This window comes from Xenopus tropicalis, chromosome 4, assembly GCF_000004195.4.
Source record: "Xenopus tropicalis strain Nigerian chromosome 4, UCB_Xtro_10.0, whole genome shotgun sequence".
Classification (NCBI taxonomy): domain Eukaryota; kingdom Metazoa; phylum Chordata; class Amphibia; order Anura; family Pipidae; genus Xenopus; species Xenopus tropicalis.
Window position 1 is genome coordinate 18,552,005 of NC_030680.2, and position 129,982 is coordinate 18,681,986.

Genomic DNA, 129,982 nt, shown 5'->3' on the forward strand with positions numbered 1-129,982 from the left:
TATTTAGGGCTAGGCTATCCAAACGGAAACCTTTACAATAAGTAGATGAAAAATTGATGAGAGGGCTATTCTAAGCACTTTTGAAATGTGCATTCATTATTTATTTTTTTCAATCCAAGATATTAAGGCATGAAGTACAGTTAACAGGAATGCATTTTGTTACAACAGCTCCACCTGCTGGTCACTTTCCAAACATGAAGTAGTCAAGGAAGTTGCCAGGAGAAAGAAAGAGGGCTGATCTGATGTTCTTCTAGGGAAAACATGAGAAAAGTTGAGGTTCCTAATGATTTGACCAGAACATCATCAGATCAACCAGCAACAACAAAAAGCATTCATATTAACAGTATTTTTAACCCTTAATATTTTGGAATTAAAAAATAATGGATGTAAATTGCATGTGACCAATGGCACCCATGGGTGCCTGATGCAATGCCAGAGCTGGATGCCAGTGGAATTCTAATTACCATTATAAGCATACCCACAACATTCATGGGCATCCAGTAAGCAAAGGATAATGCCAGAATGAACCCAACAGGGGTCAAAATTCTCAACGTTCTGTTCAAAAAAAAAAAGCCACAGCGCCTTAATATGGCCTACACGGGCACCCATAGCAGGTTGGACGTTACAGACAAGTTTCAGGTCATGTACCTTGCAGGGCTACCCCCACCTCGCTCCTACACAAAGATGCTCAAAGTATAAAGATGCTGCCACGGGGAAGTTCATATTTCAAGCATTGTGTGTAAAGTCCATCCCATACCCGAACGTTCAAAAAGAATCCAGAACATTCCAAAGAGAGACGGCATGCATTCTACAGAAAGAACATAGGACAATTCTCTCCTGGCTGCCTGCTGTGATTAGGACTTTAATAAAAAGGTACAAAAGAAACACACACACACACAAAAACCAAAACAAAGGGCAGTTGGAGACAGATGGGTCGGGTACAATGGCTTCTTTCTGAACCTCCTCAAATAAAGGGGTAAATTAGGCCTCTCTGAATTTTACACTCTCTAGATCTTCTAGACATGACAACGGCAGATAAAGCGGACAGGGACTGTGGCATCACAAACACTCTGGTGCTAAGAAAATCAGGAAAGATTTAGGGCGGTACTCTGGATACTTTAAATGTTGGTGCCACAATACTCACAAAGTATCTCTGGAGCTCTGCAAGTCAAGAGACATTGTGGTGGAACAACCCACATCAAGAACCTCTGAAGTGAAGTGTCAGCAAGTGGGTTATACCTGCACAATTTCTATTAAGTATTTGTGTAACTAAGCAAATCCAGAGAGATTGTGGTGCCACAAACACTCAAAGAAGCAACAGAGATGAGCAAGTGAACACATTGCGTTGGTACAAAGCCAATATTCTATGGTGCTGAGCAAGTCAGCAAGTGTATTGTGTCTCAACAATCTGTTTGATTAGCAAATTAAGAGGTTTGTGGTGGCACGGGTCCAGGAACTTTGTAAAGATGCTGTGCCACCACATTCTCTGACTTTGTAAGCTGCATAGGTGGTGTGGCACCAACATCTTGCTCAACTTAGATACTTAGGCAGTGTGCTATGCCATCTTAATCTCTTAGGTAGCCCTGGAGCAAGCAATATCTGGCTAATTCAATCATTGGGCCCTAGGGTTTGAAGGCCTCAAATCGACAATGGCCCGTGTATGGCCACCTTAAGTATCACTGCAGCTTAGCAAGTCAGAGATGGTGATGCCACAACATAGCTCTGTATATACTTGGGATATAAGCAAGTGAACAGACGTTGGAGGCACAATACACCTGCCAAGTATCTCTAGAGCCAAGCCAAGCATCTAGAGACGCTTAGTAAGTGAGCACAAGGCAGTCACTAAAGGTGGCCATACACAGTAAGATCCGTTGCTTGGTGAGGTCACCAAGCGAGCAGATCTTCTCCAGATATCCCCACCTACGGGTGGGGGATATCGGGCTAATTTGAAATTAGAACAACGGGTGTAGGCGCCCATAGGTTCAGAGGCTGCAGAGCTAATGCAGTCCCGATCCAACAAAATGAAACCTGCCCGATTGAGATCTGGTCAATTTCAGCCCAGATGTCAGTCAAGCCTGTCATTAGTGCCAATACATGGGCCGATAAGCTGCTGAATAGGTCTTAAGGAACGATATCGGCAGCTAGAATAGTAACGTGTATGGCCTCCTTGAGCATCTCTAGAGATTGTGAAGGCACAACACACTAACCAAGTGTCTCCGGCACTGGGCAAATAGCGTTAGGACATACACTCTGTGCCGCTGAGGAGCTTTAGTGAGATCGGAGAGACTGTGGCCTGATATTTGGCTAAACAACACTTCACTGATCAAGTGCAACTTTAGTAAGGAATTTATTTTTAAGGATCAGAAAATGGTTGCAGTGTCTATGATCTACATGTAAAGTAACCCGCTATACAGGTGCTGCTTAACACTGTATCGGACATCTAGGGGTGGGGGGGAGGAGGAGCTGGAGATAATATTGCATACAATGCGAAATCAACATAGAAATGAATAGGGATTTTGCTGAAAACAATGGGAAGTGTATTACAAAGATCCATGAAACATAATTTTAACCACAATATTTTCTCTTGTGAAAAATACAACTATTAGTGAGATAAAATGTACAATTGATTTTTGTTTTGTTTTTTTTTTTAAAGAAAAGACACAGTATAAAGGAAAATAGTTTTCTTCAAAACAGGGAAAATAGTTAAAGGTAAATTTGTTTTTTTTTTCTGTTTTTGTTTTTTTTTATCCGTTATAATATAATTTGACACAAAAAAAAAAAAGCAGTCATAGAATTGCACCAACTCCACGTTCAGTCTCCTGAACAATAATCATTCGTAAAAGGAGTCCGTAAAGCGTAAATGATTTTTCTACGATTTTCTTTTTAATCATGGTGGTTATTTCTTTAGGGCGTCCCCCGCGGAACTCTCTTGTTTTACAAAATGTACAGTATACTAGTAGGCTAAATGCAGGGATGCGGAAATGATAAATGCAAGTATTGTTCTTGTACCTCAGCCTTAAAATCTTTCACGGGAATACAGAGGTTTGTTTTTTTTGTTTTTTTTTTTGTATTTTCTTTACAGAGGCAGGAGAGAAAAAAAAAAAAACCCCAAAATGTAGTAAAGCATTTAAGTGTTATCGCTATAGATAATAAAGAAAGTAACTCTATATTTAGTGCATGCTGTATCATTTTGCAGAAAAAAAATTCCTTTAAAATAAAAATAAAGCATTACCCAATAGTTTACAAAAGAGAAAAAAAAAGTCTTATTGGAGAAGAAAAAAAAAAAAAAAAAAAAAAAAAAAAAAAATGGCCATGATAAAACGTGCTGTTTGCTTCCCCAGTCATTCCCGGGGCCAGGCTCTCGCCAGAGCAGCTTCTTCAGTCTACTGCTAACAGTCTGCCTCTCGTTTGGAGTCTTTAGCTGTCTCTTCCAGTATGTTAGTGCTGATGGGGGGAGGGATATACTGTAAGAAGAGCGGAGGGGTGGGAAGGGGGGAAAAGAAAAAAAAAAAAAAAAAAAAGCTTGGGCCTAAGAACATGTCTGCTGCACACGACTCAAAAGTTCACCAAACTTCTCAAAGAGGTCCTCCACCCACTTCATATTTTTCAGACAGTGGTTGACCAGCTCCTCATGCTTCAGGTCTCTGTTGGCCTTCTGAACGGAGGAAACCTGTAAAACGATGCAAAAGGAGTGAGTCAAGAGCAACGGCAACTGGCTTCCCCCACCCCATGGAGTCCAAACACTGGCCTGGGTACTGCCAGCTATGCAACAGACAGAGGAAAGTAAAGGGATTTTTAACCAACACAGAATAAAATAGCAGAAACCCAGCAGATAAGTATAAGATATCAAGTAACAATGGTGTAATACTGCCACCTAGTGTCCTGTTACTAATTTATGAACATGGGTCTACTTAACAGAACTGAAAGATCTTAATATATTAATGGTGTCCTTACAAGGCCACAGCCTCGCTAAGCGAGTGGATTTGGGCCTGACTAGGCCACTCACATGCTGGGCCAAACTAGGCTGTTTTGAACACTGGCCCTAGAACCAGTGAACGGATCATTAGTGGAGTCTACTGAGATCTGTTGGATGAGGGCTGCATCAGTGTGCCAATGTGCTCCTTATCCAACAGGATTTTCAAATCTGCCCATATGATATCTGGTAAATGAAAAAAGCAGCCATGTTGCATTAGAGATAAGGATCAGTCTGTATATATTCTGGCATGTATCACCATGCTACATTCTTTATGCTTATGACGCTGCTGCCTGGAGAAACCTTTAGATGGCTTATTTATGAAGGTTGATAAGATAGGGTGACCAGATCACTTGAAAATTCAGGGACATATCTAATAATTACAAGTTGCAGGGCAGCACTGATTGCATTAAATAGAATATGCAATTGGTTCAGCCCTGCTAGCTGGATTTTGTTTTTTAGAGGTGTCCCCGAATTTTCAGGTGATCTCCTCACCCTAAGGTAAGACTATTTTGAGCAAGAACAACCAATCAAGAAACATATGAAATGTTAACCTCTAATATGACAAATGTGATTTAACTGATTCGGTGCCACAGCTCAACACTGATCTAAGAGGACCCCTGGCATTGTTGAAGAGAGAGTGCGAGTGAGAATCCAAGAACACATCCTTACCTCTTCTTTGCATATGAGATATATATGATACTTGTAATGGTGGAGTGCATGATACAGTGAGCACAGCTGGGATTTTTCAGGCTCTACAGGAAACTCCTATCATAAAAAGCATAAATAATTATTAGGGCACAGATATATAATCAGGTATGGCAAGGTATGCAATAAATTAAATGCTGTAAATATTTTAAAGGGATTGTTCACCTTTAAAATGACCTGTTATGACATATGAATGACATTGATATTCTGAGACAATTTGTAATTGGTTTTCAATTTTTATTTTTGCGGTGTTTGTTATTTAGCTTTTTGTTCGGCAGCTATCAAGTTTGAATTATTTACTTTAGAAACCAAAAAATGGTTTGTATGATAGACAGGAATCTGAATCGGAGAGGGACTGAATAGAAAAATAAGGGATAATAAAAAGTAACAATAACATTAAAACTGTAAGCCATGTGAGCAATAGTTTTTTTGGCAGCTGGGGTCAGTGACCCCCATTTAAAAGCTGGAGAGATGTAGAAGAGGAAGGCAAATATTTCAAAAGCTATAAAAAAAAATAAATAAAGACCAATTGCAAGATTGATAGGAATAGGACATTCTATAACATACTAAACGTTAACTTAAAGGTGAATCACCCGCTTTAAAAACATACAACAAGTATATCTTTGGGGATATATAGATATATATTGTCAGAACGTACCTGTGATTGCTTTGATGGGTTCTTGGCAGGCCGCAGAGTTTTCTTGTTATACCACTTGCCATTGACTTTTATTTTGCAAGCCGCAGCTCCTCCAGATTTGCCTTTTGTCTCTCGGGTAATGATTGCAAAATCTGGGTAATTTTCCAGAGCATTCTTGAAGTGGCGGGGGGGAGGGTAGTAATAAAAGCAAAAATGGCGTTAAACCACTACTACTAAATAAAAATATCACAGATAAAAGAGAAACGAGTATTCCATCAATACGTGCAATCTCAGCAATATCTGGACATTGATTTACTCTCTGTTGCCGAGTTTCGTATAAAAAAACCAAACATGTTTGCATCAGATTGCAACCAACGAGATGTTTGCTTTTTAGCAGGTGATCAATAACTACTATCTGCTGTTTTATTGCTGAGGGTTAATAGACATGGTAAAAATACCTATTACCCCAATAAACAGAGAGAAAAAAGCAGTAGTTACTACACAAACATTCCTCTTATATTAAAAAAAATGCCCATGTTTTGTCATGAATATAGACTTTTCTAAATATTTAATCCTTTCACTACCAATGATTTCCATAGAGTAAAAAAGAACCTGGAACTGACGTTGCTTGGTATTCTGGTAGTCAGAGGAAGAATGAAACCCATTTAGATAACTTGCAATACAACTAAAGAACTGCCAAAGAAGTGGATCTCTCTCAGACATGCCCACCCTAAGCGAATGCAGAACATTATTATAATAATGTCCCCCATTAAGGGCCACGTCAACATGCTATGCACTTATTGCCCCAAGAGGGAAAGTTAAACCTGTCTGACTTATCTGGCCAGATATCGGTCAGGCAATATAAACAGGCAATTAAGCTGCTGACTCAGTACAGAAGGACAGTTTTTATTGTCCTTGCAGAGGCCACCCCAGTAGGACACAAACCCCCCCAATACTGGCCTGTTTACCTGAAAACAACAAAACAGTAGTAAAGAGAGAATAGATAAAGCTCTAGCTTGCTCCATATACTTATCCAAGATTTCTGGTACTGACCTCAACCATGCCTGCCACTTACCTACAGCGCAGGGAAATGAACGTCAAATGGCCAGAGATGGTATCCACCAATATGCTGTTCATTTTATTAACAAATACAGATACACGGGGAAGTACTAGGGGGTTGTACCTGGCGCAAATAAGGATAGGGAAGGGAAGCCTCTGCAGGGGGGGTCTAAGTTATTGAAATAGATCTCCTTTAAATGAATACTGGTTCCTTTCCTGCTGTCATTCCTGATGTCCCAACTAAACATTTTTCATGGCTATATTTTAGTCAGCTATGGCAAAACCCTAATTGATGTGTACCTTTAGCGGCTGTTCTAGCTGTAATTTTGTAAGCAGCCTTCGCCTGTTCTCATTTAGCATGCCTTCGATTTTCCTCATGTGTGGCAGGAGAACATCATCTGGAAAGAAGAACACAGGATCCATATGGAGTTAAGAATTAATACCAAATGGGGTACAGAATAAGCCAGAGATATAATATATAACAATATGTGCCTTCGGAATACAGAGCGGCAAAGCATTTAAAGGACAAGTGAACCTTAAAAAATTATTGTAACGTTGCTCGGGGGGCTTTTGTAAGCACTTTTTTCAATTTAGATTTATCACTTTCAGAGCTATAAAAGGTTATTAACTTCCAATACAACGAATTTGTAACAGCACCACCTGCTGGTCAATTCATGTAATTGTACAACTGAAGACAGTGAAATATATACCTTCAGAAGAAAAAAATTAGAGATGCACCGAAATCCACTATTTTCGTACTTGGGCGAATCCTTTGTAAGAGATTCAGGCAAATACCAAACCAAATCTAAATTTGCACATGCTAACGAGGACACGAAAGGGCTAAAGAGAACCGCATGTGCAGCATGTGGTGATACATTTTTAACTTCTGTGTTTATGCGACTTCTGTGTTATGCTCTCTTCACCTCTTGTATCGGTTATTGATTGCTTTATATGTTACTCTGTATGTCCAATGTATGAAACCCATTTATTGTACAGCGCTGCAGAATATGTTGGCGCTTTATAAATAAATGTTAATAATAATAATAATAATAATGTGACAAAAGGTGATTTTAAGGATTCAGTTCAGCCAGGAGCGTGGATTTGGCTGAATACTGCTGGAAAAGGGCAAATCCTAAACTGAATCCTGGATTTGGTGCATCCCTAGAAAAAACAGAAGTGTTCTGATGCTGCTCTGCTCAAAAAGCAGATGGGAAAGGGCATCTGAGGCTTCTGATCTCTTTCCTGAGCAGAGTAACATCAGAACACTTCTCCATTTTCCTTGCATTTCATTGACTGTACAAGTTACAGGAACTGACCAAAAGGTGGGGCTGTTGCTACAAAACTTCTCTGAAACTCTCTAAAACTGTAAAAAATTAATGAATTCAAAAGTGCTTAGAACCCTTACTGATTTTACATTTTTTTTTTTAAGGTTTACTTATCCTTTAATAAAAAGAATTTTAACAGAATGGAATTTGACCAACCGCATTAAAGATGTGCCTGATAAGCACCCACTGCAGTAACAGGGAAATGATGATGCAGATGGGATAAATAGTCTGCAGCACTTCCCACAAATTCAGGCTTTTAAAATTGGTAACTGCTCAGAAAAATATTTAATGCTATGGTACATGTGGCATTTTGATTGCTGCTGTTCCTCATATCAGCCACTGAAACTGCTGAGCTGAGGACTGCGCAACGTGGCATCAGTGTATCACACGACCACTAATCGTAGGTCATGGCTGACCACAAGCACTTCCCTTTCAGTTACCCTCAGCTAGTATCAGCATTCTGAACCCAACACAAGAAGGAATAATCAATGTTTGGATGAGTACGCTTCTGATGACTGATAACATTGCGCTGGCACAGAGGCAATGTAGTTCTCAAGAACTATAATCTGTATACTATCCACCCACAGGTAGGAGATCATAGCCAAAAGAGCCACTTTGCCTACTATTAACCACAGACAGGCAACAGAGGAAAGACAGGGTTCAGGACAAAGCAGATCGTCTTAACATAAGCAGGTGAGGCAGATAAAAAAAAAGAAAATAAGAAAAAACTCACCATTTTCTTTTTCCAGGTTTTGCATCATATCCCCATCCAATGTGAGGCTGACAAGTAGCTCAATATATCCCTTAAAGGTCTCTTTCATCGCTCTTGTGTTCAAAAATCTTGTGACAATGGGGGGAGGCGGAGGCTCGAACTCTAAGAATAAAAATTAGCAAAAACATATTTGTACTTTTATAACCAAAATGCGGCACAGCAAACATCATATACAGCAATATACTTCAGCAACTCTCCAGTTTGGAACTTTAACAGCTAATTTACCCTAGCAACCAGGCAAGGGTCTAAATAGTATTTGCCAGGGTCAGTGACCAGAAGGAAATGTTCTGGGAGTAAATCAACTGCATATATAATAGTCACATTTGCCTTCATGGCAACAGCTTAGCTAAATAAAATAATACCCCCAGTCAGCCAGAAGGGGGAGTTCTGCTTCAATAGTTAATAACATGGAGTCATGAAGCTCACCTTCCTCATCACTTTGCATGTCTGGTGAGGAGTCAGACTGGGAAGACGAAAACTCTTCTTTCCATTGTTTCCTTTTCTTTGGTGGGGGCTCAGCCTTGGTCTTCTGCTGTTTGGCTTTGGGTTTCGCAGACACTACTTTTGGTGGTGCGCTCTTAGGGGGAGGAGTCTCAGACACTTTGCTGCCCCCACTCGCCTTTGTGTGAGTGGTTCTGTAGATGACAGAACATAACATTTGCTGCCTAAATTCTCAACAATACAAAGTACAAATTTACTTGATCCTACTGGTTCACCCTGAAAGTGGCTGCCATAGTGTGGAAAACAAGCAGATGTTCTACTTATTGGTTATTCTGACAAAGCGGGTCTTGGCAAAGTCCCCACTCTGGTACTGTAATAGTGGGACTGAACTGATGCCTTACCAAGTATGGTTGTAATGCTAGAAACTAGAGACCTAGAGCAGGTTGGGTAACAGTGGAATACCCACAAAGATGTTAGGCTTCAGGCAGAAGTTTACCAACTGTGTGGGTGATCTGCGGGTAACCTGCCTGGGTATCTGGGTAAAGTGCAGCTTTCAGCAGTCCCACCCACTGTGTGACATGAACCATGTAGTCAGGACTTACCAGGTACATTCACCACGATGGGGCTGATAAGCTTAAATACTCTATGGCCATATGGGAGGGGGGAGAGCTTAAGCGCATGGCAACTAATCTCCCCGTGTGTCACAGCCGTAAATTCAAAAAGACTTTTGCTTCTCATTACTGCTGAACTTCACCCCAGACTATAGCTATTTTCCTAAAATGTGTAAATGAGTAAATCACATCTCTGTGAAGTACCTTGCAGGTGGTAATATTTTGCTCTTGGGTTTCCGAGAGCAAACACGCACATATTCCTTCTTGTTTGCATTTTCAACAAACTTAACGTACACTCTCTTGTACTTTGTTTTTGCATCTCCAAAGTATCCCAGGTACTGCAAAATGTGAAAGAAATGAAAAAGTTACTTTCTCACCCCGTACAAGAACACTTACAACAATGAGAGAATGCCAGCTGCAATCTACTAAGACGGTCTGGAAACAAGGGAACAAGCTGAGAAATTCAAGACACAAATAAAATATTATTATAATGTTAATTGGTTAAGTTGGGTTGAAAGACCAAAGTCCATCAAGTTTAACCCTTCCAAGTAAACCCAGCACACACAAACCCATACTAACCTATCTATCCACTCCCATACAGACCCACACTGACCTATCTATCCACTCCCATACAGACCCACACTGACCTATCTATCCACTCACATACAGACCCATACTGACCTATCCTCTCACATACAGACCCATACTGACCTATCTATTCACTCACATACAGACCCATACTGACCTATCTATCCACTCACATACAGACCTATCTATCCACTCACATACAGACCCACACTGACCTATCTATCCACTCACATACAGACCTATCTATCCACTCACATACAGACCCACACTGACCTATCTATCCACTCACATACAGACCCACACTGACCTATCTATCCACTCCCATACAGACCCACACTGACCTATCTATCCACTCCCATACAGACCCACACTGACCTATCTATACACTCACATACAGACCCATACTGACCGATCAATACACTCACATACATAAACTATATATACCATCATCAGTACTAACTGTAGATTTTAGTATCACAATAGCCTTAGATACTATGCTTGTTCAAAAACTCATCCAGGCCCCTCTTATAGGCATTAACAGAATCTGCCATTACCCCATCACTAGGAAGGGCATTCCCCAACCTCACTGCCCTCACCGTGAAAAAACCCCTATGCCGCTTCAAATGGAAGCTCCGTTCCTCTAATCTAAAGGGGGGGCCTCTGGTGCGCGGATTGTTTTTATGGGAAAAAAGAACATCCCCTATCTGCCTGTAATCCCCTCTAATGTACTTGTACAGAGTAATCATGTCCCCTTGCAAGTGCCTCTTTTCCAGAGAAAACCTGACAGTCTAACGTCATAGTTTAAATCTTATATACCCTTTACCAGTTTAGTTGCAGTCTCTGCACTCTTTCCAGCTCATTAATATCCTTAAGGAGTGGAGCTGTCACATAACTGAAACAAGAGGCCTACGTAGTGACTTAATAGTGAGTCATTAAGACTTACTCATAATGAATAAATGAGGAATGACAGACAGATTGGTTCTAAGGAAGTCCAGCCAGTTGCAGAAATGTTATAACATGAAATCAAATGAAACACATACCGTAGGTGGCAGATGTTAAAACACAATTCTGTACTGCCCCACAAGCCTTACTGGGAAAAACTTACACTGTTTGTAGCAGCAAACGATCTTTGTCCATCTCTTATTTCAGGGATGAATTTCTGCAGCAAGGCCTTTTGGACTTTCCAAATAGCTGGAGGCTCCTTTCCGCTACGTAATGCTTCCTGCAATAAGCACAATTAGAGGCAGATGTGTTAGGTCATCACTCTTATAGTACAACCTGCATTTCTATGTTATAGCAAATGTTACACATGAGCTCGATAATGTTTGTTGCACAATGAAACGGTATGGCTTTTCTTAAAAAACAAAAACATATTTATCTTAAGGTAGCCATACACAGGCCAATAAAAGCTGCTGACGGGCCAAGTCAGCAGCTTACTGGCCCATGTACTGGGGGGCCTTGGACGTGCCTAGCAAACCATTATTTGGTTGAAAATTAGCCAGATGTTGATCAGGCAGATTTAAAAATCCCGTAGAGGCAAGGAATGCATAGGCTTGCTGATGCAGGCAGTCAATGTGATATGGGGAAAAGATCTGCTCGTTCAGTGATGTCACCAAACAAGTGGATCTTTCAGTGTATGGCCACCTTTAGTCCCTCCTGTGTAAAACCAAGTGCATTTAGTGAAATGTATCTACCAGTAGTAATTTAGAAATGCCATTGCCTCAGGCAGAACAGTCTTTCCATGAGTGACTCCTGCCATGCCTGGGGGGGGATGCAAGAGAGCTGAGGGGGTGCAGGCAAAGCTGGTCCAGGTTGCAGAATGCCTCAGATGGTCACTCGTCAAGACCAGTACATATAAAGCCGTGTTCATGGGCACAAATGGTACTTAGTAATCCATATGTAGTAGTGATGTGCTGGTCGACTCAGGAAGCCACTTCTATTTATAGACCCACCCCATCTCTGACATCATGAAGGGGGCAGGGCAGAGTAGGCAGGCACGTATACATAGAGGCGGAAGTAGGGCATCATAAGGTCACAAGTGGGGAGGGATATGAAAGAGCTCAGCCTCAACCAACCCACCACTCGCAAAATCACTAACCCACCCACAAACAAAGAATGTTAGTGATGTGCAGGTCGGCCTGAAACCCACAGGTCGGGCAGGTTTAGGCCGACCTGTACATCACTAACATTTTTTACTGCTTGCTTATTTTCTCCCAGTGACACATGGTGGCACACACTGAAAGTGTAAGCAGGCAACAGCTGCAGAGAAGAACAGAAAATGGTTTTGGACAAGCAACAGCTGTTTTTTGAAGGTTTTTTTTCTGGCATTTGCTTAGAAATAGCTGGGGAGCTAAAAAAGGTAAAAAAACAAAAACAAAACAAAAAAAAAAGGATAAGGGTAAAAGGCACTGGTTTTAAGTGGAGTATTTGGCCATTAAATGTCACTTTGGCAGTCAGAGTGCCACACCAGAATTCTAGTTTGCAGCAGAACTTTTATATTGTTTGTGTCCCTTGTAATTCTCAAGTCTGGTACAAAAGAGAATATCAGCCAATTTTTTTTAAATAATATATTACAAGATAAATATTAGTTCCTTCCATAAAACAGTATAGATGATTAGGTGTTCATGAATGAAACCATTACCTTCAGCATTTCTATGTCTTCTATCTTCACCACAAATTCGTCTCGCTCCCGGTAAATCCCCTCGCCTCCACTTTCTGCATTTTCCTCATCTGTGAAACCCTCAATTGCAATGGCCTCTTGTGACTTAGCGAGCTGCTCTGGCTGGGTAGGCTCAGGCTGGCTGGGTTTGAGCGATTCTTGAGCTTTAGTCTTGTCCTGGCCATTTCTTGGGGTGGAGGATGCAGACGGATCCTGTTTGGCGGAAACGACTGCCTTATCACCTTCTAGGAGAAAGAAAAAAAAAAAATCTGTTAACAGACATTTCAATTGTTACATTGCCAGGCTGCTTACGAATATTATACAAAGTATACAATAAAAGTAATTAGGCTGATGAAACACTGCAACACATGCCTCCTGTATGATATCATGGCACGTGCAAGATCTAGACTGTATTAGCCAGTAAGTAATTTCCTTTTGGTAAATTATCCCCAGAGGAGTCAGCAAAAAGCAAGATGCTGAAAGTTGCCTGCAGGAGGAAACTTTACAAGACTTCAGAATATCGAAGCTATGCAAAGGGCTTTCCCCCGGCAACTCCTATTATTCCCTGTATTCCTAGAAATAATTTTGTGACCCTAGTTTAATGATTATTACCTGTTGTAGGAGAGAAGTAATCCATATTCAGGGAGGTTATAAAGCAATTTGGAGACTCGTATAATTCTGGAACTATAGGTTAATAATACCTGCTTTATATGGCCATATATGGCCATGAAACTCTAATAGTGACTAATATCTTTATATTTTGGCCGATTTATTACAAGGGACTTTACAGAAAACCAGTCATTCATACCAGTTCTTAACCTGTGGAGCTTACAATCTAATCTCCCTAGCACAAGCCTTGACACATCAGTGCCAGAAAGCAGTTGGACTATGGCACACATAGCATTTTGAGCTCATTACTCATTGCAAAGATTAACAAAACCGGTAATGCCCAAAAATCTATAGTGACAACCTCTCCAAGTGTAAATAAGTAGGGGGGGATAGGTTCCTATTTGCCACTACACTAACTCCTAAGGTGGCCATACAGCATAAGTGACCTTGCCAAACAAGCACATCTTTCCACAGGTATGCCCACCTAGGCTGGCTGATATCTGAGTAGTTCTATTGTTTGCCCCTCAGGCCAAATGATCTATAAAATTATAACAACAGGAATAGGACCCGTTGGAGGGAGGATCACATCAATGAGCCAATGGGGGTCCTGATCCTAGGGGAAAATCAAACCTGCCCAATTTGACATCTGGGCAATTTTAAGCCAAATATCGGTCAGGTAGGCCAGTCAGGGGTCCCCATTTATGGGCAGATATGCTGCCAAACTGGTCTAAAGGACGCAACTCAGCAACTGAAATCTGCCCACCTTTAGCTTTATGAGTTTCTTATGTCAAGCATGTCACTAATTACTATTAAGGTCACTCCAGCCTGTAAAAAATGTTTCCTTTTTATAGAGGATCGGTCATTCTAAGAAAATGTGAGCAAATCCCCCAAAGCACTACTTCATTAAAAATTACACATTTCAAGTCCAAAGAGTTTGATATACAACGCCATCATTTAACACTCCCAGAAAGAAAATCCCCCGACTTCTGGTAAATGTCACACTAAAGGGATATTCTTCTGAGTCAGAGCTGTTTTCATAAATATACTGGATTACAAGAATCATTAGCTCATTAGATGAATAAGTATAAACTAAACTGGCTAAGGCAGCCATATGTGGGCATATTTATGCTGCCGATTCAGCAGCTTATCTGTCAGTGTATGAGGTCGTCGACGGGCCTACCCGACCAATATCTGGCCAAAAATTGGCTACATGTCGATAGGACAGGTATGATTTTCCCATCAGATCATTGCCTATATTGGCTCCTCAATAGCATGTATCTTTCTTATTGTTTGGCCCTCAGGTGATTCAGCAACAGCCCAACTGACTTCTGGACATGCAAGTGTATTATCTATGCATTAAAGGGGTTGTACACCTTTATGTTAACTTTTAGTATGATGTACAGAGTAATATTCTGAGAATTTGCAATTGGTCTTCATTGTTTTATTTTCAGTACAGGATCTCTCCCACTGAAGTTTCAGCAGCTATTTGGTTGCTAGAGTCCAAGTTACCTTAGCAACCAGGGAGTGGTCTAGATGAGAGACTGGTATATGATTAGGAAAGGGCCTGAACAGAAAAAAAGTTACAAAGAGTAACAACAACAATAAAACTTAAGCCTCACAAAGCATTAGTTTTTTGGCTGCTGGGATCACTGAAACATGAAGTTACATTCTATAACATTCTATAAAAGCTAACTTAAAGGTGAACCGGGGAGAAAGCCTATTGGAAAGTCAATTGCAACGAGATGAAAATCTATTTGTTGTCCTACATAATTTTGGAACTATTCCTTAATGGCTGCCATAGGCATAGGGCTGCCATCTGGCTAGTAGTTCATCGGCCTTGCCAATAAAATAGCAGCCAAGGTAGGGCCAATGTTACAAACGTAGTTGCTGGAAAATTTGTAATGATTAGTCCATAGAATTTATTGTCCATAGGCATTATTGATCTATAAGGTAGACAACATTAATAACCTTTCTGTGGCAATTAATACCGCAATGAAAGAAACCAGTATAGCATGAATCAAGATATTTCGAAGAAAGCATCCCTATTTGACACGAAGAAATGAATTTGATATCTAACTGACCCAAAGGTTGAACATCAGTCCAACAGCCTCATCCTACCAGCAGCCCCGTCAATCTCCCCACTACAAAATGTTTATCCAAATATTCCATTTTGAGCAATCCATTCTGGAGCAAATGCCTTCAAGTTTGGTAAGCTGAAACATACGTGCAGAGGGCCTAAAACTTGGCTAAAGATTTACCAGCTCAGATAGAAATCACCCAACTGGCCGGCAAAGTTAGTTTCTGTTTAATTTCCTGTTCTCAAATGAGATGTAAACAAATATAAAAGTTTGCAGCAAATGTAATTCCAAGCAACCTTCCAACATACATTAAAAAGTTGTGTTTATTTTAAAGTTATTTGTGTATGCAAGCACTATTGAAAGCAGTATTTTCTTTTTTTTTTTATATGCAGGCTGAAACACACAGCTCAGTGTGGCACTAGCCTAAAACTCTTTTTACAGGGCTGTTAATCACACAAAATGCATCGGACTTTTGCAAATGGAATCTTTCCTGAACGGTGCATAGTTAAAGGAAAACTATACCCCCATATAATGTAGGCCTCTATAAAATATATTACATAAACCAGCTCATAGGTAAACCCCTGCTTCATCTAAATAAACTATTTTCATAAAAATATACTTTTTTAGTGGTATGTGCTATTGGGTAATCCTAAATAGAAAGCTGCCATTTTAAGAATTAAGTGCTGCCTCCTGGGATCACAGGATTCACAGTGCACACAAACCAAGGGCACACATACATGCTAGGCCCCATCAGCCAATGAATAGGCAGTTCTGTCTTTTACTCCCACACTACTTCCTGTTACAGTTAGTTACAAATAGTGGATCAAGGAAAAGGATGTATAAAAGGGCAATATTTACCGATATATATATTGAAAGACACAGGAGGAAACAGATACTGCTTTCAACAGCAATACTTTGCGGATTCGAAAATTATATATATGTTATTTTTAAAGGGGGGTCACATCTTTAGTTTAGCACGAAAATGCTGTTTGCCCAAAATATAGAAACTTATTCAGCTTTTAATTAACCTTTAGTATGCTGTAGAGTGCTATTCTGAGACAATTTGCAATTGGTTTTTGAGCCGTTTAGCTTTTTGTTCTGCAGCGTCCAAACTACCCTAGCAACCAGGTAGTGGTTTGAATAAGAAGCTGGAATGTAAAAAGGAGAGGGCCTGAAGATAAATAATAAAAACTAACAATAACAATACAAATTGCAGCCTCACACAGCAATAATTTTTGACTGCTGGGATCAGTGAACCCATTTGAAAGCTGGAAAGAATCAGAAGAGGAAGGTAAATAACTATTAAAATGAAAACCAATTGAAAAGTTGCCAAGAATAGGTAATTCTATAACAGACTAAAAGTTATATTATAACCATCATTGATGTACTGCTGTTGCAATGTGCAAAACAACAGCCAGTGTAGATCCCTCTTGCACAACAAAAGACAGGATATAGCTTATGTGACTGTTGCGACAAAAGAATGTACTAATAGAGAAAAAAAGAATCTAATTTTACCACTTTTGATCTTTTTTTCTGAGTTATCATCCAAGGCAGAAAGTGCAGTGGATATGCTCTTCTGAAGGTCATTATTGCCCACAGTGGCATCATCTTCATCTGAAGAAAAGGAAGGTAGAGTCTCCAGGTTCTTCTTCAAATCTTCCTCCGCCTTTTTGGGAGGGCTTGTGCTGCCACTGTCCGACACAGGCGCTCCTGCTACAGACTGCTGGGAAACGGGCCCGGGGCATGGAGCCCTTATCACTGGGGTGCATGGCCTTCGGACCCGGTTGGGCACGCGGACTGCAGGAGCAGAAAACTGCTGTTTTGGTCCAGTTTTTAAGAAGTCTAAGAAAGACGCAATAAATCCAGTCTTTACTTCAGGCTGTTTCTCCTCGACTTCCTTGATTTTTTGCCTCATTCTTTCCTGGTGCTGGTACGAATCGTAATAACCCTCGGAAACATGTGAGGAATATTGCACGCCTGGCACGTCTGGACCCTTGCTGATGGGCCTCTTCAATGGCATGTTTCGCTTTATTTGCTTGAGATTTGCATTTTCATCTTCTGTGAATTGTTTTATTGGCATCTTGTCTTTTCCCTTTTGAAGGCCATCTTGGGAGAGATCTGGGCAGTCCTCTTCCATTTGGCTAGTGGAGCTGCCACCTGCCTGAGGATCTATTTTGGACAACTGCTGGCCCTGAACTTGACCAAGAGATGAGTTTTCATCACCGCCCATAATAAAATCCCCTTCAGATGTCGTATTTTCCTCACTGAGGGTTTTGTTATTGGAAAGAAACTCTGCATCCCTGACCTCCTCTGGAATATTCCCACTCTCCTTTGGTTCCTGATTAATGTTTGACTTCTTGATTTTCTCGGAATTCTTTTCATGATCCTCCTGGTTTGCCCCAAGTACTGGTGACCGCATTCCGCTCGGTAGGTCTTGCTCCATTGGCTGAATGTGTGTCTGATCAAGACTTACGTTTTTGGGCTGAGTTGTAGAAACTGTGGAAAGGTTTATTGCTGTTTGGCTACCATTTAAGGAAAGGCTATTCATGTTTTGCGGCTTTGGGGGTGTAAAGTTTGGGGACATGTGTCTAACATTTAGAGACTGAAATCGAGATTTAGCATCTTGGTTTTTGACAGACAGATTTTCTTCATTAGAAGACTTGGCAAATTCTTGAGCCGCTGTAGCTGCTAGTATGTCATCAACATGAGACAAAAAGTTCCTTTCATCACTCAGCAGCATGGACTCTGTGAAACACATTGGATTTAGAGAGTCAAATTGATTTTTGGAGTCAAGTCGACCTCTCTGACTGAAATGATCTTTTGTGTGCAAGTGTTGCTGCAAATGTTTGCCATCGGACGTGTCCATTTTTATGACTTCTGAACCCTGGGCATGAAGAGACTGCTGAGGCTGCGCTCCATTGCTCTGTATGATTTGCCCATCCATCTGAAGAAACTGATGCGCTACTTGGGGCGGGCTCTGGATTCGCTGCATTTGTGCAGGGGTCTTCGCTTGTCCCATGTTTGACTGCAAAATAGACTGCTGAAACATCTGCAAGTCGCATCCTGAATCCAGAAGCACTTGGGCCCCCGGAAGTTGAAGATGCTGAGAATGCCTCATGGCAGCTTGAATTTGTGGGGACGTGCTTGGCTGCTCCTGCATCTTTGTGTCAAGGACTTTGTGCAGCATAGTATGCTGACTTAGGTCTTTAGCACTTACTTGTGTGGATTGTATCAAGTCTGTATTCTTTTTCCCATCATGACTAGCAGAATTATTTAGATGGCTAACATGCTGGGACATATGGCCAACAGGACTTATCAAGCGTTCATCTTTTTTAGTTCCTTGAAGTCCTAGAACCTGGTCCTCCATCCGAGAATTACTTTTAATAACACTCTGAGAATATCTGTCATCAGCCTTTGAAACACTGTAGGCAGTTTCCTGGGTGCTGAGCTCACCTTCACTTAGACCAGGGGTTGCGGTTTCTAAAGTAGTCTGCTGTAATGCCTGCAAGTCCTGTATTTGAAATTTCTCTTCTTGTTTCGCAGAAGAGTATAGGTTGGTGTCAGATTTCCGCTTTACATAGGATTTGGAGTCGGCCGTAGTTCTACTGTTCTGCATTGATTGCGAGTGCGGGGGCGAAGCAAAGGACGAGGGCTGAACACTTGGCAAAAACTTTTGAGACTGCGGCGAGGTTGAGTCTTGCGTATTTGGCGTTGGATGCATAGAAATGAAATTTTGGGTTGGACTTGAAGCGGACAAATTCTGACCGCGTGAGGAAGCAGAAAATGGAAGGGAAGGTGATGCCAGTGTTAGGTTTTGTCCTGAAGTATAGCTGTCTGAGGGGCTTACTGGAGACATTACCTGTGACTGAGATGAATAGCTAACCTGCGATTGACTAACTGAAGTTAAACCCTGAGAGTTATTGGAAGAATAACTTTGTGACTGGTTAGCCGAAGACAGATCTCTCGTTTGATCAGAATACGTCTCACTTGACACTGAAGAAAGGGAAAGTGACTGATCGGATGAGTAACTTAGTGTCTGGCTGCCAGAGGTGATGGTTTGCGACTGGCTAGAAAATGCAGTCAGTGGTTTATACAATGGAGGCAGCTTTTCTGTTTTGATTGTAGAAAAGACTTGTGATTGACTGGCAGATGGCAAATTTGGTGACTGTGTTGAAACGTAAATAGGAGATTGGCTTACAGAAAGAAGACTAGGTAGCTGTGCTGTGGAGAAAGCTTGTGCTTGGCTTGAATTGACAGAACTCTGGTTCTGCGGAGACTTAGTGTAGCTTTGTGTCTGCTCAGGAGACACTACACTCTGAGATTTGGGGGTTTTTGAGGACCTTGGAGGTGCCTTTGTAGGGCAATTTTTTGATTTTGTTGAGGATGGAGGGTAGCCAGGAGATGGTATGACTGATGGATAAGACTGGGATAATTCCACTGAAACTTGAGAGGTCTTCTGCACCGGCCCACCATTGCTCACCTGAGTAAGAGCTCCTAGGGGAGCGCACAAAAGTGACTGTCTGGATGCGTCCTGCAATGACACTCCACTTACGCTCGTTAAATAGTTAGGTAAGGAATGCTGAGTACCAGATAGCTGTGCCTGAACTGACTGTGTACTGGAAGGCCTCTGATGGTGTTTAATAACACTACATTCCCGCTGAAGCGCTCTTTCAATGGAGGCGGTAGAACCTGTAAAGACTGACGTGCTGTATGGCTGTGCAGGCTGCTGAGTCCCTCCAAGAGCTGTAGGCAACAAGCTGAACTGAGGCTGCAAGAGATGGGGAGCAGACTCCTGGGCTGAGCGATATGTTGAAGATTGTGGTATGCTGGTACTTAAAACAGCACTACCAATGCGTTCAAAAGTCAAAGCAGTTGGGGTTTGTGATGTTTTAATCTGCAGCAGGGGATCATGGGGGGACAGCAGGCCGTTAGTGGTGGCGCTGAAAGTTCCATCTTGAAGGGCAAGGGATGGGGTTGTGGCAAAGTTTCTCGAGCTAAATGTATTCGGGTGCTGATACGCTGTAAGAGCGGATGTTGGAAATGTTCCAGAGGTTTGCAATGCTCCAGTGACAAACAGTTCGGTTGCTGCCGAGGAATGCATGCCTGAAAAGAGCAAATACACAGTCAGAATCTGTTCTTGGTCTAATAAGATGCAGAGTTTAAAAGAATATACATTTATGAATATAAAACAACACATACAATCCAATGAAATCCTTTCCATGTGTTCCAGTGCAAGACTAAGCATATGCAGGTTAAGTAAATTAAGGTAATGAATTGCTTTACTCACTTAACATTGTATACAGCAGGGAAAAATGAGAGGGTGTGAGTGGAAAATTGTAGAGAGGACACATTATAATGGGATATGACTTATCTAGAAGAATAATAATACACATAACTGGATTTTCTTATGAATAAATTGAATATGAATAAAGTGGCCCTCCCATGTATTCACAGACTGATTGGTAGTGATGAGCAAATTTCTGGGCAGGCATAGATTCGGAGCAAATTTTCACATTTTGCAGCCGAAAAATTAATTGCGCGTCAAAAACATGCGACAAACAATTTTCACTAATTTTTCGCCATCTTGCGAATTTTTAGGTGATTCGCTCATCACTACTGATTGGCCATTTCTTGACTGGTGTTTTAATACCAGGTGTAGAAATGCAGCGTGTGCTACTAACCTAATAAAATAAAAAGGTGGTAGCAAATAAGACAATTTCAGGCTAATTAAGTGTTCACAGCACCCTAAGCGCCCAAAAGCGCCTGAAATTGCCCCACTGGCTTCCATTTGTGTTGTCTGACAAGAGCTTAAATGAGTTCGTCACATAAAAAATGCAAAGTTTTTCTGCCTTTATGGGTCTTCATACTTAAAATGACTTTTATATTGTGTTTATTCAGCAGAATCAATTGCTCTGGCAAAGTTATTCATGTAAATGAGAACGGTCACCGTAGGCGTTCCGAAAGTTGCATACCAGTTTGCCAAGATGGAGCCCTAAACTGTGGCAGGAGGGTTGTCCCCGATGAAGCTGCCTGGGCTGTCCGGGACTCTATTGCCGAGAGGAAATTCATCACTGACGTTTCTGTAGTGTTGCTGCCAGCCACGTGGAGGCTTGTGTCAAAAATTCCAGACAGACCTAAAACCAAACAGCGACAAAAAAAAAATTATATTTATTTTTGCAACAGAAATGTTCGGAATGCGCACAGTACAACGCTGAAGCAACAAAAGCACAAAAGCCCACACCAATGACAGGCCAAATGTAAATCTTCAAAAGTTGCACAATATACCTGCTATTCTAATAGGAATATTTTGAATTTCTTACTAATTTTCATGAATAACAAACAAAATAAAACCCACGTGTAAGATCTTCTGATGTCAAATACAGTTAGGCAGAGAAGGAGTTAATAACAAAGTTATAGACATACAGTATCTGCATCGCATTTAACCATGACCTTTCAAAAGGATTAGTCTCAGATATCAGCTAGCCAGCGTATGTGTGAGTGACAGAACAGATGCATAGAAAAAGTGATCTTATAGTTTCGGTCCGTTTAAATGTAAACTATATGCATGCACCGAATAATACAAAATACCTCGTTTTGTTCTAAGATATTATGTTAAGCATGCTTGTGTGTTGTGAATTATATTTAATCATATTTAAGTTATATATTTAATATTCAGGAGTAGGAATTGTACGCTATTTTAAATATCATATGGAATATGTGTATATGTAACGCCTATGAGAAATCCATTTCACGGTCTTGGGCGACATCATGCGGATTTCTTACATTATGACAGAATGATGTAATGTAACGCTTTATAAGGGTAAAATAAGATGATTGGAGACACAGGGCGGAGAAATATACGTAATTGAGAGTAAATATAGTTCCTATATGTGGTAATGGATAGAAAAAGGTATATAAACCAGCTGTCCTAAGACAGGGCAGATCTCACGTGGATGAATTTCATGGAAGCCTGCTAACATCACTTTCCACGCTACGGAACATCAAAGATCTCCTGTGTCCAGAAACAACGTAAGAAAGACTTTGCAACCATTGAACTCTTGGGACTTTGAGCCAAACTTATATTCTCCGTATGTATTAGCTGTCCTATGGAATAAAGCCTTCCTTGCTCCTGATACTTTCTACTCTGTTTCACGTCGAACCGATAATAATCGACTGGGATTTAACACCACGCATTCCTTTAAAATGCCACTCACCTGCCCCACATGCAAGCAGATATTAATCACTTTAAAAGGGGTTTAAAACAAAAGCAAATAAAGTGGCACCGCTGAGATTCTCTTAGAGTTATAAGTATGTGCCTCATGTTTCTAGCTCCCACTGTGCAATTGTAGCAGATTATTTTGTATCTGAAAGGCTCTTATTTAAAAATATGCAAAAGCATATGCCTGTGAATTATAAGGGTGCCTGTTATACATCACTGAATCTGTTCTTTTAATGGAATAAAATACAGCTGCTTTACTTTTTTTAAATTATTTTTATAATACCAAAGGATTGCTGGGCTTTTATCCAAACTACCTTCCCCTCCAATCACCTGAAATCATGCATTTAAGGGATAATGAGCTCTGTATAAACAAGCCTCATCTTTCTGGAGTGGCTGTAGGTGTCTATCTTTTATAATAACTGAAAAGGGTAATTTGATTACATTTCTCTTTTTCCCACAACAAATTTACATAAAGTTGAACACAGCTGTATTTTGCAAGGTTAAAATTTAATGGGACCCATATAAATCCACTGCCAATTGGGTGATATTTTCCATACAGGCAACCTATGGCAGCAGATCCAGGAGGGGCCCTTGGAAATCCAAACGGGATCGACTGGTGGACTGCGATCGAAGTCTTGGCCACCCCTGCTCTACATAATACTAAAAGTTACCCTCCCTGTCTGCCCAATGACACTTGTTGCCAAAACCATCATTAAAGTGGTAGGGGTGCAACAATAGCAAATGTACCCCCTACATCCACCAGGAAAACTATACAAAAAGAAGAAACACTGAACAAAAGCTTCCAGCGTTTCTAGAACATATACCTTTAATATACTGCCTAGACGTACCTGTGGGGTGGTGTGCGGTTGCGTATCCAGGGAGCTGATGAGTGGCTGCATAGGTCTGTCTGTGCAAAAGTTCTGTTTCTGAATGGGTAGGATGTCCCGCTCCATAGCTCAAACTAAACAAACAAAAATAAGTAAATATTTGTTAAATACACTACTACCAAGAAGAAGAAACATTTCAACTTTCAGGACACTTCTGCAGACCAATATTTGATCAGGCTGCCGTAGAGGCTAATAAAAAAAAAAAAACAACGGTGTGACAGACAGTCTGCTATTACGTTTAAAATTATACATAAAATTATTCTGCAGGAAAACAGAAAAGACCATGTGCTCTTGCTCCCCACCAGCTATCTTTATATTAGAGCAAGAGCAGGTAAATAGATTGTGTTTATTAAATTTATATATATTTTCAAGGGATAGTACACTGTTGAAGCTCTAGGGCAGGGACTGATCTGAATGGCAACCAATCCTGCAGACTATGCTTGTGCTATAGAAATAAAGGATAAGAAAACAAACTTGCACGTTACAATACCGCCATGCCATAAGCTAGTATTACGAAAGAGAGGCAAGGAAAACAAGCAGGTAATTTAGCCCGCGGCTATAACTGTATAATCACATTCTGAGGGAAGCCCTGCATATGAAGTCAGGCGGCTCCCATTATCATTATGTGCCACCCCATAAATATCTGCTATGCATCCCGCTCCTCTGTCCGTATGGCGAGTGCCATTATAGACTTAATGCCGCTCTGCTGGGACGGTTTCCAGCTCTTGCTCAGTGCCTTACATATCTGAACAGGGAACAAACTAGCAAACAATACACCTGCCTATTTGCAAAGCCTCTCACAATAGACCTGTATTTTCCCCTTTTCTGAAGCTCAGCCAAAATCTGAAATACACAAAAGCTTCTTCTGTAGAATGGCAATTCAACAGCATAGGCTTCAGAAGGAAAAACAGTAACTAATAACATATGGGAGGAACCTGTGCTGTAGTATGAAAAGTAGTATGTGCTGTAGTATGAAAAGATGTCCCTTCCTTGGCTGTTATAGTTCTACTATGCGAAAACCAGTTGTCTGTAGTGCACTACTTAAACCAGGGGTGGCCAAAATGTCGATCGAGGTCCACCAGTCAATCCGCCATGGATTTCTGGTGGACAGTGTTGAACCCGGGAAATGTAGAAGAGCGGCGCATTTATTGGGTATGCATACATACTCTGCCTCGCATATGTACGAGGGGATGATCAAAAGTAGATCGCTGGGGCTCCCAAGGTACCCCCCCCGCTCCACACCCACTCAGGGCTCCCAAGGTACCCCCCCGCTCCACACCCACTCAGGGCTCCCAAGGTACCCCCCCGCTCCACACCCACTCAGGGCTCCCAAGGTACCCCCCCGCTCCACACCCACTCAGGGCTCCCAAGGTACCCCCCCGCTCCACACACACTCAGGGCTCCCAAGGTACCCCCCCCCCACAATGGCTAAAGAAGCGGCCCCTGGCTGCCAAATGCTGTGCTCCCTTAAAGGAACAGTAACACCAAAAAATGAAAGCTTTAAAGTAATAAAAATATAATGCACTGTTGCCCTGCACTGGTAAAACTGGTGTGTTTGCTACAGTAACACTACTATAATTTATATAATAAGCTGCTGTGTAGCCACGGGGGCAGCCATTCAAGCTGGAAAAAAGGAGAAAAGGCACAGGTTTGCTTAGCAGATAACAGACAAGTTCTGTAGAATACAATAGTGTTTTATCTGTTATCTGCTATGTGCCTGTGCCTTTTCCCCTTTGAATGGCTGCCCCCATGGCTATATAGCAGCTTATTTATATAAATTATAGTAGACTTTCTGAAGTAAACACACAACTTTTACCAGTGCAGGCAGCAGCACATTATATTTTAGTTACTTTTATACACTTTCATTCTTTGGTGTTACTGTTCCTTTAATAAAACGACGGCTTGTTATCACTACCAGTAATGAAGGAAATGAGGGGAAGGGAATTTGCAGGATTTGCAGTGGCATAATCCCTGGAACTAAAGAGAGCAGCATTAGAGCATACAGTATATTGCGTATTTGCATTGACATATGAGTGGGAGCTATCATATTGCTCTCCCCTATTGAGGCATGCCCTGCACAATGAGAGATTTATCTCCCACAAACAACACCCCCACCTGTCACTACAGAAAACAGAAGCACACAATCGGCAGCATATACATAGGAAAATGTGTCACCGTGATATATACATAGTCAAAACCTGTTAAACCAGAACGTTATCTGCTTCACAAGGTAAAGCTGTTTTCCATGGCTTTTAAGGCCCATGAAGCAATCACCATGAATAAGAGGAAAGGAACAGTCATTCAATAGAAACAATATTAGGCCAAGATGTCAGGCAATGTGGGTCCTATAATGCATAAGAAAATCAAGGGCACATTCAAACACATGTAACAAGGTAGCCTATTTTTTAGCCAATAGCGGCTTCAATAAACTAAAACTGAATTCTGGACATCTTTCCAGATGAAATTCTTACTAAACCACAAAATGATCGACTCTTTAGACCATTAGTAACCACAAATTCCATAAGCAGAAAAAGAAAAATTCTTTGACCCAAGCGAAACCCTTGGCTGTGGTTGGTATCTAGGTGCGTTTACTCTTATACAAGCCCCAAAAAGTCCTTGGGGAAGACCAGTCTTGGAAAAAATCTGACTGAGAAACGGAAATCCCAGATAAAGGAGAGGATCATCTGACCCAAGGGAGCTGCCTTCCAGTAATTTTTAGCATTACTAACATACTAACATAGCAGTAGCATTTTTACTATCTTACTGTTGAGGGGCTTTGGGACATTCTTAGGCGGTGTATATAATATACAAGGGAAATCCTGAGAAGGGTTTTACCAGTCTAAAAAAAGATTTATAAACCCAGTGCATTCACCCAGGGCCAGTTTCTCATCACTTTTGGGTTTATTATAGCTTTTTCCTCCAGGTAATGGGTGAGTTATGTTGACTATATAGTGCATAATGCCCCCACTGTTGTCAAATACAAGGATATTATGAGTCACTGAGGAGTTCCACAAACAAATAAAAGCACAAGGCTGAAGGCAAAATGCTTTTATACAGGTCATGGAATACCTTGTTGACTTATACCCCCTGTTGTAAAATTTAAGGATATTACATTATTATAATGCAATAAGTTTGTGAGTCATGTGACAAATGATATGGCTAATCACAGATTATAACTGATATTAATAAACACCGTTTAAGGATATAATTTACAGGCTATTCTAATTGCTCCAAATAAAATATTATGCCCCAGTGACATTTAACGCTGTTTAAAACTCTGATGTGAATCACCCCTATGACCTAAACCAGTCACACACAGGATCTGGATTTAACATAGACTTTAAAGGCTACATTGGTACACTGGTGGGTGCAAAATAAGCATAACACCATCCAATTACCCAATAAAGGGAGGCCGAGAACCAACTTAAACATTGTTGGAAAGTGCCTAAAGGTGGCCATACACGGGCAGACTTACGCTGCCAATTCAGATCCTTCAGAACGATTCAGCAGCTCTTTGCCTGTGTATGGGGCCCTTAAAATCACCTCCCTGACCAATATCTGGCCAAAAATTGGCCAGGTGTCCAACGGGCAGGTTTGATTTTCCTTTCAGATTAGGGACCACATCAGGTCATTGATGCAGTCTTGCTCCAACTTCGTATCCAGTCTATTGTAATGCGATCTAGGGCCAAACAATCAGATTAGCAAAATATCACACACCCAAGGTGGGCATATTGAGGAAAAAGTTCACTTGATTGGCTGCTGACCTTGCCAAACGATCGAATCTTATGTATGGCCACCTAAGCTTCCCAAATGGTGGGACTGGGCTCCGTGGTATCATTTAGGGTGAGATTGTGGCAGCATGACAATATGGTCTTCTGAACACACCCGAGTTGAAGCTTAAAGGTCTTCACAGCATAGATCAGGGATCCCCAAGCTTTTTTACCTGTGAGCCACATTAAAATGTAAAAAGACTTGGGGAGCAACACAAGCACCATAAAAGTTAATGGAGGTGCCAAATAAGGGCTAAGATTGCCTATTTGGAAGCCCCTGTATGGACTGGAAGCTTACAGGAGGGTCTGTTTGGCAGTACATCTGTTTTTTTGCAACCAAAACTTGCCCCCAAGCCAATAATTCAAAAATAAGCACCTGTTTGAAGGCCACTGGGAGCAACATCCAAGGGGATGGAGAGCAACATGTTGCTCACAAGCCACTGGTTGGGGATCACTGGCCTAGATAGTCCAGCAGAGATTCATGAACAAAGCAAACCACTTCCTTCCATGCCATCTCACAATAAGGAACTGCCATACATACATAGGCTGGAAGAACAGAATACTCAGTAATCTTATCTTCCAATATACATGAACCCTGTGACACCAAGTATCATCATGCTGGCTCTGACCCCGGGCAACATGCAAGGTGGGCCAGTGGGTGCCAAGTTCTGCCACTGCAGATACAACACTTTGGTGAACTGCACTTTACTAACATCACTAATAAACAAGAATAACCAAAGAGCCACACTGATCGGCAGGAAAAAAATTAAATAACCCCCTTCCTATTAAACTTATATTTCATGCACCGAAAGGAGTGCCACTATTTTGGGCCATAGTTCAGCCACAGGCATCTCCAAGCAGCAGTGAAGTCAATTTATACGTGGCTGATCATACTCTTGCGAGTCAAAGAAGAGTTGATCCAGAATCCTTGCTGCGAGTATGAGGAAATGGATTCCTCCATGCTGGTATAAGGAGTGACAATATATACAATAACACATCGCTTGCAGGTAAAAAAGGTAAACACTTCTTTATTTACTGAGCCATATCCCATTAAATGATAGTTTATTGGGACATCAGTTCTCCCAAATCCAGAACATCATAAGAATCCACTTCTTATACCCCAAGATGATGGCCGACAAGCAATGAAGCCCAAGATTTCCACTGGTAGTCAGCACAGCTAGCTTCTCGTTCTAATTATATTGCTATGCTCTGAGACGAGAATAGAATTAATGAGATGTTTCTGAAAATGCAAATGTATTGCAGTGGTGGCGAGACGGAGCTTCCGGTGCAGTCTGGTAGCACTCTCAATCTCAACTCTGAATCCATGCATGCACCTCCAACCTGCTGCATACCTGATCTTGCAGAACTACAAATCCCTGGGGCACTATACAAAAACACTTACTAAATTGGTGGTATATTCCCCTGTATAGGTCATAACAACATCTGTTTGCCCTGTAAATGGCAGAAGTGTGCCCTGTTATCTGCATATCAGTAGACACTACACCACTGACTGCCCTGTAAAATATACAACGTGAGCCCAATGAATATACCTGGATATACCTGAACATACGTTATGCCTGTTTTGATTAGGAAATATCTATGGTGATCGTTTGTGATTTCCGCCACTAAACTATCCCAAAAAACTTCAAAGGAGCTGATAAAAACAAAATTACCGGTCCACTGAGAAGCCCCTGATAATGAGCTGCTCAAAGGCTGCTGCTTAAGGTCCCCATACACTGGCAGATCCACTCACTTGGCGATGTCGCCAAGTGAGCAGATCTTCTCCCGATATCCCCCACCTACGGGTGGGCAATATCAGGAGAATCCAGGGTAATTCTGGCCCTGGGGCTAAACGATCGATCGAATTATAATGACGGGCATACCGGGGACCGCATCAATGAGCCGATGCGGTCCCCGATCGGACTAGATTTTCTAACCTGTCCGATCGAGATCTAGCCGATTTCAGGCCAGATAGGCCAGCAGGCCTGTCGGAAGTGCCCATACACGGGCCGTGTATGAGGGAGAGGGTAGGGCAAGGGCACACAGTGTCTTTTCTTACATTAAATAATAACAGACAAGGGGGGTTAGACTTTATACCGCTATTGTCTGGAACACATTAAAAGTAAAAAGTCAACCTTGAGTATAAAATGAAAATACAAATTTTTATCAATGCCAGTAAGTCTAAGGACCAAAGCAAAGAAAATGCACAATCCAAAAGCAAATGCACACACTGAGGTTGGGGAATGTAGGTTTGCTCCCTGGCCCTTCCCAAAGCTGAACCGTGGCTGGGGAACAAGATAAATAGCTTTTTAATTCTTTCTTATGTTGTAAATAAGCGATAGCACACACATTTGCTACACACACACACACACACACACACATCCCTACCACTATACATCTGAAATGCAGAATAGCTTGTCCTTTCGTTTGTTCTGCCTAAACATCTTCCTAATGCCTTCAGGCAATTTACTGTAATGCATCTGATTTGCTTCTGTTTTCCCACACTGGTACTTAAAGCTGAATACATTATTAAGCTCGGCATATATCTTGTAAAAAGGCATAATAATAAAATATAAATCTGTTGCAGAGAGAAAGACGATTAAAGAACCAAATGCATCTGTTTTGTGGATCAGTAAAGAGATGCACAGATACATAAACGTAACAGCCAAAACCCATTAAGGAGCCAGAGAAGTAATGGTAATAAATAGTCACTAAGGCATTTGAGCACCTCTATAATAAGGTGAAAACCAAAGGCTGCCTTATTACCCCCTACCCATCGGCTGTGGCTTATGCACCATGGGGGGGGCTCTACAGACAACTGAAGAGGTTGTTATGCAATAGTTTATATTATTGAAGGACCTACTCTATGTAACATTTCAGTTGGTTCTTTATTTTATCTCACCAGCCTGTGGCTCAAAATCCTGTCTGGTTGTTTGGGGGTCACTGACCCCAGCAACTTAATTAGAGAAAAAACTTAGAGATAGGCTGCAATTTTTATGTCTTTTTAAATAAGTGTATTTTTACCTTTTCAGACCCTCTACTATTGATCTTCTATTTGATTTCAAAACTGCTCCCTGGTTGCAACAATTATTAGGGATGTAACCAAACTCACTTTGTCGGGTTTGGCCAAATCTCAAACCAAATCCGAACACTAAGTTGCATACACAAATTAGGATAAGGCAGGGGAAAAAATGTTGTAATTTAAGGGTTCAGATTTGGTTCAGCCAGGCATTTTGATTAATCTGAATCCAAATGGATTACAAGGACATGTCAACCCCAAAAAATAATTTTTGCCTATTAAAAGAAAACATAATTCCAAGCAACTTTCCAATATGAATTGTTTAGAAAATCTTTAGCGCTTTATTTAAAACTGTAATTGCCATTGAAACCAATGTTGCAAAGGACAGTCTCCTCCAACAAGACAGGTCTGTCAGGCTGCTGCCTTGTGTTACATTGTTTCAAATGCCAGAGCCCCCAGGGCAGAGAAAAGAAAAGGACAGACACACACTACTTCCAATAACATTTATATAACAAATATACAAATAAGTAAAAAAAACATTGCAAATTTGTAATGAATGTATATTGCTTAGAATTAGGTTTTCATTTATTAGGCGAAAAAAAAAAATATATTTTGGGTTGACTTGTCCTTTAAGCGCTCCCCTAGAATATAACAACTAAATACCAGTATAATTGCTAGCTATAGAACAAAAATTCTGCTGTCCACACCATACTAAAAGTTACATTTAAAATTTTAACAGCCCATGTTAAAGAGGTTTTGATCAGATTTTGTGGGTCAGATTTTATCTGATCTTGTCATGCAAACAGCACAAGATTCTGTAGGATCCTATAAAATCTGATTTCCACATCTGACAATGTATTTCAACAACAGAAAAACCTCAGACCACATCAGACTTTTTCTCGCTGGATGAAGACGCAGCGTTCAGTCCTGAAGATGACTTGAGCCTAAGCCAAAATGTTGAATTAAACACCTTTTTTTTTTTTTTTTTTTGCTTCATACAAGTCCTGTGAGTGTGGTTTGTTTGTGCTTACTAAATATGTTGTTATGTTAACCATGCACCCAGGCAGTACCTGGAGTTCTCTGTGTGCACCATTCCTGGACCTTTAATATATATTATAATATAAATATTACATACATACATATATATCTATCTATCTATCTATCTATCCAAAAATGAAAGGTACCGCACTCACAGGACTTAAGAAAAACAAAATTTTATTTTACTTACAGAATTGTATCTACAATATATATATATCCTAAAAAGACCAGCAACACCGAGTTATGTTCCAAAAACAATCAATTGTGTATTAAAAACGCCTTGAGAAAGGTCCCGATGGGGACCGAAACGTAACGTTGGCTGTTCATGCGTTTTTAATACACAATTGATTGTTTTTGGAACATAACTCGGTGTTGCTGGTCTTTTTTGGATATTTAAATCATTTACCTTGCACCCGAGCTAAGAGCTGAAGCAAAGTGCCACCCTGGGTTCGCTATATTATATATACATTATATATATATATATATATACACACACACATATATAATATATGGGATCCCTTATCCGGAAACCCGTTATCCAGAAAGCTCCGAATTAAGGAAAGGCCATCTCCTATAGACTCCATTATAAGCAAATCATTCTAATTTTTACAAATGATTCCCTATTGCCCTATTGTTTTTATTAAATGGTTAAATGATTCCCTTTTCTCTGTAATAATAAAACAGTACCTGTACTTGATCCCAACTAAGATATAATTACCCCTTATTGGAGGCAGAACAGCCCTATTGGGTTTAATTCATGTTTAATTGATTTTTTAGTAGACTTAAGGTATGGATATCCAAATTACGGAAAGACCACTTATCCAGAATAGCCTTGGTCCCAAGCATTCTGGATAACGGGTCCAATACCTGTATATATATTTTTCTAGATCTATCTCTATCTATTTATCTCTCTATCTGGTAGAACAAGCTGGGTGTCAAGAATGCCTCTAAGCCATTAGCCTTTATGTACAGTGCCTGGTCCTTGAGTGGTGATGATCTCTTTGTGGCTATGAAGTCCCTAATAACAGCCCAGAGAAGAGTAAATAAAGAGTTTTTACAGAGACAGCAAGGAAGCATGGGGTGATTTTTACAATGTATGAAGTGAGCCTGCATGGAGAGACAGGCTTGTCGTTTGTACAATGTCATTAAGTGCATTACAGGGGAAGACTGCTTGTTTGTTTTCATTTACCGACTCCAGACAGTTGGTGCTAAAACTACTCATAAAAGCCTGTAAGTCCTGCGCTTGCTGCTTTTGGCATTCTGACAGCGGCAGACAAAGGCACACACACATACGTTACAATCACCTCATTCTGCTGACAGACATACAGCTCTTCACTTCCATCTCACAAATCTCTTTTCCATGCTCTTACCTCCTGTGCCAATCGCTGGTTCCACCCGCTCTGCCCATGACAACTTTTTTTGGATCCATATCAGCTATTCCGGCACATAGCCACAAGGTGAAGGGGTGCCAGCAGGGCACAGTAAAGCCATCCCATGCACAAAGGCACTAATAGCAGTGTGCTTATAATAAGCATTATACCCTCTACCAGTACTTTTGTTTCTCTCTCTGATCACCATTGTATTAAACCGAGTACTAAGACTTAAGCAGTGCCCAAAAGCACCAATGGGATTCAAGGGGGGAGGCACTGCATGATTTAGCCAGCAGACCCTATCTGTCAGAAGCAAGTGCCACCCAGAGACAGCACACTTGACAAAGTTTACCACCCGACCCCGCATAAAATACCAGCTGGGAGAGGGTGAAAAGCTCTATTCCAAGGCATTATGTGTTTTGAGTTAACAAGGAAGACAGGAGCACTTGCTGTCTGCGGCTCAGTTTGCAAGCAGGCAACCACAATGACATGTGTATTGCCTCCCTGGAGGGCTATTAACTGACATTCATGGAGATGAACTACTTGTACTTGCTGCTGCCATACTGGTATCCACTCCGACACTGCCTCTTCAGCTGGAGAAGGAAATACTAGATACAATCATCTGATACAGACAACCATTATCATCATTATATATTTATAAAGGACCAACATATTCAGCAGCACTGTACAATAAATGGATTTATACACGGAACATACAGAATCACATAGAAAGCATCAAATAATTGATACAAGAGGCAAGGAGGGCCCTGCCCAAAAGAGCTTACAATCTAAAAGTGCTACTATAAGCAGTTTTCATTTAACTAGTTTCTCTAAAATGTGTGCCCTATTAGATAAACACCTATCCAGGAATGGGACTTCTCATCTAGGATGCTTGGGACCTGGGGTTTTCTAAATAAGAAGTCCGTAATTTGGATACTCATAAATAAACCCAACAGGATTGTTTTGTCTCCGATAATGATTAATTATATTTTGGGATCAAGCACATGGTAGTTTATTACAAAAAGAAAATCCCTTTTGAAAGTGTGAATTATTTGATTAAAATAGAGTCTATGGGAGATGGCCTTACCACAATTCAGAGCTTTCTGGGTAATGAGTTTCCAGATAAAGGATCCTATACCTGTACTAGCATGGTTGTACCACACATTCTTGTTTTGTATGTAAATCTATTCATTATTTACACTACTTTTTTTAAAACTAGTAATTAGAATTTTTGTGAAGTTATGCATTAAACTCAACGTGAACTGAGGGGGCACTGGCACTGTTCAGCCAGATGAAATACAGCAGCTGAAAAAGAGCTGTTTGTCTTTGATTTTCATGTGTGCAGTTCCTTTCTTTTCATTAAAAAAATGACAATAATACTCAGCATAAAATCAGTGGAAGGGTAACAGAACAAGGCAGGCAGGCTATTAAGAGACGGACGATCTGGCCACAAAAAATGGCATACAGGTAAGCCTGGCCAACCTCAGTGTACTTTAGCATGCCTTTGTGCCCCCACTTCAACTACTTTTTGGGGAGATAACGTTGTCAAAATTTAAGCCCCCACCCCTCCCCTTTGGGCCAGCAATCCAACCCACACATCACTACACTAAATATATTTTGCTGAGCACCTACAAACTATTTTTGTGCAATAAACATCTTATTTACATGCTAGAGGTTTCATTCTATAGTTATGTAGAGAGCCCTGATTGAAATTTTATTCCTGTTTATCTTCAGAGGTTAATCTGTTAGCTATTCTGTAACCTATGCCTTTTTTGCCCTATTCATCTTAATTGGTTGCCCCGCATTGCTATGCAGAAGCCTATTTATACAAACTATAAAAGTGTTTCTGTAGAAAACTTTTTTTTACAATTGCAGGGTAACAAATCATGCATCCAAAGCCTTGAGTTTTTAGTGTTACTGTTCCTTTAAGGGGTTTATACTTAAGCAATATCAGCTACTGACTCTTTCTTTCTTTAGCTTCTCTTGACTAAGGGTGAAGACACACAGAGCTACTAGTAGCAGCTACTTGTTGTGGCTACTAAAATAAACAATGCGGATCTTTTAGGGCTCTGGCACACAGGGGAGATTAGTCGCCCGTGACAAAACTCCCTGTTCGTGGGCGACTAATCTCCCCGAGTTGCCATGACCCGCCATCGAACATGTAAGTCGCCGGCGGGATGGCACACGCGGCGGCGCGATTTCCCTTTTTCGCGCAAATCGCCGAAAAAGACTCGCGAGTCTTTTTCGGCGATTTCCGGAAATCGCCCCGCCGCGTGTGCCATCCCGCCGGCGACTTACATGTTCATGGCAGGGGTAGGCAACTCGGGGAGATTAGTCGCCCGCGAACAGGGAGTTTTATCGCGGGCGACTAATCTCCCCCGTGTGCCAGAGCCCTTACTGATAACTGTCTCTGTGTGTGTCATAGCAGAGGCAATGCTCAGTATTGTCTATGGCATTTAGTGGCCGTGAAAAAGAAGCTGCTACTAGTACCACAAGGTGGCCATATTGGGGAAAGATCCACATTCCATTGAGAAACACAAACACACAATCATAACTTACAACTGGGCTTTTTGGTTGTCTAACAAAAGTATAAAGAATAAACACAGATGCAGGGAAAACCTATGACAAAACTAAAGTATTCCGATGCATCCAAACAGGACCATGAAGCGAATGAAGGAGTTCATGTTTAGCCAAAGTTGTTATTAGCACTGCATCAGAAGCAAGAACGGATCTGTTTATTCATAAACTTCCAAATTAGGCTTTCAGGGTTCGAAATAGTAAAACATCAGTTGTATAAACTAGAAAAACAAAATGACTTTTGAATTAATACTTTGCTTTATAAATAAAGAACTTTTTACTGAACAAAAAAGGCCAATGAAATAAGTGACGCACCATGTTAAAACCATAAAAATATGAGCAAAACTTAAAACTGCATTATTTAAAGTTACTTGCTGTTGTAAATAATAAGGCCATGGATTGCATGGAATCCTCAATTCAGTGCACCCCTAAAAGCGATAACATGCCAATATTTATATAATATATTTAGGCTCAGTGCACACAATACAGCATCTCCCCAAGGCAAAACAATGAAAATGCTGCTCATCTTGGAAATGTCAAATGTGATAACAAAAGCCACAAATCAGAGTTGGGCCCGGGTCAGTTCTGGCAAAGGACCATCAATTCAGATTAGAGCTGAAGGTTTCCCTATAAGAGGATGAAATAGTCAAGTATATACATATATTATATATATAATAACAATATTCTGTATGAAAGCATTAATTGTGTACACTAAATAAGGCAGAAAATGTTGATGAACCGTCAATTTTCGTTCAAATGATGAATCTGAAATATGAAACAAGCAATGGGAGCCTGGAAACAGGCAGACTGATCAATAACAAAACAACTACATTCATTTTGCTGGTCTAAGACCTTCTATTATATAAAGCGTATAAAAAACCCAGGAAGTGACTTAAATGGCAAAGAATGCAACATTCAAACAGAGTAGCCTGAATAATGGTGGGATACTGAACTGATGGCTGGCAGGCCATATAATCATATATTGTCTAATTTGGCTAAATAGCATTGATCAGAATGTTGATAGACTTAACAAGCAGATTTGGACCTCCCAGAACCTCATACACGAATCAAGAAAAAGCACTGACAGATCAGATTATCTGTCTAGACAAAGGGATTGAAGGACAGTCTGGCTATACTGTGGGCAGGGGGTTCACAGAAGCAGCAATGGTTGGCAGAACCAATTACAATGCCCGAGAACATTAGGGTCACTAAGTCCAAGTCTGGAGTGTTTTGACAGAGCGTAGCAAGCCAAAAGGCCCTTAACCTACACATGTTCCATAAGGATCAGGAATAAACATTTTGAAATGAAAGGTTACCGCAATGCTGAAAGTTATTTATCAACCAGTTTTATTGGCAGAAAGCAGAGGAGAACCAACTCAATCATTATAATCTTAGCATACAGGAAATTATATATTATAGTTGACTAATAATCTTCCTGATAAAGTACAGGACATTATTAAGGTTATGTATTAAGGTATGCGGCAGTGAGTGTTTCTGAGGGATAATCTTTTAGGGCAACCAAAGAGCTTTTTGCCAACTGCGTGCCAAGCTGAAAATCACGCAGTCAACATAATAACATATGTACCATTGCCCGTAAAGCCTTTTAAAAAAAATCATGTAAAAAAAAAAAAGCAGATGATGTAAATTATTTAACTTTCTAGCATGTCATTTGCCACTACCCCTTTAAAGTCTTTCCTGAAAGCAGAAGCTTTTACTTCCCCCCCCCCCCCCAATATTGTCCTTTCGGAAAGATAAATGCAAAAATGAGGCAAAGGTCCAAAAGCAGTCATTTTTTAAAAAGTTCTAAAAAGATTTTTTAATTCCCCACTAATATATGGGGGCAATACAATCAGATTCTGACTTGGTCTGGAGGGGGCCAAAGTCAGCAGTTTTTATGAGCCCCTGTATGGCCAGGTTGGCATATCAGGGAAGAATCAAGCGACCTTGCCAAATGTGCGGATCTTTTAAAGGAACAGTAACATCAAAAAATTAAAGTGTTTTAAAGTAATTCAAATATAATGTGCTGTTGCTCTGCAAAAAAACTGGTGTTTTTGCTACAGAAAAGCTACTATATAAATAAGCTGCTGTGTAGCCACGGGGGCAGCCATTCAAGCTGGAAAAAATGAGAAAAGGCACAGGTTACATAGCAGATAACTAGTAGATAAGCCCCATATAATGGGGGTTTATCTGTTATCTGCTAAGTAACCTGTGCCTTTTCTCCTTTGAATGGCTGCCCCCATGGCTACACAGCAGCTTACTTATATAAACTATAGTAGTCTTTCTGAGGCAAACACACCAGTTGTGCCAGTGCAGGGCAACAGTACATTATATTGGGTATTACTTTTATACACTTTAATTTTTTGGTGTTACTGTTCCTTTAATGTCTAGCCACCTTTAGGCTTGTTTGAAAAGGAAGGCCAAGTAAAACCAAAAAAAAGTTTTATTATACAAGGATACTAAATCACTTGAAAAATCAGGAATACTTTCAACAAAGGATAATTACTGGGCATAATCCAATTAACCCAGCCCTTGTAGTTTGGCTTTTTGTATGTTTCACGTGACTCAAAAAGGCACAAGCAAGCATCAATTCTCTGAGCCACGCAGGTCCAACCAAAAGCCATAACGAATGGGGCATGATATCAGGCATTGTGTTGCTTGCTGGTAACCAAATACCTTAAATCAGCTTTTGTGCCATTGTCCTTATAGGACAAACCTTCAGCCAAATATTGTTTACTCGAGAAGTTTTTTTTAAATCATATATCTATATCTATATCCACACACCGTATTTTTTTTTTTCTACAGAATAGTTTAGTCTCAGCTACAGGATATTCGCACTCCCTATAAATAAACAGGTTACATGACACGTCGGAATAATAGAGGAGGAGCAGAAAATGGTTTATTTTTCCATGCTGAGCTTTGAACTGGCATTATTTTACCATAACTAATATGCTCGAGTTATATTTCTCTCTCAGGAAACACACCTATTTATGCACAGTCAGTGCTACACGGCAAGGCTTTAATCATACACAACCCAAGTGAGCAGACTGGAGGCACCAATATGCATGCATTGTTCTAAATATCAGTGTTTATCTCAGCTGCCAAACAACATCTGGCCCCACCTTCAGGGCACCTTATATCCCTTCGTATTTTATTAGGATCAATCCTGCCTCGGCAATCGGAAGGAAACAGATCCAGCTTGCTCAACTCCTGTGGGACAAGCCTGAACTATTGAACCGTAGGGCAGCCCTGCCAAAACCCTGCTATTTTTAGAGTCACTGACTACAAAATTAAAAAGATTCCCTGTTGTTTGTTACGAGACTGTCGCCCAATTTAGCGCGTTATACAGAACGGAGGAATTTGCGCCCTTCACACTATAATGTTAAATGCTGCACACAAGCTCAGATGCATTTATGGGAAGCCAAGTACAGGGAGGGGGGTCATACACAGGCTTTTATGATATTTTACCAAGCGATAGTTGTAACAACACCATAAAAAGGCTGTGCCATTATCCTTCCATTACTAAGCATTGCTTTACTGCTATTTTTTATTACCAGCTATAAAGTTACATGTGCTGCATACTGTACAAAGAGGGAAATGAAAAAACATTAAGATAAAAACTAAAATTAAACAGTACAGGTATGGGACCGGTTATTCAGAATGCTTGGGACCTGGGGTTTTCTAGGTAAAGCATCTTTCCATAATTTAGATCTTTATACTTTTTACTAAAAAAGAAAGAGACTTATTGGTCTTCATTTTTTATTTGTAATAGTTTTTTAATTATTTGCCTCTCTTTTGACTCTTTTCAGCTTTCAAATGCCCCCGGCAGCAAAAAAAACTACTGCCTCTGTGAGGCTACAATGTTATTGTTACTTTTTATTTATTATTTTACAGGTATAGGATCCCTTATCTGGAAACCCGTCAACCAGAAAGTTCAGAATTATGGAAAGGCCATCTCCCATAGACTCCATTATAAGAAAATAATTTAAATTTTATTAAATAATTCACTTTTTCTCTGTAATAATAAAACAGTACCTGTACTTGATCCCAACTAAGATATAATTACCCCTTATTGGGGGCAGAACAGTCCTATTGGGTTTATTCGATATTTAAAATGATTTTAAGCAGGAGATACAAATTAGAGAAAGATCCCTTATCTGGAAAACCCCAGGACCAAGCATTCTGGATAAAAGGTCCTATACCTGTACTTATCTTTCTAATTAGGTCCTCCTCTATTCATATTCCTGACTCTCTTTCAAACCACTGCCTAGTTGCTAGGTTAAATTGGATCCTAGCAACCAGACAGCTGCTCTTCAGTTTAGAATTTCAGGCACTGACCAAAAAGCGAAATAGTTAAAAAAACGCAAATAAAAAAACTAATGACCAATTGCAAGTTATCTCAGAATAGCACCCTCTACATCATAATAAAAGTTAATTGAGGTGAACAACCCCTTTAAATAACCCCAATAGCATAATTTTGCCTCAAATAAAAATTAATGATCTCTTAGTTAGGATTAAGCACAAGGTACTGTTTTAATAATATAGAGGGAAAGGAAATCATGTTTAAAATTAGAAATATAGGTTTAAAATGGAGTCTATGGGAGATAGCCTTCACATAATTTGGAACTTTCTGGATAATGGATTTCCAGATAAGGGGTCCTATAACTTTTCCAAAATGGTTTGGACTGGATGGTTTCCCTTCCTACATTACAGGAGCAGTACCACATACAGCCGATCAGTGTTTGTGTGTGTTTTTGGCACGGCTCAGACCAAACAATGTTCTATGGCACACACAAAGGTGGAGCAAAGTTGTATAATGAAAAGTGCAAGACATTACATTACCAGCTATATCTTTCAGATTCTACTGTCTCCGGTCAAAACAGTTCCAAGAACATGAGAAATTTAGCTGGACATATTCGGAAAGATCTGTTCCTTTGCCAACCATTTGGCTATCCTCCTGGCAGGCAAAATCAAAGCAACTGAAATATTTATACTGTGGGCCAACAATCAAATCACAAGGAGAATAGCAGCATACAGCAGCATAGCACCTACACAGACTAATAGGGTCTTTTGTCAAAGATTTTTCCACCACGTTCAATAAATATATGTGCTTAAGCAGCCAAGTCCAGATATCAACCTGAAAAATTAGACACTTTTTCGGCTATACCAGCGATACTAAACCTCAGGGTCAGAACCCAGAATTGGGCCCACGTGATTCCCTCACACATACACATTTCCTTCTACAAATGCCTATACAGTTATTGGAACGGTTATCCAGAAAGCTCTGAATTACGGACAGACCGTTTCCAATAGTCTATTTAATCAAATAATTCAAAATTTTAAAAAATGATTTCCTTTTTCTCGTTATGACATTACCTAGTACAGGTATGGGACCTGTTATCCAGAATGCTTGGGACCTGGGGTTTTCCGGATAAGGGATCTTTCTGTAATTTGGATCTCCGTGACTTAAGTCTGCTAAAAATTATTTAAGTACAGTATTGAATAAACCCAGTAGGCTTGTTTTACCAACAATAAGGGTTAATTATATATTAGTTGGGATCAAGTACAGGTACTGTTTTATTATTACAGAGAAAAGGGAATCATTTAACCATTAAATAAACCCAATAGGGCTGTTCTGCCCCAATAAGGGGTAATTATATCTTAGTTGGGATCAAGTACAGGTACTGTTTTATTATTGCAGAGAAAAGCGAATCATTTAACCATTAAATAAACCCAATAGGGCTGTTCTGCCCCCAATAAGGGGTAATTATATCTTAGTTGGGATCAAGTACAGGTACTGTTTTATTATTACAGAGAAAAGGGAATCATTTAACCATTAAATAAACCCAATAGGGCTGTTCTGCCCCAATAAGGGGTAATTATATCTTAGTTGGGATCAAGTACAGGGACTGTTTTATTATTACAGAGAAAAGGGAATCATTTAACCATTAAATAAACCCAATAGGGCTGTTCTGCCCCAATAAGGGGTAATTATATCTTAGTTGGGATCAAGTACAGGGACTGTTTTATTATTACAGAGAAAAAGAAAATTATTTTTAAAAATTAGAATTATTTGCTTATAATGGAGTCTATGGGAGATGACCTTTCTGTAATTCAAAATTTCTGGATAACGGGTTCCGGATAAGGGATCCCATACCTGTACTTGAGCCTAAAATATAATTAATCCTTTAACGGGTGGTTCACCTTTATGTTAATTTATAGTATGTAATAGAATGGCCAATTCTAAGCAACTTCAATTGGTCATCATTATTTCTTATAGTTTTTAAATTATTTGCCTTCTTCTAACCATTTCCAACTTTCAAATAGGGGTCACTGACCCCAGATGCCAAAAAAACTATTACTCTGTGAGGCTACAATTTTATTGTTATTGTTACTTTTTATACTTGGGTCCTCTCCTATAGGAAATCTGAACCGTAGCAAACATATAACTACCAATACTGCAAACTGGAGAACTGCTAAACAAAGTGAACTAGTAAAAAAGAAAATTGTTAAAAACCACAAATAAAAAATGAAGACCAATTGCAAATTGTTTCAGACTATTGCTCTCTACATGATTCTAAAAGTTAACACAAAGATGAACAACCCCTTTAACATAGCAAAAACATCCTATTGGGTTTAAAGTTTAAATCATTTTTTAGCAGACAAGGTATGGAGATCCAAAATACAGAAAGATCCCTTATCCGGAAAACCCCAGGTCCCGAGCATTTTGATAACAGCTCCCAAACCCGTAATATTAAAAAGGCCATACATTTTATTCTTAATCTTGGGTACCATGATGGGGCCGCTATAGTATGGGTTCCCCTACCTGTGCAAAATGTAGCTGTAGTTGAGACACAGCACATTCCAAGGTGCAAAAAAAACCATACAGCATCAATGTGCACTGATCCCAGGGCCTGGTATGAGCAACTGTAAATAGGATACGTGTGCTCAGTGACTGCAAAATAAACTTGGCACCTGTGCCAGCTAGCCAGGACGCTGCAAATGTGTGATTAAGCAAGTTTAACACAGATACAGACTTTCACTTTCCCAATGTAACTACTGGCACCGTGGTAAGAAAGCTTTCATTGCATGTCACTGAATTCTTGGAACTTCCCGCACTACTGAAAGCATCAGTAGGAGTATACACTTACTACACTGTTGCAAAGATTTGCCAGGAATTCTAGTTCAGCTAAAAGGTATCACCTTGTGTAAACACCTGGACTGATTCAAATGTCTCAGAAAAGCTATGCCAGTAAGTCTGACTAGTCGGGTCTACACGCTTGCAATTTCCACATGACTTCATAGAGATGAATAGGATTCTGATTTCGGTATGATGCATAAAAGTTGAAGTGCTGCAACCTCTTCCCAGATACTTGTTGTTGGATCATAAACATAAAAACACACAAACTCCCTACAGAGCATGAATACAATTCCTAGTGGGATCCAATAGGCAGATAACTGTGTGTATGAACCCATGTGATTCCCATATTATGCACTAGCCAACAAGGAAGTGATAAACTGATACACCAAGTTGGAAACAATGTTAACATATAAACACATATATGGCTGTAACTTTAGACTGATGTTTAGAATTAACAAATAATGTGTTGGATGAACTAGGTCTTTGGCTAAAAGTTAAAGTATACATTGTAGCGTTTTCCCAAAAAAATGTAACTTAATTTTATAATAAGGAATGGCAAGCATCCGTATCAGCCAAAGGCTAGGAGCTGCTGCAGTGCACAAGTCACAACATTTCCATTACTTTACAAAGTTAAGCAGAATTCTGCATCCCCCTCAGCTGTGTGTTGTAGTTCAATAATCACAGGATGTTGGTAGGTCCAGCATCCTTCAACTAAACATCTCTTCCAACTTAGTTAAGTACTTTACTATTTCAACAGAGGAAATATTATTATACTCATACGATATGCACCCACCCAACACAACATACACATATTTTATAGGTACATTTACCCCCATATACATATATGTTATATACCCCACAACACACATGTATTATATGCATCCTCCCCATACGATAGAGATATATAAAACAAACCAAAAATGGTTTACGGTGTTCCCCAAAGAAGAGTACAGCAGAGCTCCAATATATATATATTATAATATATATCCCCAACCTTTCTTATTCGTGAGCCACAGTCAAGTGTAAAAAGACTTGGGGAGCAACACAAGCACCATAAAAGTTCATGGAGGTGCCAAATAAGGGCTGTGATTGGCTATTAGGCAGCCTCTATGCACACTATCAGCTTACAGGGGGCTTTATTTGGTAGGAAATCTTGTTTTTATTCAACCAAAACTTGCCCCCAAGTCAGGAATTCAATAATAACTACCTGGTTTGGGGGCACTGAGAGCAACATCCAAGGGGTTGGGGAGCAACATGTTGCCCTGAGTCACTGGTTGGGGATCACTGATCTAGATTGTAAGCTCTATAGGGCAGGGACCTCCACCCTTTTGTCTGCTTGACTCTTAACTTTCTGCAACTGTACCTTGTATTTATTGTTATATTTTGTATGTATTATTTTAATAACCCCCTGTTCGTATTAATCTATTCTACTGTACAGCGCTTGCGTACATACATAGCACTTTATAATAAAGATATACATACATACCCACCCCACGTTCAATACATCTTATATCAGGGGTGGGCAAACTTTTTGGCTCACGGGCCACATTTACTCACCCCCGGGATGGACCGGGCCAGGGCGGGCAGGGCCAGGCCAGCGTTATGCCCCCTTCGGCTCTTTAATTCCGGCCCGCCAATGACACCAAGTCTCGCGTGATGAGACTTGGCGTCGTCGGCGAGCCGGATTAAAAAGGCCAAGGGGCCGGATGTGGCCCGCGGGCCGTAGTTTGCCCACCCCTGTCTTATATGCACCACACACATACAGAATACCCTCACAACATACACTACGTGAACCCCACAAAACACACATTATATACACACTACACACATATACTACACCCACATAATACATATAACACCCTCACATTATACTCACATTATATATATACACACACACAACACAGATATACTACACACACATTATATACATATAACACCCTCACAAATACACACATTATATACACACTACATGCATAGATACTACACCCACACATATAACACCCTCACAACATACACACACTACACACATATATACTAAACCCACAACACACATTATATACATATAACACCCTCACATCATACACCCATTATATACACACTACACACAGATACTACACCCACACAACACACATATAACACCCTCACAACATACACACATTATATACACACATTATATACACATATATATTACACCCACACAACACACATATAACACCCTCACAACATACACACATTATACACACAACACACATATAACACCCTCACAACATACACACATTATACACACACAACACACATATAACACCCTCACAACATACACACACACAACACACATATAACACCCTCACAACATACACACATTATATACACACACACACACACCACACACATATAACACCCTCACAACATACACACATTATATACTAAACAAAAAGCAATGACAAGCCACACACAGGAGGCAGAAAACAACTGTGTCAAAACTCTGACAACATATGTTAATACAGAGCAAGGTGTCCAACCTGTAGCCTTCCAGCTGCACTTTAATAACTACCCCCAAAGCTGCCCCACAGCCTGTGCATGTGAAAGTGCCACAATGGCCGGAGGGCCACACTCACACGCCCGGATCGGGTGACAGGGAGCGCCTGGCAGGGTGCTTGGGCCTGCAAGTGAGGGAGGATCCCCGGCCTGTAGTAACTGTTCATGCCGCCGCACTCTTTGCAGCCGCTCCCCGCACTATCCGCTTGTTTGGAGAGAAAAGGCCTCAGTCCTAGGACTTTCCTTCGGGCCCGCTCCCACCCTTACCTGGGTTTGATCCCGGCGGCGCTCCGTTCGTAGGCCCAGGCGGCGGGGGAAGCCGAAGCCAGCGGGTCGGTAAAGGTGGGGGTCGGGTAGTTTCTGTCCATCCTCCCGGATACTAGGGGCCTGCAATTTCCTCGCTTTCTCGCCTCCTGCCAGCCCCTCACATCGTCCCCGGGAGGAGGAGGCGGCGGCGGTGACGCGGAGGGAGGGACGGACGGCGGGGTGGGGGTTACCTCAGACTTTCACACTCCGTGGGATCATGGAAGTGCATGCTGAGCCTCAAGCTGCTCCCCCATGTTGCTTTATTTCCCAGGATGCATCGCTCATGGCGGCGCCTCCTCCCCTCTCCCCCTTCTGCTGGGAGCTGAGGCCCAACACACAGCGGGCTGAGCTAGGCCTGAAATGCAGCAGCGGTCCCTCTGGGGGCAACAACATCTGGCCTCACGTCATCTGCTCTCTAAGCACCCACTATAATACGGCTACATTAAGCTCCTGTGTGTGTGTAGATATATATCTATATACAGATATATCTTTATATAACATGTAGAACTATATCTGTGGAGATATAACAAAAGCAAAAATAAACTAAGCTCTCATGGGACCTCTATAACATTGGTTAATGTTTTGGAAAAAGTTGTATGAAAATGAAACAAGTTTTTGTAGAGACTCATAGGGTTAATATGCCCTATGGCTTTAAACCAGGGCGCCTTAAACTTTTTAAACAGGGGGCCAGTTCATGGTCCCTCAGACTGGACTATATATAGTCCTTAAACTTTGACCCCTGCCCCCACTGTATCCTCACCCCCTGGCTACTGCCTGTCTGCCTGTCACTGTGTCATACGGGGAAACTCTAATAACGATGGACGCAACACGCTGGGGCTGAGGACCACCCTGAGGCAGACAGGTTATAGCATGGGGCGGTTAAATGACATTGGGGGTCGTATCCAGCCCGTGGGCCTTAAGCTGGCCATACACGTGGTGATCTGACGATCGGTCGCACGAAACATCGTCAGATCCGCCACACACCATTCAGGGCTGAATCGGCAGGTAAGGAGGTAGAAACAATAGGATTTCTACCTCCTGCCGATTCAGCGCTGAAGGGAGATTTTGGTCAGGCGCCTTCTATGGCGCCCGATCAAAATTTTCAAACTGGTCCGATCGGCGAGTCGGCCGATATGAGCAGCTTCCTGCGATATCGGTCGACTCACCGACATACCATACACGCACCGATGAGGTTTCGTACGATATTATCGGTGCGTGTATGGCCACCTTTAGTTTGAGGACCCCTGCTTTAAGCCCTACACTACCTCTTTTCCTGGACGCAACATGCTGGGGCCGAGGATCACGCTGAGGCAGACAGGTAATAGCATGGGGCTGGTAAATCAACAACAACAACAAAACATTTGTAAAGCGCTTTTCTCCTGTGGGACCCAAAGCGCATAAGCTTGTCTCAGATCAGTACATATCTATGTGTGCAGAGGAAAAGTTATGTGGACATAAATGCCAGACTAAACAGGTGGCTTTTCAGTTTTGATTTAAATGTGTCCAGGGTTGGAGCTGTCTTGATCCCGTTTGGGAAGGCATTCCACAGGGTAGGGGCAGCATGACAGAGAGCTCTGGATCCAAAGGTTTTCAGTTGAACTCTAGGGGTGGTCAGGTTATTGGATCCATTTGATCTAAGGTTGTGGGAGGTGTGATGTAGTTGCAACAAGTCCTTCAGGTATCCGGGGTCTAGGCCATGTAGGGATTTGAATGTTAGCATGCCAATTTTGAAAAGGATTCTCCGTTTTATGGGTAGCCAGTTTAGTGAGTAAAGGATTGGTGTTATGTGGCAATGGCGGGGTTGGCTTGTTAGCAATCTTGCCGCAGCATTCTGTACTAGCTGCAGGCGGTGTAGGTCTTTATTTGGAAGGCCTGATTAGAGGGCATTGCAATAGTCCAGTCGTGATGTGATGAAGGCGCGAACTAGGGTTGGAAGAACGTCAGAAGGACCTTTGGGGTCGTATCCGGCCCGTGGGCTTTGAGGACCCCTGCTTTAAGCCCTTCACTACTTCTCTTCCTGGACGCAACACGCTGGGGCCGAGGACCATGCTGAGGCAGGCAGGTAATAGCAAGGGGTGGTTAAATGACCTTGGGGGGGGGGGGCGTATCCGGCCCGTGGGCCTTAGTTTAAGGACCCCTGCTTTAAGCCCTACACTACTTCTTTTCCTGTTACTGGGCAAAGACCCATGTATCATATTTGGGATTAACATATGCCCTGTTATAGGCCCAAAAGAAGACCACTTCCTATCACGCTGTGGGTGCTCTATGAAGCCTGGGATCCAGAAGTTTAGGCCCTAAGGGAGACCAGCATCCTTAGAGAAGTCGGGGAGCAGGGACCCTGTGAATGAAGGGAATAGTTAGGAAGACTATCTTGTGTCATAGCACGTGTAACCACGTGAGATAGACAGCTTATTTAGTAAGAGCAGTTTCTGGCTCCATCTAGGAGGATAGTGGAGTAGTTCCCCTTTACAGGCACTGTTACCTTATTGTAGGGACCACGGTTTAGATTGGTTGACAGGTTGCAGGTCAGTGTAAATCCCTGAACCATCATCGGCCGTTTGGGATCCAGTCCAATAAGAGTAAAATCCTAAGGAATTAACAACTATTTTCCCTAGTTCCTCCACAGTGGTGCTGAACTGGCTTACTATATTATCTATACCATCTGCCCTGCTCTAATACTTGATTTAAATTTTTTTTTTAATAGACTTAAGATAGGAGACCCCTTATCCAGAAAACCCCAGGTTCCGAGCATTCTGGATAATGGGTCCCATACCTGTAACTCTAAAAAGTATTTAATGTATAATGGAAATTTGTTTAGAATTACATTTTTTTTTTCATTAGGCAAAAGAAAAAAATAAAGTGGGTTTCTTTTTAATCTTCAAATGCCCTAATATACTTTGGCTGCTTTCATTGGTTTAAAATATTTTCAAATATTTAATAGCAGGCCACTAAGGGGAGGAGCAACTGCAAGGCTTGTTCCCTGCTGTAGCTGTCTTTTACTCATCATGTGTTGAGCCTGCATTAGCAAAGATAAGAGATATGACATTGCGTTTTTTTATATAATGTGCATATCAAAACATTATAGATTTCAGTGTGCAGTGTGCCTAATTTGCAGTGCATTTTTCAGTGCCCGTTGACAGTAAATGCCCTCTAACATTTCTGATTTTTTTCCAGGTTTCTGCATAAAAACGCCAATGTGAAATGACCCTCGTTTGCACAGCAATTACATTAGAAGGCAGCACCTCTCAGACAGGAGATTAACTTGTTTTAACGACCAACAAAGCTTAATATATGTGATGGTTGTCAAAATTTGTAACTGATCCGTATACCTACAAAGTATGTTTATGCAAACTGCAGTGTAGCAGCGGCCAGACATATGAAAATATGCAGAACGGGAATGGTATACGGCAAGCTATGCCCACAAGTTAGTGCTTGGTCAATCTGTTAGTTGACAAATTGATTAATTGACTAGTAGAGATGATCTTTATTGCACCTGTTGACCCTTCTAGATTTTTCAGTAGTCACCCAAATTGATACCGTTGGCAGGGGTGGGACAAGGGGAATATTTGGGGTGTGCTTGAGGTCTCCCATGGGAATTGTCAAAAATGACCCCATTATCGAACATTGGTTCCCAGTGTTTGATAATGCTCTAAAAGAGTGTGGTAGAATGGCCCAACAAATGAGAGAAAAGGTGAGTTTTTCCTTCAAGTTCTCCATAGTGGGAGATGTAACCTTTAAGGGAGAGGTTGATAAACAGAGAAGGTTTGCTCTGTTTAAAAGGTTGTGCTGTCTGGCCCTGGAAGCTATAGGGTTCTGGATAGAACAAGCGGATCAGGCGATCCATTCCAGTACTCCAGCTCACCTATTGGAGCTTACCTTCCACAGGAAGGTTGTCCTGTGAAAAGGTATTTAATTGTATGGAAATGTGTGAGACAGTCTTTCAGAGCAGGGCACAGAGCAGGAAGGACACCTCTCTGTGTTAGGACTCCCAGAGGGGCTGGGGGTGCATCCTGCCACTGCACGGAGCAGAGGGAGCCCAGACTTGAGAAAGCTACCAAGAGACTGAGGGTCTAAGGAGCTGAAAGGAAAGCCAGAAGGCTGAGCTAATCCCCCAGAAGTGTTGTGAGTACAGGGGTGACCCAAACATTTGTGTTTTCCCACTGGTAGTCCACAAGGGGCCCAGGTTAGTGAGGGAACTAATCTAATGTGTGAAGGTAGGATTTATTTTTGTGATTTGTTTTGTATGCTGCAATGGGCACCCCTGTATAAATAAACTGCCTTAAAGCCAAGAAAGTGTCTGTCCTGGATCCCGCTACTTTACAAAGTTATAGATTTATAGATAAAAAATTACTGTAAACCTTGTCAGCCAGTGCATGGTGCTAGGAACCATAAAAAGGAGGCCATAATGTGGTCCCTCATACACCTTCCATGATTTCTGGACGGTTGATTGGAGGGCATACCTGATCGCCCTGTATATAGCCCAAGCCACGCCCAAACCATGCTTTCTGCACATCCTGTTTCAAGTTTAGGGTGAGTTTCAATGGCAGTGGTTAAGTAAAATTAGGGAGAAAAAAACAGCGGATCGGGGGGACAAATCAGGGTGACTGCCTAAATATTAAGGTAGACATGTTTGAGGTATGTTCCAATGGGCATTTAAACTTGCATTTGTCATGTGCGGCCTTAGTTGATATGTACGCTTAGGGGCACATTTACTAATCCACGAATCCGAATCCCGAATGGGAAAAAATCGGATTGGGAACGAACATTCTACGACTTTTTCGTAATTTTTTCGCGTTTTTTTTGCGACTTTTTCGTTGCCGTTACGACTTTTTCGCGAATTGTCGCAACTTTTTTGTATTGAGCGCTCGTAAACAGCGGGCAAACCTTTGCGACTTTGCATGATTTTGGAAGCCTCCCATAGGACTCAATGGCACTCTGCAGCTCCAACCCGGCCCAAGGAAAGTCTCCCATAGGGCTCAATGGCACTCTGCAGCTCCAACCCGGCCCAAGGCAAGTGTCCCATAGGGCTCAATGGCACTCTGCAGCTCCAACCCGGCCCAAGGAAAGTCTCCCATAGGGCTCAATGGCACTCTGCAGCTCCAACCTGGCCCAAGGAAAGTCTCCCATAGGGCTCAATGGCACTCTGCAGCTCCAACCTGGCCCAAGGAAAGTCTCCCATAGGGCTCAATGGCACTCTGCAGCTCCAACCCGGCCCAAGGAAAGCCTCCCATAGGGCTCAATGGCACTCTGCAGCTCCAACCTGGCCCAAGGAAAGTCTCCCATAGGGCTCAATGGCACTCTGCAGCTCCAACCTGGCCCAAGGAAAGTCTCCCATAGGGCTCAATGGCACTCTGCAGCTCCAACCCGGCCCAAGGAAAGTCTCCCATAGGGCTCAATGGCACTCTGCAGCTCCAACCCGGCCCAAGGAAAGTCTCCCATAGGGCTCAATGGCACTCTGCAGCTCCAACCCGGCCCAAGGAAAGTCTCCCATAGGGCTCAATGGCACTCTGCAGCTCCAACCCGGCCCAAGGAAAGTCTCCCATAGGGCTCAATGGCACTCTGCAGCTCCAACCCGGCCCAAGGGAAGTCTCCCATAGGGCTCAATGGCACTCTGCAGCTCCAACCTGGCCCAAGGGAAGTCTCCCATAGGGCTCAATGGCACTCTGCAGCTCCAACCTGGCCCAAGGGAAGTCTCCCATAGGGCTCAATGGCACTCTGCAGCTCCAACCCGGCCCAAGGAAAGTGTTACAGTCTGTATGCTTAGGAGCCCGGTAACTGCCTGGAATAACCCCTTAGGTAGGCAGGAGAACCCTGCCAACCCCGGTGTTCACCGACGCCCTTTTGGGGCCCCGGACTTTCTGCGGCGGGAGAGGCAGGGATCCTACTTACGGCCAAGGTTATTCAACGCGGTACCAAGGGTAAAGAAGAAATCGGAGTCGTGGTCAGGCAAGGGTCAGTGGCAGGCGGCAAGGATCGTAGTAGAAAGTCAGGCAAAGGTCAGTGTCAGGCGGCAAGGATCGTAGTAGAAAGTCAGGCAAAGGTCAGTGGCAGGCGGCAAGGATCGTAGTAGAAAGTCAGGCAAAGGTCAGTGTCAGGCGGCAAGGATCGTAGTAGAAAGTCAGGCAGGAAGTCAAAAACCAGAGAATCAGATGTAATACAGCTTAGCAAGGCACCAGGAAATCAGGACCAGCTTGGGCAAGGAAAACAAGCAAAGAACCGCTTTTAAGGTTTGAATTTGGCGCCATAGTGACGTCAGCGGCAGCGCCCAGAGAACCTAAAGCTATTGCGCATGCGCGCGCGCGCCCCTTGCCATTGCGCGTCGGGACGCGCCGAGAAGAGGTGCGCGCAGGAGCGCGCTGTACAGGGGGAGACCGGGGACCGGCGCGCCTGAAGGTAAGAACGCGCGCCGGTCTCCCGGCACTCCTCACAGAAAGTCTCCCATAGGGCTCAATGGCACTCTACAGCTCCAACCCGGCCCAAGGAAAGTCTCCCATAGGGCTCAATGGCACTCTGCAGCTCCAACCCGGCCCAAGGAAAGTCTCCCATAGGGCTCAATGGCACTCTGCAGCTCCAACCCGGCCCAAGGAAAGTCTCCCATAGGGCTCAATGGCACTCTGCAGCTCCAACCTGGCCCAAGGAAAGTCTCCCATAGGGCTCAATGGCACTCTGCAGCTCCAACCCGGCCCAAGGAAAGCCTCCCATAGGGCTCAATGGCACTCTGCAGCTCCAACCCGGCCCAAGGAAAGCCTCCCATAGGGCTCAATGGCACTCTGCAGCTCCAACCTGGCCCAAGGAAAGTCTCCCATAGGGCTCAATGGCACTCTGCAGCTCCAACCCGGCCCAAGGAAAGTCTCCCATAGGGCTCAATGGCACTCTGCAGCTCCAACCCGGCCCAAGGAAAGTCTCCCATAGAGCTCAATGGCACTCTGCAGCTCCAACCCGGCCCAAGGAAAGTCTCCCATAGGGCTCAATGGCACTCTGCAGCTCCAACCCGGCCCAAGGAAAGTCTCCCATAGGGCTCAATGGCACTCTGCAGCTCCAACCCGGCCCAAGGAAAGTCTCCCATAGGGCTCAATGGCACTCTGCAGCTCCAACCCGGCCCAAAGAAAGTCTCCCATAGGGCTCAATGGCACTCTGCAACTCCAACCCGGCCCAAGGAAAGTCACGATACTGAAGCTTGAATGAATCCGAAACTTTCGTACTCGGCACGACAGTGTGAAAAAGTCGCGACAATATGCAAAAAAGTCGCGACGGCGATGAAAAAATCGAAAAAAAACGATCATAACGAAAAAAACACATTCGGACGCTTTTCGGACGTTCATGGATTAGTAAATGTGTCCCTTAAGGTACCTATGTTATGTGATTACATAGACAAGATAGATCTTGAACAAGTATATGCCCATCTACAATGTAAAAACTTAGAAAGTATTTATTTTTTACCTGGGAGTAAATAACATTTGATATTATATTAACAATATTCATAATATCTACTTATAATGTCTGGTTTTCTGTGTTTTTTTTTGGTTATGTGTGTATATACAGATGTAAGACAATCAAGTCGGGCGGCTTTAGAAATGGTGCTTAATTATGTCATTAGTTCTAATAGCTGATTAGCGATGTAATTTGTATAAATTGTATAATTATTAATAGTCACATTGGCGTTCTGTGACCTGTATATGTTCTGAGCCTTAGTACTTTTGCTTTTAGAGGATATAGTCATAAAACACCACTTATATTGTATTTTGTAATAGGGGTGCATTATTCCCTGCATCAACCATTCTTCCCTGTATTAACTATTTTTCTCAGTGTGTGCAGAAGGAAAGACAGTGTGCAGAGCAGGGGCATTCAACCTTGAACCCTGAAGCTGATAAGGAACCCAGCTCCCAGCAGTCTCGTTGGACCCAGACAGTGAGTAGACACTCTAAATATAATAATCGCACACACCCCCATGCCAGGAGATAAAACTGAATTACATTTGTCTGTTTGACTTCAAAGGGTGCGATCGGCATGGCAGTAATATTTATACAGTTTGACTCATTAGCACTCACACTTTCTTTCTCACTTGACAAGAAAATAAAGAAAAAGCAAAACTACCGTGGGAAAATGTCTTGTTGAAAAGTGAAGGTGTTAGAACAGAAATCCTACATCTCTGTCTCTTCCGTCTGTGTGAAGCACCATGACGTTACAGAGGCAACACAACATTCTTTTAGCCCAACAACGGCAAATGGAAGGTGGAACAATAAGGAATAAAATAACATTGTGGCTGAATAGATGCAAAACACGTCCTTGTGGTCAGGTACCATTTTAAATGTAATAATAAACAGTGCGCCAACACTTCCTATCTCCCAAATCTGCAAACATAATATTTTTGGTTTACTTGTTAGGAGCCAATCGCTTTGCTGTTTATATTATCATGGTGCTGGCTTTATGGAAGGTTTCGATGTTCCTCTGCGATTGGCTGCAGTCACATCCTACCTTATGATTGGCTGCAGAATTACAGTAATCATACTGGAGATTCTTTTCTGATTGGCTTAAGTTGGAATGTACATTCAGTTTGTATTTATTTTAAGGGGCCTTTGTTCTTTTAGGGAGCAAAAATAAGACCAAGGCCTTTGGATGACTGAAAAATTGAGAATATGGTCCTAAACTCTTAGCCCACTAACAAGTAGGGAGGGAAGGGGCTAAAGGTTTCAATGCCATTTCTTATTTTGATAATGGTACCCACCCAAAGAAAAGTATGGGATGGTTGCCCTTATGATGGGATGTGGGATCATTAATTACCTCAAGAGCTGGCGGTTATGAAGGTCTCCTTAAAGGAGACATATTGGATAAATGGGGAAAAACCCTAATTTTTTAGGCAATTAGGAATAATATACGGTGCTGGTTTCCCTTTGGGCTAAACATTAATCCTATCTGTAACAATGGCCCCTTTATTGCAGCTCCCTGTAGATCCTATTAGTTCTCTGTCTGTGTTTGAAATTAAGGGTGGGCGTGTCCTAATGGTCCCTGCCAGAAGCACAGCAGGAGGGGGATAGCCAATCACAGCCCTGCAGTCACACAAGCAAAGACAAGCTTCAGTTCCCTATCAGGTCAGTCTAGCTGCTGATTGGTTCCTATCCTACAGTGCAGTTTACTGAGAGCCACCGCACCCCCCGTGCAACCAGAGAATTCAGCCAGCAGGAATGGGAACAGATGGGCGGGACTAGTGGGGTTTTGGTGGAATTTCTCAATAAATCAGTCCGAAACACAACTTTTTTAAGCACATTCCTTCTATATCTAGAGGAGTATAATTCTCTGGTACATTCATAATTTTTAGATGATATGTCTCTTTTAAAATGAACTCCAGCACATTAATAACTATATTAGATCTTACAGCAGCCCCTCTGGCATTTGCCAGAATCTGCATATTGCCTGTCCGGGCCTGTTATAGCCTACCTTAGTGCACGCATGTTAGGGCAAGACATTTGTTTTGTTCCCCTGCACAAATAAAAACATATAAAACACAATATTTTTAGGACCATGAAATAGTGCTGTTCTGCTTATAGAAGGAAGATGCATCATGCAGTCTTATTACAGAATATATTGGCCATTATTAAAACATTTGGAGCCACCAAAAGGCAATCCTGTAAGGTGGCGTTTTTACATTATTGTGTGGACACTTTAAGCTCCCGTTGATTGGTCAGGCCCACAGTTTGACAATCTCCTATTTAGTAGATGTGGTACTTCCAAGGATTAGTTAGATTACTTTTTAATAAATTAAAAAAATAAGATCACTTGTATTAATACGTATTGTATTCTATTGATGCAGTGTCTGCTCTGTGCCATTTTTGAATAATAAAATAATTTCTTCACTATTTGAGACAAACTCAAGGTGACTTTAGATGGTTTTTTTTATTGTCTGCCTCTGGATCATCTAACTGCTAAGTAGGAATCTTGTTTACAAGGGATTTGAACATGAGCGACATGAGTCTTTTTTCAGCTTCAATAATTGTGTTATATTACACTTAGAAATGCATTAGTCACCCTTATGTCAAAATGAATTTGAAATAGAAGAGGTACAAGACTGGATGTAAATGGAACATTTTGAATCTAAAAGTTTGGGTTTTCTTTCTCTTTTTTGAAAATTCTAAAAAGAATATATATCCTGTTTGCAAGCACAGTTTACAAAAATGAGTATGACAAATCTGGGAGGAAGCAGATGTTGGACAAGGTATAATTAGAAACCATCAGCTGCACAAGGGTCTTATACTAGTGTTGTGGCCATATAAAACTAAAGTTGCAAGGTGCTTCTAAGTTACCAGAGCCATCATGGTGATAGTAGCAATGGAACTGTTAGGAAGTCAAACCTACTGATTTATCTATGCCCTTCTTCACTCCTTCCACTTTTGTCTCTCATAGAAACCTAGAATGGAGTGCAACTAGGGGCAACACATAGTGGTGACCCACTGGGCAGCAGTTGTAAGTAGAAAAAGTGATGAATAGTAGGTATAGTCAGAGGCAGGCCATGCCAACTGGGTACCCTGGGTGACCCGGTCTGCCCCCTTGCGGGTACCCTGAGCGACCCGGCCTGCCACCTTGCCCTCGCAGGGTAATGTGGACTAAGGGTAGGCAGAAGAGGTACCAGTTTGGCATTCCACCATTGTTGTGCCTTAGGCAGGTGCGTCTTCTGTCTACCCACAGTTCCGCCCTGAATATAGTAAATGGCAGCAGTGACTCATATAACACTGTTAACTACTATGTCATTTCTTATTTACTGAACAAATAAATAACAATGTGACGATGTGCTTGAGCCAAAGGTGTAAGAAAACTACTGCAATATAGAGAGAATGCATGGACCTTTCTTCTGATGATCAGTTGTTCGGCTCTGCATCTTTTCGCTTACATAAAAAGTTACTCTGTCAACTCCATTGTGTGCATTCAGCCTGTTAGATTTGTTTATAACTGAGCACCAGTTCGTTCTATTATTATGTGGGCAACCAAAGACAATTGCATACCTTTGCCACCATGGAGGGTTGGTATTTCTGTATGGCTTCTTTATGCTCATTTAGGCCACTGCTTTTCCAAGGCCAAAACAGCAAACAAACACAGTAGGAGTCAAACTTACATTCTCCTGATCCAACCTATAATCTCTATGTTATCCATTTCACACTGGCCTAATGATGTGACTAAGGCTTTCTGCCCACTTATAAACAATTTCTTTCATTGATAATATTTTCACTGATAGAGCAATTGAACTTTTTTTGGACATGCATATAGACCCTTTGGGGTTAAATTACATAACTGATTCGATTAATTCTGCACAGTTGTCCCCTTTTTATGTTGTGCAAGTACCACATACCTATATGCTTGAAAATGTTGCCCTTCATGCTGTAGACTTTGCAGGGTTTCCCAGCAAATTTTGCTTGTGTTCCGGTTTCTTTTTTAGACTAATGGTAAGAAGGGTGCTGGTCCCACCACTACCCAGCACCACGTGTACTTCAGTTAGAAAGCCAAGGTGATATATTGCAGACGTTTTAGACCTTGAGCATGTATAATGTCTTTAAAAAGAGCTGCAGAATATGTTTTTTAGCCATATAAATAAGGGATAATAATTAAAGATAAAGCTACAGACAAATAACAGGAGGAACCATAGAAAGGTATTTCTACAGTTATACAAGCTGGGCTAGAAGCAAAGCCAAAACAACTTTGGAGAAGTCTATAAAACATGGAGGAAAAATAGAATAATACAAAAGAACAGCAGTATGGAGATTTTGTAAATAGTCTGTGAATCTGGAGGCAAAGCCAGATGTCCCCTGTATTAATGAAGATGCTATTATGTGATGGCATATTGTACCCTGGCAGGCACATCTGGCACCTGTCATATTAGGCGTCATGAGTGAATTGCAAGAACATCTACAGGCGTGATGGGCTTCCGGAGCACCTGTACTTAGCACCCGCAACCATGAAGGAGCCAAGGTGTTTGTTTTCCAACAGATAAAATATGTCTCACATTAGGGAGCAGACAGGAATATGAACTGCAATAACATCAATACATCGCGAAAGGGAATATCATCAATTTGTCAATTTTAAAAGTAAGACCTGTCCACACCCCTTTGCACTTATGGTGGCCATACACAGGCTGATTCTAGCCTGCAATATCAGTCCTTTACACTGATTCGACAGCTTATCTGCTCGTATATGGGCACAAATGACGGGCCTGCCCAACAGATCTAGATTGGGCAGGTTTGATTTCTCTGTCGGATTTGGGACCGCATTGGCTCCTTGAAGCGGTCCCCGAACCGACGGTGCCTATACCCGCCGTTCTAATTCAATTTCTTGGCCCAAATTTGCCTGATATCGCCCACCCGTAGGTGGGGATATTGGGAGAAAATCTGCTCACTTGGTGACCTCTCCAAGCGAGCGGATCTTACCATGTATGGCCACCTTAACATGAGGGATTCTTGATGAGTGTCCTACTCTGGCTGCAGAGAAACTGCAAGCATGCAGAAACTGCATTGGATCATAAGGATCTATTGCTTATACAGCTCCACCAATAGAATTAATACACAGAACTGGAAGTGAGTTTGTGCACCATGAGAACCTTCCTGAATTCATACTTCTGGCTGTAAATTTTAGTGGAGAAGGAATGATGGTCTGAGATTGATTACCATGATTTGAGCCTGGAACCCTAATGCCATTGAAAGCAAGGAAGCAAAGACATATTTCTGTTTCAGTACAATACAGCCCACGTTCAACAAAAGGTTCCTACAAGGGTAAAAGAACTTGGCCCGACCGGCACAGAGCTCTGACCTCAACCCAACTGAACCCTGTGGGATGAACTGGAATGCCCACTGTGAGCCAGGCCTGATCCACACCACCAATGGCCAGCATCACTTATGCTCTTGTGGTTGTATGAGTGCAGATTTGTAATTAGTAGGTCTAGAGGAAAGCCTTCTCAGATGGGTATCGGCAAAGGGAAGACCACCTTGATATTAATAGCCTCTGTTTTGGGATGAGATGTTGGACAGGCAGGTGACTGGATACTTTTGGATACTTTATGTGCCTCCTGACACTCACCCTATGTGCCTGTCTGTCTTAGAAAGTGTATAGGAATAAGCTACTAGCTACTGACTGCTTTGGTTCTCTCTGAAGGGACTGCTGCACCCGGTCAGAATGAAGGCTTAGATTTAGTATGGCTAATTTTAGCAGGACATTTGACACTGTTTGCAAAAGCTGAAGCTATCACTGTAGCACCCGTCAGAGCATCTTTCCTTTAAGGTTTGCTGCAGGATTTGCCGTTTTGAGTCCTTTAGAGCGATTTGGCAGCTTATCTGCCCGTATATGCAGTTTCGGACTGGGATGCCAGGGGCCCACCAGAAAACCTTAGACCATGGGCCCAACCTCTAAACTATTTTTCATCCACTTCTAACTCCGTCTCTATATTTTCTTAGTTTTTTTTATCTTTACTAACTATGATATATTATTCTATATATTTAGTTGCTTTGTTCCCATAGAAAAATAAGTAATTACCATGAATTGGGCCAAATAGCTAAAAGCAAGAGGGGCCACTGACACCTGGGCCCACTGGGAATTTTCCTGGTATCCCTGTGGGCCAGTCCGGCACTGCGTATATGGGCACCTCTAATGAGCCTACCCGACCAACATGGCCGAAAATTGGACAGATCTCATTTTTCCCGGTGGGACCGCATTGGGACCCTACGGCCAAATTATCAAATAGTCTGATATTGGCCACCTTAGATGGGCATATTGGGAGAAGATCCACTTGTTTGACGACCTCACCAAAGGAGTGGATCGCAACATGTATGGCCACCTTTACCCATAATTGGTCCAATGTGTTCATTCCCAGCATCTTTAGAAACAGTATTTTTACCTATTATTTAATCAGTGATAGACCCAATTAGCTGAGCAAGAGGACTTTTTGCTATTAGGACTGTGCTCGGTGGGCCAAGCAGTTGTGTTCCCTTCTTTGGGTGCAAATCAATTGCACCTATTGATGCAACTTGAGGCGGGAAGCCTGGAACTGTCAGACAAAGACATGAGGTCCCCTGCACTTATCAAGGTGCAAGGTGGCAGTTGCTCCGGGGTTCCACAGCATCACTTTTGCATAATCTAGCAGAAGAGGCAGAACAGACACAGTGGCACAATTATATAGAAGTGCAAGGAGCGTGTTTGGAATCTTTAATGAATGGTGTCAAGAAATGCAATCTTCGATCCAATCGATTTATTCAATCAGTAAATTAATATGACCGTATGCTGATAAAGCAGTAGTTTACCTTTAAAATAACTGTTAGTATTGTTTAGAGAGTACTATGCTAAAACAAATTGCAGTTGGTCTTCATTTTTTATTATTTGTGGATTTTTTTTTTAATTATTTTGTTTTTTCTTCAGCAGCTCTCCAGTTTAGAATTTCAGCAGCTATCTGTTTGCTAGGGTCCAATTTAACCTAGCAACCAGGCAGTGGTTTGAAAGAGAGACAGGAATATGAATAGAGGAGGGGCGAAATAGAAAGATAAGTAATAACAAGTAACAATGACAATAAAACTGTAGCCTCACAGAGCAATAGTTCTTTGGATGCTGGGGTCCGTGACCCCCATTGAAAGCTGGAAAGAGTCAGAAGAGGAAGGCAAATAATTCAAAAACTATAGCAAATAAAAAATGAAGACCAGTTGAAAAGTTGCTAAGAATAGGTCATTCAATAAAATGCTAAAAGTTAACCCCTTTCAAGAAAACATGACATCGTGCCTTGCCCTAAAAATGCTTAGGCAAAGCATCGTAGCTCACATAATAAGTAAATTGCTAGTGGAATAAAATAGAGACTTAATTGCCGTACATTTACAAAAAAAACAGGTTACCTCAAGGGGATAGCAATACTTCCTAAGCCAGCAGATTATGCTGGAAAGTCTTATTTCTGAACTGCGGAACTGGTTGTACGGCAAGTCTATGCATGCCATTTGTTTATGGACAAAAACATTCCAGGTAATTAAGTTGTTCCAGCATTCTCAGTAGAAAGCTGACAGACACTGAGCTGTTTTCATTAGGTCACAAGGCGTATTTTTAGGGCAAAATCTAAATGAGTTTGATTAAGGGAAGGAATACATGCAACATAAGATGACATGATGCTTCTAGAAACTAAGTATGAAGCTCACAATTCTGGATAGAAAAAATGGTGACAGAGGGAAAACACAAACCTGCAGAGCACAGGCATGAGAAGTGCCTCTTATGTAGCAATTCTTATATATTTTTAGTATATACATAAAGGATGTCAGGAAGGTGGCTGGCTGGTTTGCCTAAGGCAGTGATTCCCAACCAGTGGCCTGGGGGCAACATGTTGCTCACCAACCCCTTGGATGTTGCTCTCAGTGCCCCCAAACCAGGTAGTTATTTTTGAATTTCTGACTTGGGGGCAAGTTTTGGTTGAATAAAAACAAGATTTCCTACCAAATAAAGCCCCCTGTAAGCTGATAGGGTGCATAGAGGCTGCCTAATAGCCAATCACAGCCCTTATTTGGCACCTCCATGAACTTTTATGGTGCTTGTGTTGCTCTCCAAGTCGTTTTACATTTGACTGGGGCTCATGAGTAAGAAAGGTTGGGGACCCCTAGCCAGCTTGGCCCAGCACAGCATATGCCCACTGACACTCCCAAACATGCACAAGTTATGTGGTGTGAGGGGGAATGCCTGCAAACCTCTGCCCCCTGCTCATGAATACAGGGCTGAAGAAAGCAGCCGGTGCTGTATTCATTGGGTGAAAGCTTCTGTGCAGAGACCTGCAGCACTTTTTTTTTTTACCTGCAGGGCAGGGTGCAAATTGATAAAAATCCGGGTGGATTGTGGCAGTTTGCACTTTGCCCCCTTCTCTGTAGGTAGTAATTGACCCCTTATGTCTGTAATTAGCCTCCCCAAACCCAATGTACTTGCCAACTGAGAAACACAGGATGAGCAACCTGTAAGCAAACTGCAGGGACACTGTCTCACAGATTTAAAAAGGGGGACCTGGGGCATATGGGAGCCCTATGGTTCAGTCGCCATATAGAGGACTTCCTGAGATACAGCAGGACACCACATTTGTGAGAATCAAGTCTGTACTCCGAGAAGTGATAAATCATTAATGTTCATCAGCTTCAATGATTTTTATCTTTTGCATTATTTATACTGATGACACTTGTAATGGCTACTGCAAAATGCCTTTATTTTGTAGAAAGCAATGTATCAAATATATATACGGCAACAACAGTGTTATGTAAATATTTTTAAAAAAAAAACTTTTCCATTTCATCCCATCCACCTCCCCCCCCCCACCCATTTTCTTCCCAAAATGTTTTCTATTTACACAAGTGCTGACGTAAAAATGAATTTAGTTTATATTACCAAGTGCACGACTTACAGTTGATTCCTGCATCTCGGTGTCGTGGTAGCGAGCCACAAGCTCAAAAATAACAAAACAAAAAACGATTTACATTAAAATACTTGTAACACATTTGTGTATTTTGGCTTGATTCCTAGAATAAAAATGATTACCCCCAACCATCTTGATATATATTTTAGGGGAACTCCGGCTTCAGAAACCTAAATTTGTTCCTTCAAAAGTATGAATAAATACCATTTTTATATGCTGAAATCTGGCTGCAAAGCAGTTCTTCTCTTTCATTTGAAATCCTGGCAGGGGAAGAGGGACTAAAACATTAATGTTACAAATTGTAACAACTTCCCCACAGATTACAGACAGCATACAGGAACTAAATAACCCACATTTACATCATTTGCAGGGAATTATGGGATCTGGATGATACAGGCTGAAAGGCAGGCTGAGGTCAGTCGACTGCTGGATCTGGAATGGCAGCAGCTCTTCCCATTCATTACAAGCAGTGCCTCAACAAAGGACTGTATGGAAGAAGGCAAATCAGGTATGGGAGTATGGTTTTCACTCATATAACATTAATGTGTTAGGCCAAAAATAAGTGCAAGCAGTGATCACGTGGCACAGTAGATACCCCAAAAACTATGCCATTTTAATACTATGTAAGATACTAGTCCATACCCCTGGTCCTTGGGCACAAAGTTCACTTCCATTATTACATAAAGTTCTCCTTATCCCATTCACATGTTCTTAATCAGGATATGGTATTCCTATAGTGTATGATGGTTCAACTGGAGACCCACTGGTCCAGATATGGTCCCACCATGGCATTATTTGTGTTCCCATCCCACTTGCGGCATCCATAAGCTTCTTGGTATGACACCATCATTGTAATATAATCCAACCCACTGTCAAGTGGTATAACAGATTATTAACCCACTGCTGGGAGTAAGATTGGACGGCACTGCTATAGTTGATACTTTTGATGAGCAGGGATTGATAAAGATTTTTTAAAGGACTTTTTGTGCGTCCCAGGGTAAGGAGGTGGGGGCTCATCGTTTCTTGCATCCAGTACAACTTCTTCGTATGGAGGGGGAGGCAGAGACGGGGCTGTAGGTTGCAGTGGGAGTTCCTCTGAGCTCCTGGAGCTGACTGATATGTTTCTGCCTTCAATGCTTCCCTCTTGGCTTAAAATAAAGAAAAAGAAAGTTCAAGTAACCGACAAATATGCATTCATCACAATTACCCCTATGTAGGTTTCTAGTATTGGCTGCAGAGGCAATGTCTGAAAAGTAGGTATTGAACCTACAAGCTCTGCAGCCATATTGTGTCTGATGGATCTTTTACCAGCAAGCCTATGTGTGCCAAGCGTGGCTACTAACATTTCCTCCATAGGATCTTATACTTATCTTATACTTTGACACCTAAATGTAGCTTTAGGCCTCAGGTGCTACAGCTACCCCCATGAATAGAGCTCTATCTGGATTTGGCATCTCTATTCAAGATGGGCAGGCAGGGGAAGGCACATAGGCTTTTGTGCCCCTTAGTGATTTTGTATGTCTGCCTGCCTGGCAAAAGCTCTAAGGAGTGCCAAAGTACACCTCATTTAAAAAGCAGTTTCATCAGAGTTGTTGCTGCGCTTTGCACCTTGTGCAAAAAAGTAATCCAGCTCAAGGTGCAGGTTACAGCTATGGTAGGTGCAAGACCAGGTGCCAGGGGCATATTTACCATATAGGCATTTGAGGGCCCGTGCCGAGGGTGGCATCTTTAGGGTGCGACCATCAGGTGCCTATAGGTTAAATAAAACATTTTCTACAAAAAAAAAAATGCTGGTGCCATATTCTTTCCTACTAAGCGAGGGGTGAAGGGTAGGAGTGCAGCTTGTGGGTCACATCATGCCATCACTTCTGGCAGTGCCATTATGCATCTGCCAATGGGCACACAGAGGTCCCATGCCTAGGGCAGCATAGGACCAATATGCAACTCTGTCCGCTGCGTGTCTGAATGATGTGCAAGTTAGGGGGCGAGGGGGTGCCTATGCGCCTTCCCCCACCTGCTTCCCATGAATACAGCGCTATGGGGCAAACACAGGTCTCTCTGCTCCATGTTGTGCCAGGACAGAACTCATCTGCCCCAATATTCCACCTGTATTTAGCCTCTCACAGGGTCGGCTATGGGTGAAGTGTAAGAATAATAATATTAACGCTTCTTTAATATTAAGTCTAGAATGTATTTCACTGAATCTATAAAACCGGAGGGTCTGCAGTGCCAGATATACTCATAGAGCATGTAGTTAATGCTCCAGGGCTTGTCAGCATGTCAGCTCAACTAAAGCCCCTGGCTGGGGGTGATGAATATGACGGAAGTTACCAGATATGACTGAGGTTGATTTGGGCTATGTAATTAAATAGGGATAATTGCATACTTAAAGTGCTGTGCCAGACAGGACATAATTATAAAGCTGTGAACAGTCTCATTATACCATGTGTACGAAAGCAGATCTTTTGCTGACAATATGAATGGGGATATTTATCAGTCTTAGAAATGAAACAGGAAACTCAATACACGGATGTAGTTCAGTTGTTAGATAAGGTTCTTGTGTATTTTCATAATAAACTGTAAAATATATACTAACCAGTGCATAATGATGTTGTCCCCTAATGGGTGCAAGTCTGCTGTGTCCATTGATGCAGCCTGCAGAGTAGGGTTACTACCTGTCCGGGTCAAAACTACCTGGCCGGTTTTCCCAATTTGGAAAACCAGGCAGGATTCTGTAAGATTGACAAAGCAGTTGGCCAATCGCCGCGTCATATCATCAGCTCCAGGGTTCCCCTGCGTCAATAGGCGCAATTGCATACAATTTAGAAGAAGAGGCAGGATGGATGGACTGGAACTGTGTGCAGCTACATGGAAGCATCTTTTAACACCTCTAATAACTGGTGGTAATACACACAATTTGCATCCATTTTACCATAACCACAGTTACAGCTGTGTAGTAAATCAAGTTTCCAGGGGAATGCAATGTTAAAGGGGAACTCTGGCTTCTGAACCAAAATTTGTTAAAGAGCCCCACAGAAATTACTGTAATCTGTATGAATAAATACCATTTTTATATGCTGAAATCCAGCTGCAAAACAGTTCTGCTCTTTCTGCATCATTTGAAATCCTGGCAGGGGAGGAGGGACTAAAAGATTGATGTTACAAATTGTAACAACTCATGCAGGAACTACATACCCCACAATGCATTGCACTGTGATGTTCCTTTCCTTATTGACATCACATATGCAGGGGATTGTGGGATTGGGAGGATGCAGGCTGAAGGCAGGCTGAGGACAGGCGACTACTGTTACATTTTATTTGAGTCACAAAGTAGTCAGCCAGATCAGCAGGGAAACAGGGGGCGGGGCTTAGGGAACTGTGCCAAACCATATTATTATATTAATCATAAAAAGGCTGCTTTTTAATTGATTTATATTGCAAAGTTGCTTGAAATTATGTTTTCTTTTCAAAAAGCGCAAGTTATTTTATAATATAATTTATAACACTTCAGTAACTCTAGCCCAAGATCTCTAGTAAAGTGTTCAATATTTTAATACTTACACAGTACGATGCCTTCGTGAACCACAGTAGACCATATACCAATAGTATGCGAGAAGACCCAGTATTACCAGTAACGTCCCACCAGAAATAATGCCAGTGAGTAAGCCGACAACATCAAGCTTTACAACTGCCACAGAAAGAGAAAGCCAAATGAGCAAATGCAAAATCGTACTATGTGCAGAAAGGTCCTAGACACATGAAGAGAACAGAAGAAAGTAATTGTATTGCATATGTCAGACAGGCAAATAGTAGCACAATAGGTGGAGGGCAAATTCCTTTTAATACCCCCCATTCACTTGTATGGAAATGACCTTTAAATGTGGGTGCACTTGCCTATCGTGCCGAGGATGGGCCCCAGATGTTGCAGACTTACTCATTTATGCCTCCTTTTGCACCTTAAGGGGACCCTGCCCCTAGCTCATAGTAAGGTCAAAGTAACGGAACTGGAATCGGAAAAGAAAAAAAGGAAAGAAGAAAAAAGAAATATTTGGGAAGAGTGCAAAAGAAGGCAGAAGAGGAGAGGTAGGTAGAAAAGAGAAAGGACACAATAATGTATATGTAGGTCCCCATAAACCATTCCATATAATACCCTAAGTGACAGCTGTAAATGTGCACCAACATATAGGTAACATGTGGCAGTGTATTTGGGTATTCCTGAGTATCAATAGAGTTGAGTACAATGCAGGTACGTGACAGTGATAGCTAAATGTGGGTCGTGGGTCATAATTTGGTCCAGTAGATAATTTTCCTTTGATGACATTACTTATGTGTTTTAGAGTGGACACTGGGTTGGATTGAGAGTAAATGTGTTGCAGATGGGTCACGTAGCAGTATGAGCAGGTAAAACAAAGGTTTCGGGTTCAGGCCAGGCCCAGACTGGCAATCTATAGATTCTGGCAAATGCCAGAGGGGCTGCTGTACAATGCTATGGACAGTCACTATTTATTGTATCTGTGGGGGCTGTTTGGGCCTTTGAGCAATTGAAAGGCCAGGGCCTGCCTTAAGTACAGACAAGAGCAGGTCTGATTAGACTGTTGCAGGTCCTGATTAGACCTTTATAAGGTACATTTAATTTATGCAAGGCAGGGTAAAAGTTCAAAGCGAAAAAATTTGGCGCAGTGCACCATGTTTTTTCACATTGCACACTTGCAACACTAAATTAGTAGCTGAAGGTGTCTGCTGCCAACAAAGCAGGGATGGGTGGCAGAATCAGTAGCCCTTTGCCTGACCTGTGGTTCCCATTGGTGCAAAGGATTTTACTGACAATGTTCATCTCGCTCTGGCAGACAAAGCCAATATAGGGGGCTATATTTAATGCATGCTATATGAATCCACAAAACTAGCCCCAGTTTTTATGTACCGTACCAACTCCTTTATGTCATGTTATCCAACTGTTTTGCCCAGCAAATTCACACTTACCTTCTTTGGAGATGGTCCCTTTACTGGTGTATTTTTGCCAAAATGCCATCTAAAGAAGAAAAGCCAATTTTAATCATTTGGAATTTGCCAAAACTCATTTTAGCAAACACTGAGGGGCTTATTTATTATAGTGTGTAAACCAATAATACCAGTGATGCTGCTCATAGCAGCCACTTTCAAGTTAGAAAACAAAAGCAAATATCTGATTGGTTGCAATGGGCAACATCACTGGTAATGTTGGCTTACACACTATAATAAATATTCCCCTTAATGTACAGATGTGTCTGCCAGCACATTAGTATGGTTTTATTATGGTAGAGGACATTAATAACTAGAAACGTGTTTACATATCGGGTAACAGTGTAATGCCAGGTTTGAGTCAACCAACATTTTTGCACGGTGAAAGGACTGTCTACTCATCCCTTTAATTACGGAAACATCTTTCTGCACAATCCTTTCTTTAATGGGTCTGTAATTTAAGGGATGAGATAGGAACCCCGCTGGGTGGCATTTCGGATGCTATGAGTAACTATTAGTTGACCATACAGTCAGTGTAGTGAAGCCAACACGCTACATTACTAGGCTGTCAGTGCCTATAAAGACTTTGTCTTACTATCTGCAGTTCTTTCCCTTTAATATTAATTGTTAAAGAATAGGTGTTACTAGAAGGGATAATTAACCATCTTTATATGTCTTTTAACCATTAGCCTTTAAATTGGCATACAGTAGAATATTGTGCACCCAGGTGGAGCTGTAGTAGCTTAGCACTGTAATAACTTTAGTTACTGATCAGATTGCCCTATGCACACGCTATATAAACAGGGAGAGCAATATATGGGCACTCCCTTCTATGTAGTAGGATATTGCTTCATTTTGACGTTTCCCTTCTTTTCAATTATTTTAGGAGCATCTCTGATCAGAGAGGATTGAGAGCTTAATCTGTTTTTTTGGTAAAGCTAAAAACATTTTGTTGATCAAAGCTGTAGAAATAAGGGGTCAAAGTGGTCCTCCTTGGTTCCTCCCCTACTATAGGGGATAAAGACCCAGCACAATCATAAGATCTACTTCCCCCTCCATTAGGGATGTTGTTTATTGGTGCAATATATATTGAGCCCTTCATCAGGTTGTGAACCCACAAAATACAAAAAGCAGTCAGAACTGAGGGCAAGGTTTGGGGTTTCTGGACCTCAATGGATGTCACCCCCCCACCAAAGGTAGTGGTTGATGGGGCCTTATTAACACTTACCTTTTCATAACCCCCCTGGGGAAGACCAAAGGATGGCTTAGGCTGACCATTTCAGAAAAATGACCCACAGAGTCTAATCTCTAAGGAGGCCCGGACTGGCAATCTGTGGGTTCTGGCAAATGCCAGAGGGGCTGCTGTAAGATGCCATAGACAGTCACTAGTTATTGGGCCTGGGGGTGGCTGTTTGGGCCTCTGTGTACTTGGAATGCCTGGGCCTATTTTGAATCCTAGTCTAGGCCTGTATCCAAAGGTGCCATACACGTTAAGATCCTCTTGCCTGGTGAGGTTGCCATGCGAGCAGATCTTCTCCCGATATCCCCCACCTACGGGTGGGCGATATCGGGTGAATTCAGGCTAATTCGGTCGTTTGGCCCTGGGGCCAAACAATCGAATTAGAACGCCGGTAAAAGGCACAATTGGTTCGGTGACCACATCAACGTGCTGATGCAGTCCCTGATCCGACTAGATTTTTTAACCTGCCCGATGTCAGTTGGGCAGGCCTCTCATTTGTGCCCCTACACGGGCCGATAAGCTGCCGAATCGGTCTAAGGGACCGATATCAGCAGCTACAGTCGGCCCGTGTATGGCCACCTTAAGCTGCTGACATAGGGTGAGGAGTGGGAATGCTAAAAGAGTAGATTATTAGACTATAATTATATGAATATACATATCCAAAAATTGCTGCTTTCAGCTGCTGTTTTGCAGTTCCGAACAGACTAATACAATGAGAGACCCCTACTGGTGTTAGCCTGAGCCAGGAGGCACCCCTGCCTGATCATAGTAAAAAGAGCTCTGTAACTGGGGAAGTATGGGGAGAAAAGTGAGTAGGTGGTTCTCAATTGGACAAATACAAATCAGCCACGCTTACATCATAAGTGTAGGTACCAGTCAAAACAGGGGCTTTCTGACACTATCTGGAAATATATCCCTGTAATTACTAACTAGAAAACATCTTGAATTTGGAAAATCTCATGTTTTTCCATTTTGTGAGGGGGTGGGGCACTTAAAGTATCAGTAACACCAAAAAATGTAAGTGTATCAAAGTAATTAATATATTATGTACTATTTCCTTGCACTGGTAATATAGTTTATATAAACAAAGTTGCTGTGTAGCCCTGGGGGAAGCTATTGAAAAAAAGATAATAGGGCACAGGTTACATAGCAGATAAGTTGCATAGATTCCCATTTTATTCTACAGAGAGATCTGTTATCTGCTATGTAACCTGTGCCTTTTCATTTTCTAGCTTGAATGCTTGGCCCCATGGTTACACAGCGGGGTATTTATATAAACTATAGTAGCGTTTCTGAAGCAAATACCCCAGCTGTACCAGTGCAGGAATGGCTGCCCCCATGGTTACACAGCAGGGTATTTATATAAACTATAGTAGCGTTTCTGAAGCACACAATTTTTACCAGTGTAGGGCAGCAGTACATTATATTTTAATTACTTTAGAACATTTTCATTTTTTGGTGTTCCTGTTGCTTTAAGTCTTTTAAGTCTGTAGCAGTTTATTACCCCCTACATCAGCCACATTGTCATCTTCCACGCATAGTACTGTCTGTATTAAGTTTTATGAGCGCTGAATTCCGTGCCAGGTTTGGTGGTTATTTCAAACAAGCTTAACCTGTTCCAATAAACATTACTGGTGTGTCAGCTCTCATTTCCCAAGCATTCAGGCAATCATGTTGCTATTGTGTGCATAAGCCAAAGTATGGCACTCGTGGCACCAGCGCTGAAAATGACTTGGCTACTGGAGCGGGATTAGGAAAGGGTTATTAGCAGTGCTTGGCTTGGGTTCTACCATTCCTTACAAGGGGATAGGAGCGGCCCACTTACTGATACAGCTTAATATTGCTGCAGAGCTTTCATTGACAGGGCAGACATTTGCTTTTATTGTCTAATTGCAGTAGACACATGAGAGCTAATTGATGATTGGTTAATGAGGGCCTGAGTCAGGAGAGAGGAATGCCTGGCAAGCGATTGGATGACTGAATGACAGTCAATCACAGAGTTAAATTTTTAATTCCTTCCTAGTCACATTTGTTTTTTAATTTCCACCTGTGTAGAAAGATAAGTGATGAAAAGTAACAATAAAATTGTAGCCTTGCAGAGTAATCATTTTTTGTTGTTGTTGCTGCTGGGGTGAGTGACCCCCCCTCCTCCCCCATGTAAAAGCTAGAATGAGGCAGGAGAGGAAGGCAAATAATTCTAAATATACAATGCTGGGTCATTAAAGCAAATTTGAATGTTGCATTAATGGGTTATTTACTTTGCTATGCTTTGGGCAAATTCAGGATGAAAATTGCCATTTTTTTTAATCACAATGCAGTAAGCTGCTGATGCTATGGGCATGGCTAGACATCTCTTAGAATTGGTTCCTGCAAGGCTGACCAATCTGCCTCCTCTGGAAGACCATTGCATTAATCCAGCATTGCTGTATGAGGCTATAATGTTATTGTTACTTTTTATTACTGACTGTATTTTCCTATGCAGGCCCTCTCCTGTTCAAATTGACATCTCTCATTTAAACCACTGCCTGGTTGCTAGGGCAAATAAGACCCTAACAACCAGTTGCTGAAATACCAAACTGGAGAGCTGCTAAACAAAATGCTAAATAACTGAAGACCATAAAACAATAAAACATGAAGGCCAACTGCAAACTGCCACAGAATAGCAATGTCTAAGGGAATCCCTTTCTAATCTCTGTTCTGCTGTGTTGCATACCATGCCTTGTAATTAAACTTCAAGCACCATCATTAATTGAGACCAAGGTTTCTCAACCAAAGCCAGATATAATGAATGTGCTCCAGATAGAACTGTGTGCAAGAGACCACTGAATTCATCTCTCTTTGGCTTTCCATCCTAGATCTAGACCTTGCGAGTCACTATTTGTTTACCAAGTTGGTACTATTTGACACCCAGGAGCTAGACCAGGGGTGTCAAACTCAATCACATAAGGGGGCCGAAAGCTAAAACACAGGCTAAGTCACAGGCCAAATTTTTTATTTTTTATTAATATACTTAGTAAGATACTAAGGGGTATATTTATCACAATGTGTATGTTGCTCATAGCAGCCAATAGATGCTTTGCTACTGTTGAAATCTGATTACTGATTGGATGCTTTGGGCAACATTACTGGTAATGCTTCACTCCACTTTTTACACAGCATGATAAATATACCCCTTAGTCTTAGTTACTATGTGAGGAAAATGGAAATTGATCAGGCTGGATGGTCAGACACAGTCACCAAGGGCCACATAAAACAGCCAGGTGGGCAGGATTTGGCCCCCGGGCCTTGTGTTTGACATATATGAGCTAGACAATGTAGCCAATGGCAAACCATTAAGCCTGCTCCCCTACACCTCAATCTCAATTCATAACCAGCATTGTTCCCCTTACTGCTCCAGAACGCTAGCCCCTGACCATCCTAAAGGATCCCTTATAGATCATTGTTAGCTGAGAGCAAAACCTAAGCCTGGGAGTATTTGTGCCGCCTATTGTTGTGTTCTCAGCCCATAAACACTGATTTCTTTTATTAGCAAAATGACAAGCTAATCCTCTGCAGATGCTGAAAGGGAGAATATTTCACGGCCTTGCATATTTCGGCATGTATGTTGTATCACTGCGCTAACGCTCAAACACATGGCTCCTATTAAACACACGGCATGGTAAGGTCTTGTGCTCAGATGTTTGTATGGATACATGTGGTTTCTGTTTAATATTTCATGCATTTTTTGTGCAGTGCGTTTTCTAACTTCATTCTTTAATAGTGCTAAAGTGAGTTGACTGAACTAAAATGCTTACATTGTAAGTAGATAAATAAAAGTTCTTTATATATATATATATATATACACTATATTGCCAAAAGTAACCAAACAGGAAGGCAAATTTTAGCTCCTTAAGGGCAGCGCTTCAGGGCATAGATTGGGGCATTATGTTTTCTGATAAAAATACAGAGCAGAAATGGTTGTCATTTAAAATGATATTAAATCATTACTGTTCTCAATTCATTCCATTAATAAGAAAAAGTAGAAGTGTTAAGAATCACCCCATGTGGCTTAACTCTGAGGTAAAGAAGTTAATAGGGAAAAAAAGGAAAGCTTTTAAGAAATATAAGTCAGAGGGGACAGTAGCTGCGTTTAATGAATATAAACACTATAACAAGTGTTGTAAAACAGCAATCCGGAAGGCAAAGATAGAAAATGAGGAGCGCATCGCGGCCGAGGCCAAGACTAACCCCAAAAAGTTTTTTAAGTATATTAATAGTAAAAAGATGCAGGTTGAGGGTGTGGCCCCATTGAGTTATAATAACAATATGGTTACAGCGGATACAGAAAAGGCAGATGTGCTTAACCAGTTCTTTTCTTCTGTGTATACAGTAGAGGAGCCAGTGGGCCAAGTCTCACCCAATAGCTTCACTGTTGCCTCAGCTCCAACTACACAGTGGTTGGCACAGGATATGGTGCTTAAAGGGTTACACACGATAAATGTAAACAAGGCACCTGGGCCAGATGGAATACACCCTCGGGTACTGAGAGAGCTAGGGGCAGAATTGCAGTGGCCCTTGTTTCTGATATTCTCAGACTCTCTTTCATCAGGTATGGTACCTAGTGATTGGAAGAAGGCGAATGTCACTCCCATATTTAAAAAGGGAATAAGATCTCAGCCTGGCAATTATAGGCCTGTAAGTTTGACATCCGTGGTGGGCAAGTTATTTGAAGGCTTGTTAAGGGATCACATTCAAAATTATGTAGTGGAGAATGGCATTATGAGCAGTAATCAGCATGGCTTTATGAAGGACAGGTCATGTCAGACCAATTTAATTGCTTTTTATGATGAGGTAAGTAAGAAGCTGGACAGTGGGGATGCAGTAGATATAATCTATTTGGATTTTGCCAAAGCATTTGATACCGTTCCCCACAAACGACTGCTTTCTAAGCTAAGGTCTATTGGTCTTAGTGAAGTCGTTTGCACATGGATAGAAAACTGGCTACAGGATCGGGTACAGAGGGTGGTTGTTAATGGCACATTCTCTACTTGGAGTAAGGTTCTCAGTGGGGTCCCTCAGGGTTCTGTACTGGGTCCACTTTTGTTTAATTTGTTCATAAATGACTTAGGGGAGGGTATTATGAGTAATGTATCAGTGTTTGCAGATGACACAAAACTCTGCAGACCAGTCAATTCTATCCAGGATGTGACATCCCTGCAGCAGGATCTTGACCAACTGGCAATCTGGGCAGCTAAGTGGCAGATGAGATTTAATGTGGATAAATGTAAGGTCATGCACCTGGGATGTAAAAATATGCAAGCCCCGTATAACCTTAATGGGACTGCACTAGGCAAATCCATAATGGAGAAGGATCTTGGAGTCCTTGTAGATAATAAACTTGGCTGTAGCAAGCAATGCCAGGCAGCAGCTGCAAGGGCAAACAAGGTTCTGAGCTGTATTAAAAGGGGTATAGATTCACGGGAGGAGGGGGTTATTCTTCCCCTTTACAGAGCACTGGTAAGGCCCCATCTAGAATATGCTGTTCAGTTTTGGTCTCCAGTGCTCAAACGGGACATTATTGAGCTAGAGAGGGTCCAGAGAAGGGCAACTAAGCTGGTAAAGGGTATGGAAAGTCTCGGTTATGAAGAAAGACTGGCCAAGTTGGGTCTGTTTACACTGGAGAAGAGGCGCTTAAGAGGTGACATGATAACTATGTATAAATATATAAGGGGATCATATAATAACCTCTCTAATGTTTTATTTACCAGTAGGTCCTTCCAACGGACACGAGGGCACCCACTCCGTTTAGAAGAAGGGAGGTTCCATTTAAATATTCGGAAAGGATTTTTTACAGTGAGAGCTGTGAAGTTCTGGAATTCCCTCCCCGAATCAGTCGTACTGGCTGATACATTATATAGCTTTAAGAAGGGGCTGGATGGATTCTTAGCAAGTGAGGGAATACACGGTTATGGGAGATAGCTCTTAGTACAAGTTGATACAGGGACTGGTCCGATTGCCATCTTGGAGTCAGGAAGGAATTTTTTCCCCTCTGAGGCAAATTAGAGAGGCTTCAGATGGGGTTTTTTGCCTTCCTCTGGATCAACTTGTAGTTAGGCAGGTTAGGTATAGGCATTATGGTTGAACTTGATGGACGTATGTCTTTTTTCAACCCAACTTACTATGTTACTATGTTACTATGTTACCTGCCTATCTACCATTCTATTCCCAAACCAATGATATTAATATCCAGTTGGTCCTCTACTCTTCTGGAAAGGATTTCCGCTAGGTGTTGGGGATTGCTTCAATTCAGCCATAAGACCATTACTGAGGTTTGACACTGTAGGTGGGTATTAGCCCTGGCTTGCATATCCATTCCAGTGCACCTCATAGATGTTCACTTGGGTTGAAGTAAGGTCTTTATGCAGACCCCTTTGCTGCTATCACAGCCTCTACTCTTCTGGAAAGGCTTTCCACCAGATGATGGACCATTGTTGGCATTTGCTTCAATTCAGCCATAAAAGCATTACTGAGGTTGGACACTGATGTTGGGTATCAGGCCTGGCTTGCATATCCATTCCAATGTATCTCATAGATCAGTGATCCCCAACCAGTGGGTCAGGGGCAACATGTTGCTCACCAACCCCTTGGATGTTGCTCTCAGTGCCCCCAAACCAGGTAGTTATTTTTGAATTCCTGACTTGATGGCAAGTTTTGGTTGAGTAAAACAGGATTTATAGCCAATCACAGCCCTTATTTGGCTCCTCCATGAACTTTTATGGTGCTTGTGTTGCTCTCCAAGTCTTTATACATTTGACTGAGGCTCACAAGTAAGAAAGGTTGGGGATCCCTGCTATAGATGTACACTTGGGTTGAGGTAAAGGCATTGTGCAGACCCCTTTGCTGCCAGATGATGGACCATTGTTGGGATTTGCTGTATGCCCCTAAAATTTGCAATAAAGGCATTTTAATTGAAAATACAAGAGGTGCTGTTACAGATTGTTTGTACCTGGATTTGCTTCCATTCAGCCATAAGTGCATCAATGAGGTTAGACACTGATGTTGGGTATCAGGCCTGGCTTGCATATCTATTCCAATGTATCTCATAGATGTTCTGTTGGGTTGAGGTGAGGGCTTTGTGCAGGCTAGACAACATCTTCTACTCCCACCTTCTTCCAGCCCATTCCGTATGGACCTTGCTTTGTGCATGGGGCTTTCCCTAAACAATTGCTGCAAAGTAGATGTTGTCAAGAATGTCGATGTATGATGTAGCCTTAAGGTGTGCTTTCAATGGAAGCAGGGGCCCTTGTCATATCATAGGAACGCATCTCCACTACTCCAATAGCATGACTTTTATGCCACACCAGCAGACACTTACCCATCAAAACACACACTTGCTACAAATTGTTCTTGTGCTGACATTGCTTTTGGAGACAGTTCAGAACTCATCAGTGTTCTACCTGAGGTCATTTCACTTTAGACACTTTAAAGTGTCTGGATACTTTTGGCTGAATATTTACATGTGGGAACTACCATACTGCTCAAGGCAAATGTAAATTAAAAGCTAACTGTGAGTCAAATAGTGCCCTGTTCACCCTGTTCTGCAAACATGCACAAGCTGGGTGAACTTTTGGGTGTTTTTTCAATACATTCTTCTGAATCTGAACAGGAAATGCATTGGTAAACAGCTGACATGGACCCATATCTATAGTATGTATGCATCTAAGATTCTATTACTGGCATAAGTTAGACATTACCACTGCATCTGGATCCTCAAAGATTTCCCGTGCCTCTTCATAGTTGCAGACTTCCTCGTAACATTCCCTCTCCAGATTGCCAGGGACAAACATTTCAAAATCGAACTGGTTGTAGAGTAAACGTCGCCCAATAAATTGGCTGGCATCTTCCTTGTTAGTGAACACTGAAAACAGAACCACAAGATCACTAGGCTGACCATGCAGAACCACAAGATCACTATGGCTGATCACGCAGAACCATGAGATCACTATTGCTGATCACACAGAACCACTAAATCACTCTGGCTGATCATGCAGAGCCACACGATCAGTGTGGCTTATCATGCAGAGCTACAAAATTACTATGGCTGATCATGCAGAGCCATAAGATCACTATGGCTGATCATGCACAGCCATAAGATCACTATGGCTGATCATGCAGAGCCATAAGATCACTATGGCTGATCATGCAGAGCCATAAGATCACTATGGCTGATCATGCAGAGCCATAAGATCACTATGGCTGATCATATAGAACCACAGGATCACTATGGCTGATTATGCAGAGCCACAGATCACTATTGCTGATCATGCAGAGCCATAAGATCACTATGGCTTATCATGCAGATCCACAGGATCACTATGGCTGATCATATAGAACCACAGGATCACTATGGCTGATTATGAAGAGCCACAGGATCACTATTGCTGATCATGCAGAGCCACAATATCGCTATGGCTGATCATACAGTTACCTCTTCTTCAAGGACTTCTAATGACTCCTTTGCACTAGTAATGCTGGCTCATTTAGGAACAGTGTACAAGCTGCCAGAGCACAATATTTCCCAGTGCCAGGCCATGTTCCTACCATGCCTGAAAGTTGCAGTCCCCAAAAGTAACTCCAGTGCTCTCTATACCACATGTATGAATGTTTGTGTGCATTGGCACCACATCTGTCTACCATGAAATGAAGGTTCCAACAAAATGCCTGTTTTGGACATTAAAAGGTTTATAGGACAGCAGACCCATTGCTTTGGGCTTCTGTTTCATTGATGTCCTTAAATCCTTGTTGCTTAAATTGAGGTTTATGTCTGGAGGTTGACTCCAGAGTCCCTAGGACTAGGGCATAAAACTTAGATTGTAAGCTCAGGAACTCACTATGCCTGAAAACCTGTCTCAAAGAGTGAGTATAATTAGCACCAACAAATAATAATACCTTTCTCTTCACCCACATGAATGGATTCTTCAGCTTTCATTGCGCAGTGAGGAAACCCATATACCACGACAGTTAATTGGCAGACCAACACCAGATTCACTACAGACGTTTGGTACCTAAAGCAGATTAATAGAAGAGTGTTAGAGGGGATGCAAATGCTGTTTTTCAATTATGTCTTACCTAAATAATGCTTAACTAGGATTCCCAGAAATGTCCAACACATTGCTGAAGGCTGTAATCCAATAAAATAAGGACTGGACCCTTAAAGCTATACTGCTCAGTAAAACCATGAGACCCAGCTCTCCAGGGCTTATGGCACAAGGAAGCAAAGAGGACTTCCCATGAAAATCCTGCTTGCTCTGTGATTGCTTGTGTCATTGTTATTGGATGATATTTAGGCAGTGCTGTCTGTTTACTGCACTGAGCTCTAGAACGACAAGGAATCATCTTGGAGCCCATTGCAATGTTCCGAGAGCAGCTTTGGACCCCACCTCTCCATGGAACCATGTCCTGTCAGTAGCGTACATTGTGAAAATGCACTTTCTCCCTGATGCCTTCTTGTCATTCTCATCCTTCACTAATCAAGTTTTCCTGGTGATGACAACATTTTTGCTTAAACTGTATTTTCTGCCCCAAACTTTTGAATAGGCTGGTATAGACCTGTATACATCCCAACAAAGTAAGTCATGCCCTGGACTGCCCAGCTACATCCCCAATTTGTCCCTAACCCTGATCCTTTTTCAAGTCAGCTATTGGGGACTGTCCTGTGAAATATGGCACCATTAGGTAATATCAGATGGCCCTCGGAATTCTCTCTGGAGCACCCATTTGCAACTGTAATTGAGTCTGGGAAGCCTATTTTAGGAGGAGGTTTTAAGGCAAGGTTTATGCCTCTCTTCAAAGTCCTGGCACTTTAAAGAAAGTGACTCATGAATGCATTCTGGCTGAGAATATGCAACCGCAGTGTCATACATCATCCAACATGTAATCCACATAGTGAAAAAATGTACTGCTTGCCTCCAGGGAGTTAATGTAGCAATATCACTCATACGCTGTATAATTTTATCATTCACCATTCACGCCTAGCCCAAATGCATTATGGGAAGGACAGGGACTATGAAGCAATTCCTGAGACAATGAGATTGAACCAGCTAATGATCTAAAGCGAGCTCTAGTGAATAGAGACTGACTAGTCATGTGGTTGAGAAAGGACCATCAAATCCCAGAGACTCATACAATCATCTCACCCTAAAACTAAGGGAATGTGTAATGTATTAGTTCATAAAGAGTGGGAGAGATTACATAGTAAAGTATCTGGCTTGTGTACAGATGATGATGTCGACAAATACATTATACAAGAGGCTTAAATATACAATTATATAAAGCGTCTGTCACTCCCTATACAATGATGTTTTTTCCAGCATTTTTTCAAATGGGGTCCCTGTGTATAAAGGTCACATGTGTATAAAGGATAAATAGTTCCGTTGGGTCTTATAGAATTGCATGCAAGATTCTGGTCTCAGTTTGTGTAATATTGCTCTACAAAAACCAGACCTATGGTACAGAAGTACCTTTATAACACCACAAGCAGCTACTGATTAACTAACCCTTGCTAGGGACCAACCTTTTGTTACAGGAAGGTGGGCACTCCTTTGATAACAAGTGAGTTAACAAAGGAACAAGGGAGCTTCAACCTCATGCCCTTCACATATCATATACCCACCATAATATGCTTCTTTCTATATACCCTTGGTAGTCTGGGATGATCAATTTGTTGCGAGACATCAACCTCCTGGAGCTGATTACCACAAGGCTTTTGATAATGGCCCAGTTATACCCCAGCCAATCCCCATATACAGCCTTTTTACTCTCCTTTTGCTGCTAAAAGCCAACAAGTAAATCTAGAAGACTTATATGAGAGAGTTTTCAACAGAAAGTTCCAAAATTGTGAGAGAGTCGGCATGTCTTCTATATAAGCCAGGAACAGCCTTCACTTACTTCTCCTCTTTCAATTTTTAGGGTAACATTAAGCAACTTCAAACATTCACCCACTGTCATTATTTACAGCTGTCCCATTTTTTAGTGGGGCAGTCTTTAACAGCAGACCTTGGAAGGGCCTGTTTTTTATTAGAGATAGAGGGCAGGTTTGGGGTCATTTTTTAGGTGATGAGACTGGATGAATGCAAAGCAGAGCAGCCAGTGTAGAGGGAGCTACTCATTTTCTAATCAGGAATGTTGGCTTCACTTTAAGCTACAATCTAACAGACCATTAAAGGGGACATAAACCTTCTGTACCAGCTTCCATCATTCTTCAGCATATTGTCCTCCAGAGCCATCAGCCCAATTGATGCAAGAGGATTGTCCAATAAGAATCCTGCCTGCCCTGTTCCTGGTTTCATTTGTTCCCCGGAAGTCTCCAGAAACCATAACAGCACTATATCCACCCTTCTGGAGTTTCATTGCAGTAATATTAGCAAAAAAAATTGCACAATTGTCTCAATATGTTATACAAGAAGAACCTAACTGGTATAGGGGGTAATCATTTGCCTTATAACTCCGTACCAAAAAAGGCAGTTGTAGTACAAGTCACTTCTGGAGCCAAGACTTTATTGAATTGTGTTCTAACTTGCAAGGCACCAAGCCACTTCAAATAATGATGTCTATAGAAAGCCAGCAGTTCTGGAAAAAAGACCAGGGTCAGCAACGCTTTGTGACCTCCGGAAAATAACCCTGGCAGTCAGGCTCTCATCTTGGTCTTTCAGTGGATGCAAAGAAGGTGATGAACGGGGCTGTCTGTGGCCCAAAGGTTGAGAAATGCTTAGCATGCCTCCCTAAAACTCTCTTATTTGAACTCCCTAGTAAATGTATAGGATCTGTTACCTGGAAACCCTTTATTGAGAAACCTCCAGGATGGCCAACTCCCATAGACTTCATTTTAAGCAAATAAATGTATTTTTAAACATGATTTCCTTTTTCTCTGTAATAATAAAACCATACTTTGTACTTAATCCTAATTTAGATGTAATTAAACTTTATTGGAAGCAAAACAATGCTATTGTGTAAAGGCTAAAAACAACGTTGGGGAAGGCTGTTTCTGTAGAACTGTGCTGAGCAAAGTGACATACCTATGCTGGCATAGTTTAATGTTCTCTTGGTACAAGCTATAAGAAAAAATTGGGGGCCGTTCTTGCTGTTGTAGATGCATTGAATGCTGTGCAACCACCTTGACCACTGGCTTATTAGCAGTGTGATTCAAAATAGGCCCTAGTACACAGAGGCCTCAACAAGGCCAATAAATAGTGACTGTCTGTGGCATCTTACAGCAGCCACTCTGGCATTTACCAGAATTCACAGATTGCCAGTCAGTAACCTATGGTGCCTGGCTGCCTCCTTGCCCAGGAAGGTAGTCCACCGTGGGGGGGGGGGGGATAAAGGACCTGAAACTAGGGGTAGGCAAAAGAAGAGGTAAGTGCCTAGCGCCCCCTCACTGTTGCACCCTAGGCATGTGCCTCCTTTACCTTCCCCTAGTTCCGGCCCTGTTGCCAGTCCAGGCCTGGTTGTTACTCTATTCATCTGGCAAGAAGGTTGATTTCTGTTTGGAGGTCCCTTAGATTGGCTACTCACTCGTGTCCCCCTTCCATCCCTCCTCAAATCCCGCTCCCCCCAGCTACTACGGCTACTAATAAAAAGACAGTTCCTGCACTGGAGACTGGGTTGACAGGACATCTTAAAGCTGAATGCTGTATCCTTCCAGCCAGCAACTTTATAATGCTATTTGATTGTTGGGGGTCACTGACCCTGGCAACCAAAAAAAGAAATGGACTGCAAGGCTTGAAATTTATTGTTATTCATTATTGCTTGCTATTAGTGATGAGCGAATCTGTTCCGTTTCGCTTCGCTGAAAAATTTGCAAATCTTTCAAAAGATCAGCGAAACTACGGCGAAAATGTTGTGCGACAAAAAAAATTGTCACCCGCGACTATTCTGTTGTTGCCCGCGGCTATTCTTTTGTCACCCGCGGCTATTCTTTTGTCACCCGCGGCTATTCTTTTGTCACCCGCGGCTATTATTTTGTCACGCAGCTATTATTTTGTCGCCCGTGGCTAATATTTTGTTGCACGGCTATTCTTTTGACACCCGCGACTATTCCTTTTTTGACGCCAGTGACAATTTTTGGACGTGCGACAAATTTTTCCGCAGCGAATTTTTTCATCCGTTTCGTGAAACAATCCGCCATTGGCGAAACGTGGAAATTTGCCACGAATCCATGCCTGGCAAAACATTTCGCCTATCACTACTTACTATTCCTTTTCCATTCTAACTTACAAGCTGCTGCCTGGTTGCTAGGATAATTAAGCAGCGGCAACAACATTGCAATTCCAAACCTGATTGCTATACAACAACAAAAAAAATGTAAATAATTCTAAAAAAAAACCCCACAACAATTATATAATAAAGACCAGTTGCAAATATTCTGTCTACATCATAGAATGGTTTGATTTTTAAGGTGAACTATCCCTTTAACTGCTGGAAGTTGCTCAATCCCTACACCCACATAAATACCACCATGTTTGCGAGCATGATCTGTTTCATCTTTTCTATGGAGGAATCATAAATAACTCTCTGTACTTACCTCCTCACTATAACCCACTGCCCAGAGACAAAAAAGGTCCCCACCCCTCTTAAAGCTGTGGGTGTAATCAGATTTCAGACTCCCATACCACAAGTATTAGAAACTAATTGTTAAAATATAAGTTATGACTTACCTTAAACCAGGAGCCATGAGGTTCCCTCGGGAAGATTCATTGATGATCGTCTCGCTGATCCTTCACAAATCTCACTGATCCTTCACAAACCTTGGAATCAGATCACCAGAAACTGACGAGGCAGAGACCAAAGTCCAGTGGGCAGCAATAACTGCCTGTACTTATTGTATCCCAGTCTTTTAATATAACTTACCTCCAAGTGTTAAACTGTCAGTCTGGAAGTCGCTGTCAGAAACTCTGAAAGAAAAACCATGTCCCTCCCCACAGGCAAGTAGGAAGAAACACCTTCCTGAATGGGGTTGGGCAATGCCAGTGACGTAGCCAGATACCTGCTATATCTCCCAGCAGAATGCCTAATTGTTTTAAAGTAAAACTGACCTTAAAAAGGGCAACTCCACCCACAAACTGTGTTTTTTTTTTTTTTTGCGCAGTTTCAATATGTACTGACTTGTGAAACAATGTAGCAGAAGCTGCTAATTAACGCAACAGGGATGGAGGTATCATTAGTAGTTTTTTATCTCACACTTTACACAATTTATATTCTCTAAGGAAACACTGTCTCAGTGGCCAAATCACCCCACAAATTGAAGTGTAAGCTCTTTGAGAGAAACTTCTCTCAGACATGGCTTTGTTCTGCTCAGCAACAGGAGATATGCTTGCTTTCCAAAATCCCTAAATCTCACAAATGCTGCTGATGTTATGAATTGTAACATCAATGTTTTAGTCCCACAGCTTACAGACAGCATGCAGGAACTACATAACCCACAATGCATTGCACTGTGATGTTCCTTTCTTTACTGACATCACAGATGCACGCAAATTACCCCTGCAGGAGCCCCATCCCTCCCCCCAACCGTGCATAAGTAGACTTGAGCGGGATGAAGGCCAGCTGGGATCAGGTCTGGGCCGGCGGGGCCCACCGGGGGTTTTTTTCAGTGTTCTGCCAGCCCAGTCTGACCCTGGGCGGAACAAGAGGTGACTACAAATTTACCTGCAAATGCATTGCCAGTAAAGTTGTAATTCTGGCCTGGCCTTGGCTAGTATTTTAGCAGCCAGTTGGCAACCCTAGGAGCCCAAGATGGCACCATTGCATTAATATTTTTCTCAATAGGTAATTAAACTGGTAGATTTGTGGAAGTTAAAGAGTGCGGTTTAGTTGGGGGTAAGAAGGCTCCCCAGAAATGTTACCTTTTGTGTGAGGCTTTCTATCCCCTTTATTAGTATTTACATTTTTATCATAGTAAATTGACTTTTTGAGAAATTGGACACAAGCAATTGAAAAAAAGGAACAAGTGGGAATGTGGGGTTCACTGTGGTAGTTGTGATGAACTAACTGGTAATGCTTAAACAACCCATTTGTAAGGGCTCCAACTTGGGGTGACTATGTACAGTTACATGCAGGAAGAGATAAAACCATAGAGAGCGAGCAACATTTAGAACTGCAGCTCCCCCTTGTGTTAAACATCAGGCAAAGAGATTCAGAAATTCTCAGTGACATTAGGGGGAGCCTCAGATGACAGACCATGAACATAAAGAGAAGGGATCTGGGTACATCTTAAAGGAGACATATTCTATAAAAATTAAGAATGTACCAGAGAATTATACTCCTCTAGATACAGAAGGAATGTGCTTAAAAAAGTTGTATTTCAGACTGATTTATTGAGAAATTCCACCAAAACCCCACTAGCCCCGCCGATCAGTTCCACTTCCTGCTGGCTGAATTCTCTGGATGAGCTGGGGAGCCGGCGGCTCTCAGTACACTGCACTGTAGGATAGGAACCAATCAGCAGCTAGGCTGACCTGATTGGGAACTGAAGCCTGTCTTTGCTTGTGGGAGTGCAGGGCTGTGATTGGCTCTCCCCTTCCTACTGTGCTTCTGGCAGGGACCATTAGGACACGCCCACTCTCCATTTCAAACTCAGACAGAGAAGTGATAGGATCTATAGGGAGCTCCAATAAAGGGGCCATTTTTTTTACAGATAGGATTAATTTTTAGTACAAAGTTAAACCAGCACCGTATATTATTCATAATTGCCTACAAAATGAGGGTTTTCCCATTTATCCAATATGTCTTCTTTAACCACCTGCTCTGCCCAGCCCTACCCCTGCTGTGCTTTGGACGGATATCTGAGGGCTTCAGACAGACCCGGACTGGCAATCTGTAATCTCTGGCAAATGCCATAGGGGCTGCTGGAAGATGCTGTAAGTCACTATTTAGTGGGCTGCTGGCGGGCTGTTTGGGCCTCTTACTTAAAATACTAAGGTCTATTTTGAGGTCTGGATGATTCTATGAATTGCAATGGAGGTCATAAGTTAGGTTTCAGATCCAAATAACTGACTAGTGGGTGACTGGAAGAGGGGCTTAAATCAGGATGACTCCCAAAAAATATGAGTTTACATGTCTGCCAATACTTAATAATGTTAATGTGCCATTTCTTAACTGAGTGGGCAACCTACTGGCCCATGTACCAAGCCAAGGTAATAACTGATATCTGATCAAGGCTTGAACAGATATAAACTGGCAAAGCAGTGAGACCACTGAGCAAATACTTCAAACTCCCAAATACACAGTATCATGAATCTTGTCATCACAACAAGAACCACCTGGAGCCTTATGGGTCACCTGCAATTGCTATTGCCCATGTACAGCTCCTCATATGCTTTAACTTACTAGGATTCTGGGAGTTTTAGTACAGCAAGAACAGGCATAAGTTAAAAGAAAATAAACATTGGAATTAATCTTTATGCACACTCTTATGTCCAAAAAGCGTGAGGGTGACTGATACTGACCTCTCGGGGATCACGGAAGGGAGCCAGCTACTCACTGTGGGGGGTCAGTTCCTCTGCTTGCTAATTCTTCATATACCCAATATCATGTGAGACTGGAATAAAACATAAACTGGGACTCAGTCATGAGAAGAAGCATAAGTGAAACCTAATTTATAATAAAACAATGTTGACTTTAGGCACATCATAGGATGCTTTACCAGAAGTGGTCACTAGATGTCCCTGTGTAGCAGTTTCCAGATATGGCACGTGGGATAACTTGGTAAAATCCTACATAGTTATGTTGAAAAAAAGACAATAGTTCATCAAGTTCAACTCTTTCTAGTGATCACAAACACATAGAGCCATACCGAATTAACTATACACTCACATACATAACTATATATCCCAACATCAATACTAACAGTAGATTTTAGTATCACAATAGCCTTGGATACTGTGCTTGTTCAAGAACTCATCCAAGCCCCTCTTAATAGCATTAACAGAACCTACAGTACGGTCAGGCTACATCAGCCTTTATGAGTCTCTTTTTGTAAGCCACACACACATACACATATACACATACATATATATATATATATATATACAGGAGCAGTGGCCAACTCCCACCCACAGTCAGATGATCCCAGTGGAGCCAATAAAAGGGCAACCATTTGTGGCTTTGGACCTTGAAAGTAAGTAAGTTGCAGGTAAGGGTGAAGACACACAGAGCTAGTAGTAGCAGCTACTTGTCAGGGCTACTAAAATAGACAATGCTGATCATTTACTGATAATAGTGTCTACGTGTGTTTTAGCAGAGGCAATTCTCAGTATTGTCTATGGCAGGGTATTTTCTGGAGTTTAGTAGCTGTGAAAAAGTAGCTGCTACTAGTAGCTCCGTGTGTCTTTACCCTAAGGGCAGGGGTACACGGGGAGATTAGTCGCCCAGCAACAAATCTTCGTTGTTGCTGACGACTAATCTCCCCGCAATGCCATACGCTTCGCTGCGATGCCCCTCAGTCACCCCTCAAGGCGACTTGGGGCGACTGCGGGACATCTCAGAGACGCATATGCCATCCCATCGGCTATTTACATTCTAGCCGGTGGGATGGCATTGCGGGGAGATTAGTCCGCGCCCTAAAACTTAGTCCCTTTGTTAAATGTATATTGAAGCAGTAGAATTCTTAGGACCGTGACACACGGGGAGATTAGTCACGCTGCAACAAATCTCTGTTGTCGCGGGACTTGCGGGTGACTAATCTCCCCGCAATGCCATCTCACCGCCTAGAATTTAAATCGCCGGTGGGATGCATGGGCGTCCGCAGAAAATTTTCCAAGGGGGGGCAAGTAAGCTAGCATCATCCTGCAACAGATAAATATATATATATTTTTTTTTTTTTGCAGGATGATACTAGGGGAGGCTAAATATGGCCCATACACAGACTGACCTACAGCTAATGTGACACTTAGTGGATTCACTGCTGACGTAAAAAGTTAACCTCCCAACTACCTCTTGCCGTTCCCACTGACTCCCAGGGATACTGTACAAAAGTGCGGGTGGGGGTGCTTTTTTTTTTTACCCTAAAATGTTTAGTATTAGTAGTAAAAGTATTCATACGCGCACTTCTGTTAGGGGATCTGCAAACATTTGTGTTTGGGATCAGTTAGCTTAACCCTTTTACTGCCAGCCATTTTGGTCAAAGCGGAACTTGTATTGCCAGACAGTTTTTGAACATTTTGCACTGTTTCACTTTAGGGGCCTTTCCTCGGGGGGACTTTTAGTTTACCAAGGAAAACAATATATCGTTTTTTTCAGAACAACCTAAGCTTTCAAAATATGGTAGAATTTTTGTGTAATTCCAATTCTGTAACAAGATATAGGCTTCTAAATGTCTAAAAATGCAAAAAAAATCAAATTTTCCATAATATAATCACACATACTAGAAACAAAAATTATTTTATGCACGAATATACAACTGATTTGGAAAGTCCCATGTCTCCTGAACGTGCCAATACCAAATATATATAGTTTTATGGAGATTTCTCACTTGTATAGGTCAAAAACTCCCAGCAGTACACTACCAAATTCCCAAAGCACTGCTCCAAAAAAACTGCATACTTTGGATTTCAAGGCCAAAATTCCACTAACAGAAGGTTTATCCCAGAAAATTGTACATTTTTGGAAAGAACAGATTCTGGGGAATACAGAATAGGCACAACTGTCTGTCTACTCCAAACTATCAAGTCGCAATGCTTTCCTAAAGTTATTGGTTTTTTATCAAAATTTGTGATTTTTTTTAAAAATCGCTTCAAAGCTTCTAGTCTATAGTATCTTATCTCCTACAGGTCATAAAGTAACCAAATAAAACACCCTAAATATGAATGCCTGGGGTCCACTGAACAGTTTGATGCCCAATATGTATAGGTTTACCAAAGTATGTGGCATGTAGGGGCCCCAATGTGAACATACCCCATATGAACTGTCATTTCTGTCATTTCAGCTTCTGCAAAATCAACACATTTACATCATTATATGTGGGATGAAGCTAGTAAAAAGTACGCTCACCCCAGAAAGTCATATATTTTTGGAAAGTACACATTCCCCCGAATCTAAAATGGGTACCCATGTCTTTCTACTCCAAAGTACCAAGCCGCACAGCTTTTCTAAAGTTAGCAATTTTGATGACATTTCCAAAAATCCCCTCAAAGCTTCCACTTTGAAGCATCTTATCTCCCACATAGCATTAGGTACCAAGATAAAACACCCTGAATTTGAACGCCAGGGGTCCACTGAACAGTTTGATGCCCAATATGTATAGGTTTACCTAAGTATGTGGCATGTAGGGGCCCCAATGTGAACATACCCCCATATGAACTGTCATTTCTGTCATTTCAGCTCCTGCAAAATCAACACATTTACATTATTATATGTGGGATAAAGCTACAAAAAAGTACGCTCACCCCAGAAAGTCATATATTTTTGGAAAGTACACATTCCCCCGAATCTAAAATGGGTACCCATGTCTTTCTACTCCAAAGTACCAAGCCGCACAGCTTTTCTAAAGTTAGCAATTTTGATGACATTTCCAAAAATCCCCTCAAAGCTTCCAATTTGAAGCATCTTATCTCCCACATAGCATTAGGTACCAAGATAAAACACCCTGAATTTGAACACCAGGGGTCCACTGAACAGTTTGATGCCCAATATGTATAGGTTTACCCAAGTATGTGGCATGTAGGGGCCCGAATGTGAACATACCCCCATATATACTGTCATTTCTGTCATTTCAGCTTCTGCAAAATCAACACATTTACATCATTATATGTGGGATAAAGCTAGTAAAAAGTATGCTCACCCCAGAAAGTCATATATTTTTGGAAAGTACACATTCCCCCGAATCTAAAATGGGTACCTATGTCTTTCTACTCCAAAGTACCAAGCCGCACAGCTTTTCTAAAGTTAGCAATTTTGATGACATTTCCAAAAATCCCCTCAAAGCTTCCACTTTGAAGCATCTTATCTCCCACATAGCATTAGGTACCAAGATAAAACACCCTGAATTTGAACGCCAGGGGTCCACTAAACAGTTTGATGCCCAATATGTATAGGTTTACCTAAGTATGTGGCATGTAGGGGCCCCAATGTGAACATACCCCCATATGAACTGTCATTTCTGTCATTTCAGCTCCTGCAAAATCAACACATTTACATTATTATATGTGGGATAAAGCTACAAAAAAGTACGCTCACCCCAGAAAGTCATATATTTTTGGAAAGTACACATTCCCCCGAATCTAAAATGGGTACCCATGTCTTTCTACTCCAAAGTACCAAGCCGCACAGCTTTTCTAAAGTTAGCAATTTTGATGACATTTCCAAAAATCCCCTCAAAGCTTCCACTTTGAAGCATCTTATCTCCCACATAGCATTAGGTACCAAGATAAAACACCCTGAATTTGAACACCAGGGGTCCACTGAACAGTTTGATGCCCAATATGTATAGGTTTACCCAAGTATGTGGCATGTAGGGGCCCGAATGTGAACATACCCCCATATATACTGTCATTTCTGTCATTTCAGCTCCTGCAAAATCAACACATTTACATCATTATATGTGAGATAAAGCTACAAAAAAGTACGCTCACCCCAGAAAGCCATATATTTTTGGAAAGTACACATTCCCCCGAATCTAAAATGGGTACCCATGTCTTTCTACTCCAAAGTACCAAGCCGCACAGCTTTTCTAAAGTTAGCAATTTTTATGACATTTCCAAAAATCCCCTCAAAGCTTCCATTTTGAAGCATCTTATCTCCCACATAGCATTAGGTACCAAGATAAAACACCCTGAATTTGAACGCCAGGGGTCCACTGAACAGTTTGATGCCCAATATGTATAGGTTTACCTAAGTATGTGGCATGTAGGGGCCCCAATGTGAACATACCCCCATATATACTGTCATTTCTGTCATTTCAGCTCCTGCAAAATCAACACATTTACATCATTATATGTGGGATAAAGCTACAAAAAAGTACGCTCACCCCAGAAAGTCATATATTTTTGGAAAGTACACATTCCCCCGAATCTAAAATGGGTACCCATGTCTTTCTACTCCAAAGTACCAAGCCGCACAGCTTTTCTAAAGTTAGCAATTTTGATGACATTTCCAAAAATCCCCTCAAAGCTTCCACTTTGCAGCATCTTATCTCCCACATAGCATTAGGTACCAAGATAAAACACCCTGAATTTGAACACCAGGGGTCCACTGAACAGTTTGATGCCCAATATGTATAGGTTTACCCAAGTATGTGGCATGTAGGGGCCCGAATGTGAACATACCCCCATATATACTGTCATTTCTGTCATTTCAGCTCCTGCAAAATCAACACATTTACATCATTATATGTGAGATAAAGCTACAAAAAAGTACGCTCACCCCAGAAAGCCATATATTTTTGGAAAGTACACATTCCCCCGAATCTAAAATGGGTACCCATGTCTTTCTACTCCAAAGTACCAAGCCGCACAGCTTTTCTAAAGTTAGCAATTTTGATGACATTTCCAAAATCCCCTCAAAGCTTCCATTTTGAAGCATCTTATCTCCCACATAGCATTAGGTACCAAGATAAAACACCCTGAATTTGAACGCCAGGGGTCCACTGAACAGTTTGATGCCCAATATGTATAGGTTTACCTAAGTATGTGGCATGTAGGGGCCCCAATGTGAACATACCCCCATATATACTGTCATTTCTGTCATTTCAGCTCATGCAAAATCAACACATTTACATCATTATATGTGGGATAAAGCTACAAAAAAGTACGCTCACCCCAGAAAGTCATATATTTTTGGAAAGTACACATTCCCCCGAATCTAAAATGGGTACCCATGTCTTTCTACTCCAAAGTACCAAGCCGCACAGCTTTTCTAAAGTTAGCAATTTTGATGACATTTCCAAAAATCCCCTCAAAGCTTCCACTTTGCAGCATCTTATCTCCCACATAGTGTTAGGTACCAAGATAAAACACCCTAAATTTGAACGCCAGGGGTCCACTGAACAGTTTGATGCCCAATATGTATAGGTTTACCTAAGTATGTGGCATGTAGGGGCCCCAATGGGAACATACCCCCATATGATCTATCATTTCAGCTCCTGCAAAATCAACACATTTACATCCTTTATCTGGGATAATGCTACAAAAAAAGTACATTCACCCCAGAAAGCCATATATTTTTGGAAAATACACATCCCCCCGAATCTATAATGGGTAAATATTTCTTATTGCTACAAAGTACCAAGCTGTAAAGCTTTCCTAAGTTTGCAGATTTATATGACATTTTCGAAAATCGCATAAAAATGTTGCAATTTGCCGCATTTATCTCTCACAATTTCTTGATAAAGATCAGATAAAGACAAATCACCCCAAAAAGGAACACCGGAGGTCTACTGAACAGTTTGATGCCCAATATGCATAGATATACCAAAGTCTGCGGTATGTACTGAACCCAAAATGAAAATAGCGCATAAGGATTTCTCGCCTGCCAGCTCAGCTTTTGCACACAGAGCCCCCTGTCAGTGTATTATGTGCCAAAACTTCCCCTAACCATACAGTGACCCCCACAAAACCATATATTTTTGGAAAGTACACATTCTGACAAATCCAACAAGGGTAAAGAGTTCTTTCTACACCAAAGTACCAATCTGCAGAGCTTTCCTAAAGTTATTGGTTTTTATGACATTTCAGAAAATCGCCTAAAAATGTTGCAATTTGTCGCATTTATCTCACACAATTTCTTGCGTACAAAGGCAAGTCACCCCAAATAGGAACACCAGAGGCCTACTGAACAGTTTGATGCCCAATATGCATAGATATACCAAAGTCTGCGGTATGTACTGAACCCTAAATGAAAATAGCGCATAAGGATTTCTCGCCTGCCAGCTCAGCTTTTGCACACAGAGCCCCCTGTCAGTGTATTATGTGCCAAAACTTCCCCTAACTATACAGAGACCCCCACAAAACCATATATTTTTGGAAAGTACACATTCTGACAAATCCAACAAAGGTAAAGAGTCCTTTCTACACCAAAGTACCAAGCCGCAAAGCTTTCCTAAAGTTATCGGTTTTTATGACATTTCAGAAAATCGCCTAAAAATGTTGCAATTTGCCGCATTTATCTCACACAATTTCTTGCGTACAAAGGCAAGTCACCCCAAATAGGAACACCAGAGGCCTACTGAACAGTTTGATGCCCAATATGCATAGATATACCAAAGTCTGCGGTATGTACTGAACCCTAAATGAAAATAGCGCATAAGGATTTCTCGCCTGCCAGCTCAGCTTTTGCACACAGAGCCCCCTGTCAGTGTATTATGTGCCAAAACTTCCCCTAACTATACAGATCCCCCACAAAACCATATATTTTTGGAAAGTACACATTCTGACAAATCCAACAAGGGTAAAGAGTCCTTTCTACACCAAAGTACCAATCTGCAGAGCTTTCCTAAAGTTATTGGTTTTTATGACATTTCAGAAAATTGCCTAAAAATGTTGCAATTTGTCACATTTATCTCACACAATTTCTTGCGTACAAAGGCAAATCACCCCCAATAGGAACACCAGAGGCCTACTGAACAGTTTGATGCCCAATATGCATAGATATACCAAAGTCTGCGGTATGTACTGAACCCTAAATGAAAATAGCGCATAAGGATTTCTCGCCTGCCAGCTCAGCTTTTGCACACAGAGCCCCCTGTCAGTGTATAATGTGCCAAAACTTCCCCTAACTATACAGATCCCCCACAAAACCATATATTTTTGGAAAGTACACATTCTGACAAATCCAACAAGGGTAAAGAGTCCTTTCTACACCAAAGTACCAATCTGCAGAGCTTTCCTAAAGTTATTGGTTTTTATGACATTTCAGAAAATTGCCTAAAAATGTTGCAATTTGTCGTATTTATCTCACACAATTTCTTGCGTACAAAGGCAAGTCACCCCAAATAGGAACACCAGAGGCCTACTGAACAGTTTGATGCCCAATATGCATAGATATACCAAAGTCTGCAGTATGTACTGAACCCTAAATGAAAATAGCGCATAAGGATTTCTCGCCTGCCAGCTCAGCTTTTGCACACAGAGCCCCCTGTCAGTGTATTATGTGCCAAAACTTCCCCTAACTATACAGAGACCCCCACAAAACCATATATTTTTGGAAAGTACACATTCTGACAAATCCAACAAGGGTAAAGAGTCCTTTCTACACCAAAGTACCAAGCCGCAAAGCTTTCCTAAAGTTATCGGTTTTTATGAGATTTCAGAAAATCGCCTAAAAATGTTGCAATTTGCCGCATTTATCTCACACAATTTCTTGCGTACAAAGGCAAGTCACCCCAAATAGGAACACCAGAGGCCTACTGAACAGTTTGATGCCCAATATGCATAGATATACCAAAGTCTGCGGTATGTACTGAACCCTAAATGAAAATAGCGCATAAGGATTTCTCGCCTGCCAGCTCAGCTTTTGCACACAGAGCCCCGTCAGTGTATTATGTGCAGTAACCCCCCCCTAACTATACAGTGACCCCCAGAAAACCATATATTTTTGGAAAGTACACATTCTGATGAATTCAAAATAGGTAAAGTTATTTTTGTACACCAAAGTTACACCTGGCAAAGCTACGCTAAAAACAGATCAGGAACACTTATATAGGGATAAAATGTGATAAAACCACAAAAATTGTGCAAATCAGTGAAACAACAAAATAAGTTACATGACAGTGTAATTAGTGGCCAGAATATCTGATCCAATAGTTACGCTGTCAAAATAAACAGTTTTTAGGTAAAAGAAAATAAAAACAAAGTGGTAATATGAAAAAAAAAAAAAAAAAAAAGCAAAACAAAAAAAAACCAAAGTGTTTGTGTATACATGTGTGTACATGTGTAAAAGTTGTGTGATAGTGTGTAAGTGTGTATATGAGTGTAAATAAGTGTATAAAAGTGTGAAAAATGAAAAAAAAAAAAAAAAAAAAAAATGCTAAAATGTGTGCTGTAAGTGTGTGTAAATGTATGTAAGTGTGTATAAATGTATGTAAATGTGTGTATAAGTGTGTAAAAGTGTGTAAATGCAATAAAAAAAAAAACTCCTTACCTGTTCCTGAAGACCGATCGCCTCCTTCGTCATTTGGGCCGGCGCTGGGGGAGAGGGAGGAAGCAGGAAGCAGCAGATGCGATGCGATCGCATCTGCTGCTTCCTGGAGGGTCCTGCGAGCGATCGGTTCGCAGGACCCTGATGACAGCCCCCCTGGCACATTGCCCAGGGGGGCTGTCATTGTTAGAAGCCCTCTGCAGCGGCGGCACATGCCGCCGCTGCAGAGGGCAGCGCTTAAACGCCAACGACGTATGAGACACGTCGTTGGCGTTTAAGCCCTTTTACTGCCAGCACGTATGCCATACGTGCTTGGCAGTAAAAGAGTTAAAGGGGTAGTTCGCATTCGAATTCACTTTTATTTTTAATGGTTTTTCAGTTATTTAGCTTTTTGTTCAGCAGCTCTCCATTTGGTATTTCAGCAGCTATCTGGTTGCTAGGGTCTTATTTACCCTAGCAACCAGGTAGTGATTTAAACAAGAGATGGGAATATGAATAGTTAAGGGGCCTACTTGGAAAAATAAGTAATACAAAATTATAATAATAATAAAATTGTAGCCTCGCAGAGCAATATTTTTTGGCCCCCATTTGAAATCTGTATAGAGGCAGAAGAGAAAGGCAAATTATTCAAAAAAATTAATTAGGAAGACCAATTGCAAAGTTGCTAGGAATAGGCCATTTTATAACATACTAAAGGTTAATTTAAAAGTGAACCACCCCTTTAGATGTGTTTATGTTAGTTTTATAGCAAGAAAGGCAGTGGGTACTGACTCCCCATTATATACAGTGAGATGCAGTCCGTATTTACAAACCCAGCACATTATATGCCATGAGGAGCAGTGGGTACTGATGGCAGATATTCAGGCCCTGGCACTATAACACTGGCACTGATACACAGCATTGGCCCCACTGTAACTTACTATAAATGAACAAAACAATGACAAAAAAAAAAAAAAATAGTAAGTGCAAAAAACAACAACACGTATATAAACACACAATGAGCTTTTTCAGAGGGAAAGAGTTAACTTACCCTCCATGTGTTAGGGTAGGGGATAGATTATAAATTAAACAATTTAATGTCAGCTAGTGATTCTTTAGAACTGTATAGTACCTGTGGGATGAAAACTGCAGCAAAAGTTGAGAGTTGGTTCTCAGGTAAAGTTACAGCTGCAGATTCATCTTTTCAGTCTTTATTTCTGTTTCCAGTTTGCAAAATCTCCCGATCCCTGTGTGCATCTGTGCTCTGATTGGTCAATTTTACTGTCTGTCAAGGAAGCTGTGCTCTGATTGGTGAATCCACAAGAAGAAAGATCCAATCGGGCTTGAGGGGAAAGTGCAGAAACGGAGTAAGGTTTTTGGTTTTTTTGCTACTTTTCCAGGGGGGGGCAAGTGCCCCCTCTTGCCCCCTTCTGTGGACGCCCATGGTGGGATGGCATACGCGGCGCCACGATTTGCCGAAGTCGCTTGGGTTGCCTTGAGAGGAAACTTCAGTGACATCGGCAAATTGCGGCGCCGCGTATGCCATCCCACTGCCGATTTACATTCTAGCCGGTGGGATGGCATTGCGGGGAGATTAGTTACCCAGTACAACAGAGATTTGTTGCGGTGTGACTAATCTCCACGTGTGTCAAGGCCCTCAGGAGAAATATTGCAGGTCTTCATGGTTGGCTTATACATAAATCCAGTAATTTTAAATTTTAAGATTTCTAGCTTCAGACTTCATTTAGAGCACTCTTAAGCTTGCCTTACACAGCCAGATGCACTTGTTTGGTAAGGTCATTAACCCGAAAAGACCTGGGTCAAAATTGAGCCAAACTGGGCTGTTCCAATTGTTCGTCCCATGGGCCTGGTTACTATATTTCTTTTATTCTCTTACCGTATTGACCCTGTTCTGGTAATGTATTGTTCTACTGTACTGCCCTGCATACAAAAGTACCACTTCATAAATAAGAACATACATACATTCGCATAAGAGTGGGGTGGCGACAGGGGGGCAGCCTCGGGGTGCCCGCAGACTCTAATTTGTGGAGAGGCCACAAAGGCACGGGCCTAGGGTGGCAAAAATTTTCTCCCCACTGCTCCGTATGAGTTTAAACGTGCGCGGTGATATCACAAACGCACATGCGCAGGGAGGGGGGCGCAGAATGGGGGCAACCTCGGGGCGCCTGGATCAGAAATCCGGCGCTGGGCGGCATGGCACCCCGCTGAACCAAAACTTTGAAATGTAGCTCCCATATGGAGCAATGGGGACCTCTCCCCATTGCTCCGCATGTGACTGTAAATTTTTGTGCATGTGCGCGGTGGGGGGGGGGGGGAGGGTGTGCTGTTCTCGCATACAAAGTGGGTAGGGGTGGCCTCGGGGCGCTCGCATATGAAATCCAGTGCTGGGTGCCCTGATCAGAAATTCTGGCGCTGGATGTTGGCTTACATGCTATAATATATACACCCCGTAGTGTTTGTAGGGGGTACCTTTATTTACTATAAGATGATGTAATGTATGCGAGGGTGCCCTTTATTCAGTATATGGTGACATATGGGGAGGTAAAGTTTAGTATAATGTATATTATTCAGTATAAAATGATGTGTGTGTGGGGGCACTAATATTATGTAGCATAGGATGATGTAATGTATATACAGTTCTATTATTTAGTTTAGGATGATGAAATATATGTAGGGGGCAATGTTATTCAGTATAGGATGAGGTAATGAATGCAAGAGGGGGGTTGCTTTATACAATATAGCAGGGGCTATAGCAGGGGCCGCTTCATTCCTGCCTCCAACACCGCCCCCAACTCCATTGAAAAAAGCAGAGGGGAGTACTGAGCTGAGGCAAATGGCTTCCCGGCCTCAGGTGGGCTGTGGGCAGCACAATGTGCCATGTCAGCTGTAGGGAGGGAGCTGCCAGTCAGGCCAGCTGTGGGTATTGTTGTAGTAGGTGGCATCTCAGTTCCTTGGGGCTGGGGGGGGCAGGATGGTGGGCACTGCGGAGTGGGGCTGGGGGGACACACAATGCCGGGCGCAGAGGAGTGGGGCTGGGGGGACACACAATGCCGGGCGCAGCGGAGTGGGGCTGGGGGGACACACAATGCCAAGTACAGTGGAGTGGGGCTGGGGGGACACACAATGCCAGGCACAGAGGAGTGGGGCTGGGGGGACACACAATGCCGGGCGCAGAGGAGTGGGGCTGGGGGGACACACAATGCCGGGCGCAGAGGAGTGGGGCTGGGGGGACACACAATGCCGGGCACAGCGGAGTGGGGCTGGGGGGACACACAATGCCAAGTACAGTGGAGTGGGGCTGGGGGGACACACAATGCCAGGCACAGCGGAGTGGGGCTGGGGGGACACACAATGCTGGGCACAGCGGAGTGGGGCTGGGGGGACACACAATGCCGGGCACAGCGGAGTGGGGCTGGGGGGGACACACAATGCCGGGCACAGCGGAGTGGGGCTGGGGGACACACAATGCCGGGCACAGCGGAGTGGGGCTGGGGGGACACACAATGCCGGGCACAGCGGAGTGGGGCTGGGGGGACACACAATGCCAAGTACAGTGGAGTGGGGCTGGGGGGACACACAATGCCGGGCACAGCGGAGTGGGGCTGGGGGGACACACAATGCCGGGCACAGCGGAGTGGGGCTGGGGGGACACACAATGCCGGGCACAGCGGAGTGGGGCTGGGGGGACACACAATGCCGGGCACAGCGGAGTGGGGCTGAGGGGACACACAATGCCGGGCACAGCGGAGTGGGGCTGGGGGGACACACAATGCCGGGCACAGCGGAGTGGGGCTGGGGGGACACACAATGCCGGGCGCAGTGGAGTGGGGATGGGGGGGACACAGTGCCAGGCACAGCGGAGTGGGGCTGGAGGGACACACAATGCCGAGCACAGCGGAGTGGGGATGGGGGACACACAATGCCCGGCACAGCGGAGTGGGGCTGGGGGGACACACAATGCCGGGCACAGCGGAGTGGGGCTGGGGGGACACACAATGCCGGGCACAGCGGAGTGGGCTGGGGGGACACACAATGCCGGGCACAGCGGAGTGGGGCTGGGGGGACACACAATGCCGGGCACAGCGGAGTGGGGCTGGGGGGACACACAATGCCGGGCACAGCAGAGTGGGGCTGGGGGGACACACAATGCCGGGCACAGCGGAGTGGGGCTGGGGGGACAAACAATGCCGGGCACAGAGGAGTGGGGCTGGGGGGACACACAATGCCGGGCGCAGCGGAGTGGGGCTGGGGGGACACACAATGCCGGGCGCAGCGGAGTGGGGCTGGGGGGACACACAATGCCGGGCGCAGCGGAGTGGGGCTGGGGGGACACACAATGCCGGGCGCAGCGGAGTGGGGCTGGGGGGACACACAATGCCGGGCGCAGCGGAGTGGGGCTGGGGGGGACAAACAATGCCGGGCACAGCGGAGTGGGGCTGGGGGGACACACAATGCCGGGCACAGCGGAGTGGGGCTGGGGGGACACACAATGCCGGGCACAGCGGAGTGGGGCTGGGGGGGACAAACAATGCCGGGCACAGCGGAGTGGGGCTGGGGGGACACACAATGCCGGGCACAGCGGAGTGGGGCTGGGGGGGACAAACAATGCCGGGCACAGCGGAGTGGGGCTGGGGGGACACACAATGCCGGGCACAGCGGAGTGGGGCTGGGGGGACACAATGTCGGACACACAATGCCGGGCACAGCGGAGTGGGGTTGGGGGGAGTGGGCTTGGGGTGGGGGGACTTCCAGTGACGTGGCAGGGTGAGTATGAATGTGAGGAGGGCAGAGAGGGACACAGAGGCCCCTTTGTTATGCTGAGCAGTAGCAGTCTGTGTGGAGCCGCCAGCCCCCCCTCTCCGGTTGTGTCACTGAGGGGGAGGGTTGCTAGCCCTCCCAGCCGTATTGCTAGTGCTGCACGGGATGCACACAGCCCAGACATGCTGAGGTGAGCCGGAGAGAAGCTGCAGGGGAGGGGGGGTGGCTCATCCTGCAGCACTGACTGCATTTTTCTGCCTTTCCGTGCATTCTCCTGCCCCAGCCCCAGCCTCCTTGCCCCTTCTCCTGCCCCAGCCTCCTTGCCCCTTCTCCTGCCCCAGCCCGGGCCTCCTTGCCCTTCTCCTGCCCCAGCCTGTGCATTCCCTGGATGTATTCCCCGGACCTGCCGCCTCTGGAGCGCCCCATACCCGTGTGGATCCCGGGCTTGCTGTGCCTGCAGATGGCCATGTCATTTCTCCGCCAGCTCTGGCAGCAGAAGGATGTGCTCATTACTTTCCTGCTGCCTCTTCTCTTCCTGCCCCTGCCCCTGGCAACTCAGAGCAAGGTAAGTACCTCACCAGTGGGCTCTGCCGCCTAAATGGGGCAAAGTGGCTCTGGAATCCAGGTGCTATTTGGTACCTCAGGAATTCATACTGCTCTATATATATGTAGACATGTATATTTATAATATATACACACACAGACAGAGGGATGGACTGATCCAAAGTGGTGCCTCAGAACTTCTTTGGGGCAATAAAGCCGCCATGGTAGCCCTGTGCCAGTTGGACGGCAGCCCTGTGCCAGTTGGACGGCAGCCCTGACATCATTACAACATAATTCTGAGGAGCCGGAAGACCCCCCTGGGACCCCTTGCTCAGAGCCGAATTGGGCATCTTGAAGTAATAAGGAATGTTCTTTTCCAAGAAGCGCTGCAGCAGCCATGCTATTTTCTGTGCTGTTTTTAGGTTGCTCATTTATTATTTTCGGTCCAACAACTGTTACATAACCTTACCCACGGCGCCGGGGCATTGAGTTCATCTATAGAAACAGGCAGTGGCGTAACTAGAGGTTATTGGGTCCCACAGCAAATTTCATTTAGGGCCCCAAAACTTTGGTAAGTTGACCAGTTCTACCAAGATATATTAAAAACACTAACTAATTGGGGCCTACAGGACCCCCTACACTCCTGGGCAACTGCAGGGTCTGCTTCCTCTGTAGTTATGCTCCTTAGATCCATACATTCCCCTCTGTACATTCCCTGTCCTGTCATGAGGAGTAGAACAATTTTTATTTCTGCAAAACTGACATTAAAAGATCACGTTTCAACCATAGCGGTCTTCACCAGGGGTAAAGGTGGCAATGCCACTTTTTTGTTATCTTTTGCACCCAGTGAAGGCCGCTATGGTTGAAACATGCTGGGAATCCTTTGTTACGTAAATTTAGCAGAAACAACATTTTTTTTATTTTTTTCATTCTTGTTTTGAGTGTTTTATACCTTTTGATGCATGAGTACATAAGAGTGTGGATCACTCACCTTGGGACTGGGAATGTGTCTGTTTTGCTGAAAATAATGAAACTGTACAATCTGGTTGGTCTGTGTGTGGCGATAACCATGCCACGAGTGCATCTTATGCAGGTGATGCATAACTGCATTGTAGGTTCCCCTAAGGGCTCTGGCACACGGGGAGATTAGTTGCCTGCGACAAATCTCCCTGTTCGCGGGCGACTAATCTCCCCGAGTTGCCATTAGTTGCCATTCCAGTCGCCGGTGGGGTGGCACACGCGACGGCGGTTTGCCGAAATCGCCTGCGCATCGTGTACCATCCCACCGACGACTTACATGTTCGCCGGTGGGATGGTAGTTCGGGGAGATTAGTCGCCCGTGACAAGGGAGATTAGTCGCCCGCCACAAATCTCCCTGTTCGCGGGCGACTAATCTCCCCAAATTGCCATCCCACCGGCGAAAATGTTAGTCGCCAGTGGGATGGCACACGCGGCGGCGCGATTTCGGCAAAGGCAACTTCAGCGATTTGACGAAATCGCCTGCGCAGCGTGTGCCATCCCACCAGCGACTTACATTTTCGCCGGTGGGATGGCAATTCGGGGAGATTAGTCGCCCGCGAACAGGGAGATTTGTCGCGGGCGACTAATCTCCCCGTGTGCCAGAGCCCTTATGTAACTTAAGTCCCTGCCATGTTGTAAGGATGTTAACAAGAGAACGAAATGAGCCTCCCAAACTGTGACTCCTCTGTGACTCCATTGTGATATCTTTATTACAGGACGGATGGCTTTTATTTACAGAAATCCAGTAATGGGACTGCCTGAAAATTCCAATCCCTATTGGTTCATTGGCTTAACAGTGTAACAGTGGATCACTTGAGCCCTAGTAGGCCCTCTATACACAGCTGATTCCAGTCTAAATATATTTGACTTCTTAAAGGAACAGTAACACAAAAAAATTAAAGTGTATTAAAGTAATTAAAATATAATGTACAGTTGCCCTGCGCTGGTAAAACGGGTAAGTTTGCAACAGAAACGCTACTATAGTTTATATAAATGAGCTGCTATGTCAACACGGGGGCAGCCATTGAAGCTGGGAAAAAGGAGAAAAGGCACAGGTTACATAGCAGATAACAGATAAGATTTGTAGAATATAATGGGGTTTTATCTGTTATCTGCTAAGTAACCTGTGCCTTTTCTCCTGTAAATGGCTGCCCCCGTGGCTACACAGAAGCTTTATTATATAAACTATAGTAGTCTTTCTAAGGAAAACACACCAGTTGTACCAGTACAGGGCAGCATTCCATTATATAGTAATTACTTTTATACACTTTCATTTTTTGGTGTTACTGTCCCTTTAATCCACCCACATGGTTTCTTATTGACTCCTGTTTGTGGTTACACTAGGTGATATCAGGCATTTAAAGGTGGAACCAAAATGCCCAGAGTTTCCCACCTCAGTGCCTGCTATGGCCATCACCTAAAAACAGTTGTGGCTTAGAGAACAAATTCTTCCATGCCAGGGCCAGTACCCTGAAAGACATGGATCCGTAGTGTATCACTGTAGCATCTAAACAGTAAGAGAAACAGTCTGTGTAACCTAACCTGTAGGACTTGTTTGTCACTTTAAGATACTGGTGCGGCAGGGGTCAGTTGCCAATTAACAACCAGTGGTAATTTAATTTTTTTCTGGACACACCCCAACCAGCTCTGGCTGTTCTTTGATCCCCGTGGTCACACTGCCTTATCCCCTGCCCAATTTTGAAAGTTTGCATTTTGAGGAGGAGGAGAAATTATTGAAGCAAGAGGCAAGTAATTAGCCACTTAGTTCACTAATCATTGTTAGTAAGTGCACAATTGCTAAAAATATATGTATATTTAATTACACATTTAATTACTTATTGCACTGACAGCAGTGACAGCCCTGAGACTTGTCTTTCCAAAAAGGAGTGTTTTTTAATGATCTTTTCATTTTCAAAAATAAATGTGTAGCTGAACCATAAAGGACCAACTCATTATACCAGTTCGGTCATCTTTGAGTGAATTGGCAGACCTTTGCCCCATGTTTGGTAACCCTAGTCCATTAATAAATCTATAATAGGTATATAGGTCTAAGCATTTTTAGTATAAAGTAAACTTACCTGCGTACCAGGTAGGTCCAGGTGCTCATGCCCCAGACCCTCAGCATAGGGGAGCCCAAATGGAGAACAAAAATACAAAGCAGGCAGGCACTCCGGATCACCAAAAACAGTAGATGTAAAGCTCAGGTATGAAGTAAAATCATAATAGTTTTATTAGCATATACACATAAATGCTATAAAGCCTTACGCAATTCGTACCTTGATGGGTACTTAATCATAGCCTATGATTAAGTACCCATCAAGATACGAAACGCGTAAGGCTTTATAGCATTTATGTGAATATGCTAGTAAAACTGCTATGATTTTACTTCATACCTGAGCTTTACAGCTACTGTTTTTGGTGATCCGGAGTGCCTGCCTGCTTCGTAACCCAAATCCATTGCCCCTTGTTTGGTAACCCCAGACCATTGCCTCTTGTTTGGTAACCCCAGACCATTGCCTCTTGTTTGGTAACCCCAGACCATTGCCCTCTTTGTGGTAACCCCCAGACCATTGCCCTGTTTTTGGTAACCCCCACACCATTGCCCTGTGTTTGGTAACCCCAGAACATTGCCCCATATTTTGTAACCCCCAGACCATTGTACCATGTTTGGTAACAACCTACAGGTCCAGTTTGAGACGGAATCCGTGGAATTAGATTTGGTATAGAATGAATAGCCTATCTCCTTTTAATTGCCACTGTGTCTTGCTGTGCATTAAAGGGGAAAATGCGGACCTACTCTGAACAGCACACAGAACTCAGGTTTAGAATAACGGCCTATGAGAGGCGTTGGATGGCCTGGATGGTTTAAGATACGAATGCTCTTTAGATACTACAGGTAAAGGAATACATAGACAGACATATACTGGCCCACTTGCCTTGGTTTTGGGTTTATAACAATGACATATACATATCTAAAAAGGGTTTGGTTAGATATTGGCCAGGCTGCATGGAAACTGAATGGGGACCACAATGGCCCATGGGTGTATTCCTCAATGAAGGGGTCTGCACCCACATTCCACGTCTACAACTTAATACCTATTTTGTCCACCATGTTGTTTGATGTCACCAAAACTCATCAGCACAGTGAGATGCAAGTCATTGGATTTTATGGGATATCATAATATACAGCAAGAGAAATAGCACCCTTCCCATTTTGCATGGGGCAAACCAGATATTCAGTCTGATGTCAGAGGGGATTGCGGACAACTGCCCCAGTCTAACGGGTTTAATGGGTGCATGGAAGCTATATGAACCTCAGTTTATTTGAAAGACCTTTTTAAACCTCAGTCCATAATAGGCCGGCACAGGAATTTCTCACTGTAATTAAGAATACAGCAAACAGAGCTGTAGGCCTTATTTGCTTTCGGTCGATTTATAGCTACCATCACTGGGCTTCATTGTTTACCGTACTTTGCAGCTGATAGATGCTGCTTTTGGTTCTCCGAGTGACTTGCCCCTTAGGAAACAATAAAACCTATTTTAACCAGATGTAGATAGTAGCTATAAATAGGCAGTATGTGATTGTCCTAATTTAAGCCTAGAAGTAACCCATTGCCGTTCCATTATAAGATTCTCCAGGGACAAGTGTACTGTATTTCCAACTCAAGCAACAGCAGAAAAATATTATTCTTTATTTCATGCCAGCATATTCCGCATTGCTTTACAGAGATTATACATCATTCCTATCAGTCCCTGTCCCAGTGGAGCTTACAATCTAAGGTTCCTGCCACATTTACACGCACTAGGGTCATAGGAGCCAATTAACCCGCCTGTATGGTTTTGGAGACAGACACTGGAGAATACACATATACTTCATGTAGAGTGGCTGGAATTGAACCTGTGACCCCAGTAAAGGCATTATGACAAGGATTCTGAGCATCTAACCTGTAAAATCTAATTTAATAAACCACAAGTTAAAGATGAAAGAATAAGATACTGTGGGACTCCCAAAAGGATAGGAGAAGTAATTAAAAGCAAAGATAATAATTTATTAGGACAAAGGATATGGGCCTAATGTGTTTCGTGCCTATTGGGACACTTACTAAGTGAGGCCTATTGGGGCCTATGAGTAAGTGCCCCAATCGGCACGAAACGTGTTAGGCCTCATTATTTTTGCCATTGGCTACAATCTACATTTAATGATGAAGGCTCCTTATCTGACAGTACCTGTCAGTAGGGTGACTAAAAATAGATTTTAGAGTAGTATAGAAGAGCATTTGCCCTGGGCCCACAAAATCAATGGGCCTTTTTGGCCAGAAAATATCATTGGTGAAAGCAGAGCCATATTCAGTCAGTGATGGGTTAAACATGACAGACAGTTAATTTTTCAACACCTATTAATCATGTAACTTAACCTCAGGCCGGAACACCTTCTCCCAGACTCCAATTAATTCCTCACAGAAAGTGTAAAAAAACAGTTATAAAGAAACCACAATGTGAGGGAGAAATGATTGCGGATTAGGACACTGGGGTATCATCCTGCACTGGAACCGAGAGGGGTCACTTTTCATTCATTTATTCATCAATGGCCCCCCATTCACAACAAATGAAATTAAGCTGTAACATCATCTCTAGCTGACTGTAGGTGCAGGAATTCAGAATGTTAAGAAAACTAGAGTACTTAATGGATAGTTGAGTACAAGTGGAAATGTAGGGCTAAACAAGAAGCTGTTGTCTTTTCAAGTCATGCCTTTCCTGCTACTCACACAGGCACTTGATTTTATTATTGTGACCCATAAAAGTGTAAAGGTGGCCATACAGGGGCAGATATTATAGCTTTCAAATTTGACTTCTTAAGTCCAAGTAGGCAGCTTATCTGCCCATGTATGTGGCGCTCAGATGGACCTACTCAACTGATAATCTGGCCGAAAATCAGGCAGATGTCGTTCGAACAGTTTTAAAAATCTCATCGGGGCAGTGACCACATTGGCTAGTTGATGTGGTCCTGCCACTGAGGGCCTGTATCTCCATTCATGTTTGCCTAACCTCTGAGCACGTGCAGTGCCATTGACATTTAAAAAATGGCCAAGTCATATCCAAAATGGGGTGCTGCTGTGGGCGACTTTGAAGGCCTGGTTTATTACTGTTAACGGTCATACTTTTTTTAGGATATAGTTTTCCTTTAAACCAGACCCCTTACATACAGACATGCAGGGTTACCTGTATATGGGGGGGGGGGGGCGCCCTCCCTTCATCATAATTTTTTTTTTTTTTTGCTACATAACATCAAGTAATCATTCACCCAAATTTCAATCTAATTTCTGCTCAGGCTGGGCCTCCCATCACATTTTGGGAACCTCTGCAGTCCAGACATATTATTACATTGTGTACAACCTGTTTCATAGTGTCCATTTACATCTGCTGGATGGGTGGACATCCCTGATCTACATGCAGACCTAGCCTTTCCAGGTGGCAATTCTTCCCCTCTTCTGGAACTTTGGCCTTGGGAGATACTTTCAAAGGTTCTAGAGTTTTAAGACCTTCTACACAATGTGTGTATAATTAGGCTGTCCTGAAGTTGTATCTGATATTTCACTCCGTCCCTCAATGAGAAGGTACTCGTATGAGTCCATAATCTGATGCAACTTGCACTGGCAGTGGCGTAAGATCAAGTCTGAGCACTGTTTCTTTTAGGGGAACTATATTCACTCTAAGAATAACAGAACTTTTCTAGAATACAGTGGGGCCTCTGTGTTTCTGCTGTTCATTCATTTCTCCTGAGAAGGCACCATTGATAGAAGGCTCAGCAAAAATCCATGTTAAAAATTAGAAAAGGGAAAATGTGAGTGAATGTGAACTGACAAGTAGGAAGTGGGTACCTCTGGTAGCAATAATGCAAACATTAAATAAAATCGCCTTTTGGAAGGGTGAGACATGTCTGGCGTCTTGCTTCCTCTATCGGCCAAAGCCTTCATTGATCAAGAGGACTGATGCCGAGAGATATATTAAGAATTTTATGAATATAGTTTATGGTAATGTTAATGTCTGAAGAACCATACATTAAAATGAGTGATTCAGCAGAGGTTTTCAGATTTTCCTAGTTCAAGCCCCTTTGGAGGACCAACATTGTCAGGGCCCACATGGCTTAAAAAAATATTGCTGGATCAGCCGTTCAACCCTACTTCCAAGAATATCTAAGGCAGGTAATAAGTGTTCCCCCAAGATTTCAGCCTAACTAACCTTTAGCATGGGCTTTAAGGAGGGAAGATGCCATAAACGTAGCTGACCTGCACCTTATCTAACCAGGCAGCCAATGGGCCAAACATATAGATATGAGGGTTTATACTTTTGTTTTGTTCCCTTGGCCCATTGTCTGATTGCAGGATTATTGGTCCGACTAGCTTCAAAACTGGCCATACATGCACCAATGGCCTTACAGTACGGTCAAAAATGGCCAAATTGCCTGACCAAATCTGGGTGTGCATGGCCCTTTTAGAATGTAAGCTCTTGCGAACAGGGCCCTCCCCCTAGTGTCTCCGATCCTCATCCAATGTAACTGCAAACCATTTTTGTGAATTGTTTATATGTACATGTTAACTGTTCTGTCTTTTGTACCCCCCTATTCTATAAAGTGCTGCCTAAATTGATGGCACTATATAAATAATAATAAGGCAGATGTGCACAGTAACAGGTGGAACCCCCTTCAGAAGATAACTAACCTTTTGCAAAATGAGGCAGAATATGTATATATTTAGAAATTTACTTTAATTGCTCTGCAATAAATACACTGGCTTAGAGAAGGTGGTTGAACAAGTAATTAATCCAGACCAGGATTTGGTGCAGGATATTATAGAGCTTGCATGCTGTGCTTTTGCAGGAGTTACACATGCGGTCAGGATACCCTGCTCTTTATTTTATTTTTTTCATGTATACATTTGTACAATCATTCTCTGAGGACAGAAGTTAGAAACAGAAATTCAGATAATATTAACAACCAGACAAAAGTCCTACTTTGAACAGTGGTTACATTTACAAATACAGAAACTTTTAAAAGCTTTACATTTTCTTTTATTATGCAAAAAAAACTGTATTTGGGTGGCTATAATTGACCCCCTACAGCATCTTGCAGTTCTGCAGGACTGAAGGTGGCCATACTCGGGCTGATAAAAGCTGCAGACTATGTCAAGAAATGATGGGCAGATCTTTGCCCATTTTGGCCACCCTTGACAAATCATGGTAATTTGATTGTTGGCCTGGGCACCAATGATTGGATCCTAATTTTAATGTATTGGTCTGTGTATGGCCTTAACGGTGGCAACACAAAGGCCCGAATTGCATGGTATCCAAGTGATAGGGCCGCACCTTTGTGTCAAATATTTCCTTTTGGGTGAATGATTGGAGAAGAAGAAAGTCAATAGAAGCTGCAGATATATGGCTTCTCTTTACTTCCTTCTGGCTGCCCGATGGAAAATTTCCAGCAGGACAGATAATCTGCAATGGACCCAAATCACAGAATTATTGGTCCAAACTGCCATATAAGTCACCATACATGCCCAGATGTTCAGGCCTTTTGGTAAAAATCGGGTAAACTGTCCAGTCAAATCTGTGTGTGTATATGAGCAGTCATACGCCCGCTTTGCATCGCTTAAGTTTTGGGTATCTAAAAAGTGCCTCAAATGATTTTCTAAGACTACTTGTATTCTCACTACTTCCCAAAGCAAAATGGGATCTGCTGTTAACATTGAAAGCGTTTATTTCAATGAATGTTTTGTAGCATCCAGCCATTGTAGCACTATGCACAGGCTCTGCCTCACACCTGCTAAAAACACATTTTACATGTTTTTTGGTATATGGACATATTTTAATACAGAATGTAGAACATTTTATAGAATGTTATAAGGATGTGTGTAATTCAAATTCTTCTGGGTTTCAGGAAGCAGCATGTGCTTACATCTTATTGGTCACTGCCGTTTACTGGATATCAGAGGCCATCCCACTCGGTGCCGCCGCTTTGGTTCCTGCCTTCTTATTCCCACTCTTTGGCATCATGAAATCAAGTGAGGTTAGTATGGTCTCCTGTCCAGGTCTGATTAGTTGGGGGTCAATATTGCAAACTAAAGTGGGCTACACGTTCAACTTCTCCATGTATAAACCCTTTTATGGCTCCTTATGGCAGTGACCCTTAAGAGATCTTAAGGGTCACTGCCATAAGTAGCCTGTATGATGTCAGTGGAGAACTTGGAGTTAGAACCTATGTGCCAATGTACACATTGGCCGTACTCTAAATGTCTGGATCACGTGCGAGTTGACCTCACACATTCATGACAGAACTGTCACAAAGTGACCACTCAACCCATGAGTTGGATGACAAGAAGGTGTAGAAACATTCCAACTTCAGGTTCTCCACTGGCATCATTCAAGTGCCAACAAAGATCTTTTAAGAGAGATTTTTAAGTTATTGGTTGTTAACTCTGGAGCAGATGCATCCGTATATTAAAACACTAGTCTGTCTGTTGAAGGTGAAAATTATACATTTGGATGACATTGGTTCTCTTTGTGTTCATATTGGCATGGTTTAGGGGCCCATTGTTCCTCTGACTATGCAGAGTTTATCCCAGAGACATCTAAAGGGCAGAGATTGTAAGCAAGAATAGAGATAGATGGCAACAGTAATGTAAATGTATATAGTTATGTTGCCCAACCTGTGACCAGTTGTAAGTCCAAGTCGCAGCACCCACTGACCACAAAGGTTGCTTCGATACATGGCTTTTTGGTCAGGTCAGGAAAACGTTGCAGTTTATATGCAGTGTCATGGACAGTAACTGAGCTGCTAATAGCATCCCCCTGCATCATGGGTAGACAGGTGGAGTCCAGCCAAGAGCCCAGTTGCAGTGAGAGGACTGGACAATTAGCCAAATTAACTCACTGAAAAAAAAGAGAATGTAACTTGTCAGGGTACATTTGGGGTGTGGGGGGATTGGGCATGTTTGGGAGTAACTAGACATGGTCGGTTGGATCTGGGGTTGGTTAAGCTGTGTTCTAATTTACATGAGCTTCGGCTTCTAGAGAGAGAAGCCCCATTCTAGCCAGGTGGGAGAGAGAGTCCTGTCAACTAGGTCACACAGGGCCTGGTGATGTCTGACTGTCTTTCTCTGCTGTAGGTGGCATCTGAATACTTTAAAGACATTCATCTCCTCTTATTCGGCGTTGTGTGTTTGGCCGCCTCCATCCAGAAGTGGAACCTGCACAAACGGATAGCGCTTTGGATGGTCCTGTCTGTTGGAAGCAAGCCCAGCTGGTAATACTAGTCTGTCACATCCTAGGGCCATTCTCATGCTCTAGTTGTACTCGCTCCAACTGGTTCTTGTATAATCTGCAGTTATTCTGTGCACCCTGGGACTTAGATTTCCCACAACCCCTATCTAGCAGTACTGCATTAGATATGTTATATACAGCACTTCTAAAATAGGCTGCTTGGCTCAGGTCTCAGCAGGAGGTCATTCCCATGCCGAGATGTGGTAAATACAAATAGAAAAGGCCCAGTCTGTGACTGCCGTGTATACAGGATACTCAAGGGCCTTCTTTGCTCCTCCCTGTAGGGGGTGCAGCCCTGCAGTTTTGGAACTGCTGCTATAAATGCATATAAATAATTTAGATTTTTAATTAGTGGTTCATTAACAGAGAAAGATTTATTGTGAAGTCCAAAACACATAGCATGGGGTTTATGTAGGTAGCAGAAGGGCGCTCTGAGTGAATCATTGTTTTAATCAAGTTTAATGAAAGGGAGCAAATGTTTATATCTGGGGCTGAGCTATAATGTGACTTCATGTTACGCTCTCTTTGTGGAATAGTCAGGAGTCAAACTGTAGTTTCTCTGCTCACTGCCTTTAGTCTCTAATTTACTAATGAAAGCCAGGCAGCTTCAGGGAAATCATCAGTAGTTCATCTGGGGTGCAGTGGGTTGTCTATTGGATACAGCTTTCAGATAACTCACAGTTAAGGAGACAGCTTATATAAAATGTAGTTGTAGTTCAACATCATGTAGAAGGTTGCATGTTTTCCATCCCTGTGTTAGAGAAGGCCATATACTTTCTAACCAATGGACAAGGTTATCAGTACATCCATGCCTAATAAATATGCTTAGCACACAGTGCATGGGCCTCACATTCTCCTTACCTGTGGGCCCCATTGGGGGTGCCGGGCCTTGTGCAGTTGCACCCCCTGCTCCCATGTTCATACCCACTAGGAATTATTTATTATTAGAAAGGAAACCCTTAAAGTGCAAAAAATCAGTAGAGTTTCCCAGTAGGCTAGGGTAGTGCGTGTGCCATTCATATTACTTACAGATAGATAGGGTTTCCCGGTAGGGTAGGGCCAGTAGAGTTTCCCTTCTACAGCAAGTAATAAGCTTCCAACTCTTGTGCTTGCCCAGCATGGCTAATACATGTATATGGTTTCCCTACTGGGCGGCCAAAGCTGAAATGCAAATACCAAGTTGAATTCCAGCACCGTCTTGGCTTGAACATGCCTTGTACAAGTGGGGACATGTCTCGACACCGATGGAACTTAGACACCACATGTTCCAGATCTTTAAAAGAAAGCCTGGAGCACCACAAACCAATGCATGTACATTATACATAAGCTATTGAGTACAATACCACCAGGCCTTTGTTTATTGCATGATCAACCTGCTTCTCTACCTTGCATTCATTAGGCATTAGGGAAATCTGGGGTAACTAACATCAGAACGACAATGGGAAATACTCCCAGACTTCTACCTTACACCTCTATCTTTTAGGGTTGCTTGCTGTGCTGAAGTCATGTATGCTTTCTCTGTATGTTTTTAGGCTTCTTTTGGGTTTCATGAGCTGCACTTCTTTCCTCTCCATGTGGTTGAGCAACACTTCCACCGCTGCTATGGTAATGCCTATTGTGGATGCTGTGCTGTGTCAGCTCAATAGCGCCGCCCCAGAGGAGAAAGCCTTAACCGACTCTAAAACCAGCACATCTCAGAATAACGAGGGTATGTACTCAGGTGGAAGCCACAGTTCCACATCTGGCAAGGATCACAGTGGTAGTGGCACTTGTGCCCCTTAGCGCTCTTGCATTTGTGCCCCCAAGGGTTGTAAATGAGCCTTTATGTCTCTATCAGATGAACACCATTGAAGATAAGGCATAATGTTCATATATTTCTATTTTTGTGTTGGAAGTTGTTGAACACAGTATAACTGCAGCTACTTCTTTTACAGATACTACAAAGATTGATTTAACATCTTTTCCAGAAAGGTAAATAAAATATATTGTGTTGTGATCAGTGTTTGCAGCTATTATGCTTTAAAGGCAGTGGTTGTCAGACGTTTCGGTTTTAGCCCCACTTGGAGTTACAGCCATTGATAGGGGTCCATGTTATCGCATGAAAGGAAAACAATGGTGTACCAGTGGTTCAGCCATAGTGGTTCCAAGAATATCTTGGACATCAAATACATATTCTCCTAAATCTCACACCAGCTTATTTTAAAGCTGGGCTTTCAGGTGCACTTCTTTAAACCCCCAAGGGGGCCAGCCCCAAATTTTGGTAACTACTGCTTTTTATAGCCTTCTGTAACGTCAACCGTCGTTGAAAAATGGGACTCCTTAGTAAATACTAGGGTCTCCTGGTAGACTGTTCTGTCCACACAGTGTCGGAATGGCCTGCTAGGGCACCGGGAGAAAACCCAGTGGGCCCTGGTTGGACCCCATGATCTGGGCACATGGGCAGCAGACTATGTAGCACAGTAGTGGAGAGAGGGAGGGGCTGGAACGAAGCAATCGATAATCGGCGGCAAAAAGGAAGGAAGGGTGGCGTCAGTTGGTGTGAGGAAGGAGGCCCTTCGCTGGGGGTTTGGCCTTAATCAGAGGTTTTCTGGTGGGCCACATACCCTGTCTCTGCCCTTCTTCACTGTTAGCCCATTGTTCATACCTCAACACCTTCAACTCAAAACCCCCATCATCTCTGCCCCCCATGACTATGGCACTGTTTAAAATCATTTTACCCCACCCCTTTGCAGCCTGTTACAACCAGAGTTCTGGTTCCCAGACATCCACTGCTCTCTCATATCGACATTAGTACAGTTTGTGTTGTAGAATAAAGGCAGAAAATCAGCATTGGAAAAAGATTTAGAAGGCCCCTTGCTACAAAGGCATTAGTGATGTGTGGGTTGGCCAAAAACACATGGGTTCAGTCTGGCATAGCTCATCTTTAGTGGGGCATGAATGGGTGGCTGGCCAAACTCTGCCCATGATCCACCCTGCCCATGACATTACCTTGCCCTTAGTAGCCTCCTGCCTTCTGGCCTATTTATATACTGGTGCCTGCCCACCCCTCCCCCTCTGGTGAGGTCATAGATGGGTAGGTTGGGTGTTGGTTGAGAGAGGGTGGGTTAGGGTTGGGTGTAGGTCGGCTTTTTGCCCGCATGGTTCGTTTTAATGGCATCATCCCCAGTGTCCCCATTAGCACAATCTACATCAAAAATGAACCCCCCAGAATGGACCAATGTAGTTGTGTCTGATAGTGGCGGTGATATGTGGCGCTGACTATATGTGCATCCACTAAGCACTCAGTACTGTCGTTCCTATCACTGATTAGCCCTATGGGAGAAGCAGCATGGCTGCGACTACTAATCTGCACAGACGGGGCATATTTATTATAGTGTGTAAGCCAACAACACTGGGGAAGCTGCCCATAGCAACCAATCAAATCTTTGCTTTTTTTTTCTAACTTATAGGTGACTGATAAAATCTAATTGCTTATTGGCTGTTACTGGTGATGTTGGCTTACACACTATAATAAATATGCCCCTTAGTGTTTGCTTTGCCACAGTACAGTACTTGTTTTAGGTAGATATGTGAAGGATATGCGAAAGGCCGAGTGTTGATTTATGGTAAGCTAACCACGTTGTTCTACCAGCTTGTTCCCCTTCTGTAAATATAAAGTGTAATTTTATTAAAATGCAGTGTTTTTAGTAATTATTGCAGGCAAATTAGAAGAAAACCTAATTATGTTCCTGATTGCAAGCAGAATTCTAATTTCTTCTTCTCTTTATTCATCCGCAGCAATAACATGTTGGATAATGGCATCGCAAACACAGAAGAACGGGAGGTTTGTCTGCAGTAATAATACTATTTTTTGCCTCAGGCCAACCCCTTAAATCACATCAAAAGGCATCACCATTTTCTAGGCCGAACACCATGCTGGCTTCTCATAAAGGGACTCATACACAATAAAGGGAAAGGAAGCTGACGCAAGTCTGAAACTGCATGACTCTGTAGCCCTTTTATAGATACTAAGGGAACAGGGAAATAATTATATATTCACCAATAATATCCCCCTTCAGATATAAAGAAAGGTAATAATGAAACTACTGCCCAGAAGGTTTATATAAGGCTCAGTATATTTGAGGAACAGAATAATAATAATTGGAGGCAACCTAACTCGTTCCTTTGTTTTGAGATCTGATTACGCTAGGGAGCCCTAGTATCAGTGATTGAAACGGAATGGTTATGGGATGTCCCAGTTTGCACACCCAATCTCAACAGAGACTATGGCACATTGGGCTTTTGTTGTTCGAGATACTCCTGTGCCATAGGCCTGAGATATAGGGTTGTCTTTTCAACTTCCTTGGGCTCATCCTATGAGCAGTGATGTTCAGCATAGATACTACTACAACGCACTAGTGGCTAATGCGAGCAAGACACTACCTGTATCTGGGACATACTGGAAGTTAAAGAATAAAGAACTTTAAGATCCGCTCGCTTGGTGAGGTTGCCAAGCGAGCGGATCTTCACCTGATATCCCCACCTACAGGTGGGCGATATTGGGAAAATGTAGGCTAATTCTAACGGCGGCAATGGCACAGTCGGTTTGGGGGCCGCATCAACGAGCCGATGCGGTCCCCGATCCGACTGAATCTTTTAAACTGCCGGATTGATATACGGCCAATTTCAGGCCAGAAATCGGTCGAGTATGGCCGTCGTTTCTGCCCCTACATGGGCCGATAAGCTGCCGAATCGGTCCAAGGGACCGATATCGGCAGCTACAATCGGCCCGTGTATGGCCACCTCAAGTCATTTATATTTTGAAACCTCTAAAATCACTCTGTACTCTGTAAACGGACTTCTTTGTCTAGAGTGAAGCCCCGCCCCTTTTGCTTCTGGCCTTCTCTCTCTATGATGACCTCAAAGAGGTGCCAACTGCACCTGCTCACTGCCTCTGCTCCAATTAAAATCAATCAGGCAGGAAGTCAGTAGAAGAGCTGCAGTTCAGCTGCTTGTAATAGAGAAACAAAATAAATTTGAATGCAGGGAGAAAGGTATGTTATTTTGGGAACTGTACAGAGTAAATTTAAAATAAAAGGCTTACTTATCCTTTAATGCACACTAGGAGAAGAAATACACAGTTGATGGGACTTTGGTATTTCCCATGCACTTGAGTACAGCCTAGCCTCATACAGGGTGGACTTGTATTGTGGACCATGTATTTATGATGATAGTGTCTCTTTAATAGTTCTTTCTTTATTGCTTTACCTAATTTATCAAAGTAACTAATTTGAAAACTGTATTTTTCAGGAGGAGCCAACATTCGCAGCCCGCGCCTATGCAAAACAGGTAGCAGAATCAATATATTTACTCTGAAACAGTATGAAATGCTGTCCTACTCAGTCTGTAAAACAAATGCTTGCCATGGCTAGCAACATAATGGTTAAACCCCATAGCCACATATACTGTAGGTACTGGAATTGTTGTCTGCCTAAGCACTGGGCAAATGGGGCATTTGTTCTGGGCCCACTTTGAAAAAGAATGTTCCTAAAGCACAAAGGAGTGGTTCCTACCAACTTTGCAATTGGTCTTCATTAGTAATTTTTTCATTCCTCTTTCCAGCTTTCAGTTGGGGGTCACTGACCCTGGCAGCCAAAAACGATTCTCTGTAAAGCTACAATTTTATTGTTATTGTTACTTTTTATTGCTTATCTTCCTATTTGGTCCCTCACCTATTCTTATGACAGTCTCTCATTCAAACAACTGCCTGGTTGCTAAGGTAAATAAGACCCTAGCAACAAAATAGCTTCTGAAATACCCAAGTGGAGAGCTGCTGAACAAAAAGCTAAGTAATATAAAACCCCTAAAGATAAGAAATGAAGACCAATTGCAAATTGAATCAGTGTCTACATCATATTAAAAATTAATTCAAAGGTGAAGTGGCAGAGTAATCTAGCATCACAGTTAAGATGGTTGCTAGGGTAATTTGCAGATGTGGCAGCAGTTTTTGGCCCCAGAGCTGTCTGTGAGCCTACATGGTACCAGAGGTTTGAACTTACTCAAGAATATTTTCTTGGGGGGCTTCTAAAGAGGGCCCCATTTTCAGCAGGCTAAACATATATAAAAAATAAAACCTGCTCTGTATGTTTCTGCCCGGTACTTTAGACCATCATTGCTCTTTCTTATACCTACAGGGTAAAACTGGTCGCTTCTACAAAACTAAGCGCGATCACATGATGTGCAAAGCTTTCTCGCTGGGGATTGCCTACTCTTCCACCATCGGTGGGATGTCCACGCTGACTGGCACATCTACCAACCTCATATTTATAGAACAGTTTGAAACGTAAGTAGCTACACTGTAACGCTGAGTTCATGCTTTGATAAGTAAACCTTTAATATAAGTTGATGTAAAATTGATGCGAGGGCTATTCTAAGCACTTTTGAAATGTACATTCATTATTTATTTATTTTACTTATTCCAAGATATTAAGGGTTAAAAGTACTGTTAATATGAATGTATTTTGTTACAACAGCGCCACCTGGTGGTCAGTTTCTGAACATGAAGTAGTCAAGGAAGTTGTCAGGAGAAAGAAAGAAGGCTGATCTGATGTTCTTCTGGTTAGGAAACTTTTTATCAAATCAGCCCTCTTTCTTTCTCCTGACAATGTCCTCAACTCCAAGGAGTTGCCACCTTTTTTTCAGGTTTATACTGGCCGTCAGGTCAGGGAAATAGGCAGGGATGTTGTATGGGGCATGTAAATGAGTGGAGTGGACAGGGAAATGGATGGAGAATAGGTGGGTCTGGCCTAATATGGGGTAATAATTGGGGACCTCAACCCTCTGTTAATACACCCATAAGGGTGTCAGGTGCAAATACTGGAAGAGCCCCACCTTGTATGGGAATCAATATACAATAGCAAAAAATATGGGGTAATCCGTCTGCGGAGGGTTCAGGAAAGGGAATTCATAGGATTTTACAAATTTACCAGCAATTACATAGCTGCTAAATTTGTAATTCTGGCCTTGGCCCTAGTTGGTGATTTACTGGCTGGGTGGTAACCCTAGGGCTAAGGCCAAGCCAAAAGGAAAAGAACATCCAATGGTTTGCAGAGACTGAGGCTCAAGATGCCGCCATCAGGCAGCTGCAAGCCATGCAGCACGATAGGGCAAACTCCCTGACCCACAATACTACATAAAATGAGTAATAAACTGGCAAAGAGCTGCACATAAATTCCCAAACAGAGTAGCTGAGCCAGGCAGGTCTAGTTCAGAAGCACAGGCCTAGCTGAAAATACCAGCACAGCAACACTGCTTATCCATAGGAGGGGGTTACATGGGTGAGGTGGCGCAGAGTCTCTGCTCAGAGACAATAGTCGCAGAAAGCTGAGAATTTGAGCCATTAAATCTTCCTTATAGTTGGCAATATAAATTAATGGGGTTATGTAATGAAAGGCAATACCCATCAGCTGGTAGAATTTCCTGGTCACTTGTTTAAAAGCAAATATCTTATTGGTTGCTATGGGTTACTGCTCCTGGGCAAACTTAGTGCTTTTAATCACATATGGGGCTAGTCTTGTCTAATTACTTATTGCTATACCCATCTCAGGCTGAATGCCCTGCAGATAATAGTGACTTTGCTGTGTTGTTTGATGGTGAGGTAACATTTTTCTGTCTATATGTTATAATGCAGCCGCTACCCTGGGTGCCAGCTCGTAAACTTTGGATCTTGGATCGCCTTTTCCTTTCCCATCGCCTTTATCATCTTGATACTTTCCTGGTTGTGGATCAACTGGCTTTTCCTTGGCTGTAGGTGGGTATAGACGTCTGTAAGTGATTCTGGACACAGCAATTGTACTTTTCAGTGGCCAGTCAACTGTTATTTATGATTGGTCCACTGCATTTAGACTGTTTTCACTAAAATTGTAATTAGTGGCTATGGGCAATGTTCCCTCTAAGGTGTGCACTTGTGGGCGTGCACACAAAGAATTTTGTCTGACCTGACAAGTTTAAAATGTGCTCAGAAGGAATAAGAGGGAACATTGTCTATGGGCTCTTATTTTGGGTATTCCCCAATGTGTTACTTTAACGTCTTTCATTTCTAAATAACACTGTTTACATAGCAAATAATTCACTCTACAATTTAAAATGTTATTCTTTAACCAACAAATGTATTTGTAGCTGTAATATTGGTGTATAGGCGCCATCTCAGTGCATTGTGCCTGAGTCTGAGCTTTCAGAAGGAGCCAGCGCTACACATTAGAACTGCTTTCAGCTAACCTATAGTTTCTCCTACTCCCATGTAACTGGAGGAGTCCCAAGCTGGACTTGGATTTCTTACTATTGAGTGCCAATAAGGATTCATTCCTTTATCTGAGCAGAAGGGGGGAGAGAAGGGGATGAGTGGGAAAAAAGGGACAGAAAAGGGCAATGGGAGAAGAGGAAAATACAAAATAAGTGAAAAATGAATTAAAAGTAGGGTAAAGGAGATGAGAAAGACCCATGAGAATAAAATAGTAAAGAGAACAGATGGAGCACTGTACTAGTCACTATAGTTCTGGCATCTTCCATAGACACAAATGAAATGGTTTCTTCTAGTGGGCAGATAAAGCAATTTATTGTAGCACATGGAAACAACCAGTGAGCAGGGATGGGATATGTTGCTTTAGAAAGGAGAACAATTTGAAGATAAATACCTCTGTCTGGAACCAGTCACATAAAAAAAAAATCAAAAATTTATAAAATACTCCTTCATTTGCAGTTATAAAGACATGCAGTGCTGTGGAAAATCAAAGTCGCCCACTGACCTGGACTCAAGAAATATCCTGAAACAAGAATACGACAAGATGGGACCTCTCAGGTGGGTGCACAGAATAATCATAACACAACAAAACCAGTGGTTTGTTTTGCTTACTTTCCCTTTAAAGTGGGACTATGGCTCTGTGTATCAGTGCAGGTTCATTGTTTATACGCCAATCCTGTTCCTTTCTCTGACCAAAAGCACTTTCCTGTTTCTTCACAGCTACCAAGAGGTGGTAACGCTAGTGATCTTCCTGCTGATGGCCCTGTCTTGGTTTACTCGGGACCCTGGATTTATCCCAGGTTGGGATTCACTGTTTGGACTGTGAGTTGACGTGTGTTCAGTGGTTGAAGTTAATATTTTGAGTTCAAAGGCTCCCCCCCCCTCGAAAAAAACCTTTCTGCATCATTCCATTTTGTTCTGGTACATATCCCATTGACATATATTAAATATGTATATTCATGCTGTGCTGGTCATTACCCAGCATGCCCGCTGCTGCATCTTTAAGATCAGATTTTTGGCACAGTATCCCAGGGCATTACTATACTAAGCGATTTCATTATTAGCTTCCTTCCCTTTTTCCCCCATGCAGCTCGGGTGGGTCTTCATGATCCCCTTTAATCCCCCATATAAAATAGTAATGGGGAAAAATGTAATACTTAGTTTTAAACCTGTATTTGGGTTGTAATTAACCCTGCCCTAAGGGCGATCTCTCTCTGGACGTTTTGATTGGTGGCTTGACATCAAAAGGGAATCCTATTTGTATATATGTCCCAGAGATATGTGACCTACCCTGTTTATTGCCCCCTGCTGGCAGCCTGCATACTCCCCATCTCTCCTGTTATTCCTACCTGGGTTTTCATTAATGCTCTGGGGGGAATCTGTATCCACTCTGTCGCCTTTTGCTTTGCACATTCAAGGATTTCTATTTATTAAAGGGGTTGTTCACCTCTCAATGTAACTTTTAGTATGATGTAGAGAGTGATATTCTTTGACAATTTGCAATTGGTCTTCATTTTTTATTGTGTGTTTTTTTTTTAATAATTTAGCTTTTTGTTCAGGGGCTCTCCAGCTATCTGGTTGTTAGGGTCCAAATTACCCTAGCAACCAAGCAGTGGTATAAGGGGGAGATGGGAATATGAATAGGAGAGCGCCTGAAGACTTGATCAGTCTGTAACATACTAAAAGTTAATTTAAAGGTTACCACCCCTTTTCAATATTTACCCCATATCCTGCTATTTATTTGTTGCTATGATTTTATTTTGCACCAATGAGGCGTTGTAGTATTTCTAATGCTTATAACCATGGCTGTGTGAGAAATAGATGTTTTATTGCATAGTAATGATTTCTAAAGAAGCTTTTGTGGTTTTTTTTAACAGTAAAGGATACAAATCTGATGCTACCTCAGCCATTCTCTTTGGATTTTTATTATTTATTATCCCAGGAAGGAAGCCTGGCTGGTTGTGCTGTAGATCTAAAGGTAAGCTGCTCAACTTACTCATATTTCCCCTATGTAGCGTCTGATTTGTTGTTATAAGGCCTTTGATCAGTATGAGAGGACATTGCTACATAAGATTACAAAGCTATTCGGTCAAAGGTAGACTGAGTGGTTCTGTGACCATATAAAGGCACAAGGCTAAGTTATACAGGGATCTCTGAGTATCACTCATGTATTATAAGGGATAATGTACCCCCTACTGTAAATGATAAGGATATTAGCAGTCACTGAGGGGTTCTGTGCCCATATAAAGGCACAAGGCTGCAGGCTAAGTTATACAGGGATCTCTGAGTATCACTCATGTATTATAAAGGATAATGTACCCCCTACTGTAAATGATAAGGATATTAGCAGTCACTGAGGGGTTCTGTGCCCATATAAAGGCACAAGACTGCAGGCTGAGTTATACAGGGAACTCTGAGTATCACTCATGTATAAGGGATAATGTACCCCCTACTGTAAATGATAAGGATATTAGCAGTCACTGAGGGGTTCTGTGCCCATATAAAGGCACAAGAATGCAGGCTGAGTTATACAGGGAACTCTGAGTATCACTCATGTATAAGGGATAATGTACCCCCTACTGTAAATGATAAGGATATTAGCAGTCACTGAGGGGTTCTGTGCCCATATAAAGGCACAAGGCTGCAGGCTGAGTTATACAGGGAACTCTGAGTATCACTCATGTATTATAAGGGATAATGTACCCCCTACTGTAAATGATAAGGATATTAGCAGTCACTGAGGGGTTCTGTGCCCATATAAAGGCACAAGAATGCAGGCTGAGTTATACAGGGAACTCTGAGTATCACTCATGTATAAGGGATAATGTACCCCCTACTGTAAATGATAAGGATATTAGCAGTCACTGAGGGGTTCTGTGCCCATATAAAGGCACAAGGCTGCAGGCTGAGTTATACAGGGAACTCTGAGTATCACTCATGTATTATAAGGGATAATGTACCCCCTACTGTAAATGATAAGGATATTAGAAGTCACTGAGGGGTTCTGTGCCCATATAAAGGCACAAGGCTGCAGGCTGAGTTATACAGGGAACTCTGAGTATCACTCATGTATTATAAGGGATAATGTACCCCCTACTGTAAATGATAAGGATATTAGCAGTCACTGAGGGGTTCTGTGCCCATATAAAGGCACAAGGCTGCAGGCTGAGTTATACAGGGAACTCTGAGTATCACTCATGTATTATAAGGGATAATGTACCCCCTACTGTAAATGATAAGGATATTAGAAGTCACTGAGGGGTTCTGTGACCATATAAAGGCACAAGGCTGCAGGCTGAGTTATACAGGGAACTCTGAGTATCACAAGGGGTAATGTACCCCCCTACTGTAAATGATAAGGATATTAGAAGTCACTGAGGGGTTCTGTGCCCATATAAAGGCACAAGGCTGCAGGCTGAGTAATACAGGGAACTCTGAGTATCACTTATGTATTATAAGGGATAATGTACCCCCTACTGTAAATGATAAGGATATTAGCAGACACTGAGGGGTTCTGTGCCCATATAAAGGCACAAGGCTGCAGGCTGAGTTATACAGGGAACTCTGAGTATCACTCATGTATTATAAGGGCGAATGTACCCCCTACTGTAAATGATAAGGATATTAGCAGTCACTGAGGGGTCATGTGCCCATATAAAGGCACAAGGCTGCAGGCTGAGTTATACAGGGAACTCTGAATATCACTCGTGTTATAAGGGATAATGTACCCCCCTACTGTAAATGATAAGGATATTAGAAGTCACTAATGGGGTTCTGTGCCCATATAAAGGCACAAGGCTGCAGGCTGAGTTATACAGGGAACTCTGAATATCACTTGTGTATTATAAGGGATAATGTACTCCCTACTGTAAATGATAAGGATATTATTATTATAAGGAGTAATGTACCCCCTAGACCCCTATTGTAAAAATATAGTAACATTCATAAGGATGTCTATGAAGATTCTCATTCATCCAGGTCATGATATACAGTATCTAGTAGAATTAAGTCTAAAACAACTGGACTTTTCTGAGTTTTTTCTTGAAAACGTTTCACCACTCATCCGAGTGGCTTCTTCAGTTCAAATGACTGGTAGGGAATTCCCCGGTATTTAAACTCTTGATGGTAGTAGAGTCACAGACATAAGGAGTTCCATGGCCTATTTTTAAATCCGTGCTGAAACAGGGAGTTGAGTAAGCACATTAAAATCGTTGTTGTTTTGATTAAAGTTTTTTATTGGGAAACATGTTCCTACCACCTCATGGAATCATGGAGCTCTCCTTTCTCCCTGTAGCCACATTGGTAACTGCTGCAGCAGGAGTCCCTTGTATTGTCATTGGCTGATGGCCATGTTGATTTCAGTGTGCAGTCATTTACAGGGTCATAGTCAATTAAACCTCAAAGAGTAATTAAAAGGAGCTCTGAATTATGGACTACTGCCTGCTCATATGGCCATAGAGCCAAATCTGCATGTAGTGTTGTCATTGGTCCATGTAAGGAAATGTGTCTATTTAGCCTTCATTTTTGCAGAAGTTGCCAAATTCACTTGTGTCTTCTATTTATTATTATTTAGGGAAGTCCCGAACTCCTCAAGCTGCAGAATCTACTCCGATGATAACGTGGAAGGAATTTGAAGACTGTATACCCTGGCATATTGTCATCTTAGTTGGAGGGGGCTTTGCCCTCGCCAAGGGGTGTGAAGTAAGTAAAAGAGTTAAAGTTGTTTGTAACAACTTTGTTATTTTATTGAGGGAGAAAGTGTATATAGGCTAAGAACAGGACAGGGCCCCAACGCGGCCTGTGCGTTCCTCTGCACCTTGTTGGCCACGCCCAGTCTCGCTCCCAGGACCAGCAACAGTGGGTTTTTGGGTGTTAGGGGGTCTGGCCGTGCTGCACTTAGTTGATTAACTGGGCCCCCCTGAGCTGAGGGCGGGAGCTCTGGGTCCCCACGGGGATTGGATAGGGCTTGATGGAAAGTTCAAAGTTTATCTATCCAATTCCTGTGCAGCTTTATGTGGATTTAAACTAAAGTGACAAATGAACATCCAGAAAGCTTTGTAGTAGAAAGAAAATACAGGCACTTGGGGTTCCGGGCTCTCAGCCCCCCTTCCTTCCCAAGTCTGCTTCTCACTGACAGCAGGGGGGCCCAGCTAATGAAGTAAGTGCAGCACTACAGGGCCCCCTTAGGGGAGAGGTTCATGACCAGAGTGGGGGACCCCTGAGGTGATGCACCCGAGTCCAACACTGGTCCTGGTGCTCCTACCTTGTGTCTTATAATGACGTACAAGGTAGAAGCAGAAGGGTTGGACGTTTACATTGCTTCCCCGCCTCTTTTGAATCTAGTGAGGCCTAATGAAGGCACTGCTAGATTTGGAGCATTGCATCTACTCTCCAAAACAGAGCACAGAGGCCTGAGGCTGTTTGCCCCACACAGTCGCCAAAGTGCAAAAAGATGGCCAATTGCAGCCTTTTTTTTGCATTTAGCCCACTGCCTTTAGTAACTCACGTTGCCAGCTGCATTCTCTTCAATGGAATCTTCCGTTACAGGTGTCAGGACTCTCTACCTGGGTGGGGCACAGGATGGTACCTCTCAGTAGTCTGCCAGGCTGGATCATTGTATTTATTGTGTGTCTGATTGTGACCTCGGTGACGGAAGTTGCAAGCAACCCCGCTACGATTACGATATTCCAACCCATTCTTTCCTCACTGGTAAGTTTCTATCATTATTATTATTATTATCTTTCATTTATATAGTGCCTACATATGCTGTAGTGCATTACAGAGATATACATCATTATATACATCATTCACATCAGTCCTTTTCCTTTGTGGAGCTTACAGTCTAAGGTCACTATCACATTTACACACACACTGTGGGTCAGCAAATGCAAGAAATGTTGTGGGTCAAGCACTGGATTTGCAGAGAGGCATATTTTACTGGGGGAGCCGCCAGCATATCCAGCGAACCCCCAAAAAACACCTAAAACTAGCTGCTCTCTCTAATCAGGGAAAACTGTAATATTGTAAAAATGTACCTGTATATTAAAGATATGGTTGCAAATGTGCTCAGGAGAGCAATTGTACTTTTGTTTTGTCAGGGTTTATGTCCCCTTTTGCAGTTTGCAGTCGGCCTTCATTTTTTTTATTTTTGTGGTTTTTCAAAATTATTTAGCTTTTTGTTCAGCACCTCTCCAGGATTTCAACAGCTATTTGGTTGCTAGTGTCCAGTTTACCCTAGCAACCAGGCAGTGGTTTGAATGAGAAACTGAGGATGAATAGAGAAAGATAAGCATTAAAAAGTATCTATAGCCTCACAGAACAAAAGTTCTAGGCTGTGGGGGTCAGTGACCCCCATATGAAATCGAGAAAGATGCTGCAGAGGAGGGCACTGTAAAAAAAAAAAAATGAAGACCAGCTGCAAGGTTGCTAAGCAGAGGGCATTCCATAACATGCTGAACGTCAACTTAAAGCCCCATATGTTGGGGCTATTATTCATTAACGTCTCGCTTTCTCCCGTACTTTGTGCCGCAGGCTGAAGGAATAGGAGTCAACCCACTCTTCGTCATCATCCCAGCAACAATAAGTGCCTCATGTGCTTTCCTCTTGCCGGTGGCCAATCCCCCGAATGCCATTGTGTTTTCCTACGGACATCTGACCGTGCCAGACATGGTAAGCACAATGGAGAAACCTCCCCCTCCATGTTATTATTCTCACTCTTGTTTCATATCTGCTATATCTAGCTGCCACGAGGGGCAGGGGTATCTGCTTCAGCGCTCACAGAAACTCCCATGCCCCACTCACTCCCTGCAGGCTGTACAGGGATATTCTTGTCTCTTTGGGCCCCTCCCTGCCTCTCTAGACTGCCCCTTTCCCCCCCAATGGCAGCTTTGCTTATTCAGGTTGGATTTCATGATTTTGCCCCCCTAGGCCTGTCGCTCGCACCCACATGGCGCTATTGATCACTTCCACTGGAGACTGGGTGGGCGGGAGATACAAACGGCTGTCAAAATCTCCTACCCGGTCCCCAGTAAAGATGCAGCCAGTGGGCAGTACACTGCCCCCCAATTTTTGCCACCCTAGCCTGGTCCTTTGTGGCCTGCCCACATATCCGGGCTTGATTCTATTGCTTCCGACTGATAACCAGCTCCAGTTGTAGGTCAGCAGCAGGTGTATACTAAGGGTGAAGACAAATGGGCCAATTAGTTGCCGCAAATATGATCTCGCCGTCTAGTCGCGCTGATTTAGCCGACATAGGCTAATCTACAAGTTGCAGAGACTAGTCGCACGCTGATTAGCCACAACTTTTTTAAAAGTCACAACAACTAATCACTCCATGTGTCTTTGCCCTTAGAGTCAAAATAGGCCCTGGCATTCAAGTACACAGAGGCCCAAACAGCCCCCCCAGCAGTCCAATAAATAGTGACTGTCTATGGCATCTTACAGCAGCCCCTCTGGCATTTGCCTGAACCCACAGATTGCCAGTCAGGGCCCGATCAGCAGTGCATTTTAGCACCTCAGGTGCCACTCAGAAAACATGACTTGTAGTGGGCACCCAAGGTGGCACTTTTTTGTCTGCCAGATTAGTTGCTAGTGTTAGGAAATACCTAGGCTAATGTCCCTCTGTCTCTTCTTTACTGCAGATCAAAGCCGGACTGGGCACAAATGTCATCAGCATGTTGGCGCTGTGGTTCGGGCTGTACGTTTGGGGAATACCAATGTTCGATCTGAACAGCTTCCCGGAGTGGGCATCCCATAAGAACATGACATCACTAGCAGCACCATAACCGCAATGGACCCGCGCTTTTTCTAAAATCCAATCGTTTACAGGGAGCGATGGCATTCTTGGTTCGGAGGACAGAGTAGAATAAGCAGAGGAAGGCAGCTAGGAGCACACGGCCTTGGGCATGGGCATCTTTTTTTCTCACTTCTCCTTTGTTCACGTTTCTAGGGCACTCTTGCAACTTAAACCCTTTTGCTGCCAAAAGGAAAGAGCGCATTTCTTACTGCTTTAAAAAAAAAAAATGACTTTGGTGCTTCCAGAAAGATAGTGGAATGCAGTGCTCTGTAGGCAAGTAACACATTCCCGCACCTAGACAGGTATTTTGTACCTGTATTGGCCCCTATAGGAACGCACTGCACCTTGAACACAGCTCCAAATGCTCTTGTGTGTGCATACCCTAAATGGGGCAACTTTTTAAAGTTGTTCAGTTAAAGGGAAAGTAAATATCCAACTGCTGAGTAGGAGCTCACACTCTAGAAATCAGCACCTAGGTTGGCTTTCATTGTCATTGTCAACCCTCTTCATCAGATACCCACCCAGCTGCACATCTGTGGGGGTAACCAGGGCCCTTTAAGCGTTTGATTGATGTAGTTGGGTAAGGGGGTCCTGAGCATGGTCCCCAATGTGTTTAGCGCAGTTTACTTCTCCTTTATAGGGGCTTTTCACCTTTGAATTAACTTTTAATACAATGTAGCGAGTGCCATTCTGAGACAGTTTGCAATGTAGAAGCTGAAACGTATACTAGCTCATTAGGTACCGGAACAAAGCAATGCTCGTGGTCTTTACCACCAATTTCAAAGGTCAAAATAGATGAAAGTGTTTTGTGCTTAAGGCTTAAAACTTAACCTTTATTAATTTATTAATAAAGGCCAAATTCACAAGACTAACAACAAAGGACAAAGGAATAAAAGCAATGGATATTTGTGCCAGAATATACATTGCATTAAGGTTATTCAACTAAATTGATTTTACTGAATTCATATATTTACACTATTATAGATATGGCGTTCCCATACCAAAAAAAAATAAAAAATTAGATGTTAAATATATAATCACAACAAATAACCACAAGATCATTTAGCAGAGGCGAACAGTCAGTCCCTAATCCCCATTCGTTGCCCATACAGCTCGCTAACTCAAAAACAATCAGTTTAAAAAGGATTGCATTTTTTGTTTATTATTTGTGGGTTTGACTTATTTAGCTTTTTGTTCAGCAGCTCTCCAGTTTGGAATTTCAGCAGCTGTCTGGTTATTGAAGTCCAATTTACCCTAGCGACCAGGCAGTGGTTTTAAAGAGAGACAGGAATATGAACAGGGGAGGGCCTAAATAGAAAGATAAATAATAAAAAGTAACAATAACTATAGAATTGTAGCCTTGCAGAGCAATAGTTTTTTTGCCTGCCGGGGTCAGTGACCCCCCATTTGAAAGCTGGAAGAAAAAGGCAGATCATTTAAAAGCTATAAAAAAAATGCAGACCAATTGAAAAGTTGCTTATAAGTATCCATTCTATAACATACTAAAAGTTAACCTAAAGGTGAACCAGTACCCCTGGGATTTGGAAAGCTGCATTCAAGGCACAGCGAGTAGTAGAGGGAAGAACTATATAGAGGGTTTGCCTGACCGTAGCTGATGTGTTCACATGATTGGCCACGGGAGCTGTAGCTAGGGTTCTTTGCCACTTTTGTGGGCTTTTAAACCCAGACAAAGGGGTGTGGGGTAATGACGTCATCGTGCAAACCTTGTGGGGTTATTGCATCTGCTGGACGCAATTCAGAAGGTTTCTGCCAGGTTTTCAGAACATAGACAACTGGGCAGGAAGTTTTGACCCGGAAAGCCCTTTAAAAAATGGCCAGCAATGACCCCTTGTGTTGCCCCCTGATTGCAGCCAACTAACAAGCCTTCCAAACCAGGGCAGGTATGTGCCACTTAAAAGGGTTCATTTTGCTCCAGTTCCGTTTTGGTGCTATAAGACACCCCAAAAAGAAGGAGAGAGAAAGAAAAGACCCATGCTGCCCCCCCAGCTTGCTTCATTCTCCTCTATTCCATGCAGCTGCGCAGTGCGGGATTCATTGGCAGCTGTGCAATTCTGCTTCTCATTGGCAGGGAACTATAATAACCGCGCGGCGCTCTGGAGAGACCTCTGCAGACATGGGGCATGATAATAAATCTAGAGCTTATATACTAATACAGCACTCTCCGATCTGCAGCCTTCCAGCTGTCGCTGGACTACAACTCCCACCACACCCCGGCAGCGCTGGGGGTTGTAGTGCAACAAAAGGGGCGCAGGTTATACATCCTTGCCCTGATTATTAAAGAAAACTCTTACGTGTCACTTTGATACATAAGGGGTTAAGTGCTTTATGCTTTGGTAGAATCGGCATATTAATAGTTGCCATATGAGGTGAGGCCGTTGTGTTGGCATGTTGCTGGGCAGTGCATTTCCCATCTGCAATGTACGACTCAATACTGGCATTATCACAGGGACCGGGGGCTGTTTGGGGGGGGAGGGAAGGTTTTATACAACGATCAATTAATTCACGCTGGCGCGACAGAGACGCGACTCCTGACCTTTAATAATTTTCAATAAAAAGAAATGCATTGATTGTATTTTTCTCATATTGATAAGGTTGTCTGATTCCTTGCACTGCTGGGTACGACTGTTGGCTACACTGGGCCAGTCAGGCATGTATGCCCGCTAATGGTATTCTGTGGGGGTTTTAGTCACTTACCTTGCTGGAAAATCTCTTGGGTGGAGACCACACCAGGCTATGTGGCCCTCTCTTGATGGGTTTGCAAGGGGGCCCCAACTTGAGCGGCCAATGCTCTTCACACTTAAGGACATTGCCAGAAGACCACATGTACCCTAGAATGGCAAGCTTAGGCCTGAAATAAATACAGACTATCTGTCTATTCATTATGCCAAGCTTATCTCTACTACAGGTACTTGCACTGCAAGAGAGAGTATAACTAAATCATTCAGTTTCCTCCAAGTCACCCTACGGCAGATTCCTACACTGTGGGGCTGGCCAGAGTTGTTTCTGGGCCCCAGGCCACCCTGAGGCAGCCTTCCCCAATGAAGACCAATAGCAAAGTTGGTAGGAACATGACATTCTATCACATACTAAAGGATAGATTTAGTAAAACTCTTTACTTTTCTCATTTATTTTTAAAAATGAATATAAACCCATTTCCACAAATGTCTTACATTTACTAAAAAGTCTGAACTGAACAAAACATAGGAATAAGTTGCAGGGGAGTTTCGAAATAGCAACTTTTTCTAATTGCTGCAACAAAACCTCTACTCTTTCGAATTGTTGCACAAAAAAAAAAAAAGCAAAAGCTTCCAGGGAAGGGAAGGGACATCTGCCATTGACTTCTACATGATCTCGGCAAGTTTTAGCTGGCGAATTGTCAGATTTGGATTTTTCTCTGTTTTATCTCACAGCAAATAGTATAGTTTTCCTTTAACACTTATGGTTACAGTTCAATGGTACATTAGCTTTCACATTCCACTAGATGGCAGCAGTGACCTATAAGGAAATTTACTGCAGGCAAAGCACCTATAGAAATGTTTTTGACTATCACAGGCTTCGGATGATCCCAAAAATCTTACTGAAAAATATAAGCCAGGCTGTCAGCACCTATAAGGTAATATAGTAAGTTAGGTTGAAAAAAGACATACGACCATCACGTTCAACCATAATACCTATATATAACCTGCCTAACCTGCAAAACAAGGATAAGTTATTTACCATAGAAACCAGATGTGAGTGTGAAAAGAAAAACAAAAAAAATAATCAAATAAAAGCAAGCCTTAACTGTAGATACAACAAATTAAGCCGCTGATGTGGAATTAAATTTATACTAAAGGACAAAAGAGCAATATTGCCAAAATAGGCATGTATAGTTATTCAGATAACACAAAACAAATGATTATTGGCCCGGCCAAGGTCAATGGTTCTCCAAATTGGGAAAACTGGGCAGGGAGTTTTGACCTGGACAGTCCTATCGGGCTAACACAACTATCATATAATGGGTAAGGGAGCTTGGGGACAGGTGCTAAAGTTTCCCCTTATAAGCCCATTAGAAAATATCCGTATGCACTGTCCTTTCCCTCTCCAATGCACCAAAGAATGGATTTGTGAGCTGGAAAGCAGATTTTTTATTGTGTGTGAGTTAAATGGCTTTCGTCCTTATTCTTCCTTCGGATCCAATAAATAAAGAGTAATGGAGTGAACTGACAATAAGGAAATCTTATTTATATAACTGGGAGGGCTCTGGAAAGCTAACAGTGCAGTGTGCCGAGCCATTCGGCAGCAGAAAGGCTCCTTTGGATGCTTCCTTATTGATTGGTGCCCTGAGGTTTGTAGAAATCTGGCACCGGCAACGCGGCTAAACTAACAAACCCGTGCCAGGAAATAGCATCCGCTATGAGCAGTCTGCTGGAACATGTGCATAGCTGAAGCCCAGACTAAAGGGTCTTGCACAGTTATTTTGGGGGGAGATCTCCTTAGGGCACCCTTGGTGCTGCTAGGGTTGCCACCCGTCTGGTTTTGACCCAGATAGCCTGGTTTTTGTTAGGGCAGAAACTGAAATCCAGAAAGGACTCCCCTTGGCAATCACAGATCGCCATGTCATTGCCACCCCCGCTGACATGATGAATCTGCTCACGAGATATCACCACCCTGCCCACTGACATCACCCACCTGCTCCCAGCGTCAACCACCCTGTCCCCTGCCAATACTGCAGGAAACAAACGGTGCCAACCCTAGCCACTGCTCAGTCCTTCCTGCCTTCTATTCCAAATCGGCCAGTCCTGCACCTATTGGCACATTACACCAAAGTATAGGGTGCACACGTCGCTCGTATGCTAAACTGGAAATGATGACTGACTGACTCGCCCAAGGCAAGCACCCCCATTCCCACCTACTCCTCCCCTCTGATCTAAAAATGCTGTATGTATTCCCGCGCACCCTTTGCACCCTCCACCATGCATGCAGAAGCACTAATGCACCCCAAATCATGTAAAATTAGGACTTTAGACTAGGTGAAACTAGGCAGGCAAACAGCTACGTGCCCAGCAGCCCCCACCACCATTTTGCCATATCCTCTGCCCAGTGTTTTTTCTGCTCTTGGGAGAAATGCCCATCCATGCTGCTCACCATTCAATTTAATGGTAACTGACATGTAACGTGCCTAAGGAGCAACAGTGGGGGGTGCTAGGCAT

The 129,982-nt window shown here is 42.6% G+C and overlaps 3 protein-coding genes across 3 annotated transcripts; 1 reads left to right on the forward strand and 2 right to left on the reverse strand.

Moving 5' to 3' along the window:
- Positions 1-835: 835 nt before the first annotated feature.
- On the reverse strand, positions 836-45,632 carry qser1 (glutamine and serine rich 1). The gene is made up of 13 exons (XM_004913451.4): positions 45,281-45,632; positions 23,528-23,640; positions 21,433-21,594; positions 16,976-20,563; positions 12,756-13,018; positions 11,220-11,336; positions 9,731-9,864; positions 8,901-9,109; positions 8,436-8,576; positions 6,678-6,775; positions 5,340-5,492; positions 4,646-4,741; positions 836-3,670 (listed from the first exon to the last, which is right to left on the reverse strand). The coding sequence occupies exons 1-13, from the start codon at positions 45,379-45,381 to the stop codon at positions 3,530-3,532; spliced, it is 5,316 nt and encodes a 1,771-aa protein (XP_004913508.3). The 5' UTR covers positions 45,382-45,632; the 3' UTR covers positions 836-3,529.
- A 15,857-nt stretch (positions 45,633-61,489) lies between these two features.
- Positions 61,490-81,930, reverse strand: prrg4 (proline rich and Gla domain 4). The gene is made up of 6 exons (XM_002938713.4): positions 81,648-81,930; positions 76,882-76,997; positions 75,687-75,850; positions 66,696-66,744; positions 65,277-65,403; positions 61,490-62,863 (listed from the first exon to the last, which is right to left on the reverse strand). Exons 1-6 carry the CDS (start codon positions 81,662-81,664, stop codon positions 62,644-62,646), a joined length of 693 nt encoding a protein of 230 aa, XP_002938759.3. The 5' UTR covers positions 81,665-81,930; the 3' UTR covers positions 61,490-62,643.
- A 16,084-nt stretch (positions 81,931-98,014) lies between these two features.
- slc13a4l (solute carrier family 13 member 4 like) lies at positions 98,015-125,780 on the forward strand. The gene is given in 16 exon segments (NM_001030500.1): positions 98,015-98,383; positions 107,315-107,443; positions 108,543-108,679; positions 110,229-110,404; positions 110,631-110,667; positions 112,474-112,519; positions 113,986-114,024; positions 114,870-115,018; positions 116,366-116,485; positions 117,434-117,532; positions 117,695-117,796; positions 118,852-118,952; positions 121,548-121,675; positions 122,522-122,683; positions 123,506-123,643; positions 124,615-125,780. Coding segments are annotated over 16 exon segments (1,806 nt in total). The 5' UTR covers positions 98,015-98,284; the 3' UTR covers positions 124,759-125,780.
- Positions 125,781-129,982: the final 4,202 nt, after the last annotated feature.

Excerpts from the sequence above, each read along its gene's own strand:
- qser1 (XM_004913451.4), bottom strand. The coding sequence starts at position 45,381 with ATGGACAGAAACTACCCGACCCCCACCTTTACCGACCCGCTGGCTTCG. Across the intron at positions 13,019-16,975 it reads AGAAAAAAAGATCAAAAGTG|AAGGTGATAAGGCAGTCGTT; the intron begins GTAAAATTAGAT and ends TCTTTCTCCTAG. Across the intron at positions 4,742-5,339 it reads ACCCATCAAAGCAATCACAG|GAGTTTCCTGTAGAGCCTGA; the intron begins GTACGTTCTGAC and ends TTTTTATGATAG.
- prrg4 (XM_002938713.4), bottom strand. Across the intron at positions 65,404-66,695 it reads AGGGACCATCTCCAAAGAAG|TTGTAAAGCTTGATGTTGTC; the intron begins GTAAGTGTGAAT and ends TTTCTGTGGCAG. Across the intron at positions 62,864-65,276 it reads TCACGAAGGCATCGTACTGT|CCAAGAGGGAAGCATTGAAG; the intron begins GTAAGTATTAAA and ends CTTTATTTTAAG.